This window comes from Macrotis lagotis, chromosome 5 (assembly GCF_037893015.1).
Source record: "Macrotis lagotis isolate mMagLag1 chromosome 5, bilby.v1.9.chrom.fasta, whole genome shotgun sequence".
NCBI classification, from domain to species: domain Eukaryota; kingdom Metazoa; phylum Chordata; class Mammalia; order Peramelemorphia; family Peramelidae; genus Macrotis; species Macrotis lagotis.
The window spans coordinates 175,375,712-175,519,890 of NC_133662.1; the positions used below are offsets into that span (position 1 = coordinate 175,375,712).

Sequence of the window (144,179 nt, forward strand, 5' to 3'; positions counted from 1 at the left end):
ATCACATTATAGGCCCTTGCGAACATAGGTCCTTGTAGGATTTCCATTCTAGTTCACATGGCTCTGCAACCTATTTCGTAATAGACTTAGCAACATATTTAAATATTTCCTGTTTTGCAATAAGGAAAAACTGCTTGGCCTCCTGTTATATCTCAGTAGTTACTGTTTGACGGTTTCCCTGACACACTCTAGTTTCCTTGCTGGGGGAAGGTGTGTGTGTGGGGTAACTGTCTCATCCTCCAAGATAAAAAAAAAAAAAAGACTAAAACAGAAATATTCAAGAGTGAAGAAGAACATCTGCTCTCATTGGGCAGAGACACTCCTTTGTTCTCGATGGTGTGACCCACTTCTTAGCTGGAGCAATGAATGAACTATCTGGGATAAACCAAGTTTTAATTTAAATGATCCCTTGCTGGGTGAGGTTGGGCTCAGCATAAATAAATCTTTTTGAAAGTCTCAAATATAGGTACTTCACACAGCTTAAGCAAGAATGTTCACCCCTTGTTACTGCCAATAACTAATTACATTAAAAAAAATAATCTTTTAGCCTTTCTGAGTCTTAATTCTCTCATCTGTGAAATGAGGATAGTGATACTGAAACTTCATGGGACTTTCTGAGGGTTAAATTAAAAACTGTAAACTACCAAGTGCTAAAGATGTCACTGTTAGTAATCCTAATCATGGTGATGCTAAAACAAATTTCTTCCTCAGTAGCAGGTTACTTAATTTGCTTTTTACAGTACCTAAAAGTGGTTATTGCAAAGCTTAATACCTATTACTAAGGGATAATACAGTAAAATATTCAAACAATTTAAATCTGCTAAAGAAAAAAAAATCTAAAATTAAAAAAAAACAAAACCTTGATTTAACCATGAGCTACATACAGTATTTGCTTTTTAAGGGCTGGCTATTAAATGTTTGCTTTCTTAATTAAAAAAAGGGGGAAAAATAATGGCAATGCAGAAATGATTTCAAAAGGGAAACAAAGATAGTCTAGATAAACGTGATTAAGTGAAAATTACAATCTACTTTTGGAAAAGTTATTCCATAGTAACATGTGTCCTCCTGCTAAAGAAAATGGTCACATAGTTTGTTGTCCCCCCCCCTGCCTATTTTCCCCCTTCTCTTCTACCTCACATTCAATGAACTGAGTTTTTTGTTTTTTTCCCTTTTTTACTTCAACTTTATCCTTAATGAGTCCCTTAAACCTAGGGGCTTAATACTACAATCAGTACTGAGCTTAGGAATTCTTCCTGTTCTCTAATGTGCATTTTGTGATGCTTCAACCGAAACTTTTTTTTTTTCCTGGACCAGACCTATTATTTGATCGACAAACAAAAGTAACAGTGAGGAACCCCCCAAACCAACAGATCTGCTGATGTTGGAAGGATCAAAAACTAAGAGCTGGAAGGGACCTGAGTTCACCACATTCAACTCTCTCATTTTACAGATGAAGAAACTGAGGCACAGATAAGCAAAATTTAGAGGTTTGAAAATTTATAACTGGAAGGGATCACAGAGATCATGAGGCCCATCCCCTACTATTGTGCAAAGAAGCAGCGCATCCATGCTCACAAAGGCAGGATATGACTTGAGCCTAAGGCCAGTTCTCTATTCACCATGCCATGCTCCTCAGAGATCTAACTTCATAATGGTCAAGAAGCATTTGATGAAAAAAGGCTAACAGGTGAATAGGATTAGTGTTACTTCACCCAGCTATCCTGTTTTTGTTGTTATCGTATAAATAAATCTCAAGTTCCTGATCTCCTCTCACAGGCAAAATGCTTACATTATCCCACTGAGGGGTGCTTCAATATCAATAACTGTCCAGGAATCATTCTGTGGTGCCACCAGCAAGATGTCCAAATAAGTAAAATGACAGAAGTCCAAGATAACTTTATTATGAACATTTGAGAGGGATTTTTTGAATATTTAATCTACAATTCCATGAAAGACTCTTTGCAGGGGCAATTTTTCTTACTCTTTATCCCCAAACACAATGAAATCCTGATGAGCTACCTTTTTTTCACTTTCAAATTTCAATTTCAAATCCATGTAATGCTAAGAACTTATGCTAACCAGATATGCAATACAGCTAGGCCTCTGTCATATATTTTTTTTTTAATTTGCACTGCAGATTTCCATTAGGGTAGAATTGATTTCACATTTTAAATAATTAATGATAATTAACCTTTATATGGTCCTACGTGCCAAGCACATTATAATTATCTCAGTTGATCTTCATAACAATCTTGGGAGGCAAGTGCTATTTATTATCATCCCCATTTTGCAGATGAGGAAACTGAGACAAACAGAAGTTTTTGTAGAGGATCAGTGTCTGATGCCACATTTTAACTTGCTGACTCCAGGCCAAGCACTTTATCCATAGTACCACCTAGTTGACTTCTCATTATAATCATAATTTTTAAATAGTGAAAATTCAAATACACACACACATATGTTTATATCAAGGAGATTCATTATTTCCATCAATTGAGACCTAGTTATAATTACGAGACAAATGTGAAACAGGCTGCCTCAGGAAGCCAGCAAAGGTTAAAAAATCTTTTGTTTCAGAAGCGAAGTCTTTTGCAGGCATGGGTGTAATGAGATAGTCCTACTGAGGTTTCCTGCCCCCCCCCCATACAATCAAACATCAAATGCTATGCATCACCTTGCAGATCTTTTATTTCGTGTGAATGAGGTGCAGAAGATATCTGCATATGATGTTTTAACTTAAAAAAAGACAAAGTACAAGGAGGAAGTCAGTGAGGAAGCAGGGTTGACAGTTAACCACAGCTGAAAAGCTAATGTCTTTCCAGAGATGAGACAGGGAAGGGAAGAAGGTCATAGCAATGTTTCTCTTGTCGGAGCACAAAGATGACACATAGGATTAAACAGTCCCTTCATGGCTGGAGTCTGAATTGTTAATAATCAACATTGTCTTTTAAAAAATTAGAAGCTCTGTTAGAAAAAAGTGAATTGTTTATATATATTTTATATATATATATATATATGTATACTGAATCACATGCAAGAAGAGCTCAAATAAAAAAAATCATTTTACAAGCGTAATTACTTGGAGTAATCTGTCTTCTGACTGCTATCCACAGTACATTGGATTAAGTACCTTGTCTAAGTGGTTTGTTTTTCATGTTTAATTTCTTTATTATTCTGTAAAAGGTAACAAAATATACAGAACAAAACTTTCCCTTTTTAAAACTAATGTTACAACCCATATTTATTATCACTTACATTTATTTATATATAAATACTACATTCTATAGCTGATCATTAATTAAGCCAGAGTATAGCACATTAGGTGTATAGAAACTCAAGGTAAACCTAACTTTCATGCAAAATAAGGTATCAATGTGTTCCTATTATTATTCCTTCTGAGTGATCACTGCAGGAATGCTTTTTAACTATATTGAGTTATCTAAAGGGGAAAAATAGACCATTTTGAGGAAGGAGGGAGGAGGATGGGAAGTTCCTTTTGTTGTTTTGTTTTAAGACCAATATTTCAAAATGAGCACTTTAGAAACATGAATAGATCTTACGAAAAATGAAAAGTGAATCAGGCACTTCTTCTTAGGTTAATTTTTTTGAATAATGAGAGAGAGAGAGAGAGAGAGAGAGAGAGAGAGAGAGAGAGAGAAAAGAGAATCAAGATATGGCACTGTGAATGGCCACAATGTGGTTTTCTTTAATTACATACTCATGATGCATCACATCCATTGCACGAAGGGTTATGTACCCCCTCTATCACTTTATAGGCGCTTGTTCTTACTTAAATCAATCCTGTTGCTGGCCTATTTGGCACTAGGATACAAAAAGGGAATCCCCTAGGCATCCCTCCAACCCCACCACCTCCCAGCCCCCCACAATATCCCTGCATCAGAGAAGTTGGAATATGGTAGGGAGTTTCTAGATTTATAGAATACTAAAAAATATACATGGTTTCCTTGTTATACAGGGACCCCCCCTTAGAAAAGTCGATGTGTTCAGATCTGCCTTTTCCCGTAGTCCTGCCCTCTTAGCTGCATAGTACAATTTTACATTGCTTCAAACTCATCAATTCTCTGCTTTGTATTTCCCTGTCGAATCTGCCTCAGAGTCTTGTACTTGTCGCGTCCTTGTCTCATGTTCTCGTTGTGGATGATGTCGTTGTGGGTCCTCTTATTCTCATCCCTGGCTTGGGACAGCTCATTTGTCAACGTCTGAAATGTTAAGAAACATGGTCAGATAAATGATATATTGGGAATTTAATGACAGTCACAATGGATACCCATATGGTGCTTTGAGGTCTGCAATACATCTCATTTGATTCCTAGATCCATATAGTTGTGAAAGACTCTTTGTTACCCCATTTGGGGTAATCATGGCTTTAAAGAAGCTTATTTTCAGCTTATTTTACAGATGTGGAAACTGAGGCCTTGCCCAGGTCACACAGCTAGTAAGTTTCTAAGACCAGATTTGAACTGAGGAAGATGAGTCTTCCTGACTCCAGGTCTGGCACTCTACTGTACTAAGTAGTTGTCCTCTATAGGGACTGTCATCCTTTTTTTAGAGATGAGATAAAACCGAGGTTAAGGGCTTGACCAGGGCCATATGGCTGGTACCTGAGGCAGTATTTGAACCAAGGTCTTCCTGACCCCCGGGGAATGTTGCCAAATATTCATCTCTAAAAGGACCAAACATTGCGCATAACTTTTATAATACCCAGACAAAATATTACAGTTTCTCTCAGAGATGGAGAAAGAACAATGAAAGAAGAGAATCACAGCTAAAACAGGAGGACACTGCTACTCTGCTTATTATCTCCACTGGCTCAAAAGAAATATCATGTGCTAAAGGAAAGCTTTGCATATGGCATCAGATGTGGGCTTTATTGGTTTTGGGGAATTGTTTCTCCCTCATTTTGTTTTTTTTCCCCTCTACTATTTAAAAATAATTTTGCTTTTTAAAAATTCCTCCTTCCTGTTCTTTTTTAAATTTAAATTTTGTTTTTAAAATTTCAATAACACATAATAATAAATTCAAAAAATTAAAATTATTTAATTTTTGTATAAGGAATTACTGGTTAGAGGAGGTGGAAATATATTTGAAAATACATTATTTTTTCTGTCAGAGAACTTGGAATATAGTTGGGAATTTTTTCTAATTTAAAATATTACTCATCTAGAATTCATTTTTTTTCCTAGACCCCAGGTCCATGATAATTCCACGGTGGACAGTCATCTCTAAAAGTAGAAAAGGGAGTGGTGGTAGAGGACACTCATAAAGAAAAATCACTGTCATTTTTAGAGTTACATGCAGAAGATGAGCACACTGTTCCCCTTTTCATAGCTCTCTGAGTTTAATAAACTTCTAACAGCCTCCACCAAAACCCCGGCTCTGACCTGCAGCTGTCTCTGCACACGCTCGTTCTTCTCGGCCTCAGTGATACGCTTCTCTTCGTTTCGGTCATCCATGATGCCCTCGCTGGAGAACTCAGCACTGTAGCCACTGTACTCGGTTCCTTCATCCTGCAAGTTTTCATGAACGTGGTAATTCACAGGCTCATACACCGGAGGTGGTGGTGGTGGAGGGGCGGTCATCACCTGGTGAAGCTCTTCCTTGGTCTTGACAAGATCGTCTTGAGCTTCCCTGGCCTTTAAAAAGAAATTAATAAAGATGTGATAAATTTTTTTTCCACCCTTGAACAGTATATTTGAAACTTGGACTGCTTTTCCCTAGAAATATCTTCCTTTAAGAACCTACAGCCTTGCTAAGAGAATCAGAAAAGACTTACATACACACACACACACACACACTCTCTTTTTTTTTTCCTAAGAGAATCAGATGTCTGAGGTTCACCAAAAATAATTTTTCCCCTTTTATTTCTGGCATCAGAGTAGTTATGACTTTCTTGACATTTGGAGTAATGCTATGACTACTAATTTAAAATATCACTTATCTAGACAACTTTTTTCCTTAGGTCCTAGACCCATAATTATTTGCATGGCGACTAGGCATCTCCATCCTATGGATATGATTCAGTGAGAAGAAGGATTCTACTAAGATGAATATAGATTACTTCTGATCCTGACCACTATGTTTTTTTCAGGGTCAAAAACTGAGATAATAAAGGAGAAGTGTAATGTCCTTTACATCATCCCTCATCATCCTAGACAGTAATGTCCTCCTCTCCTTTCCCTTGGATCTTACCTACAAAACCCTTGCTTGCATTGTTCTGATGGATTTATAATGATTTATGTAGATGCCATAATCCAGACTAGAAGCTCCATGAGGGCCAAGCACTGTATCTTACTTAACCCCCAATCTATTTCATTTTGCCTTTTATGATTCTGAACAGAGGACATATTTAATAAATATTTACTAAATCAAAATGAATTGAGAAGTCAATCAGGAGAAAAAGAGATGAAGGGTTATGGAATAAGAAAGGTGATATTGGAAGAGAAAAGACTAGATGGCACAGATGTAAACGGAAGGGACTTCTCAAAATGTCTGCTTTGGGGGAGCCTGGGTTTGTAGTATTAGATGACTGCCTTCCATGAGAACAAGAGAAGTATGTTTTTTGGGGGGTGGCTCTATGGAAATTTTGAAATTGCTGTGATTTTATTGATTATTAACTTCCTAACAATTAGAATTGCCTTGAGAGGTAAGGACGGGGTGGTGCTCCTCACCACTGGAGGTCTTCATTAAGAAGTTGGATGATCATTTGCTAGGATAATTATTGGGGGGGCTGGGGAGGGACACACTCCAATTCCAGGATGAAATTAAATTAGAGCACCTCAGAGGTCTCTTCCAGTTCTGGAATTTTATGATTCTATAATATGAGAAAGAAGGCAGACTATATCAGGTGCCCCTGAGAAGAGAAAATTTGGATTCAAAATTAAATTCCTTGTCAAAACCAGTTTTGATCATTGTGGAACAGTGCAAAACTTGTAAGACCTTAAAAAGGGACTTGGCAGAACCCAAAGCAAAGTAGGTGGAAACCAAATAATAAGTTCCTTATTCTTTTGCTAATCTAGTCAGTTTAGTCACTCACATTCCAGTAAGGATTTCTGCTTAAATAATACGGTAATATCTGAGGTTGTGAAATGTCCCAGACCAACTGAATGGGAAGGTGCCCCTTCTTCTGAGACCTGGTTCTCCATTCACATACCAGATGCCTGGACAGGCTCCCAGCCCCCCAGTGAGCTGTCTCTTGAGCCTGGGGGTGTGTGTGTGTGTGTGTGTGTGTGTGTGTGTGTGTGCAAAGAGGAAGAAAAGGTACTGCTCCCTCCTTACCCGGAGCTGCCATTCTTCAACCTCATCCTCTTTACGCCTCCTTGCTTCTTCAAGGAGCGCAATCTTGGCTGTGTATTCAGCAAGTTCAGCAGCCTAGAGAGAAAGAACTAAAATTATACTTGGAATCCTTTCCATAGAGTACTCTTGTGAATGAAAATTCTGATCTAGGATTGCCTATTTTGGTGAATGGTGTCTAGTATGATGAAAATCTTCTACCCACCTATCCACCCTCCCTTCTCCCTTTGGCTAAGAGAGGTGATTCAGACACCCAAGGGCATCTCAGAGAGATTGTATTTCCCGGTCCAACTCTTTTTCACTTTCCTCTGATTGTACTACACCAGTCTCAGGTCCCACCAAGTTCTTCTACACTATGATGAGATACCTTCCTTGATGCACTCTTAACACCCCACCCATTCACCAACTTTTATTTCCAAGTGGATCATGTTACAAACCCCAGATAAAAATGATTAAGGCAGGTGTCACTTTTTTTTTCATTCTAAGTGGCAGCCCTTTTATAATTTAACATCTTGAAACTCAGGTCATTCCTACCAGCTGCTCTTGGCTCTTTATCTGATCCACAGCTTGTTTCTCCAGTTCTTCTTTGGCCCGGAGAGCAGCCACACGGTCAGCCTCAAGGCGCTCAGCCTCTTCCTGGGCTCGTTTCCTCTCTTCTTCCAGCTGAATGGCTTTCTGGATCTGATCAGAGAGCTCTACCAAAAAAACAAACAAACAAGAAGCCCACCCCATGATCTTAAGTTGCCAAAGTCAACAGAGTGGCTACCCTTCAGTCTCCCTTTCCCAGGCCATCAGCTATCATTAACTGATTTCTCCAAGGAAAACATTTTAGAGACACACCTAGTTTCTTCCCATGATCACCAATTGAAAGACTTCTCAAAGAAAACTAAACAAAGCCAAAAAAAAAAAATTCTCCCACAAAATAGCACGGGGACATAGACAAACAATTTGGTGTCAGAGGATCTGGGTCTGGATCTCAACTCTAGATGCTTACTAGCTGTGGGATCAAGGATAAGCTCATCATTTTCCTCATCTATAAAATGAGAGAGTTGGACTTGATAACTTCTAAGGTTTTTTTCTAGCTCTCAATCCATAAGTCTATGAAATCTTAGCTCAGACAGGTGTACTTTCTAGACCATACAGAAAAGTACACTAATTTTAATGTTAGTATGTTTGTAATTAATATGGTAGTCATCTAAGCTGTAATTTATCTCTGTATCTGAGTGTATGTGTTTGTGTGTATATTATACATATATTCATGTGTACATGTTATATATCCTAAATTGTTTTAAATAATATATATCCTGTACATGTAATAACTATATGTATATGCATACAGAGCATACAGAAATGTGAACAAACCAAATTTTTAACAAAGCATTCAAATGAACAATAAATCCTATAGTAAAATTCTTTGCAAAGCAAAGACTCTTTCTTTAATGCAAACAATTAGACCCAAATTTATCTGGAATTTATAAAAGATTTATATAATGTTTGTTTTTTTTAAAGGGGGGGAATACCTGTTGTTAGAAAATAACACTCCACTTTCAGACATGACTGATGAGGTTTAATGAAGAATTCTCTGCCAAACAGCTCTATGAGGTTGTCTCAGTAAAATTATCACATTTCTCATAGGAAAAACCAAGACTCAGAAAACTTAAGTGACTTTTCCTTCACTGACATAGGCAGTAAATAACCAACTTGGACTCCTGCTCAGGTCTTTTGACCCTAAGATCCAAGTTCATAACAGGAAGCCTCTTTCAAGCCAACAACAGGTCAAGGAGCATGTAAATATCCACTCTGTACAAGGCAATGTGTTAAGGTCTAGGGACACAAGGAAGGGAGAAAGAGTCCCTGTCCTAATAGAGCTCAATACAATCGAGGAGATGACATGTAAACAACCATGTAAAAACAAATATACAGAATGTTGCCTCTCTCTTTCTCTCTCTCTCTCTCCCCCCTCTCCCCCCTTTCTCTCTGCTTCTCTTCTCTCCCCATCTGTGTTTTCTTTCTATTTCTTCCTCTCCCTGTCACTCCCTGTTTCCATCTTTCTGTCTTTAGCTCTCTTCCTTTCTCTTCTCTTCTGTTTCGTATTCTGTCTCCCTGTCTCTTCTTCCTCATCTCTCTCTTCTATTTATGTCTCCATCTTTATCTTTCTCCTTGTCTCTCTCCCCCATCTCTCCCTCGATTTCTATTTTTCCCTTCTCCCTTCCATTTTCTTTCCCTCTATTTGACTCTGTCTTTCCTTCTCCATCTGACTCTTTACCCATCTCTCTGTTTCTTTCTCCTATTTTGGTCTATCTTTCTTTCTCCCTGTCTCTCTCTCTCTCTCTCTCCCATCTCTCCTCTGTTTCCGTCTCTATCCTCCCCTGTGTCTCTGTCTCTCTACCTTCCATGACAAGAGGCCAACTCAACTGCCAAGATACCATTATCCTCCTTACCCTTCTCTGCTTTCTTGGTCTTCTGTTCATAGTCCTGAAGTCTCTGCATCAGCTCCTCCTTCTCTCGCAACATCTGCTCCTTTTCTCGTTCTACAATCTCTCTTCTCTTCTTTTCAGTTTCCAATTGCTGCCTGTTGGGCAAGAAGAAGAGAGAAGTTTCAAACTTCTGAAGAAAAACTATGAACACTTGGACAACTGTGGTTTTTTGCTTCTTCTCAAACCTATAAGATAATTCTCTTTCTCAAAATGCTCTGTGACCTTCATATCTTCCCCCCACATCCCCCTGAATGTTGAAGAATATATTCATTTCAAAACCAACCTCACAAATAATGCCTACTTGCATCATAGTCTATAATTAAAATGATCATTAGATCTTTTTGTGGTTTCTCATCTTTTATCTTTGGATATTCAGCTTCTAGGACAGTTGGGGGACTTTGGCTCTCAAGTCGTATACCTTTATATTAGAATATTAAATTACATTAGGTGTCACAGGACATTTGGTAGGCATGTAGCTCTTTTGGACAGTGAAGATTGTCAATAGGTTTCCAGTCCCAGTTACATGAACAGCTCAACATTAGAATAATCAGAGGTGGAAAAGATCAAATAGCTCATATTACCTACAAGGAAACCAAGGTCTAAGGTATCACCTAAGATCATATAACTACTTAGTGGCATAGTCAACACTAGAACTCGGGTCTCTGGATTCCTCAGGATAGCCTGTGTTCTGTACATGTTTGGCAAGAAGCATTTATTAAATGTTTACTAAGTTCTGGGGATGCCAATAGAAACAGAAAAAAAAAGATAGGCCCTGCCCTTGAAGAGCTTATATTCTAATAGAAGAAGGAACACAAAAGGGAGCCAAAAGGGGATGTGGGTGGGAGGAGAGGGAAGGAGTGTTAGGATGAAGTTAGCTTGGCACCTCATATGTTATGCAGCTGAACAGCCTTCTTGAAGAAGGTAGTGTGGAACTTTAGAAAGGGTATGACATTGGGAGCTGGAGTACTCTTTGCCTCTTGCTACCTATGTGACCTTGAGCAAGTCACAAACTCTCTGGGTCTCAGTGTCCTTATTTGTATTAAGATATCTCTTTACCTTCTTTCACCAGGATTACTAATGGATCTTATTCTGTCTTTGCATACAAAGTGCACTGAACTGCTGTCCTTGGTGCTCCTTGGACCTCCTCCTCTTGGCTCACCTCTCCAGTTGCTTCTGGTGTTTCTCCTCCCGAGCTTGAGCTTTCATCTGCTGAACCTCAATGGTGTCTGGTTTCCGACGGCGCATGTACAGTTCATGGTTCCCCATGCAAAGCTGAAGGATTCGCTTATTAATCCGCAGACGAGGTGCATAAAATACAAAATCCTAGGAGAAAAAATAAAATTCCTCTTATGATGCTCCAATCACTGTCATCTTCCAAATCACATTAAGACGCTAAGACTAAAGAGGAAAATGGGCACAATAAAAGGGCTTCTGCTTTTCTAAGGGAAGAAAATGGCACCAATTCCAAAGCAACAGATGGAGAAAGAAATGGAATTTCCTACTGGGCTTCTTCCACTATTAGGCAACCTAAGCTATCTGAGATGAGAGTCAGTGAGTTCACAAAGGGAAATTTCCTCTAGGATCCCCAAGGACAAGGCACTCTCTTCGATTTCTGTTGTACCTCAATATAATCATAACATGTTCTACCTGCAATAGATGTTTGCTCAACAAATAACTCTTTATATGAAACAGTTTTCTTTCTTTCATAGGAAAGAGATGCTTTAAGGAATATTTGTGGTCTAATTAAGGCAGAGACACTTGAAAAGCACTAATTTTTCAGCATTCAGGATACTAGGATATTGATCCTAACATCAGGTTCAATTTGGCTGAAAGGAAGAAGTAGAAAATAGTGATGAATGGTTTAGTAATAGAAACAATTATATTAAGGCAAAATGCTTTAGTGTAACTCCTTTCCTATGTTTCTTTACAACCACTGGGTACCCCCAAACACCATCTGAAGAAACACAAGGTGCTTACAAAACAGAAAAATCTACACCATACAAATAATGTCTCTAGACACGTTTGGAAACATCAGAAATAGAAGCAAAGAGGAGTGCTTGCAATAAGGGGCTGTTTCAAGATATTACTGAATATATCAACCCCAGAAAGCTCTTACTCCTGATTCTTTCTTGAGGAAAACTCCTCTTGGAGTTTAAGATACTTGGATTAAGGTTTCCTGAGCTTGTATCTAAGAAGTTGGGAAAAATAGATATTTTTTATTACTCACCTATCTTTTAATTCACAATAAGACTATATTATGGCTTCATAATCATGTTCCAAAAATAAGTACTAAATTTGACTAATGAGAATATGCAAAGAAGTATCTAGCATTAAAAAAAGGCCAATGTACCAGAGCTGGGGACCAAGAAAGATTTTTTTTTATTAACTAAAAGAATCCCAAGAACTAAGATTGAGCCTCTATGTCAATCAGTCCCTAGAGTAATTAGGGGATCAATTTAGTTGTGCAATGCTGTTCAGGTTCCCAAGGGAGAAGAGGCAGGCAAAAGGGAGGAAACATAGTGGATTGCCTTTCAGATAACCAGTCTATGACCTGAAGTGGAAGAGCTGAGCAATACACTTATTGAGACTGCTCATTTGCAGACACCTTTTTTAGATTTCTAAAACCATAGCTGTCATGGAAATGTCTGGAGGCAAAACTATCTGACATGCTTTTTTTACACTCTCTCCAGATACTTGGGACATGCTTTCCTAATTTCATTTGAAGAGGTTAACATTGCCCTTGGGAAAGGGAATTCTAGATAGGAAAATTCATGGAAAGTGAATCTAGGAGCCTAAAGACAACCATCTAAGATGGAAAGAGACTGGAAGAGAAACATTATCAAAAATAGATTGGTCCCATGCCACCAAGAATTTTCTGAGTTATTCTTTCAGGTTACCCTCATGCTAATGAGAGTAGCCAAGGCCTCTTTTCCGTTTTTGTTACAAGTTTCTTGGTCTCAGAGCTCCAAAAAATATGGCAGTAATCTGGATGTACCCTTGTAAAGGTAACCAGAGGCTTCAAAGTTCTCTGCTGTATCAGAGTCAAACTGGGAACAGGGTGCCTCTAGAATTTAATTAAAAGTTTACCTTTTTGGAACAAAGGGTCAGAAGTTGTTAACTGCCTAGCACTTCTCAGACATTGCTACTCAGACTCTGAAGTCAGTTGGATAATGACCTTTTATTGATTTTTTTCCCCCCAAACAGGAAAAAGTCCACCTCTCCTAGCATCTTAGAGCCGCCAAAGTCAGAGAAATCTCTTTAACAAATTGACTAGAAAAAGAATGGAACATTTATATTGAGTAAGGAAACCCCCAACCTTGTTTAAAGGACTTAGTTAATACAGGTAGAGAACCCCCTTTGATCTTTTTTCAGTGCTTCAATGAAATATAACATTTATAAGCTGAGGAACTGTGCTAAGCAGCACAGCTTTAATAAGTAAGTGCTTGGTCATTAGCAAAGGCATGACTGGGAAAAAAAAGTCTGTTGCAATTTTTTGTGGCTATAACACAACAGCTCATTTGTAAGCAGACAGGGGAACTTAGAGGACCTTGTGTACCTGTTGGACTGTGCACAAGCCACTTGAGATAAGGAATCTTAACATGGTACACACCATTTCCATGTCTGAGATCTGTTTTTGTATCTTTGAGATGAAAGTCTAAACTTGAAAACCTCAGTTTCCATTGTTGATCATTAAAAAGCTTTAAAAGAGATGATCTATCTCCAAACTGCCTCAACTTGATGTAAAAAAAACACACACACACACACACACACACACAGCAAAAAACAAAAAAAAACCTAGGTGAAAAATCACCTAGCAATAGTGGTAGAAACTAAAAATGATCTGGCATGAAATTTTATTATTTTAAAATATACTCCAAATCTGAAACTCTTATGACAAGAGGAGGAAGAAAAGAAAGAAAAGGGAGAAAAAAAGAAAAGGAAGGCAGGAATAAAGGAAAGGAAAGAGGGAAGGAAAGAAAAAAAGAAAAGGAAGGAGGAAGAAAAAAAAGAAAAAGAGAAGGCAGAAAGAATGGAAATAAACCCTAAGGAATCTTCCACATAGAGAACTAGAAGTAAAATTGAAGAGCCTGGGTTCAAATTTCCAGTTCTGCAATTTACACAGTAACAGTAATAATGTAAAGATAATCAACTGATCAAAGATAAACTGACAATGATTCACTACAATTCTAAATGACTTATGATGATGAAAAATGCTATCTACCTTGAGATAGAGAACTGATAGATTAGAGTTTGATAGAAGCATATTTTTTCTTTTTCTTGTTTCCCTCCTGCAGAAAATGGCTAATGTGGAAATATGCATGTTTTCATATCTATAATGATTATTTTATTTCTTGCCTTCTCAATAGTTGGGGAAGGGAATGGAGGAAGGGAGAGAATTTGTAACTGAAAATATGAACAATCATCACTATAGATCTAGTGCTCACTCCACCAAATGGACAGCACTAGTACCCTAATAACTTTCCTAGCTTTTCTTTGCCTCCATTTCCATCATCAATAATACCTCTGAGAACTGAGTCATATTTTTTAAAAAAAAGCCATTCCAATTGACAAATGGTCAAAGGATACACAAAGGCAATGAGGAGATCAAAGCAATCCATAGTCACATGAAAAATTGGTCTAAATCATTACTTATTAGACAAATGCAAATTAAAGTTTCTCTAAGGTACCACCTCACACCTCTCACACTGTCCAATATGACCAGAAAAGATAATGATCATTATTAGAAGGGGGAAATCTGGAACACTATTACATTGTTGGTGGAGCTGTGAACTCATCCAACCTTTCTGGTGAACAGTTTGGAACCGGTCAAAGGGCAACAAAAATGTGCATACCCTTTGATCCAGCAATACTGCTACTGTGCTCTGATGAAAAAAGGGTAAAAACATCACTTGTACAAAAATATTCATAGTAGCCCTGTTTGTGGTGGCAAAGAATTGGAAATTAAGTAAATGTCCTTCAATTGGGGAATGGCTTAGCAAACTGTGGTATATGTATGTCATGGGAATACTATTGTTCTATTAGAAACCAGGAGGGATGGGAATTCAGGGAAGCCTGGAGGGATTTGCATGAACTGATGCTGAGTGAGATGAGCAGAACCAGAAAAACACTGTACACCCTAACAGCAGCATGGGGGGATGATCAACCTTGATGGACTTGCTCATTCCATCAGTGCAATAATCAGGGACAATTTTAGGGTATCTGCAATAGAGAATACCATCTGTATCCAGAGAAAGAACTGTGGAGTTTGAACAAAGACCAAGGACTATTACCTTAAATTTAGGAAAAAAACCTGATATCTTATTGTCTGATCTTGCTATCTCTTATACTTTAAGTTTCTTCCTTAAGGATATGATTTCTCTCTCATCACACTCAATTTAGCTCAATGTATACCATCGAAACAATGTAAAGACTGGCAAATTGACTTCTGTGGGGGGTGGGGGAGGGAAGTAAGTTTAGGGGAGAAATTGTAAAACTCAAAATAAATAAAATCTTTAATCAAAAAAATAAAAAAATAAAGCAATAAAAAAATACCTCTGAACAATAATAACTCTGAACTATACAAGTAACTTCACTCAGAGGGATGCTGTAAATTACTGTGAACTGTTCCTGTGGTGCTGAAATCTTAGCATTAAATACTGCTTTAATTTTAAATAACTGGGTTACTCCCAACAGTGGAAGAGGTAAGAGTTTATAAACAGCAGGAAGGATTTTCAATAAAGAAGAAAATACCTTCACAAACTATGTCAAGACATGCTGACTTTAAATTATGCTGTGCTGACAGGGAAAAGTCATTCCACAGTAGCACTATGTTTTTTCTTGAGCCAGTTACCATCCCTAAGCAATATCCAATTGCAAGAGGGTAAATAAAAACCCAAGATATGGACTACAACCTATGTTTACCTTTTTAAGCTTAATGCTGTAACTAAGGAACCAAAATTACACAAGGACACCTCTTCATTATAATTTTGGTAAAATACAGACGGGTATTAAAGGAACTGGTTTTGTTCATGGAAGGATTATAAGCAGTTTTTGGCTGCCAGATATTTATTTGTTAAATAATTACTAATATATATATATTAAATATCAAGCTTAATAGAGCATTATTAATAATAAAATAAAATGATCAGTAATTACATAATAAATAAGATGTGTATCATATGTTCAAAAAAATCTGTTCATGTCTTGGAAAAGAATGGAAAAAAACCTAACAAATAAACCATCACTCTCTACACAAGACAATCATAGTTAGAGCTAATGTGGCTGGAAAAGGCCAGGAGATCATCTAACTTGGAAGTCATGTATACTCAAGGGTTCCATGGATAGATTCTGTTAATTTGAATGGGAGAAAATAAAAATCACATGAATTTCAATATCGTTGGTTTTCCTTGCATTTAATTTTATACACTGAAACATACTATTTGGAGAACAATGTCTGATTCGACTGACAAAAGGGTCCAAGTCGACCCTGCTTGGATCAAATCACAAGTTAATCTCCCATTATATGAAGAAAATAGCAGGTTTTCCTTTTTTGTGCAAGCAGGTTTTTTTCTGAGTGAAACCCAGACTATGAGTCTGGATCTTCTTAAGTTAGTTAAGTTTCCAGGACAACTCCCAAAAGTAAAATGCTCAAAAACTCCGTTGATAGAAGCCTCATAGACAAAAATCCACCCAAGTCCAAGAAAATGGTCCTGCAACATAGATGCCCCATGGTCAAGAGTGGTTCCTAACTTCCAGCAAGATAAACAATTATGAATTATCATTCCTGAGGTCTCTAGACCAACAAGGGAATACTGATCATTTTGAACAATTCTGTCTAAAGAGGCAATGTTTCATTAGAAAGAAAAAGACCATTCTGAATCAAAAACTAGTTTAAAAGAGAGGGCCTAGCTGTCCATTAGTATATGTTTTCCACTTCATCCTCATACCATACTGAGCAGTCATGTAGCACAAGAGACCCTCTCTATATCACTTTTCTCCCTATGCAAGTGACTAGGCTAAGTCACTAGATCCTTCTCAAATGTCAGAACAATCTTTGGAGACTAAAAATAAAAAAAAAAACCTTTCATACTAAGTTAACTTACAGGTGCCTTCTTGTCAATGGGTTTAATGACAAACTTTTTGTCATTGAAAGAGATGTTTCTGATTTCACTCCAAGGGAATCCAATCTTTGGGGTTAATCTAAAGAAATAAAAAGAAAAAATGGTCAATACACACTTAGGGTCTACTGAGTACAGATCAGTCATTTCTCTTCAAATGACCCCCCAAATTCTGTCCTGAATATCATATCAATCCTACATTTTCTCTTGGACATCTCCAACCAGATGTTCAATAAGCATCTCAAAAATAAACACATAAACATCATCTTCCATTATAATCCATCCTCCCCCTTCCACACTTTCACTTCTGTTGAGGACACTACCATCTTTTTAGGTCATCCTGATTTGCAAACTTGAAATTATCTTTGGATATTCCCTGTCCCTCAACTCCCATATCCAATCAGCTGCAAGTGCTTGCTGATACTATACTTCTTCAACATCTTCCATAAGTATTCCATATTCCACACTCACATAGCTGCCATGTAAGTTCAAGAACTCTGGGACACTAAATACCCTGTTGGTGAAACTGTGAACAGATGCAAAGAACAATCTGGAATTATGAGGAAGAGTTATAAAATTATGTATATTTTGATCTAGCAACACTACAATTAGGTTTGTTTTCCAAAGTGATCAGGGGAAAAGAAAAAAGATTGTAAATGACTAAGTTATTCTACATGACTAAATTATTAAATATTTAAATCAACAAAATAGTGAACTTCTCTAAAGCAAGGTGGGAAGAGGGAGGGAGGAAGATGGTTTGCCCCAGGATAAAAATACAAAAATCTTAGCATTTAAATCTCTTTATAGTTGGACTCTAATTTACAATAATCTCAGATATTTACTAGTTTGTAAACCTGAATAAATTACTTAACCTCTTTCAGCCTTAGTTACCTTATCTATAAAATAGGGATAATAATAACACCTACCTTTCAGGGTTGTTTTGGGGATAAAATGAGATAATATGTCTAAAGCACTTTGAAAGCCTTGAAGCATTTATATAAAATGCTAGCTGCTGGGGCTACTACTGCCAATATCACCACAATTACTGTTACTACTACTATTGTGGACTCATTTCACATTATTCTCCTTCACACAGTCTATAGTCCTTTTAAATAGGTACAAACTTCACCTTCCATCTCCATGTTTTTGTACCTATGCCTAGAATACACTTCATTAACTCTATTCCTAGAATATAATTCATTAACTCTCTTAGAATTCTTAGATTCCTTCAAGGTTTTATCTTAGGTCTACCTACTGTACAGGATTATTAGTATTATTTTTGGATTCACTAGTTGTTAGTACTCTTTCTCTTCTCAAAGTATCATAAACTTACTCTTCTAAATTTTTTTAAGTTTTTTTTTTGTAAGGCAATGGGGTTAAGTGGCTTGCCCAAGGTCACACAGCTAGGTAATTATTAAGCGTCTGAGGCCGGATTTGAACTCAGGTACTCCTGACTCCAAGACCAGTGCTCTATCCACTGCACCACCTAGCTGCCCCTAAATGTTTTAATAAATGTTTTATTCTCAACTATATTTCATTCACAACTATGTTGTAAACTCCTTAAAGTCAGAGGGGCCTTCTTTAACTTTTGTCTTTGTATCATTAATACTTTGCACATTCTAAACATGTAACAAATGTTTCATCAAGTGTCCAGTTAAATTGAAATTTTAAAATCTTTTGCATCTAGTCATCTATACAAATCTGACTTCAAATCTCCTTGAGGTTAGGCATACTAACTGATATTTCCCTATTATCTCTCATAGCATCCGACATAATGGAACATCATTATTGGATCATTTAAGACTTGAAAGTATGTTAGGAGTCACCTGGTCCTTATTTTACAGGTAATCAAGTGACTAGCCCAAGATCATGTTTTAAAAGTAGCAAATTCAGAGTCTCTGACTCCAAATTCTGCACTTATTCTGCTAAATCATATTGAGCACTTAAGTATTAAACCAATACCATTGTCATAATCTTTATGGGTAATGCAGTCCAGATTCTGGGCAAAAGTATCAATGGCTATTAGTATATTCCCTGAGACATTATTATTTTTTTTTTAGGTTTTTGCAAGGCAAATGGGGTTAAGTGGCTTGCTCAAGGCCACACAGCTAGGTAATTATTAAGTGTCTGAGACCGGATTTGAACCCAGGTACTCCTGACTCCAAGGCCGGTGCTTTATCCACTACGCCACCTAGCTGCCCCTCCTGTGACATTATTAAGAGAAAAAGGTAAAAACAATTTTCCTTTAGCTATGTGGCTAACATAGCACCCATATTAAAGGAAAGGATCACAGGGTCATAAGATTTAGAAAACATCTTTTCTAATTCTTTAATTTTACAGTTGGGGAAACTGAGGCACAGGAATGTTAAGTGATTTGCCCAAAATCACACAGGTAGTAAGCCTTCAAGGAAGGATGGATACATTTAAGCTTTTACTTTAAATTGTTTGTTTAAATCTGGGAATAAAGTAGTAAGATCTAAAGAAGGAAAGTAATTGTCCTTATATGACACATATGTCCAAACTATATATATGTGTCAGTTTTATGAATCAGCATTAACAGGTAGAAGAGACTTAAGAGAGATCTGATTTAGCCTCCTGCCTTCAACACGCATATGTCATTGCTTATGGAGTTTCTGTGGGAAGCCCACATTAGAGCTGGTAATGAGAAAGAAACAATGAACCACACCAGTGTTGCTCAATTTGTGATGGCATAATTAATGCTGTGGGACCAGAGAGACTAAGTTTACAACTCTTTCTAAACACTAGGCAACCAGGAAATGGCTGGTTTCTATGTGTTCCTATCATTATGTACTCTCCATCTCAAGCATACAGAATTTCTGTTGCTATTCTGGGAAAAATGAGATCATCAGGCTGTTCCATCATCTTTTCTGTTACTTGGTCATGACTCTGGGCATCTTGCCATCAATGGATCTCTGTTGACTGGTAGTACCCTTTAGCTGTGGCCTGCCCTTTGGAAAAGCCATGTAATTTTAAGTATGAATTATAGCCCATAACCATTTATGATTGTGGTTTCAATGTCCAAAGTAAAGGACCGATCATGGAAGTCATATCTTTTAAAGCATGCTATTACAAGAGTGAATATAACTCTTTAGCCATAGTTAGAAAAACAGAACAAAATTTCAAATGATTTTTTTAAAAAGGAGTCTATATGGTCATGTTAATATGCAACAGATTTAAAGAATGAGTAGTTATCATGAAGAAAAGACGTATCATAGATTTAAGAGTTAAAAGGGTTCTCATTAAGTCCAATGCAATCTCCCACCCCCATTGTATCAAAAATGGAAAACCAGAGAGGTTTAGTGTACATAGGTTGCAAATGACAAAGATGGGATTTGAACCTTGGCTCTCTAGAGAACTCCAAATCCATTACTCTTTGGATTACAACATGCTGATTGAGTTGTTGGATCTAGGGTTTATTATATAAACAAGCAAATAAAAATCTTGCTTAAATTTTATAAAGAAAAAAAAGAAAAAAAGGTCTTGAAGCTAATTTTCATGATTGCCTAATTGTCATAGTGGTATATGAAACTGGTTATTTCCTAGTCAGCTTTGTAGAAGTTATCCAATCCTGGTTGAGCTCATGCCATTCTGGTATGTCCAATGGCATACACTGAAGTAATCTGCACTATAAAATTCAATTCAATAAATATTGTTTTTAAGGTTTTTTGCAAGGCAAATGGGGTTAAGTGGCTTTCCCAAGGCCACACAGCTAGATAATTATTAAGTGTCTGAGATCGGATTTGAACTCAGGTACTCCTGACTCCAGGGCTGGTGCTTTATCCACTGCGCCACCTAGCCGCCCCAATTCAATAAATACTTATTAAGTTCTGATTAAGTGCTAAATGCTGGGGAAACAAAAAGAGGCAAAAGACAGGCCCTGGTTTTTTGGGTAAAAGCAACTTATAAGCTTTGGTAGCAGATAGGTCTCAGTGATGTACCTACAGAGAGATGTGTTTGTTTTTAGAGGCAGTTGGGTAATACAAGGTTTTCACACAGCCAACTCTGAAATTAGGAAGACTTGACTCAGTCAAATCCTAACAATTACTAGCTGAGTGACCCTAGACAAGTCATTTAACCTTTATCTCCTCATTTGTAAAATGAAAATAATAATAGCATTTACCTCCAAGGTAAAATGAGGTAATATTTATGAAATATTATATGGCTTAAAGTACCATATAAATGCTAAATGTTATCATCACCATTATTATTATTAATAATATACCTATGAATAGATTCAACTTATTTTCCCTTTATTTGAATGCCTTTGTTGTAGGAGCAATGGATTCCAAATATTTCACTCAACATTGCTTATTAGCAACAATCAGGGTTTTATTGGAATAGATCTGAATTCCTTGGTATTATCACTGAGGAAACCCTTCCTACCCATGCATGTTAAATTGTACAACTTTCTAATGTTAAGAAAAAAAATTATTCAAGGTCACATAGCCAATAGGTTTCAGAAACAAGATGGAAATGAGGTCTTCCCTGACTTCAAAGCCAGTTCTTCATGCATTTTGTGGCTTCTCTATTAGCAATGGTGTGGGTGAGGGTACAGAAATAAAGATATAGATATATTTTTGTGCATATGTATGGATATGATATATGCATAATGCATACATGTAGATCTTTGTGTATATGTGTATACAAATATATTTGTCTATGAAATTTGCCACTTAACATAATCTAGGCTTTAGTGAGTGGTCGATGTTCCTCAAGCCTGACCTTCAAACCATATCTACTCAGCAGAGTACCTGTTACATAGTAAGTTTTTCATAAATGTTCACACACTGAGTTCTAAACAGTTCAAAAGGAAAAGAACTTTGGTCATCAGATTTATTCCAATGAAGGGCGGATTAGAAATAAAAATAAGGTGTGTCTCAGGAGAGGAAGGAGAGATAGGCAGAAGGTGCTTGCTTGCTAACCCCCTATTGTTAAAGCTTTTCAATTTGGGGGAGATACAAACCAACTAACGGAAATGCCAGTTAAACCAACAAGTCAGGAGACTGGGGAGGGCTGGGAGTAGAAAGGGAGATCTCACTGGGGGTCAAAATTTTATTCCGGAAAAGACAGAACCGACTGTGGTTTAGGAGCAGTTATGAGCTGACCTCAGCAAGTTCCTGCCCGTGGTTATTATATGCAGCTTGAAAAACCTGTTTGGATAACCGTGGCTCTATTACAAAATCTCATCAATCAAGAAACTAAACTTAAAGACAAGAGACAGTCTCACTCTTCCAGTCCCATGGTGGGTTTCCCCATTCATTTTGTGTATTGTTCTCTTTAGAACAAAGATACCTTGATGATGGCTGGGTCTCAAAGTATCATTCCCTACAATGGGTCTCTCTCAATTCTTTTTATTTCTCCCCACACCTGACTAAACCAAACTATCTCATGAAATTAAAAAAAAAACAACTTCCCTCCTGCTCCTCTATGACACTGGGCCCAGAGACAGTGAAGTTCACTTGTTAACTGTCTTAGTGAGGAGGGTAACAAATACATGACTGTGGTGGGGAGGGAGAATGCATTGCATCCTGTAAGGAAAAAAAAAAGGAGGATTTGGAGTCAAAGGATACCAACTTGGCCACTTATGACTGGATGACTTTGGGCAGTTTTGAAAACTAAAGAGGGGGCAGCTAGGTGGTGCAATGGAGAGAGCACGGACACTGGAGTCAGAGTACCTGAGTTCAAATGCCACCTCAGATACTTAATAATTGCCTAGCTGTTGACCTTGGGTAAGTCACTTAACCCTGTAGCCTTGCAAAAAAAAAAAACTAAAGGGGCTGGACTCAAGTATCTCTAAGAGTCTCTTTCAATTCTAAATCTAGGATCCTATTAATTCATTGGCAGCTGTAACTGGGAGGAGCAGGAAAAGGATTAGAACCACACCTTTAAACTAAGAACTGGAGGGATCCATCTTAGCTAACACCTTCATTTTGCAAACAGGCACACAGCTACAGGAGCAGGTTGATTCTAAAATGACCTTGGAGTAGTAATAACTCATACTTTTAAAGCCTTATGTTTTCCCCAACAATCCTGAAAAGTCAATACAAGTATTATTATTCCCATTAGATAGATAAGGCAACTGAGGCCCTGAAAGGTAAATAGGGTTGTCAGAAACCATCAGTGCTCTGATTTGTTTTCCCATTCTCAGAGTTTTCCTATTCTACCATACCACTTCCAGAATTAAGAATTAGGAGTTGTGTTTCAGAAGACTATAGGACCATGTATAAATTGAGTCTCTTTAAGCGCTGAACTCTCTTGCCTCTAGGTTTCCTTCAAGTCTCAGCTGAGGCCCCATTTTCTGTAAGGAACCTTTCAAAGACCCTCTTAATCTTAAGATCTCCCTCTGAAATTATCTCCAGTTTAGTCTGTCTGTATCTTGTTTGTGGATCGATGTTTTTATTGTATCTCTCCCCACTGGGCCGTGAGTTTCTTGGGGACAGAGACTAGTTTTGGGGGGATATTTTTTTTTCATCTTTCCTTGTATTCCTAACACTTAGTACTTAAATAAATGCTTACTAACTGACTTTTCTGCAGTAATAACAAAGATAATAGCAATTAACTTAATAATAATAATAGCTATATGGCAACTGCTTTGGACTAGATAAATGTTTTTCAATTATTATCTCACCAGTTTCTTACAATAACCTTAGGAAATAGGTATTATTATGACACCCATTTTACAGATGAAGAAACTGAGGAAGTAGAGGTTAATTAGGAAATTCAACAATTAGAAACCCATATGCCTCAACTATAAGGGTAATCTGACTCTGACCTTTTGGAGAACCCTGAAAGCAAGGACAAACATCCTGTCCCTCAACCACCTATATCCCAAATCACTGTGGTATTTCTCATAGAATCAAAGAATCTCAGACCTGGCTGGGACCTCAGAGACCAATGAGTACAACCTATTTTTGGAGAATCTCATTTATAGCCCACTTACAAATGCTCATAAAACTTTTGTGGGTGACCCCACTATCTGATAAGGAAGGATGTTGCACTTTGGATAGTGTCTGACTTTTTTACAAATTCCATCTGCTGTTATTAGCATGAAGGGAAGGGAATAAATATATATTAAGTGTCTACTATACTCAAGGCAACACAGTACTAAACATTTGGGTTTGAGTTTTTTGCTTGTTTCTTTGTTTCTGATCTAGACCTGGATTTCACTGACTGAATGATTGAAAAAGATTTACAATTCATCAGTGTCGGGAACTTTCTGTAAGAAAACTCCCTCTAATAATGTAAATGAGCACCTGTGAAAAGCTTAAGTGGCAATCACTGTCAGGTAACCAGTATGTTAAGAGTTTGCACTTGAATCCAGAGCTTTCTGATTCTGAGGCCAGCCCTCTATCTATTATGACAAGCTGCCTCTCCAGATACAAAGACAAAAACAAAAAAAAGTTATATAATGAACATAGCGCAAATCAGTAAATGTCAAAACTTTAGAGGATTTAGGTTAAGTGTGGATTCTATATTAATTACACTAATTTATGTGGCCTTAAAGGTCTTGGATGATTCTCTAAGATTGTAACTTCCTTGAGGGTAGGGGTTATCTTTTACTTTTTTTAGTATTCTCAGAACTTAGTACACAAATGTTCCTTGGTGCATTGGTTCATAAATGTGAATTGCATTGTTGAAATTTGATATAAAGGTTGCACTCCTAGGGAGCCTTCAAGGCATTGTCTGGATGCTTTGCAGGAACTGCCTGGATGGCAGCTGTACCTGAAAGTTTTAGTGTTAGACCCTAAGGAGAAAGAAAAGGGCAGGGAAAAATTGCACTGACACTCTACCTACCCCAACCCCGCCTTCAGTCTCATTTCCTTAAGGTTACTTTTTCTTATTCCCTCCAAGTTCTTCCTTCAAACAAATGGATCTATAGAATTTTATGTAAATTTTATTGGACCTATGATAACTTCTCCCCCATCCCTCCATTCTGAACATTTTAAGACATTGCAAGTACTGCAAACACTTTATATCCAATGACATTAGGAAAGAAGGTAGTGCCAAATAAAAATTTTTGTGCTAAGTTTCTGATGCTCTAGGAACAACAGAGTAGAAACAGACTTTTAAGAACTGTCCTTTCCCTGGGTCAACCCAAAGTTGAATCAAGGCCTTCATTCAACTCCATTCAAGATTGCTAATTCCCCATCTGTTTCCCATTCCTATTATCCCATCAGTTCAAAAAAAGGAAAAGTTTCAACTCACTTATCATCTTTTTCATAAATATTCAGCCCAAGGGCATCCACTCCAAGCCAAAGGTCTGTTCCTTTTTTGTTTTTTATCTCAAAATAATTAATCCCATACATCTCCAAGTCCTGAGCAATCTTCAAATATTCCAGCATAGCATGATCCCTGGTTGGGGAGATTAAAACACACACCCCAAAAAACCACTAGATTAGTATAAAATTAATTTCACATTGTAATCCCAAGAAGATAAGGACGTTTTGGGCAATTCTTTGTTAACTGGTCATTTTTCCCTTATCTTCTCTCAGTAGCACTCAAGAAGAACAAAAAAAGGGTATCAGAATAGCAAGGAACCCAAGTGGGCAGGAATCAATGGTGGAAAAGAACAGAGTATTGCTATAACTCTGAATGCATGCACACCATGAATGATGTTGCCATCCCTAATGTCGTAAAGGACTGCTCACTTCACAAATTGAGACAAAACCTCATTGATATCTTAGTAGACTAGACAAAAATGGTCTTTATTAAGTGATATGGCATTATATTTGCTGACCTAGCAGATCATTTCTTCTCTGGCTGGTAATTCCAGGATCCCCATTGCTTCCCTCATTTATTATTGCAAACCTCTCTCCTACTTGCTGTTCTGTCCACCCTGCCGGGGAATCTATATGAATCAGATGGGTTCATCTAGGAGGGTGCCATAAGCAATAAGTTATGGTTGCCAGGAATGGCACAAGCAAGACCCTTACAGACTCTGAGCCTAGCATTCAAGATCACAATGCTGCCAGTGTATGAAAATAAGAAGCACTCAGTTGAGAAATTATATCAGGAAACAAAGCAGCACAATCATTTGAAAGAACATTGTCTAGAATGTTGTGGTCGCTATAGGGGGTGTTTTTTTTTTTTGCTTAACCTTTTTTTTTTGTTATGGTGAGGATGAGATTTACCGAAAAGACTGAACTATAGAAACAAAAGACTCTAGTAAGACTTATTTAAATGTACACTGATGCCTGGATTTCTCACCACCATACAACATTTTTTGTTTCTCTAAGATCAATGTATTTTTAAGGGTTCTGCCTCTTCCAATAACCCAAAATACCTAGTATTTCATTCATGAGAAACCAATACCATGTGTGCAGAGAAAAAAACAAGACAACAATGGTAGATTTTTTTTTGGGGGGGGAGCAGTCTCTGTATTATTTGAGATGCTTAGATTTTTTTTTCCTCTCCTAAAAAAAAGTACCAAGAAAGAAAAGGCAGCCTGGGAAGGAGCTTTCCTAGGCTTATATGTAAAGGCTGATCCCCAGGCTATAACTATAATTTAATTATGAAAAATAAAAAACCCACAACAAAAACAAATGCCCCACCAGTTACATTAAAAATTTTAATACCTTAATAGGCATTAGGACTGGAAAAACAGTTCAAGAGCCTCCTAGAGCTAATTACTTTGAGATTTCTAACTGAAGTCACATGGTAAAGAAGATTAACTGGAAGAGCTGGAGATGACCTAAATACCAATTTGGGCTACAAGTAAGCACTCACTTCAGCATCCCACGGTGCTCAGCATGCCACACCTGGATCCGATCCTCCCACTGCTCTCTGGAGAGTTTGTGTTGGTCCATTACTCTGAAATAGAAAAAGAAGGGAAAACTAGCATTTCTTTCTTTCTTTTCCCTGTCCTTTCCTCTCTTTTCTTTCTCTGTTTCTTTTTTAATTAGAGGAACTGAAAGCTCTGAAATCTGCTTCTCCTTCCTATCTTCTCCCCCACCCCCCCAAAAAAATCCTTACTCATATAAAAGTCTAAGCTTTTATTGCTACCTTGGAACATGCTGCATTGGAGTCAAAACAAAAATACATAAGTTTAGATCTCTATTTATGCTTGTCAGCCCAAACCTGTAGAAAATCTTTAATCTTCTCCATTGTCTTTTTTTTCCCCCTCAGTAGAGAAGAGGGAATAAAATACACACACATGATGAGCAAGGTGGGGGAAAGAAATACTTAGACAAAGTAAAGCAAATGAACATGGGGCTAAATAGCAATTTAAGAGGCCCACCATTTTTATTTCAGAATGTTAGTCATTTAGAAGAAATGCAACTAAGTTTAATTCAAACCAACATTTATTAAGTATTAACTAGGGATTAAAGGACTGTGTCTGGCAGTAGGGATACTCCACCATTCAGGAATTTATATCTCAGGAGATTCAACACATTCATTGATAAGTAGAAGAGAAGATTACACCCACTTCCTACCCTCTATCCTCTATTTTTTTCTTTCTAATTATTTTTTCCTTCCAGTACCTGAAACTATGCGAAAAGCAGTCATCAATCTCTTCACAAAGTACACTTTGTAGGCTGGGATGGTCAAAAGTCCAGAGTGGCTCATTTTAGCCAGCCCCTGACCCTATCACTCCTGATACCATTTCTGATACCACAGGATGTGCAGGATGAGGAAAAGGAATGAATGGATAATGAATGGTAAATGGATGGTGTAGCCTGGGATTTTACCTTTGAGGGATCAAACGTTCAGAGCTGAGGTATCCAGTCTTGTGTGTCTCTTTATTATAATCGCCAAACTTAGCTTGTACAGCATAGGACCCAAGGAGCACTGCGGTCTCGGGAGGGCAGTAGATTTCATCACTGAGGATCCCATCTTTCACTTGTAGGAAGAAAAGCTTCTGGGTAATGTCCTGGATCAGTTCCTCAGGAACATCCTCTGGGTAGAATTTAGCCCGGAACTTGAATTGGAGGGGACTCTCCTTCTTGACTTCTTGAGCAGAAACCTGGATGAGAGAAAACAAACCCACTTAAAATTCAAACAATAAACTTCTAAATTTCAGAACACTGTTCAATAATGGCATGTTCAAACACCTAAGATTAGATTTTTTTTTGGAAAAGATCTTTTAAAAGGATTTTTGAATATATTAAGCAAAAAGAAGCAGGTAAAAAGTCAGTTTGTCTTTCTACAAATTCATCAAGGAACCAACCTGTGTCTCCTGGTTTATCAGTCAACCCTTACTTCTAAATTGTGATCATAGACTTAGAGCTTTAAAGGGTTTAGCCTAGTCCAACTGCTATTAGTTTACAGATGTGGAAATCAAGGCCAAGAGAGGGGGGCCTCAAGATCCAAAGACAAGCCCTACTTTGGAAGCTCTCCCAGAACACTAACATCATGAGAAATGCCCAGCAAGTTAGGCAGAGGTGGACAGCTTGTCCCTGGATTCTAGAACTTGATATTGAAACCAAATGACTCCTCTTCTACCATGCTGCACATAGGTGGGTCAAATTCCAATATGATATATTATGCTAAACTTTGAGGAAATATGCTAGTGGAGGAAAATGGATTTGCACCGTAAGAAATAATTCAGGGGGAAAACATTCATATTAATATTTATCCCAGACCTGCTAAAAAATAAGAACAACTCTTCTTAAGCCCTTGGGGATAATTAAGCCAACTTGAGCAAAGAGGCATGAAGTTAATATTCTTTTTAAAAAACCTAATTGTTGCTTTTTTAATCTTCCCAGAAGCAAATTAGCTTCATCAGTACATTCTAATTCAAACAAACAAACCAACCAACAACCCCAAGGTCAAATAATACTTGTACTAAGAAACACCATTACTGCAGGGAATTAAAATACATAAAATACTAGTTCCCAGGACTCCCAGTTCTTTGGAAATCTGCAAGTCTAATTTTTTTTTAAACATTTAGACCATATGAAAAGGAGAAGGGTTAGAAGAATAAAGTGCTCAGGTTTCCTTCATCAACAGTGAATGTTAAATCAGCAAACCAACACGCCCAAGTTAACAATCTGTAAATAGTTAACTCTCATTTACCTTTTTATCAAGTTTCAACCAGGTTGGAAATCCTTTATTATCCACGTATTGGAGGCCAAAGTACCACACTTCTCGAAGGCCAATGGTTTTAACCACCTGGAAATACAAATGTAGAATTCAATTTTAGAGGGATATCTTTCCCAAATGGATAGAAATGCCAGTTAGTCATCACATGATACAGTTTTCCTAGAGTTACTCCAATTCCCAAGGGAATAACCTGTCTGACTAGCTTGATTGCTACACTGGTGTAAGAAACCCTTGTACAATTCTGATTGTGACTGTCTGTCAACCAGTCAGTCCAGGAATCTGACAGCTAAGGATAGAGAAGGGAAGAAGCAAATGTCTGAGAGTCAAGAAACAGATGGTGGTGATGCTAAGGGTTAGGAGAAAGCTTGCTTTTTATATTCACCAAGAGATGACAGGCAGATTTTTGGCTTCTAGGTTCCTAGGATATGAAATAATGACCATTCAGTACCAGGAACTTCATATCATGATGTGGAGGAGGGGAAGGATTTAATCTTTACTTAATGTAAGGGCCTGTTCTTCATTAGCCTGATGAGTCATTTAAAAAATTCTTTATGGTGCTTTTAAAGAAAAGAAAATCTCTTGCAATTTGATTCATAGGGAGTGTCTTGCCAGTTACTACTGTATATATGAATGGCTGGGGTGGAGGGGAGTTAAGTGCAGGACATCCATTCATATGATATATGAATATATTGAATTTGGAAAATGGGATCCATGGTCAATCAGTCTGGGTTTTGAATACATGCTGCTGACAATCTCAAAAGCTGCTCTATTTTTCTGGAGGGACCATCAAATATTTTGTGGTTTCTTTTAGATTGCGGTAGTACCCACTATCTATGACATAGAATTTAGACTTGTATTTTTTTTAATTTCATAGGAACCCAAAGTGAAAAGGATAATGAAGAAAAATCCAGGTTTCAAAGATGATGTTTGATCTCCTTCTGTACTCCCTAACTATGATGACCTTCTCCCTCAATATCTATCCATGTGATTTTTTTTGAACAATTATACAAATTGCATCCTTATTAAATAATTTCATCTTGGTAGGTTTAGTCTATCCAACTAACATCAAGATCTTTTGGGGTATTAATTCTGTTGTTCTGTCTGTCTGAGAAGCAGAATGGCATAGTAGATACAGCTGATCTTGAGGCCATGAAATCCTGAGTTTAAAAGTCCCAACTCTTGACACACTGGTTGGATGCACTTCTTAGGCTCTAGACATCTCTGTGAAGGCAGTGTACAGGATACTAGGCATGGAATCAAGAAAACCTAAATTCAAATCTGTCTCAGTCAGACACTGGGTAAAGCTGTTAAGCTCTTCTTGCCTGTTTCCTCTTCAAAAGGAGGTAATAAAAACCTATTTTGCTAGGGTTGTAAGGATCAAATACGATGATATTTATTAAAAAAAAAAAGCTTAACCCAACAATGTCTGGCATTTTTTAAAAAAAATTTAATTTTTAATTTTAGGTTTTTTTTTTTGCAAGGCAAATGGGGTTAAGTGGCTTGCCCAAGGCCACACAGCTAGGTAATTATTAAGTGTCTGAGACCAGATTTAATTACCTAGCTGTGTGGCCTTGGGCAAGCCACTTAACCCCATTTGCCTTGCAAAAAAAACCCCCAGGTACTCCTGACTCCAGGGCTGGTGCTTTATCCATGTCTGGTATGTTTTTGTTCATTCATTCAGCCATGTCTGTCTCTTTATAACCCCAAGTACAGCACGTCTGTAATATCCATATGGTTTTCTTGGCAAAGATATTGAAGCAGTTTACCATTTCCTTCTCCGGCTCACTTTACAGATGAAGAAACTGAGGCAAACATGGTTAAGTGACCTGCTCAGGGTCACACCGCTAGGAGACTATCCACTCTACCACCTAACTGCCACACCACTGCTGGAGATTCAATTATAATTCTTGAATCCACTGAATATAAAAGTAGACTATTAACTTTATGTACTTATGCTAAATCTTATAGGAAATCCAAGCTATGTCACTTGCTACCTAGGCAACTCTGAGCAAGTTAATTAACTTCTCTGGGCAACAACTTCCTCATCTGACAATATGAGGGTTTGGATTTCTAGCCCAAAATCTATGAATTCCTGACACCAAGCTTCCATTTGGGACTCAAAAGTCCTGTGGTCTCCAACCTCCACCCCACCCCATCTCCACAATATATCAGCCTAAATTCTTCTACCCTATGCAAAAAAAGGAGGAAAATGAAAACAAATATTGTAAAATCTTCTAAAACTCCATTTCCATCCACATTGTATTAGATAAGCTTCTTTCAAGAAGGGATTTTCAATGTGAAGCAAGAAGACTAAGTCATCTCTACGGTCCTCTGCAAGTATGATTCTGTGACATACTCCAGTAGTAATTAATGTTCCTTTATCTCATAAAGCATTTTAAAGTATGTGATCTATCATGTTAGGTCAACAGACATTATGTAATCATTATAAACTTATAGTGTCTGAGGCTGGATTTGAACTCGGGTATTCCTGACTCCAGGGCTGATACTCTATCCACGGTGCCACATAGCCACCCCAAGAATTATTCCTTAAGGAAATAATTTTCCAATTTTGCCACTAATGATAATGATGACTAAGATTTGCTCTGCTAATGATCTGCTGTATTTGTGTAATGTTGAGTAAATTTTCTTCTTTCATCTACAAAATGAGGTGCTTATAATCCCTAAGATGCCTGCTAGCTCTAAAATGTAAAGAGGCTATGTAAAAAAAAAGAAAGACCTCATTAAAACACATAGTTTGAACTTAGGATTGTTCAAACTAAGTCATTTAAAAATTATTTTTAAAAAATTTAAAAAATTTTATAGATTATTTTTTAAAATATTATTCATTTTTAGCATTTATTGAAAATTTTTTTATGTGTTCTGAATTCTTTCTCCCATTCTTCCTTCCCTATTGCTTACTGTGTAGGCAGGAATTGTGTTATCACTTATACATGAAAACTGAATTATTTCTTAACAGACAAATATGAAACATTCACACTCTCCTTAACACCCATATTAATGAACATGTGAAGAGCATTCATTTGTAACTTTGTACCGTGTCCAAGTTCACATATATGGTTTGCTAGTTATTCATTTTCTGACCACACTTTCTAACTACCTGGGCTTATATACTGGTTACTCTTCTTACCTCTGTCCTCTGGAGACTTGTGAATATCTCTCCTTTATAATATTTGGGGTTGATTATTTTTACAATTTTGCTGTTGTTTTTGAGTTGTGTTCAACTCTGTGACCCATAGGGTTTTCTTGGCAAAGATATTGGAGTGATTTGCTATGTCCCTCTTCAGCTCAGTTTACTAGTGAGGAAGCTAAGGCAAACAAGTTTAAGTGACTTTTCACAGCTCTACTAAATGTCTGAAGTCAGATTTGAACTCAGGAAGATTCATCTTCCTTCCTTCAGGTCTGGCCCTCTCAACTGTACCACCTAGCTGCCCCATTTTGTTTTTAAATTACAGAATATAGCATAGTTCTATGATAATCCTACACACACACACACACACACACACACACACACACACACACAATAGTTTATCTCTTGTTGTTTATCTGTTGTTTGCTTAGCCTCACCCAAGACATTTTTTTCTAATTCACATTATCTACTTCATGAAAGAATGAAACTGTGAATTTACAAACGGATTTACATAAAATGGACCCTGAACTTAGTCAATACTTGTGAATGATTTCAAGAATACTAAATACATACGCCTAATCAATGCATCAGCCTCCTATAACCTCTGAATAAAAAAAATTATTTCAAGCCTTACTAATTAGTAGTCAGGTATTCGGAGTCTTGTTATAATATTTTCTCTTTCCTCTAATACTTAGTCCTTCCCATTCCTAGGAAACAAGAGTTCCCATGACTCAATATTCTAAAACAACAATCAAAGCAAAATTAATTACCTTGTCTCCCTCAAATCAATTAAAATCAACAAGCATCAAGGTTTGCAGAAACTGAGAGCAAAATTACCCAAGAAAGAGTTAAGAAAATTTGGAAAACATTCTCTCTCTGGGGGTTTAAAGTAGCTAAGAAGAAACTGGCATTCACACCATAGAAGCTTCTTTCTATAGCACAGCTTCTATTCGTTGCTGGAAATTTGCCTCAGATAACTAAAATGACTCCATTTGGGGATGAGTCCAAGGTTGACAAGCTACATATTAAAGCATAATACTGGAGAACTGGATGGAAAAGATTGCCATAGCTGCCTGCCTAAGCCTATTAAACAAGGGCATATTTGTTACCCATTTGGTATCCTGGGTACGGAATACTATAAATTTCACTTAACACATTCATTTACCTAACCTCTGATTTGAGGAATATTCTAATTCAAGATCTATCCATTTTCTCACATGGTCTCTATCCCTTCCTTAAACAGCACATTTCCTGCATTAAATTGGTCCACTTGACTCCATATAAAATTGTAGGTGATATGAGGCAGCTAGGATGCATAGTGGATGTAATATTGGTCCTAGTTCAAATCTAGCCTCAAACACTTACCAATTGTATGACCCTGGGCAAATCACTAAAGCTCTGTCTACTTTAGCTTCCTCTTCTATAAAATGGAAACAATTTGTAAAGCACTTTGCAAACTTTAAAGGGCTATATAAATGCTAACTATTATTATTATTAGTAGTATTATTAGTAATAATAATAATAATAAATAAAACTAGCAAGGAAGTTTCTCTTTCTTGCAAGTGGCAATGCCTTTGTATCTGACCTCATACCTGGTTTCCAACAATATTTTAGTCATATCAGGAGAAAGGAAAGAGATACCTTTAAGAATGAATGAAAAATCAGTAACGATTGCCAACTCTGGGTAGTCCCTCTGTCAGAGACTATAAACTTTTCTAGACTCAGTAGGCAGTGGCCTACTGAGTGGCCAAGGTAGACAAGTCACCACCCTGCAGCTCAAGTGGTGATGACTTTCTTAACGAGAAATCATCCTTTTCAGCTTGGTACTACATCTCAAATAAAGAAGCCTCTAGCAAAGGCTTCTAAAAGCCTTTTCTATATCACAAGTCTTCAAGAGAGTCATCCAATATAATATGATGCTGCAGAGCATTCCAACTAGGAAACAGTACAGGAATTCTTAAGTGTTCACTTCCAAAAGTATTCGTTAAAAGACGGGAGGATTGTACCTGTGTGTGCCCCAGGAACATAAGGATTTTTTCTTTCTTTCTTTTTTGTTCACTAAGGCTATATATTCATAATATGCTTGTAAAAAAGGGAGACAGAGTCTGCAACAGGCTTTGGTAACTATTTTAAGAGATGGTTGGATTTTGCAACTTGATTTAAGTAGAAACATGAAGTATGTTTAGAATCTGGCATAGAATGATACTGTAACTAGAAAGAGGAAGAGGATAATAATGATAATAATACTCTTAATAATAATAACAATAATACTATAAAACTTTACCAATGAGTGGGTTGTATATAAGGACATTAGGAGCAAATTGTACAGGTAAAGAAATTGAGGCTGCCACTCAGTTTGGTGGCAAAAAAGGGCTAGACTTGGAATAAGGAAGTCCTGAATTAAAATCCTACCTCATTCACTCATTAGCTGGGCTACTTAACCTGCTATGCCTCAGTTTCCCTTATCTGTAAAATGGGAATAATAATAGTCTACCTCAAAGGGCTGTCATAAAGATTAACTAAGATAATATCTGTAAAGTGGTTTGCAAACCTTAAAGGACTATATAAATGCTAGAGATTTAAAGGTTAAAAAAATTGCCAGCAGATCCATATCTAGGTAAAGGTCAGGACTGAGACTAGTCTCTGAATCTTCTGTCCAAGTTCAGCACTAATGCCACAAAAGAATGTTCCACTGTGACCAATTAGGCCAGTATGCAGTTCCTGAATTCTGAAAGAGGTTTCAGAAACCATTATCACAATCAAAAGTTTCAGCAGACCAGTGAAGAAAGTAAATGAACCACTAGACTAAGATTTCTATAGGCATGAAATCCAAGGCAAATTTCTCTGTGCTGTTTAACTTCAGCTCCAGACACCAGAGAAATGTGAATGATGGCTTGCAAGATACCAGATAAAAAGAAAATTATACTTTATCACCTTTCAAGAAAAGTACTAAAAGAAAAAATTTCTCAGCTTGGAACTATGGACTTAGGGGCTGGATTTAGATCTTAAAAAGTCATCCTGTTCAAACCCACCCTGTTTATTTTACAGGTAATATAACTGAAGCAGAGTTTGAATTCAAACTTAAGTCCTATGACTCAAACTCTGGTGCTTTCCCCCTATAATACACTACTCCTTAGTCTCTCACTATTTATTTTTTCTACTTAAAAAAAAGTCCATGTTTCTTCTATAATTGGCTTAAAGCCAAAAGGGGCCTTGGAGAGAAGGTGAAATGGAAAACACACACACTGATATTGGTTTCATTACTTCTCTACACCTGCTCCCTCTCTATTCTGAGCACAAATTTCATGAGAGGACAAGTCCTTTTTTTTTTGTTCGCTATATCTGGTCCCATGCCATTATAAGATTCTGGACTAACCTACTGGGGTTTGCTACTTTCTGGTGGATTTCATTTTCTCTGCTGCTCTTATAAAATGAGATTCTCTTTTCCTGCCCTCTCTCTTTCACAAGCTTAAAACACACTCCAAGATGATATTCCCACTATTTGGACAATGAAAATGGAAAGAAGTTGGATGGGAACTTAAAGGCCCCCTAACTCTTTTAAAGTTGAGGAAAGTGAAGCTCAGGGAAATAATTAGTTAGTGACAGGATCAGATGAAACCAAGTCTCCTAAATCTGAGTGCAGTGTTTTCTCTAGTTTATGGACAAAACATACATCATCCCATCTCTTTCTATTTTGAAGAAGAGAGTAAAATATCTATCTATCTATCTATCTATCTATCTATCTATCTATCTATCTATCTATCTATCTATCTATCTATCTATGCCTGCTATGTGCCAGTAAAGGAAAGACAAAAAAATGCCCTATTTTCAAGGTGTTGGCAATCTAATGGGGAAAACATGGTGCAATAAGGATGTACAAACAAACTAAAGATGGGATAAACTGGAGATAAATTTCAGAAGAAGGGCATTAAGATTAAGGAGGACTGGAGGAGCTTCCTGAAGAAGGTATGACATCAGCTGAGACCTGAAGGAAGTTACAGAAGCCAAGAGGCAGAACTGAGGGAGAATAGAGTTCTGTGACAGCACATCACTGGATTCCCAGAGCAGATGATTGAGAAAGGTGTGGGAAGACTAAAATGGTAGGAAAGCCATGCTATAAAGGGCTTTGAAAGCCAAACAGGGGATTTTCTATTTTGGTATGTTTACATCAACGTAGATATGTACCATGCTGCCAAGGGAGAAGGGGTGAGCTTGTGCAGATGGCCAGGGAGTAAGATCAATCTCTGGACATCCATGACTGGGTGGTGACAATAAGAATGACAATGCGCTTCAATGAGACATGCAGTAGCCATCACTAGTCACCTGCCAAAGGCAGGAAACAGCATATGGGACTGTCCTATAATCCAAGAGTGATGCTGGAATAATGGAATAAAAAAGGAGAAGCAGCAAGGTTGTTTTGTTTTTGTTTCTTTTCTAACAGAAATGAGACAAATACAATAATGAGGAAGAAGGCACTATAGACCATGCAATTAGAGCCAGACCCAGTTGGCTCTACCCCCCACACCCATCTGAAAAGGTCATTTAAAACGTGTTGGCAAAACTTTTAGCAAGAATGAACACTATTCAGTCATATCTGCCTAGTGCAGCTGAAAGGCATTCTACATACAGTCTTTTTTGTTAGAGGCCAGTAGAGAGTAAAGTAGTTTGGAAAAAAATTAGAAAAAAAAGTTAGGAGGAGAAAAATGAAACCACTGAAGTATCCAATACTAGTTAATGATCTGATTTAAGCAAGGAGGCAGAAAGTATTTTCACTTTCAACACAAAGGATAGCACCAAATGAAAAGCAAGTGAACAGTTTATAGTCACTCTTAGAACAGAAAAAGAGAAATTTAGAAAATAAAATAATAAGATTAGATTGGACTGATCAGTATTACGGATCAAGGGAGAGAGAGACAGAATTGTTTGGCTAACATAATTCAGAAGTACACTAGGCTAGAAGAAGTCATTTAAATTATTCTTTCTAAAATTCCTTTTCTTCTATTAAGTTACTCAAGCATAACCATCTAGAAATGAAAAACTGTCCCAAATGAGAATAGAAAGGATGTGCTGGCCCATCCATGGAGATCCACTTTCTTAGAGACACAGAAATGTGCCAGGAAGCCCAGGACCAGTCTTGGAGACAGAAAAGGAAATGCAAGGAATACCAGAATGACTACACCTACCATGGTCTCCTGTCTTATAGCTGGGGCTCTAGGAGGGGAATTCTGCTCCTATGTACTGAGTTCTTTCTAGTTCACGACCATCAGTGATGCAGATTACTATCCTGCATAGGGTCAGCATTTAATGAGGTCTTTAAGTTTGCAAAATGTTTCATCTTATCAATTGCTCCTCATAACAATCATATCCCCATTTTACAAATGAAGAAGCTGAGGCCAAGATAGGCTAACTGAGACATTCATGTTCACCCAGTTCAAACTCAGGACTCCTTTTAAGTCCAGTATTCTCATAGACAAGAAGGTCCAATGTTCTTTCAGGCAACTAGCTGGCACAGTGGATAGAGTTGAGTTCAAATCTAGCCTTGGGCACTTGTTAGCTATATGACCTTCCTTGAGCAAGTTCCTTCAACTTCTGTTTGCCTCAGTTTCTTCCACTGTAAAATGGAGGTAATAATAGTATTTACCTCCCATGATTATTGCAAAGATCAAATGAGATCACATTTGTAAAGAGCTTTGCAAAGTATCCAGCACACAGATTTTGTGGCTGTTCAGTCTGTTGAGGTTTCTCTGACTCCTCAGACTTTATCTGGGGATTTCTTGGGAAAGATACTGAAGTAGTTTGTCATTTCCTTCTCCATTTGGCACAAACTAGGATTTATATAAATGCTAACTATATTATCATTCTACCTGTCCTCCATGTCGTATTTGACTTAAACTAGCTCATGCTTGGCAATACTAATATACTTTACATGGATGATCTCATTTGGTCTTCACAAAGATCTTGTGAAATAATGAAATATATTTTTTTCTTCTTTACAGAAGAGGAAATGGAGGTACAAAGATTTACCTGAAGTTGGATGACAGAGTTAGGACCAAAAGCTAAGTCTCGTGACTCTAAATTCTGTGCCCTTCTCAGTAGAGCAATCTGCCTTTGGAGGCATCAGAGTATCTCCACAGTTTATCCAGAGTATCTCCATTTAATCCTAACTACCACAAGAATACTCATCACCTTATTAATTTTTTAAAATCAAGCACCATTACAAATAAAATATTAGGAAGGGCTAGGAGCAACATGGTCTAGGGAAAGAAAAAATTAAATTTGGAGTTAGAAAAGTGGATTTGAATCCCATTTATTACTTCATACTCAGTAATATTGGATATCATGGAACCTTCTGAAAATATTCTGGGAATGTTTCCTATAAATTTATGTATTTCCTATATTTATATTTTACAAGTGAATGGGCTAGACTCAATGATCCATCTCTGAGCTTCTTTCCAGCTTTAAATCAGTGTCTCAAAGAGACTTTGTCACACAATCATTGGACTACAAGGGAGCTCAGGGGTCATCCTATTCAACTCTTGCTCGAATCATTTGTCTCATCTACAGTCTCGACAAGTGGCCAATGTCTATATAAAGACCTTCAATGCCAGAGAAGTCACTATCTTCCAAAAGAGGTTTATCAACTAAGGTAAGTGAAGGCATTTTAAAAGTTTGCCTGTTTGCTGGACTTTCCACCTTTTTTTTTTTTAAAGTGAAGAAGAAGGAATGGGGCCAAGATCACAATTTATCCAACTAAACTGTTATAGTAGCCTTCTAATAGAGGTTGTCTACCTATACTCTTACACTCCCTGAATATCTTTCACATCAGTGACAGACTCATTTTCCTTATGTAGAAGTCAGAGTACGGAACCAGCCACATTCAGTGGCTTTCTACTGAGCGAAATTCAGACATGTTTGTTATTCAATATCTTCTACCATCTGAAACCACCTTTCTTTCTCAACCTTATCAAATACTTTTTTCCCTTTATGAATTCCTCACTTCAGCCACACTAAATTGTTTTCTGTCTGCCTAAAAATCTTTTTTCTTTCCCTTATGGTTTTCTATGCTATTCTCATGCTTTAAATAATAAGTCATCTTTACCCGTTAAACTTCTACCCATTTTTAAAAACCCAATTCAAATCTTATGTTTTCCAGAAGATATTACTTTATTATATTTCTTACTTTTATTATTATTAATGTTACATTATTCTATCAGCAAAACTTCCTTGTCTTGGACATCATAAAACATTTTGCTTTGTATCTTCAAAAGCCCTAAAGATGGCTATTTGTTATACAAATCTATGCCATCTTTTACCTCCTCCTACCAATCTTAAGTTCTAAAGGGAATGATTTGTCATACAATTTCCTTTATTTTTTAGGAAAGTCATCTTGCTATAGAAAGTACTTTAATAGATGTTTGTTGAATTTAACAACAGAGTGGTACACGCAAGATCAGAAGATGCTGGAGAAGGGGCTTGGAAACCAAAGAATTCAAATGTATTGAATTAAAGAGATGCTATACTTTTCCTTGGAAACTTCAGGTCTGTTGTCATTTATTTTGACTGCTTCAATTCAGAGTCCTGGAGATCCATGAACTATATCACATTTAAAAAAAAACTGATAAATTTATTTCAATATAATTAGTTTTTTTGTAATCTTATGAATTTTATGTTTTAAAAACCTTATTCTAAGAAGAGTCCCATAGGTTTCTCCAGAATGCCAAAGAGGTCCATCAAAACTCAGAACTCCTGCTAGAAATGAATAAGGTGAAGGAGGGCAAATTGGCTTGAAGATAGCTTGCATTTTCAAACTCAGTTAAAAGAACCCTTTTCCACCATGCAGAATCCAGGAGTGGGTAGTATTCCCTTTGGGCATACTGACTCTCATGTCAATAAGCATGCCAGGGCCTAACCTGCCTTTTAAATCTTCTGTTCATATAAGTTACCATACAAAGTTGACCACAATGTTTGCTTTTTTGTGAAAGAAGGAAATATATATATATGTCTATGTATATATGTGTGTGTGTGTGTGTGTGTGTGTGTGTGTGTACGGGTAGACTCATAATATATTAATGTATATTTAATTGAAGGGTATAAGAATCTTTAAATAGAAAACACCTCCTGTCCAGGAATGTAATAATTGTAAAAGAAAAGGGAAACATATTCATCTAGTGAAATCCATGTTTTCTCCTTTTGACTCATAAAAGCATGCAGGTAACTCACCTGGTCAAAGAGTTGCTTTCCAGTTGTGTTAGGCTGGATTGCAAACTCCAGCTCTGCATCCATAGTAGTAACACGGACATTGATCTGAAAAAACAAACCAGAGAAAAGTTCATTAACCAAGGACCTAATATTTAGCTCACCCCAGGAGTTTGATACTACCATGGCAAGGTTATGTCCTTCCCAAGCATCCACTTCAAGATGAGTTACAAAACTTATACAGACATTACACTTAGAAACTTGATGAGAATCATGCCAAGTTGGCACCCACACAAAACTGGCACTCCAAGTTGCCATTATTTCATTTGAGGAAAATGTATTCATAGCTAGACCAAAGCTGCTTTTCCAAAAAACTGATTAAAAAGTCTGAAAGCAGAGGCTAATAAAGCATTGTTTCTTTTCCTGGAATCACCCAGGGAAGTACATTAACTTAGAAAAATGACTAGTCTAGACAAGTTTGGAGGCTCAGTTTCTCTAAGTTGAAGCGGATCCCACCATTCAGTTTTGGCAGCTGATTGGGTAATTTTAATACTGTGGACTCTGAACAAAGGTTGCTAAGGAGGAGAGGGGGAGCAAGTGTGCAGTTTCTATGGGTTTGGGGCCCATAGAGGGAGGCTCAAATTCAGTTTCCACTTATGAGGTCACTATTTTTTTTCAAAGTAAAAGGCATTAATCCAAAATATGCCCATCATTTTGGTTATAGTCTCTGTCAGTTAACAAGCATTAAGTGCCTAGTTTGCATCTAAAGGGAAAAATAGAATCCCAACCTTCAAGAAGCTCGCATTGGAAAGTGAATACCTAAGTACATATAAACTTCTGAATAACTAAATTCATATAAGCTCAGAGCAAGGGGCTTCCTTCATGGTAGGAATCCACTGCTCCTTGAAGACAGCCTGGGGACTAAATTAGTGGTTCTCCATTCAATTCAATGCTAAGTTAAGAGCCTACTCATTCAAGATACCATACTTGGGGCAGCTAGGTGGCACAGTGGATAGAGCACTGGCCTTGGAGTCAGAAGGACTTGAGTTCAAAATCAGACACTTAATAATTACCTATGTGACTTTGGGCAAGTGACTTAACCTCATTGTCTTGTCAAAAAAAAAAAAGATATTGTACTAAATTCTGGAAATACAAAGGCAATACTCCTTGCTCACAAGTAGCTTACATTCTCAAGTCTGATATTTCTGAACATTTAAGGATCATTTTCCAATTCATTAAAGAAAAGAGAATGACTATAAATAGGGAATTTAGGTTTTGTTCCATTATATATCTTTGGTGGTGCTAGGCATGATAAAAATTGCTTCTCTTCCTATCAGAACACCACAATTCAAACAGCACACCAAAGTTTATTCACAAATAAAATCAAGCAAATTTCTAAACATTCCAGTGGATTAAAGTTATGTTTCTTTCACTGAAAATTGATGATGGCTTAACAAAAAAGCTGCACAATGTCTTTCTAGAAGACTTAGGAAAGCAGGTTTTTCCCTCCTACCTCCCTCCTGATTATTCTTCTAAAGTTATACATGTGAGATGAGAAAACCAGTCCCAGAGTCAAATACTGCAAATAACAAAAGTAGTCTCCAGATTGTGCATGATAACACAAGCCAATAGTGATAGATTACAGACTTTTTTAGGATGCACCTAAGAGTTTCCCCTTTCTCTCCTTTCATATTCTCTCATCTCCCCTCTCCCTTCTCCCTCGCCCTCTTCCCCTCTCTCTCTCAAATATATGTATATGTATAATGAATACTACAATATATATATACACACACACACACACACAAACACACCCCAAATAAATTGCTCAGTGACCAAGTTAACAAGTAATTAGTCAAATTTACAAGAGTCAGAATGACAAAGAGGGTCGTTCCTCATCTGGCCATTTGAACATAGGATAAGGGATAAATTGCTCTATGATGGGGAGATTTAAAAAGTGCTGCTATACATATGAGTGTACAGATAATCTCATGCCCTGGGGGCTTTTTTAGGGAAAAGAAAATAATCCTAGTAGAGTTTACCCAAGTTGAAATGCCAATTAACCCCCAAACTGGTAGTTATAAAGTGAATTCTTAAAAAAAAGACTTTAATGTCAAAATTGGCCAAGTCTTCATCTCTATTTGAAGCATAAGGAAGTGAATCATTAGTTTCTATCACATGAGAGTTATCAAGGACTTAATTTAAGACTGAAATACCAGTAGCTATAAAATGACCAGAAACAATATGTCAGAACCAAGATCAACAATAGATAAATCCTGGATTTTAATATTCCACTTTTATTTGCTTTCAGTAGTTTAGAGGGATCTGTTCATCTTAGTTACTTAAGCTACAGATCTAATAAGGATCCTTATTCTTCCTCATTAGAATACCTAATTCTAATTAATAAGACTCCATTTTTTTATTCATTTCAAAACCCAAATTGAAACTAACAGTAGCAAACACAATTTAATCATTCTGGTATTCATTATACAGTTCATCATGTTTGATTTTCCCCATTAAAATATATAGATTGATATATGTCATATCTAAAACACTAAATAGATCTACATAGATGTCTTTCTGGTTTTACTCCCCTACACCCACTCTTGGTTTCAGTCAAACTGGCCTTCAAGCTCACGTCCCTTTTCTCCTCCCCAATCCTACATTCCATCTCTTCTTTCCAAGCCTTTTTTTTGAGACACCCAAGCCAGCCTACATTATCCTTTCAGTCCTGTTCCAAGCACTTGAACTTTAAAATCATGCTTTCAATATGGCCACCTTCAGTCTTTCCCACTCCCCTTTTTTCTCCCCCTACTAGAATGTAAGCTTCTTAAGGACAGGGATTGCCTTTCTTTTTTGTTTGCATAACAATATAGAAATAGATATACATATATATGTAGTCATTTGATATATCTATATTCAAGCAAAAATATCTATCTTTTCTCTCTCCCACCCCTCTTCATTTGTTAAAAATTCTCTTGCCCTTGAAATTCTGTTGTATATCCTTAGCTGTAAACTTATATTATCCCTACCTCTGACTTCCCTTTCCAAATACATTGTTTTGCATACATGCATATATATATATGTATGTATGTGTATATAACTATGTAATAATATATAATATGTATATTGCTAGCTCTGCTTACTTCACTTGGTAAAAGATCCCTTTTCACTGAACTCAATGGCTTTATCACAGTTCTGGGAAATAAAGGGTTCAAAATGGGAAGGCTTGTACCATCAAATGTGAATAATTCAATAAAAAAATTGAGGATCCACAGACTTTAAAAAATTGTTTTGCTATTATAGTTAGTTGTAGGGCATGAAGAGGGCAGTAACCTTCACCCTATTTCCCTGCCAAAGACCTGATCACCATCTGAATTAGCTGCCGACTGACAGACTCATGCTTGTCAAAGGGACCAGCAATTTTCAAATCAAAGTCTGAATTGCCACCTGCTCCAAATGGAGAGACATTGATCTGAAAGGAAAAAAGAGTACTGAATTTGGAATGATGGGGTTACTAGTTCAAATTTTGGTCTTGTCACCTACTACTACCCAGCTGTGTGACCCAAGGATGCTGTTTCCCCCATCCTTAAAATGAAGAGATTGGGTTCTACTACCTAAGATACCTTCCTCCTTCCAATTCAAGATATCTATGACTAGTATGATATAATGAGCCCCAAACTAAAATACCCTTTCTATTGATAATGACAATGATGAGATGAGGCATAATTTTCCAACTCAGCAAAAAATTGCTTGAAGTCTCGAGTTATCAATTCTGATTATAAATTATTACTAAAGTATTATCTAAAATCCACAAGCCTTGGCAGAATAGAATAAAGGGCAAAGTAATGAGTTTTATAATGAAATACTGGGCAACTAACATGTAATATGTGATTTATACTTGTACTTTTAGCTTTCAAACTTCCTACTTTTTACCCTCTCCCCTCCTCACTTATTTAAATAAAAATTAGAGATTTGTCTTTGAGAAGAATTTTTTTAGCATTTTAAATTAACTCTCAAAATATTGTCACCATCATTTTAATAGGGAAAAAAAGATATAGACTATCTACCTTTCCCTCTTCCACCCCGTACTGTATAGGAAAGGAAATATACTACCCCTTTAAATCTTCATGGACAAAGTAATCAGCTTTATCCTTAGCTACCAGAGCTATGCATTGCTGGAACAGTCACATTCCAAAGGCACCAGATTCCTTGTGTACTTAAGAATTTAAAAAGTAATTTAAAGTAGGAGAAATTCTGATTATGGTACTGGGATGTTTGCAATTGGGGCAGTAAATATAGTCGATAATGTATTAATCCCCATATTATCACACCTACATTTAAACAAAAGCTAGTTTGAGTAGGATTATCCTACTACCACCAAGATTAGGTTGCCTGACCTTTCATAATCATTTAAAATGTCAGGGCTGTTTCTGAACATTCTTGCTTTTCTTCCAAAGGTGCCACTTCAGCAACTTTTAACACATTTAAAATATCTGGAAGATAAGACCTTTCCAAAACTTAGAAATGCCCTGATACAAAAATAGTGAGAAAACTTCAACAACTCCTTTTACAAAGTGGTAAGGCAGGGCAGTGTGAGAAGCAGAAATTCCCATTTGAACAAAAAAATCATTTTCAAGTCAATGGAGGTTGCCATTTGACTCATTGAATAACATATGTATGCAGTCAAATTCAGTTTTCTTCTCTGGGGACTTCCATTACCATCATTCTTTCTGACTGAGCATGACCTCAGCAAGTTATTGACTCACTCAGACTAGGTTACAGTTGAATGAGTGAAAATGTGGGAGTTAAGTTAAAATGAGTTAAAATTCACTCAGTTAAACTCATTAAATATAAAGAGGGGTAGATAATTTCAAAGGTCTTTCCATGATCAAGGGGAAGGGAAGACAATAAGCATTTATAAAGCACCTACTGTCCCAAGACCTATACTAAGCACTTTTAAAAATAGTATCTCATTTGGGCTTAACTAACTTGAGAGGTGTGGACAGCTCAAAGCTTGTATGAATGTCCAATTACTGACTGTAGTTTTAATTTGGGAGACAATCCATATGCAAAGAAAATGTCAATTTATGTTTGATATCCTATTGTGTGAAGATTAAGTTCAAAGGGGCTTAAAGTTAAGCAATAATGAGTTATAAAATGAGTGGTATAATTTTATTACGACTCTCTTTTGAATTGCCTTTCTGGTTTTATAAACTCTGTATTAATGTGTCTCCTTTGAAACAGTTCCCATCTGCAAGGTAAATGGAATGCATTCAGATAGTTTCATTTACACAACTTCACAAGCTAGACTTTCAGCAGGAATTCATCTTTTCATTCTTTTTTAAAAAAAATCTCCTCACAGTTCCATGAGGCCATGGGCAAGGGCAATACTTAATAAACAGATGAAATGTTTTTTTTTAAAGCAACACTTCAAGAGATAGTAAAAAAAATTAGGAAAACAGACTTGCTAATTTATTGTTAGTAGAGCTAGGGATTGGGAAAGCAATAAGGAATTGTATTAGAAAAATTATTACTCTGTTCATAACTTCTGATCTAGTGAGTCCACTAAGTTTATGCTGTTCCCCACCCCCAAGTGAACAATGTGAAAAAATAACTCCTATGTACAAAAATATTTACTGAAATAGTTTGCAATAACAAAAACCAAAACCAAAATATGCGATCTTATATTGAGTAATGGCTGAACCTTGATCTATAAATGTAATAAAATGAGGGGGCTGATGGGAGGCTGCTTCTTGGCTCAGTAGATAGAGCCTGGAGTCAAGAAGACATGAATTCAAATCCAGTTGCAGACATTTACTAGATTGTGTGACCCTGAGCAAGTTACTTAATCTGTTTGCCTTGGTTTCCTCATCTATAAAATGGGGATAATCATAACATCAACCTCCCATGGTTATTATGAGGATCCAATAAGATAAAGTTTCTAAAGTTTTAGCAGTGATAAAAGTAGCACTTTATACATGTACTTTTCATTTAAAGTAAACGCTATATAAAGTAAACACTATATATGATCAGTGTGAAGAATTCAGATAAACTTAGAAAAATCTGTAAGAAAATATGAGAGACTCAAGGAAGGAGAACCAAAAATAATATATCCCAGGAATGAAAACTAAAAAAAAAGCAAAAAGACTCAGGTAAGATACAATGGACAAGTTGGATACCAAATGATTTGGCGAGAAGTATGATTCCTCCCCCCCCCATTAATAATTAGTAAGCTACAAAACTAGCAAGTGCTTGGTACTATCAACTGCAATTATATTAGATGTTTTTAACTCTTTGGGGAATGTACTTTGTAGGGAGAGTTATTTAGATATTAGTTTTGTTTTTAAACATGATGCCTTTTTTTTAGTTTTGTTTTTTGTTTTTTGTTTTGCAAGGCAAGGGGTCAAGTGGCCATACAGCTGGGTAATTATTAAGTGTCTGAGGTCGGATTTGAACTCAGGTACTCCTGACTCCAGGGCCAGTGCTCTAGCCACTGTGTCACCTAACTGCCCAAACATGATGCCTTTTTTTTTTTGGTTTGTTTTGTGTTTTTTTAGGTTTTTGCAAGGCAAATGGGGTTAAGTGGCTTGCCCAAGGCCACACAACTAGGTAATTATTAAGTGTCTGAGACCAAATTTGAACCCAGGTACTCCTGACTCCAGGGCCAGTGCTTTATCTACTATGCCACCTTAGCTGCCCCAACATGATGCCTGTTAATGGAGGTTTTTAACCTGGGGTCTATGAACTTAAAAAAAAATCAATTTTTAATTCAATTTAAATGGTTTACTTTATAATCTTATGTAATTTGTTTTGAACATAAAAGACATTCTGAGAAAGTTCCCAGATTTCACCATTACCAAATGGTTCCATAATCTAGAAAAGGATTAAGATCATTTTAAATATGACTTTGTTTCTTGAGATAGCAAAATAAGAAACAACATTTTCATAAGTCTGTTGCTGCTGAGTGGATCCTGCATTTATTTTACATGGTTTCAATGCAACATTATTTGTAGTATAGACATGTGGAGATCAGTGATCAAGTAGCCTTATAAATATTTTTTGGTGATAATTTGGTATCTGGCATTGGCATATCTTCCATGTTCATTTTCCTCTAGACTGTCTTTCTTCTTGTTCTTCAGTCGTGTCCGACTCTTCCTGACCCCATTTGGAGTTTTCGTGGCAAGATACTAGAGTGGTTTGCCATTTCCTTCTCCAGATCAATTTACAGATGAAGAAACTGAGGCAAACAGGGTTAATTGATTTACCAGGGTCATACAGCTATTAAGGGTCTGAAGTCAAATTCTGAGGCATCTTCCTGACTCCAGGAAGGTATTCCTAGCATTTTATCCACTATACCACCTTTGCTGTCTCTCTTTCTTCATGGTGAAATTTGAATATTGAAAGAATGAAGGGCCAAAATTATTGTTGCTTTTATCATCAAGATGAAGCTCTTGCTTACTATACCAGCCTAAGTCACAGTGACCAAACTAGAAGGGTATTTAGAAAAGAACCTTCCATCCTATATTCTCCTTTACTCTTATCATTCCAAAACAGATAGATCATCTAACTTGACCATTTCTTGTGAAGAGCTTCTATGTTACAAGGCAGTTCAATTCTGTTTTTGGAGGGCTCAAATTTTTAAGAGTTTTCCCTTGTACCAAACCCTAACTCTGAAAAATGTCCATCATTTGGTTCCAGTTCCATTGTCTGAATTTACATAAAATAATTTAATCCCTCTTCCACCTTCTAATCTTCACTGTTCTCCAAGCTAACCATTTTGTGAGTTTCCAGATAACTTTACCATCTTGTCCACTTTCCTTGGAATGCCCTTCAGTTTGCTAATGTCCTTCCTAAAAGTCATCTCTCAGAGAAGAATACAATCTCATGGTATGATCACTAGAGAACCCAACAGAACAATTAACTCCTTTTTTTCCTGGATATTATAGCTATATTTATGTAGCTCAAGGCTGAACTATTTTTTTTTTTTTGCAGTCAATTCAAAGCTCTAGGCATCTGGTTATAACCAGCTGTTAAGCCAGATGTCCCCCATTCTGTACTTTTGAAGCTTATTTTTAATGTAAAGAATATCTTTGTTATTTTTGTTGGTAGTTTGGGATCATCACTCCAACCTTTCAAAATCTATTTTGATGTTCTCTAAGTATTAATTATTCTTTCTATCTTTGTCACTCCTGGTATCAGGATATTGGTACTAGCTCAGACAGATTTTCTGGGTAAAACTACATACTGCAGGGGATTGATCCATATTTTAACTTCTCAAGTTCTCAATGCATTTCTGATGTCTCTCAACAATGGATTCTTTGTAGAGTATACATGATCTAACTCTATCAAAGACCCTTTAACACAAATTGAGCCTGTTCATTCTTCACATTTCAGTGAACAAACACCAACTTCTCTGTCCAGCATGATAAAATTATTAACTGGATCAAACTTCAGCCAATTTAATGCCTAAGTGGAGCTAGGTGAATTTCTTCTGTGCTTCAGGTGAATTGAAAGTCCCAAATTGAAGGGGCAGATATGTTAATCAATAAACATTAAGACAAGTGTTTCTCTATTTGTTTCTTCTCACCACTCCCCTTGTTGTCAATCTACTTAATTTAATTAGAAGCAACTGAAATTTTAATGAAGTCAATAGCTTATTCTATTTCATAATATGTATTTTGCTTTCTACATCCAATATTGTTTATCAACCATTAAAAACTATTTTAATTAATAAAACAATATAAATGGAAGCAAAATAGAGAAGCTGGTGAAAACACAATTACTAGATTTCATTATAGTTCCTACCTTATGTATCTGTGGTTAAATATTCAACTTTAGTTTATAAAAGATAGTCCACAACCCACCCTACAATACCAATCTACAAGATATATTCAGAAAAAAGTTAATTTGCAATTTTTGAATTAGCATTTGTCCAGAAATTCTAAACACCATGACAACACAGAGAGGAAGGACAAGTCCTTTTCAAAAGCAGTATATTTATATAATTCTCAATATAAAACATATAGGTTTTAATAAACATTAGTGTCTAAATTTAACTAAGTAGTTTGCTGCTTTAGTTGTGTACAACATATATAGCTCTTCATTTTCTCTGGATCATCTGTAACTTTAATGCCTCTAATTCTTTAAACGATGTAAGGCACAGCTCTTTTCATTTAAATACATTTTTATTGATAATTTTTGCTTTTACATTGTCCTTATGACACTGAGAGATCCATCTTATACATCAAATGATTTTTTTAATTAAAAAAAATCAGGAAGATAAAAATAACCAATACATCAAGAAAATATATGCACTGTTTCATACCTCTGAACCTCCCATCTCCCCAAAGAATTGGGGTAGGGGGAAGTATCTTTTCATATCTATTCTTTGAGTATGGTTGGTTTTTTTAAAAAATAATTCTACAACATTTACATCTGACTGGTTTTTTTTTTTTGGTGATTGCTATTTCATGCATTTTCACTGTTGTCATTGTGTATGTTTTCTTGGCTTTACTTACTTCCCTCTGTATCCATTTATCTAAGTCTTTTCATGCTTCTCTATATTTATCATGCTTGTCATAACTTATAGTTGATTAAAATTGCATTACATTAATGTACCACAATTTGCTTAGCCAACCCCAAGTATGGAGATCCATTTTGTTTCCAGTTCTTTGCAATCACAGAAAAGTATGCAGCATAGTTCTAATGATTGGTGGGTGATCTTTTTGTCAAAAGAACAATACTGGAAATGTACAAACAGAAAGGGAAGTGGGCCTAGCGTGATCTCAAGAAGTAACAGGTGGATAGCACAAGTGCACCCAGGTATCATTGAAATTTTAAATAAAGCCTAGAGGAAGGTTCCCCATCCACTATCTCTAGAGACAGTCTATTTCACTTTTGTATAGCTCTACTTTTTAGGAAGTCTCCCACACCCCCCACTATATATCAAGCCCAAATCTGCCTCTCTAATTCCCAATTTTACTTGGATCTAATTGATTATAAGTATGTCCTATGAGGTCAAGTATGTACCCAATTTCTTTTTTTTTATGATAGCCCTTCCAATACTCAAAAATGGTTATAATGGGTCCTCCTAAGTCTTCTATTTTCAAGGCTAAATATCCTTTTTATAAAAATGTATTTTAGTATTTTATTTTCCACCAATTACATGTAAAAGCAATCTTAATTATTTGCTTTAATTTTAAAGTTTCTAATTTTCTCCCTCTTTCCCTCTCCTCCCACCACTTAGAAGACAAGAAATTTGATACAGGTTACATGTGTAGTTATGCAAAACATATTTCCATATTCATCATATTGTGAAAGAAAACAGACAAAAAATCTCAAGAAAAATAAAGCAAAAAAAAAAAGTATGTTTTGCTCTGCATTGAGTCCATCAGTTCTTTCTCTGGAAATGACAGCATTTTTTCAATTTTTGTCCTTCATGATTTTCTTGGATCATTATACTGTTGAGAATACTAAGTAATTCGAAGCTGATCATTGTGCAATATTGCTCCAACTATATACTGTTCTTCTAGATCTGCTCATTTCACTTTGTATCAGTTCATGTAAATCTTTCTAGTTTTTTTCTGAGTTTCCTGTTTTTCTCATTATACAATAATATTCTATCACAATCATAAATAAAACTTATTCTGCTATTCCCCAATTATGGGCACCCCCTCAATTTCCAGTTCTTGGAGTTGCTCTAAATATTTTTCTAACATATAGAACTTTTTCTTTTTTTTAAAAATTTCTTTGGGATACAGATATAGTAATACTATTGCTGGGTCAAAGAGCATGTACACTTTTATTCTCCAGAATGGTTGGATCTGCCTCTTCCATCAACAGTTCATTAGGGTCTCAATTTTCCCACATCCACTCCAACATTTGTCATTTTTCAAGGTTGATTCTACCCAGTTCCATCAAACAATCTTTAGATGGCATGCTCTCCCAAATTCCCTTCATCATGATCATCATCCTTTAAACCAACAGCAACTTGTTAAACATGGGATCCAGAACCGAACATATAGTCTGACTAGGAAAAAGAACAGCAAGAACTCTTACCTCCCTTGTTCTAAAATACTAGAGTTTTAATAAAGTAACAAGATTCTGTTACTATTTTTGGCAGCTGTGCCACAAAGTTGTCTCATATGGAATTCACAAGCGAATAGTTTTCCAAATGTAGTCTGATCAGATTTGACTATAATGGAATTACCAACCAGCTATTCCAGAAATACCAGACCTCTCAATGCAGTGTTAGATTGTGTTACCTTTCAACTGCCACAGCACTGACTCCTAGTGAGCTTCTGATTCACAAAAAAATCCAGATTATGTATATTTCAACTATTATGTCCAGCTACATCTTCTATCTTGTATTGGTGAAGTTGATTCTTTGTACCCAAGTTTAAGACTATATTGTACCCCACTAAATTTCATCTTTTTTAATCTGTCCTGAAAAGCTGCATGACTTGATAGAAAGTGTGATGGTCTTAAAGTCAGGTAGATCTGGGTTACTTGAACTAAGCCTTAAAAATTCACTAGTGTTAGGGTTACTGGCAAATCACTTAAACTTTCTGAGCCTTAGGCAACTCCCTAAAATTCTAAGTTGTAAATAAGTAAGTAGAGCCTAAAGTGTTAGGAGTCCCTACACCAATAAATACACAGGTCCTTAACATAACTAATTTGTTCACAGTCAAGAATTTTTTTGAACCCTATCATCCAAAATATTAGCTATCTCCTCCAGTTCCAATTACCCTAAAATCTGGTTTTATCTAAGTCATTGATACAAATATTGAAGAGAACAGTGTCAAAAATAGATCACTTCTTGGTGCAATAATACTGATCCACTAATGGCTATTCTTTTGACCTGGTCAGTTATAAGTCCACAAAAATTGTACTGGCCCCAAAATTCCTATCTTATCCATAAGGATCACTTGAAAGACTTCATCAATTGCTTAGTTGAAATCAAGATTTACCATATCTTTATGATTCTACAAATCTGATAAATAACCCTTTTATAAAAATGGAAATAATATTAGCCTAACAAGGTGTGCTTTTTGTAAGCCATGTTGAAAAGATGTAAAAGGTACCTCCTTTCATTCTCTAAAGAATTTTTTCTCTAATGATATGAGTATTTCAATTCAGGATAACTTTTTTGAGTAAAGTACGCTTTAGCAATATTTAGCCTTTGTAATCAAAACATCAAAAAAAGGAGAGGGGAAGCACCAAAGAGATCAAATAAAAAGGAAAATGATCCACATACAAAATATTTAGAGCAGCTTTTTTTTTTGCATTGACAAAGAACTGGAAATTGGGTTGGGGGGCTGCCCATCAATTGGGAATGACTGAACCAATTATGGTAGATGAATATAACTGGAATATGTCACAAGAAAGAAAGTCTTCCCCCTGTTATTACCTCTAATTTATTCTATATCTATCTGGTTCATATTATATTCTTTGCATGTTTCTTCTTCCTACTGTAGACTAAAATGTCCTGGAAATAACTGTTTCTGCCTTTCTTTATATCCCCAACACTGTGATGTTTAAAAAGGTCGACATAGTTTCTGGGTAATTTTAGCACTGTATTATTAGGCTAACAGATTATTAATTAAATGGATGGTCATTTGGTTGTCTTTCTTAGACCAAAGACCTGTAATGGTGGTGGGGGTAATAGTTTATATGCCCTTTGAAGAGAAGCTCCTGAGTGATGGCAATCAACTCAGTCTGGTTAACACAAAGACAAGTGTGGGCTATATTAAAATGAAGATCCTGGAGTATGTGACTTAAGTCACTCAAATCTTGGTCAAAGACATCAATTTCCATATCACCTATCTTTATAAAAGGGAGAATAAACTTTTCCCTAGACCTGTCTAAGCAAACACAATGAACAAGAATATACCCATTTCTCCAAACTTAGAATTTATTTTACTGTTTGATTAGACCTTGACCTGGCTAAATCTCTAGGAGAAATCCCCCACATTGGTTGATTTCTGGATGAAGAAATAGAAAAGAGGAAAAAACCTTGGTCCTAATACCTAATTAAATAAAAGAGAAATATTTGCTTCTCATATCACTTAGCACAGTCTGGCATTAAGTATGTGCTTAATAAATTGGCTTATGTTTTTTTAGCAGAATGTTAAAATGGTCAAGATTATCCAGACCATATTGATAGGATTCATGCTATTGGGATTACTGTTCAGGTAAAACTCCTGTGAAATATAACTAAGGGTTCTGAGTATCTACAGACTAGATATCATCTATAAACCTTGGGTCAAGTTGCATTTTACACTAGAGTGAAAAATCTTCTCTTCCTTTGTCAGGAGCTCCAAAAGTTTTTTGATTAGCATTTATCCAGTTGTTAATGAATATACTTTCCAAGTGCAAATAAGACAACTTAAACCAAGAATTTGTAACCCAAAACTACACTACTGGTATTGTTTTCTAGCTATAGTACAATTTAAGTGCAAGGGAAACAAATAAGAATTTAAATTTAACTAAATCACTCTCTCTCTCTCTCTCTCACACACACACACACACACACACAGACACATAGTTTAACAAGAATGTAAGTTAGCACTAAAGTAGCTTAACCAAAATCAGGAATTTATTTTATTGTAGGTTAAAAAAAAATCATTAGTTTTTTCTACATTTACATCTTAAAATTTGAGTTGTCAAGAAAATAGTAAAAGTTTTCTTTTTTTTGTTTTGTTTTTTAAAAGGAACCAACATATGCCATTGCTGATGCTTTACATAGACAAATTTACCCCAAGCTTTGTAAATAAGAATTACTCAAAGTGAAGCTTTAGGTAAACTAAAATTTAAATATTAAAGTTACCAAATCCTTTGTCTTTTTCCTCTTAATATCCTTCCACAAACTTAAAATACAAAATTAAACTCAACAAATGTTTGCTGAATGAATGACATAAGTGGGATAAATCCAGCACTTCGCATTTCCTGTTTTGAAATACTAATAGAATATATCATCTAAAATGAAGGTATACAAAACAAACATGATTTCATCCAAAGAATGACATTTAGGTGGGACTAACTGGTATGTAAATACTTTTGGTAGGCAACTCAAAATATATATATTGCCTATTTTTAAATGTTATATTTAAAGTCAAGCTGTTAAACTATTCTAATCACTTTGAAATAACAATATTTGAATGTTAAAAAAGTTGTTGTTATTTTCTGAGCACACTTATTTTTACAAGCACAAAAATAACCAATCATGTCAACTATTTCTCAATTCTAATCTCCAGAGTGAAGATAGAAAACTACATATGGAAATGTTTTCAGTGAGGACCCAGAAATGGGCCTTGTTTTGTCACTGATACCATAATTCAACAAGGCAAGCATTATCTGAAAGGAGAATTAAAACATCTTTTCAGCCACACGGGAACCTGAGAAATCCAAAATTAATTTCTTCCAACCAATTGTATTTAAACATTGTACACACCAAGTCTGATGATTTTATCAATATAGAAAATTCTTGGTGTGAAATTTTCCTGCACCAGGAAGATCAGCAACTCAGCCACTTTAGGGAAGAGGGCTCTTTGGGGACATAGAAATGGCATGAGTTCGCCATGGGCACAGGTAATCAACATGGCAGAATTTGAAACCAGGTCCTCCCAACTTCAATGTGTCCTGCATAATGTGGGCCTGGCTATAGATACACAAAAAATTGGTTACCTAAGCCTAGAATGTACTCCTCTCTCCACCTTGGTTTCTATAATCTCTTTTTTCATTTCAGAGGTAACTCTCACACCATTTACTATAATCTGCAAGAAATCTTTTCTATTCTACCACCTACTTCCCCACCCCAAATGCCTAATCCTTCTTTCCCAAACTACTTGTATTTTCTATTATTTATTTGTTAAATTCTTTACTTATTCTGGATATGTTTATGTATAAGAGTTCTCTCCTCTGTAATAATAGAACATTCTCTAGAAAAAGAATTAGTTTATTTCTTTGTATCTGTAATCCTAATACCTAGCAGTATCCACCACATCAGAGGGGCTTATTAAAATTTTGAATTACACACACACACACACACACAACCCTCTTTAAAGATTCTTCAGGGGTGGCTAGGTGGCATAGTGGATAAGCACCAGCCTTGGAGTCAGGAGTACCTGGGTTCAAATCCGGTCTCAGACACTTAATAATTGCCTAGCTGTGTGGCTTTGGGCAAGCCACTTAACCCCATTGCCTTGAAAAAATCTAAAAAAAAAAAGATTCTTCAGTATCTATTTTAAGCTGTTAAGAAATATCATTTTGTGGTCAAATTTTATTATCCTTTCTTTGTTAATTCTTAAAAATGTGGGCCATTGTACTTTTTTTCCCAAGAAATGCTTGAGTTTGTTTTAATCTATGGTCTTAGATGCCATATAAAAATTCCAGACCTATCCTAAAAAGTAAACTCAAGGTTATTTTTCTTGGTTGTTCATGACATACAATCTTCAATTATATTGTCCCTAATAGCCATCAGTTGTCAAAATGTAAAAAGATTCTTAGATGTGGCTGTGGCTGTAGACTGAGTGAAAGGGCATAGGGACCCACATACTAATGGAGGATTGTCAGGTTTATATATCCAAGGTCAATAGAAAAACTTATCTAGAATGTCAAGGTACAACTTGACATGGGAAACAGTGAAAAAATAAACATCATTAAACTGTCTTTCTATAAACAGTGTCACATTATCCAATAACAGTAGAAACCTGGACTAAAAGGAAAACAAATAAATATATTAACTATAATCTTTCAATGACTCTTTCCCTTTACTCATCAGGGAGCTGAATAATCACTTTTATTCAGTTTAACTTGAGTTATATATAACTCAGTCCCTTAGTTTTAAGTTTTTTTCCAGATTTAAATTTAGATTTGCAATCTGCAAATTATGAAATCCCAAAACTACAAAATAAACGTCAGTCTGAGATAATATAACTTTGTTGACAGTCCAGGCTCCCTAAAAACACAAGAAATTAAAGCTACAGAGTACAGTTCACTACTCATCAGAAATGGGACATTTTTTTCCCTGCAAATCTATAAGTCTGTTTACATGAATGGTCATTTAAGAATGAGAAGTCTACATCAAGAAACAAGAAATATTTGTTGTATTAGAGAAAGAAGGAGTCAAGATATAAGATCAATCAATCAATATTTATTAAGTGCTTTCCAAGTGCCAGGCACTGTTCTATGTGTATTTACTAAGCATACAAAAAAAGTCAGACAGTGCCCACCATTAAGGAGCCATCAACCTTGCATCTTAAACTATTTCTGAAAGATATTTTCCTCAATGAATGTTTTTCCTTCTTTAAAAGGAAATTCTAGATAGTTTTTAATCTCTCAAAGATTTGGTGGCCTTTTTTAAAAAAAGTACAACCAGGAAGTCTCTATTCTTACATTTTTTCTATTAAAACACAAGAATTGGAGAACCTTAGAACTTCAACCTTTTCAAAACCCAAACTAAGAATGTAAGCTTTTGAAGTTTGTCCAAAACCATCATTAGCTTAGCTAAATGATTCTAGTGAAATTCTCTAAAAATACTAAGCCCAAATTTTTTGAAGAAGAGGTCTACTTAACTAGTCAAATGTTGGATAAATCCATTGATTTGTTTTTTCACTCCCGTCATGAAACTTATCAAAGTATTTGGAATGTTGTAGGTGCTTACTAAATATTGATTGATTGATTGAATCAACAATATACTGTATATGTGTATATATATGTATCTATGTCAAATGGGATGGAGTGGGAGAGAGACAGGCAGTTTGGAACCTAAAATGTAACAAAAATTAAATGGAAGAAGAGATTTTGAGAAAGAGAATGGGAAGAGATTGTTTTTTTAAAATAGTTATTCAGTTCCAGAGAAATCCAGAAATATTTGTACAAATTGATTCTGAGTGAAGTCAACAGAACCAGGAGAACTACACATTCCTAGAGGCCCACTGATCTTTTTTAAAGTCTATCACTTATGGATGCTCATTTTTCGCTTTTGATTTTTTTAAAAAGGTCCTCATCTTAGAGGTCACAGAGTATTAAAGAAGACTTGGGAATGACAAGATTTAAAAACTAAATCTCCAAGTCTTTCCATTTCAAATTGGAGACTCTCCTGATGGGGATGGGAAGGAAGGACAAGAGAGAGCACAGCTGGGATCTGCAAAAACATTCAGGGTCCCTAGGGTATTGTTATCACATCCCATGACCTATTAGAGCAAGGAACCATAAAAACAACTGATACTTGCTATGGACAAATTTCAAGGGGAGAACAAACCCCTAAAATTTCCATACCTTCAAGGATGCCTGAGGCAAGGATATGGTTCAGTTCTATCAGGTCAGTCCCTGGGTGAGTGATTCCCAGTAAAGCAAGCAGAGGGCACATTCAAGAGTCTACCTAGCACCATCATCTCCCCTGCCTAGATCAGTCTTCTTTTCTATTGCTCAGGTTTGCCATTTTCCCTCACAGAGAACTAGACTTTTAATCCTCAATATTAAAAAAAAATTAAGGCATCTTTCTTCCTGTCCCCCCCAAAAAAACTTCCTACAAAAAGTAAAAGTAAAATATCTCTCAATTATCAATGGATTAATCAAGTATCTTAAAAAGTAACACAAAAACATTTTCCTGAATTTAACTCAGACCAAAGACAAACCATAATTCTATATTTTGAATATACACACAGTATTTTATTGTGCTGAGGACATTTTTTAGAATATATTTTTATTATTTTCATTAAATAGTTACCAAATACATGTAAAATTTTTAACATTCATTAAAAAAAATTAACTTAATTTGCTGTTATATTTTAAATTCCAAACTATTTCTCTGGAGTGGATAGCAACTCCTTCATAGGTCCTTTATAGCTGATTTGAATATTGATAATGCTCAGACTAGTTTATTCATTCAGTTGTTCTTTAAACAGTATTTCTTTTATTGTACAGTGTTCTCTTTGTTCTAACTTATTTCATTCTACCTTATTTCATACAAGTCTTTCATGACTTTCTAAAACCAACCTGCTCAATTAAAATTCATTTTAAAAAAAACTTTGAATTTTAATTTTCCTCCTCCCCTCTTGCCTTTCTCTCCTTGAGAAGACTAACAATATGATATCTTGCTGAGTAATTTTTATAAATGGCAGTGCTTTCTGCTGAAATTCTGGTTTTTCCCATTTCAAAATAAAACCCAGTAAAACTAGCAGTAAAAGCTAGTTTTTATATATATTCTAGAATCTCACTAAAAAAAAATTATGTTCTAAATTCTATGAAATGAATTTGGTTACAGAATCCTCTTTTTCAACTTTTTGGATGAGGAAATATAAAAGTGACAGAAACTAAAATCTCTGTTGAATGAAAACATTTATCATAGACTCAGAAGTGAGACCAGTCTATAACATCAGCCAATAAGGGAGATCAATGAGGTCAAATGATTATTGAGTTTTTTACTTAGGATACTAGATTTAGAGCTGGAAGGGACCTTAAAAGGCATCTATTTTATTTTATTGAAGATTTTATTTGAGTTTTACAATTTTTCCCCTCATCTTACTCCCCCCCCATTCTTTTTTTTTTCAAGACATATGGGGTTAAGTGGCTTGCCCAAGGCCACACAGCTAGGTAATTATTAAGTGTCTGAGACCGGATTTGAACCCAGGTACTCCTGACTCCAGGGCCGGTGCTTTATCCACTACGCCACCTAGCCGCCCCTCAATCTGTCAGTCTTTACTTTGCTTCCATGTTGTACATTGATCCAGATTGAATGTGATGGGAGAGAAATCATATCCTTAAGGAAGAAACAAAAAGTATAAGAGATAACAAGATCAGACAATAATATATCTGGTTTTTTTCCTAAATTAAAGGGAATAAGGGGCAGCTAGGTGGCGCAGTGGATAGAGCACCGGCTCTGGAGTCAGGAGGACCTGAGTTCAAATCCTGCCTCAGACACTTAATTATCTAGCTGTGTGAACTAAGGGATAAGTTGTTTAACCCACTGCCTTGAAAAGAAAAAAACCTACAAAGGATAAACTTGAAATTTCCTTATAAGGCATATAGTTAAACTATTCTCTATCCTAACTTGTCTGAACCCTGGTTTCAGAAGCATACACAAAATTTAAAACTATTTTTCATCCCACAAAAAGTTTGTGGAACATTTTCTGGGAAGAGTCTGGACCTGTGATTTCACTGGTGAATGGATAAATGAAAAAATAAACTATGTGTTGGTAGGGAAATAAATGTGAAAATGTCCTCAAAGAGCCTTTATTCTGATAAAGGAGAGAAAGCACAGATAGGGGAATGGTAGCCAAGGGAGTTTTTGAGGAATTCACAGGAATGGTGAGCCAGAGGGTAGCCACAGCCCTTTACAAAACCAAAAGTAGTATTAATTTGATTATTGTGCCCACAGCAAGAGGTGGATGAAGAGGGAGTATAATCAGAGATCTAAAGACAGTAATTTTAAATGGACATGGTATATGGATATATAGACCTTAGAGAATGGGTGATTTAACTTCAGTTAGACAGTCAGATAAGTTCACATTTCCCATCCAACTGGTCAGAAAAAGTTCCATTATAGGTTGTAGATGATAAGAAGACCCAAGAAAAAGAAACTTCCAGAGAATAACTTGCCCCAGATGCATCAGACATAGGATTTGTGCCCAGGTCTTCCTGACTCAGAAGTTGGTTCTCCATCCTAACTTCCGATACCATCACATATAGAGGTATAATATATAAGCATAAATATTCACTTTAAAGTGATTTGGACCACCTCCTACTTAATACAATAAAGAAATTTCACTACCACCCCTTCTCTTTTCATCCACAATTGCTACCCCCCATTAGACTATAAACCATCTGAGGTAAAGGAATTAATAAATTGTGTATCTACATACAGAATATACAATAGGCTGAACATGTAATTTTACACAGATGCTACCAAGGCTGGGAAGCTCTCATAGTAAATCACTCAAATGTTGGAAAGATACAAATTGCTTTCTTTTAATATATGCCAGAAATCTGTCACTGTGCAATATCTTAGCAAATGGGACATGAGATACTCAGACCATCTACTCAAACCTAACTTGAAATATAATCTCAGCACCAACAAAACCTCCCCTTAGAGCAGCTCCTGGATGAGAAAATTTATAAAAGTGGTGCCCCTGAAAAGAACAGGGATTAGTAAGCAACACTGTGTCACAAAAGAGCTTTTGTTCTTAAAGAATGGATAAAGAGAAAAGCCAGAAGCATTTGTGGGAGCTTCCTCTGGATAAAATATTGTCAGATTGACAGGACTAAAAGCAGAGGTCATGTTATAATAAATACATGATAAGAAACAATCATACCAAGACGTCTTCATTTGAAAGGGAAATTGTTAATAATGTCTGAAATAGCTATCATGAACAAAGATAGTAGTTGAATGAATCAACAGTTAGACAGAAATCAGGGCTAAAGTCTAGTTATATAGAAGTAATGTGTGTGTTTTTATTTATTTCCTTAATCAAGGTAAGGATATGAATTTTAACTTTTATATTTTAAAAAATTCATGGATGATATTCTCCAATCTTATTTTTTATCAATTTCTGGAAGAATCAACCAAAAAAACATTGTTAACCTCTGTTTGTAAGAACTTGAAGCACATTAATGAGTCTTTTCATCTCTTTTATTTTAAAAATTTTGCTGCATTTATAAAGATGGTTCTGGGGTTTCTCAGTCCTAACTCCCTCGGTCAAAAGGAAAACTTTAAAAAAATAACATCTTTACTTAACACTTACCATCTCTGATATCTTCTATTCTTAACACAGTCATTTTCCCATTCATATTCTTAGATTGAGAATTTGCTCCTCTTTTTAACCTGTCCATTTCTCCTTATTAATTCTTTTTTCTTCTTTTTCTATTAGAATAAGCTAGTCATTTTGCTGCCAAATGTACTATTTGGTCTCATTCACCCAAATGAATAAATCAATCAGCACCCTAGAATTACAGTAAAACATTTTAGAATTGGAAGAGTCTTTGGAAATCATGGAGTTCAACCTCTTAATCTTCAACACAATAGAACTGAGCAGCTTTGTCCAAAGTCATATATCTAGCCAAGTAATGGCAGAGCTGAGCTTCTGTCTAGGGCTCTTATTACTACCCTTCTATTACTGTCAATCATCTATGTATTCATATATGATGCCCTCATTCTCCCAATATCTTCCATTGTTCCTCTCTTTTTTATCTTTTTATGTCTTCATTTCAATTCTCCCACTATTGTAATGAACATTTCCCTACCTATTCTTTGTCCCTCCTATCCTTCCTCTTCCTCATCCCTCAAGTCTCTAATTTACTCTTCTACTCAAATCCTACCTGACTTCTTTTGAGACAACCAATAAAGCAAGATGTTAGGATTTATTAAATATTTACTATGTGTCCGTCACTGGGGTAAGTCTTTTAAAACTATCTCATGTGGTTCTCACAATAATCCTGAGAGGAGGTGCATTTATGAACCCCATTTTACAGTTAAGGAAACACTTGGAATGTCTAACCTGTAGGTCAGGAAAGACAAATGAAAGGGAATGATATATAATCAGCCTGGAAAAAGAGTGGAACTAGATTGGGAGAGGCTTTGAAGGTCAAAGAGGAGAGTGGCTATTTTATCCTAAGAGCAACAGGACATTGTTTATTTCTCCCTCACCAGATTGGTTTTTTTCCTTAACAGTCCAATTCTCTTTCTTTATCTCCTCAGTTTTTCCTACTATTTTCATTACTTTATATTTTTTAACTTTTATTACTTACATTCTTACTTTTATTACTTATATCACTTATAATCTTTTTTTACTTTTATTACTTGTGTTCATATTTTTTAATACTTACATTCCTGGTTTTTTTTACCTTTATAACTTTTATTTCTCTCTTTGCCTTTCCCTCTTGTCTCATTCTACTCTCTATCTAATTTTTACCTTGGATTTCTAACACATTGGAAGATAGAAAATAGTAATGAAAATTATTCAGGCAAATTAAAAGGAGAAACCCATTCTTTAAAAAAAAAAGATAAATGTATGACCAATTAGTGAATTCAACAGAATCAAAAACAAAACCACATCAATACAAAAATGCAAACACAGAAAGCTTAGTACTGAATGGATCTTAAAAGATTTGACTACTGCCTATCTCATCCCCGACCAGCCCCAGCCCCATCTCATTCACATGAGGAAATGGAAGGTTGGAGTATTTAAATGGCATGCTGAGTCTAGACTGTTCTTATGTCAAATGCTTTGTCCATTGGAACAAGTCAAAGGGTAAAAAAAAAAAAGAAAGCTAATAAATAAACTCAGAAGTTGAATGTGAGTTAGTGTATGGTTATCCTCTTTCTCTAGAAAGGCTAATGTGATTTTGTAATGCATAAGACAGTCTTTTTATAAGAACATTTAATTTAGGGAAAGGAGAAGAGAGGGGGAAGAAAATAGAAGAGAATAGAAAGGACATAGCATATTAGGAGAAGGGTAGATTGAGAGGTTATAAAGAGAGGAGAGGAGATGGAAACATGGGGGAGAGAAGAGGACTACAAAAACAGATTTAATTATTTTCTTTTTTCCCCAAAATTTCTCTACTCTTCTAGAATTTCTGGAGTAATATTCCATATCTTAAGACCAATCTTTAAGTCTAAATCCTATCTGTATATTTCAAGTCCCAAAGTGCTTTGCAGTCAAATCAGTGTAGGAGACACTGCTCTTAATTCATATTTCATCTGTCTCAATCCATAGTAGATACAGTGTGGAATCTTTGGAAAGAATATTAAATATGGATTCAAAAGTCCTAGGTTCAAATCCAGCCTCAGCCACTCTGCCACTTGGATGACCTTGAGAGTAAGTCACTGTCTCTGGACCTCAGTTTCCTCAACTCTAAAACGAAGGGATAAAGGGTCCGACTAGATAACCTTGTCTCTTCTATCTCTAAATCTATGATTCTCTATACATTAGAATTTTCTCACAAAAGTGCACAAGACCAATCAAAAAGAATTAATATGTACCTGAAACTTATGTCAGATGTTCTTTAGGGAAAAAAATTAAAAGAACCTTATTCTTTCTTTTGTTGTAAAGGGGCAAAAATATTTCAAAGCACTCCTAATCTTAAATGACAAAGTCAGATATTTAGATTACCTGGGGCAACAATAATTGCTAGGAACTGATTCATTCATTACTCAAATAGTTCTGGTCTCCCCTGGGGTTTGAGGAAGAAAGCATTACCCAGAATAGATGGTTTTACTTTAGCACAGAGAAGTAGCCACATTTTTTTTAAACAAGTAGGATGATGCAAAAAGCAAAAATCCTTATCTCTATTTGCTTCCATAGAACAATTTTATTAAAATTGTAAGAGGTGGTGGATTTCTTTTTTATTGTTTTGTTTTTGGCGAGGCAATTGAGGTTAGTGACCTGACCAGAGTCTTATAGCTAGTAAGAGTCAAATGTCTAAAGAGGATTTGAACTCAGGTTCTCCTAATTCCAGGGCTGGTGATCTATCCACTGAGACGCCTAGTTACTCCAGCATTGCGTTTGATAATAGCTTCCAATGGATTATCAATGGTGAAGCCTGTTTTCAATTAAACTTAGTAAATTATTAACTCTTATTAGAAACCTCAGAATATACTAGTCGGTTATAGATATCAATATAAATATCAAGTAATAAAGACCAGTCCACAAATCAATTCTCTCCTAAGGCTCTGCTATTGATTCTCAGATAATACTTTATAAGAATTATTAAGATGGGTTTTATATTAGTGATTAATAGATTTTTTAAAAAACCGTTTAAATTTTACTTCAGTGATTTATGTGAAGGAAAATGATTAGGTTACACAGCAGGAACTGGTACTACTAGAAAATATGATAAAGCATAATTAGTTTGTTATTCATTGAATACATTTCCTATTCAACTATAAAGTGCACTAGCTTTATTAAATTTACAATCTATTGAATTAAGATTTCAGGATATTTTTTAAAACTAGTTCTTTTACACCCAAAGGGCAACAAAAATGTGCATACTCTTTATCCTATCAGCAACATGGGGGTGATGATCAACTTTGATGGACTCACTCATTCCATCAATGCAACAATCAGGGACAATTTGGGGCTGTCTTCGATGGAGAATACCATCTGTAGCCAGAGAAAGAACTGTGGAGTCTGAACAGAGACCAAGGACTATTACTTTTAATTTAGAAAAAAAAACCTGATATTTTATTGTCTGATCTTGCTATTTCTTATACTTTATGTTTCTTCCTTAAGGATATGATTTCTCTCTCATCACATTCAATTTGGATCAATGTATACCATGGAAACAATGTAAAGACTGGCAAATTGCCTTCTGTGGGGGGGTGGGGAGGAAGGAGGGAGGTAAGATTAGGGGAATAAATGTAAAACTCAAAATAAATAAAATCTTTATAATTGAAAAAAAGCCTCTAGTTCTTACACTAGGGACATATGGAATATTACATGTAATGCCAGGTAATTAATTTTGTTGGCTGAGTTGCTGAATTGCTTTGTTATCTTTCTTTTAATCTTTGTTGCAAATATGGCTTGCTGGGTAATAGGGATAGATTATATTCAAAAATGTATTTTGTAATATTAAAAAAGGCATCAATTTTTGAAGATTGCTCCCCTTTCCCCTATTGCTTTCTTCAGGAATTTGAAACAACATTTGTTTCACCTAACGATCTAAAATAAACTTCTAGAACACAATGTACTTCATGCTCTCAGGAAATCAGAATTTTCCATATTACATTATAGTCTGGTCACCAAGTTCCCCATAGTGGGGAGTGAGGTAATGTGGAATGAGAGGTAATGATGTTACATTTTACAAATTTATAAAGTAAAACAGAACATTCAACATTTTCCAAAATAGGAAAAATTTTCCCTAGATTCCAATGGATCTTAGACACTCCAATGCTCAAAGGAACTCAGGAACTATGCATACACAAACTTTTTGGTATCTGTTTATAGTGCCAGAAAAATGAAATATATTTTTAGTAAAATGAAGAATGATAATAGTACAAGTACAACTTTTAAACTTTTCTCTTTATATTCATAAAGAATAAAGTTTCTGGGGCAGCTAGGTGGCACAATGGATAGAGCCTCGGCCCTGGAGTCAAGAGGACCTGAGTTCAAATCCGACTTCAGACACCCAAGAATTGCCTAGCTATGTGACCTTGGGTAAGTCACTTAACCCCATTGCCTTGCAAATATTAAAAAAAAAGAAAAAACTTTCTAGGCTTCATACTCTCCCAACAATAGCTTCAGTCTCACATTATTCTCTTTTAATATCCTTTTATTCTAAAATGTTTTTTTAGAAGGGGTAGCTAGGTGATTCAATGGATAGAGCATCAGTCCTGGAGTTAGGAGGACCTGAGTTTAAATTCTACCTCAGATGCTTAATACTTATTTAGCTGTATGATCTTGGGCAAGTCAATTAACCCCATTGCCTTGTAAAAATCAAAAAAGAAAAAAATGATTTTTAAAAAAAATCCTTAAGAAGTCAACTATAAAGTTTCATTTTGAAACAGAGACCATCTTCAGATCAAAAATGACTAGAAAACAGGTATCTAGAAGTAGCTTCTCCATTATAATGTATAAATATTTTCAAAGTTTTCCAATTTCTTAAAAATCAATTATTAAATCATTCTCAATGATTTAAACGAACCTTTACAGATAGATTTTGAGGAAAGTATTAACTTTCTGCACAGAGATAAAAATGTTATTTTCAGATTCTTGATTTAAAATCTCTGGAAATTCTGAATTTGGGGTTGGGAGGAGGTTTAGACAAAAGTCTAAATTAAAAATTTAAATTTAAAATTAAAATTTTCTCTCTTCAGATAAGCAGACAGTTATTATCTACAGAGATAGATACAATTTATCTCAATAGGTAATCTGAAAGCATTTCTATTAAGCACCTATATACCAGACACTCACTCAAAGATAAAAATGAAAGTTTCTGTTTACAAATAGATTATAATTCTAATAAGCAATCATCATTTTTCAGTTAGTTTCCTCTATTTAACTTATGTTGTTTGTCTTTCCTTCTTGAAGAAGACCAAGAGATCAGGGAGGTGCAACTATGATAAGCAAGTGTCTTGGATTTGAATGAGGGAGTGCTATGCTAAATCACCAGTCTCCTCCAGAGCCATGTGGGCCCAGTGGCCAGATATGAAACAGGACAACAGAAGATGGCCCTGGATGTGAGGCAATCAGGGTTAAGTGACTTGCCCAGGGTCATACTGCTAATAAGTTGAGTGTCTGAGACTAGATTTGAAATCAGATCCTCCCAACTCAGTGCTCTATCCACTGTGCCACCTAATAACATAATAATATTGGCAGAAATGAATTTAGTAATTAGTTTTAGAAAACTAGGAACCAGTTGAAAAGGGATCTCTATTGCCTGGAATGATCTCCTTCCTCATTTTCTCCTATGACCTTCCCTGGCTTCCTTTATGACCTAACTCAAATCATATCTTTTACAGAAAACCTTTCCTACTTCCTCCACTAATTCTAGAGCCTTTTTTCCTTGTTTTTTGCAAGGGCAAGGGGGTTAAGTAACTTGCCCAAGGTCACATAGCTAGGTCATTATTAATTAAGGCCAAATTTGAACTCAGGTACTCCTGACTCCAGGGTCTGTACTCTATCCACTGAGTCACCTAGCTGCCCCAATTCTAGTGCCTTTTTTCTTCTTAATTATTTTCTATTTATTCGTCCATTAATTATTTTTGTTGATCCTGTATATGACCTGTTTGTCCATAATTGTTTGCTTGTGGCTTCCTCCACTATATCCCAAGCTCCTGGAGATTGGGGGACTGTCTTCTGACTCTTCAAGTGTCTGCTCTATAGTAAGCACTTCATAAATGCTTATTGACTGCCTGACTGATAAGTCAGGTAAAGAAAATAAAGAACTGGGATGGCTAGGTGGTGTAGTGAATAAAGCAGGGACCCTGGAGTCAGGACTATCTGGGTTCAAATCAGGTCTCAGACACTTAATAATTACTTAGTTGTGTGGCCTTAGGCAAGCCACTTAACCCCATTGCCTTGCAAAAAAAAAATAAAAGCCCTAAAAAATAAATTAAAAAAAAAGAAAGGAAAAACTTTTAATTTTATAGAGTTTATACAGAGAACTGCGTTTGAAAGATTCACTATACCAATTAAGCAACTACAAAGAGATATTTAGGGCTCAAAGCAGTGGAGAGGCTTAAAAGAGGAGAAAGAAAGGGAATGGGGGGAGAATTAAGAAAGAAAAAGATGATGAGATTCTCTCTTTCTTATGCCTGGTAGGGGTTTTCCGGTCTCTTCATCCCCAAAGAAGGCCAAGACTTAAGTCCAGCAACTGATTCCCTAGAGAGGGGAATTTCAAATCAAGGGAAAAATTTCCTTAGTCTTAATTGGTCTAGCACTGGTTGGAAATCTATTCTTCTATCTTCCTTCCCCTTCAAACTCCATTTTGTTTTCCATTCAAATAGCAACAATGGCATTCATGACATTCTAATCTGCCCTTTGGCTTCAAGATAGTGATCAAGATACTCCACAATCTGTAAATTCACATATCATGAATAGATATTTTTGGAACAGTTCTTGAATTTGTAAGAGGTTATTTAGCTATTCACACCCATTGAGTCATTACAAGGTTTACCTGCCAGGGAGGAGATGACAGAAAGTAATAAAATATTTGTAGCAATAATGTTTACAGTTACAAATAAAATAAAATTGAACTTTAAAAAATAAAAAAATGAAATGTGTGCCCATGCATTGGAGAATGGCTGAACAAACTGTGGTACATGAATACAAGGGATTATTATTGTACCATAGGAAATGATAAATATGGGGAATTCAAAGACACATGGAAAGACTTGCATAAACTGAAAGTAAAAAGCAGAACCCAGGGAACAAGGTACCTAACTGACTGTGTTAACATAAATGAAAACAGCAAAAGACCTAAGAATACAGACCATATAAAGTAGTATAAAGTAAACTTCTCTATTATCCAATGAAGAGAGGCAGTAGGTTCAATAGATGTAGATAGTGCATATATTATAAAATGTAATCACTGTATCCACTTTTTCTTTTCTAAGACAAGGTTCAAATTAGCTAAAACTAAGCACACATCTATTTTATATTATTGTTTATAAGGGGGAAAAGGCTGTTATAAATCTCCTAGCAGTATTAGAGAGACAAAGTAAAACTAAATTCTGAGATTCTAAAGTCTAACAAATGTCTTTGTAATTGAACCTGATTAAAATAGCCAGAGGTTAAGAGATAAGGAATCAAAAGACTTCAATTTTAGGTATAGTTTTGCTAAAAGTTCCTAGGTGACCTTGGATAAATCATTATTTTTTCTTTTCTTGGCCCTCATTTGCAAAAATGAATGAGCTGGATTAGATAATCTTCAAGCTTTGAAATTCAATGATTCTGTGAATTCAGTAATGACTTAAAAGAAAACGAAACTGGCCTTGGATAGAAAAATCTCAAAGGCAAGCCTAATATTTCAAAACTGAAAAGCAAAGCAGCCATCTCTTTATACCTTTAAAAGATAACTCACTTTAAAGTTGTTTTTTTTTTTTTAACCTGGACTATTTAGAGAGATTAACAAAAAACCCCACCTTTAGTCCCTTAAATCTTCAGGCCATGAAGACAATACCCTTTTCTGTTCTTTCAAACACAGTTTCAGAGGTAAACTACAATAGTTTTTGTTAGTCCCCTACAAGTCTTGCAAATTTATGACCCCCTACAAGGAACAGAGAGGGAGGGAAGAAAATAGGTCAGCCTAACCTGGAAGGTAGCAAAGAAATTGCGTTTATAAAAATAAGCCAGTTTGGGGCTTCCCAGGATCACAGAAGAACAAACAGATTGTGTACTTAAAGTACATTATTGGAGCTCAGAAAAGTTATGATGGCTGATGAAAATGCACTGCCCTGACCTTCCATTCATTCCATTACAATGCTTTTAGCTCATTCTATTGCTCTTAGATATTAATTCCAACATAAATAATGTATACCTGGTCTGGGATGGCATCAAGATACATCCAATCCTAGTTGATCTAACTTCATTGTCTCTAAAGTGGGGCTGACTATTTTGAGAAGATGTGTTGTGAGGAAATAAAAATGCCTATAACTTAACTGTTTAAATGATGAGTATAAGTGATGAGGATATATATATATATATATATATATATGTACAACAACTAAAAATACATTGGTTATTAAACTGAAAGGGAACATTATATTTTAAGGTCAGGTTAACAATTCAAAACTACATCATTCATATGTATTTCTTTTGATATGAAAATTTCTTTACTGAGGTTTTCATCCCAAAATATCATAAGCAAATCACAACACCACCAAAATTTAGCTAGTAAACAAATCTTAATTTAAAGACAAATGAGAGGTATTGTTGGCTCTTTGATGAAAGCCTGTATAAAGTCTACCTGAGAGAAGGTATTTTTACTTCCAATTTAACATTTATTAGACATATATGGCAATATATCATACACCACCAACTAGGGACCCCAAGGATCTTTCAAACTACTTATGAAAATGTTCAAATGAAAGTCACTCAAAATATGGGTATTTTATTTACTGTAATGCAGAACCAAATCTACACTAAAAAATCATCAAATAATTACTATTTCCCAAGGGAAAACCCTGAGGCTAATTTTTCTCTACCATGCAAGTGGATGAATGCATGTACAAAATAGGTGGTTTACATCAGTCATCTTCAGATCAAAAACATTTAAGAAAGACAGCTAAAAATGACAAAGACTTCTGAGAAGGACAGTTGTAACTGAGTATAGTAATACTAACCTGAAGGGGAAAAAAATCTACTTTTATGGGCAGGACATTCCACACAATGTTAGGTTCTTTTAATCCTTAGGGTATAAGGATTAACATAGCCTTTTGTCAGAAGAATGGTCTTCAGTTTCTGATGGGCTTTCTGTATTTTGATTGCTTATTATTCCATTGATTGATAAAAGAAAAAGTTCTATGGAGGTGGGGAGAAGTCACTGGTGAGCAACATCTATCTTTTTTAAATCAATAATGCATTTTCTTTTTTAAAAATGACAAAATTAGTGATTCTGTTTAATTTTCAGGGAAAAAAATCATCTTCTATTTTATGATCCACCAAAGCAACTTCTAAGGCAAGGTTCCTAACCAAAAGGCTCTATGGTCCATGGGTTTTTCTATTTTAAGACAAAGTGTGTGTGTGTGTGGGGGTGGGGGGGCGGCGGTATATAGAGGGTGAGGATGAAAGGGGAAGGAGAACAGAGACAAATGCAAAGGACCTCCCTCACTATCAGCAGAATGCTTAACTTTGATCACTGAGTAAGAGCAGCCAGTTTGTGTATGGATTGGTGAAAACACCAATCCAAGAGTTTTTAGTAATTGTCTAAAATTTAGTAAATAGTACAGTGACTACATTTCAAAGTAATTGCTTTCCTTTGCAATCCTATGTATTTTATGCATTTAAAAACAATATCTGTAGATGCGGGCCAAAGGCTTCATTCTCCAGACTGCCCAACTCCATGACACATACAAAAAAAGGTTAAGGATCTCTACACAAAGGAAACTGGAGTAAAACCATGCCTAACACCAAAATATGTATGCATACACACACACACACACACACACATGTATATATGAAAATACTGTTACGGAAAAAAAATGGAGAAATGCATAGTTTGGAAAAGATTCTTGATTATGTACCACAGAGTTCTTGCTAGAATTTCTGCCCCATTCCAAGGTCTCTGCTCTTGCTCCTCTTATTCTCTCAGTGATGCCTCCCCACAATAAAATCACAATGAAAAAATTATTATTTTAGAAGTAATCATCTTTCCTGATCTAACTCTTTGCACAATGTTTTTCCAGATGTGTTCTCAGCAGAGAATGGTATCAAAGGGGGTAAACTTTCTGATAGTTACTAAGTTATAGCAGAAATAATTGTTCCAGAGCAATCTAAGTTGTCTGATTGATGTGGGCATCAGAAATGAAAAACAAATTTAACTGATAAAGGCAAGGGGAATGGAATAAGAATTTATAGAGTGCCTTCTATATACCAGTGTTTTTTTTAAATAAATATCTCATTTAGTCCCACAACAACCCTGAAAAATAGGTTGTTATTACTATCTTCATTTTACAGCTAAGGAAACTGAGGCAAGCAAAGGTTAAATGTTCTGCCCTGGGTCACACAGCTAAGTATCTAAAGCCATATTTGAACTCAGGTCTTCCTGACTCTAGGTCCAATATGCTATGCCTTGTGCTACTCCAGTATTAGTTGAGAGGTCCTAACCAGCATGAAACTATGAGTTTGATTTTCCAGAAAAACCTGTAACAGAATAAAATTTCAGCCATGAAAGCAACTCTAACTTTAAAAAAGTTTTTTCAAAACTAAAGCTTAAATTCCCATATATTTCAAAAAGTACTTTCAAAAACTAAAGCATAATTTCTCCATTGTGCTTCAAAAATAACCTAATTTATTTATTTTTCCAAAAAAAATTATGTTCTTTGGGGAAAATCATGATCTAGTCTTTAATTTTCTAGTATAGTTCGGATTACTGATTAAACCACCCCCTTGTGGCAAAGCACAAAAAGGCACCTAAGAAGCTAGATGTCAGTCATGGACAAATCTGAACCATTCCAATACTTTGAAGGAAAACCAAGACAAATCAGCCCTCTCAGCAAAGGAAGTAAAAAGATCTCAACAAATTTCAGTTCAATACAATCACTGTGCTGCGAAAAAAGTATTTCTTAACAGCTCAAATATATCTCTTATATGCATCAGAACCTTAAGGAGTATCACCTCACTGGGGTACTGCTTCCATCTACAATTTAAGTCTGTTACTACTGCTATAAGGATACAAATACTGCTGCTCTTTGTGACCCCATTTGGGGTTTTCTTGGTAAAGATACTAGAAATAGTTTGCCAATTCCTTCTTCAGATCATTTGACAAATAAGGAAACTGAGGCAAATAGAATTAAGTGACTTGCCCAGGGTCGCACAACTAAGTGTCTGAGGCTAGATTTGAACTCAAAAAGATAAGTCTTTCTGCCTCAGTTTGGGCACTCTATCCACTGTGCCAACTCAGCTGCCCAGCAGGTCTGCTAGTTACTGTACTATAACTTTGAGAGGGGCCCTGGTATAAGAGTAAAGGGGACTGAAATTCTACAGCAATCTGTAAGAGGAAGTCGTTTCTTCAAGGTGATTTTTTAAATTACAAAGAGAAAGATATTAGACTAATTCAGTTTCAGAATCTTGAAGGACCTCAGGTGTGCAGCTACTAGTTACTTTAATTCCCTTAATCTACTCCACAAGCCGTCTGCCCCATGCAGTTCATGGATTCAATTCACCATTAAAAATAAATTTTTTTTAAAAGAGGACCAAGATGTGGGGCATATGAACCCAGAAATGCAATTCTTAAAATCCAGAAGCCAGAAGAACAGTCCAAAGGAGGTTTCTGACTAATAAACCAGTCCTAACTAGTGCGTTCAAAATGACAAGTTTCACCGAGGACTGAAACACTCTGGGGAGAGCTAAGTAGGGGGAAACACCATAATCCCTATTTCTTTATGTTTCTCAGAATCAACACATAAAGGCACAAGAGGAAGAGGGAAGGAGGGAAAAAAGTTCTTTTTCTTTTTATTTTCCCCCTTAAAAAAATCCTATCTTACTAAGGCCATATTTTATAAACACCATTGTCTAAGTCCTTCACTCAAGGTCACACACACACACACATACATATGTGTATCTATCTATGTGTGTGTGTGTATATATATATATATATATATATATATATATATATATATATATTTTTTTTTTTTTTCCAAAAAACCCACCAAGTTTCCAGCATGGAGCCTGGGCAGCCAAAGCAAACAGACTGAAACGATAAAACTGTTACTTACTGGTTTCGGCATTTTCGGTTCCTGATGTGTTCCTTAATATTCCTCCAAACAAAGCTTTCATGCAAAGAGCTCTCTTCTTTCCTTCAAGTAAAAGAAAGTCCCGTTTACAAAGGAAAGAAGGCCTTCTGCCTCCCACAGGCAAACCACAGGGATCTGAAGTCTGGCCCAAGACTGCTGGGGTTTTTAAAAAACAGGCCCAACAGGGGAACTGGAGATGAGTCACAGGACAAGTAATTATGGAGGAACTCCACGGTTTTGGTGTTTTTTTTCAATGCCTCACCCAGGAGAGGAAAAGCCCAGCCTTCACCAAGGAAGGTCATTTACTCAACCACACCCATAAAACCAAATGTGCCATCTGACAATCTCTCCAGACCCTCGGGAAGAATCACTGAATTAAAAGGGGGAGAGGGAGAAAGGAAAGATGGAAAAGGGAAAGGGGGGGTAAGGCTAGAAAATAAATCGGGCGATGTGCCAAACTGGTGCCCGCTCTTTGTCTGGCTCTAGGGCAACTCTGCCAAAGCAGCTTTCTCTACAGACCCTGGATAAAGGCAAAGACAGGTGTAGGCTTGCTTCTTTGTCAAGGACCATGGACACAAGTCGGGAGAGGAAACAAAAACAAGCCCAAGATAGTTGGGGGCGGGGGGGGGGGGCAGAGAAAGCAGGAGGTAGAGATAGATGAGGGCTGGAAGAGGAAGGCCAGGGGGGCGATTTTTTAAAGTAAGTCTTTCGTTTTCGAGGCAGCTTAGTCACTTTCATAGTTCCACTTCAGCCAACAAGTCTGATGAAATCATCAATCTTTTTCAGAAAAATTCTTTTAAAAAATGGGAAGGGGTCTCCTAGGAAATGTAAAGTGGGGAGTGAATGAAAGCAGGGGGGGCAGGCAGATGGACAGGAAGGTCATGGGGCAGTAAAACAGGCAGCTGGAAGAGGGAGAGAAGGCTGAAGAAGGAAGCATAAATCAGTAATATTTATAACAACATAAATGATCACATTTCTCTAGGGTTGACTTTTTTAAGGGGGTATAGGTAAAGTAGGCATTAAGAGAAGGCGGCAGAGGCGGCTGGGTGGAGCAGTGGACAAAGCACCGGCCCTGGAGTCAGGGAGTACCTGGGTTCAAATCCGACCTCAGACACTTAATAATGACCTAGCTGTGTGGCCTTGGGCAAGCCGCTTAACCCCCATTTGCCTTGCAAAAACTAAAGAGAGAGAGAGAGAGAGAGAGAGAGAGAGAGAGAAAAGGCGGCAACAATGCCCAAAAGTAAAAATCCGATAGAACCTGTAATTTATTTAGGTCAAACAGAAGGTGGCGTCTATAGGTAAGAACTTTCTGTGCCAAAGGCACGCGACTGGACTTTGTCCGGGAGCCCACACTTGAAAGACCCCTTGGGTTCCCCAGGCCCGGGCCGGGGATAAGGGGTGGAGAGTTGAAAAGAACAGTTAAGAAAAGAACACTTAAGCTTTGTAGCTTAAGTGAGGGTTCCCTGATCACCCCGAGGAAGCTGGGGTGCGTCCCGGGGGTGGAGGGCTCTGGAGGAATTAGCGGCGGCAGCAGGGCAAGGAGGAAGGCGGCGGCCCCCCCGGGGTGGCTGTGGGGGTGCCTCCCCTCCTTCCTTTACACTCCCGGAGGGTAGCTCCCAAGCCCCAGCAACACCTGTTGCCAGTGCCCCGACCAAAAAGTGAGAAAGGAAGAAGAGACGCCCAAGCGATGGGTTTCCTAGCATCTGCCTCGCAAGTTCCATCCCATCCTTCCATCCCGCCGGTCCCCCGAGAGCAGAGGAGCAGCTGTCCCGGGCCCCCCGGGCCCGCCTGAGCCCAGAAGAGCATCTGTCCCGGGCCCCCCAGTCCCGCCTGAGCCCAGAAGAGCATCTGTCCCGGGCCCCCCCGGGCCCGCCTGAGCCCGAGAGCAGAGGAGCAGCTCTGTCCCGGGCCCCCCAGTCCCGCCTGAGCCCAGAAGAGCATCTGTCCCGGGCCCCCCAGTCCCGCCTGAGCCCGAGAGCAGAGGAGCAGCCGTCCTATGTGTCCTGGGCCGCTCAGTCCTGCCTGTCCCCCAAGAGCATCTCTCTGTCCCGGGCCCGCCTGAGCCCACGGAGCACCTCTCTGTCCCGGCCCCCGGGCCCGCCTGAGCCCACGGAGCACCTCTCTGTCCCGGCCCCCCGGGCCCGCCTGACCCACGGAGCACCTCTCTGTCCCGGCCCCCCGGGCCCGCCTGACCCACGGAGCACCTCTCTGTCCCGGCCCCCCGGCCCGCCTGCCCCGCGAGCAGAGGCGCAGCCGCCCTACCGAGGAGTGCGCGCTCTGGCCCGGGCCCTCAGCGCCGCGGTCAGTGCCGGGGACGGAGCTCCTCTCAGCCTGGCCGCTCCCGCCTGGGCTCCTGGGGCCCGGGGCGGGCGGGGGGTGTGAGGCCCGCGCCGCGCCCCGCCCCGCCCCGCCCCGCCCCTCTCCGCCGCTGTGCGCGCGTGCGTGTGCGTGCAACATGGCTGCGGGCGCCGGGCCGGCTCGCTTCCCTCCCTCCCCTCCCCTCCGCTCCCCTCCCCTCCGCTCCCCTCCCCTCCCCTCCCCTCCCCTCCCCTCCCCTCCCCTCCCCTCCCCTCCCCTCCCCTCCCCTCCCCTCCGCTCCCCTCCCCCTCACACAAACAGCTCTCTGTGTGGCTCTGGCTCGGGCCGTTCGCGCTCACCTCCTCCCTCGCAGCAAATCTGTGAAACCCCGGGGAGACTCCCCGGCTCCCCGCCCCGGTCTCTCTCTCCAAGACCACACTTGCTAGTCTATCCCCAAGCACTTTTTGCAGGTTTTATGTCAATCTTTCCCCGTGTTGTTTTTTTCCTTTAATTTAAGGTTAACAGTTAAGGGAGAGCCAAGAACCATATTATCCGCTGTGCATAGAGCAGGGCCAAGTCCTTGGAAAATTCTGATAGCTGTTTATATTATTATTTCCTGCGGTCTCTTCGGTCTTTGTGCCCGAAGTGATGGTTCTCTCCACTCCACCCTCACCCACCTACATGACTAATGATGCGCTAGACTTCTGGGAATTCATCCACCTTTGTGGGCTTGCTGTACTGGGTCAACTTACATGTCACAAACCTGCGCACCTCAGTTCTTGAACAATGGCATTCCATTGGGGGGAGAAAAAAAGCCCGCCACCTGTAGTTTTCCCAAGAAAAAGTGAAAACACCTTTCACGACAAGAACAGAAGAGTTATATTTGTCATGTAATTTAATATCTCCAGTTACTTAAAAGTGATGTTGAGAAACTTTTTCTAGTCTTTTCAAAAGATTTCCCGATACTTTTTAAAAAAAATAAGTTATTTTAGAGATGCCATGGTCATATAGATCAGGGAAGATCTAGATTCAACTTCCGCTGACAAACACTGGCTATGTAACCACAGTCAAGGTCCTTAACCTTTTAGGTTACTTCTAAAACAGGTTACAAAAGGCTGCATCAGTGAAGGACACACACACACACACACACACACACACACACACACACACACACACACACAACACACCTGTAGCTGTGAGAGAAAGAGTTAAAAACAGTAACAGAACTGGCCAGGAGATTGAGGAGAAGATGACCGATATATGTAACTATCCTTTGGGAGGACTTCAGCTTAGAACGAACAAGAATATAGTGATAAAATTCTGGAAAAAAAAGATATAAATTGAATTCTTAAGGTTCCTGAAATGTTGGCCTTAATGAGGCAAAGACAGTACCTTTTATGCCCGAGACACTGTGCTGAGTCCTTGAAATCTAAGGAAAGGCAAAAAACAGCCCCTCCTCTCAGGGAGCTTCAATCTAATGGGGGTGACAAGATGCAAGATGCAAAAAACTACTTACAAAGAAGACAAATATACAGGACAAATTGGAAGTGATCCCTCTAAAGTACTGAGATAAATAATAACAATGTTTGTCCTTTATTTTTGAAGAAGACCATGACATCAGGGAGGTAATGCCATGACAAGCACAATAATTGTATTTTGAGTACAGGATTACTGTGCTAAGTCACCAGCCTCATTTTCTCTTCCAGAACCATCTGGGTCCATTGTCCAGATATGAATCAGGATGACAGGAGATGGTCCTGGATGTGAGGCAGTCAAGGTTAAGTGACTTGCCCAATGTCACACAGCTAGTAAGAGTCAAGTGTCTGAGCCTGGATTTGAATTCAGGTCCTTCTGAGTTCAAGGCCAGTGCTCTATTCACTGTACCATCTAGTTGTTCTAAGGCATTACTGAGATTAAGGAGGATTAGAAAAGTCTTCCTGAAGAAGAAACTTTAACTGAAACTTGAAGGAAGCCAGAAATTGGAGACAGAGAGGGGAAAATTATTCTAGACAGGGGAGATAGAGTGAAAATTCAGTTAGAGATGGGGTGTCCTGGAAAAGCAACAGTGAGAAATGTGGCATTGTTAGAACACCAGAGGAAGGATCCATAGAGTATGTGGATCAGACTAAGGAGGAAGAATATTGGAAAGGTAAGAAGGAACAAGATTATAAAGGATTTGAAAAGACAAATAGAGGATTTTGTATTTCATCCTACAGGTAAAAGGAAACTACAAGAATACATTGAAGGAGGGGTGGTTAGGTGGTGCAGTGGATAGAGCACCAGCCCTGGAATCAGGAGTACCTGAGTTCAAATCCAGCCTCAGACAGACATTTACTAATTAGGTAGCTGTGTGGCCTTGGGCAAGTCACTTAACCCCATTTGCATTTCAAAAAACCCCATATATATAAAAAGAATATATTGAAGGAGGCCAGGGGTGGGGAGAAGGGGGGAGACAGTGTATGACGTGATCAAGCCTGCTAGGAAACCAAGCAGCAGAAGTGGTCCAGGTATGAGGAACGCTACCAAGATGATAGCCATGTCAGAGAAGAGAAGGTGGCATAAGTGAGAGGTTAGAAAAGATGGAATTTGACATACAGAGTATATAGTGTTTCAAGTCTTCTATTGGATTTCCAATAACTCTCAACAGAATTTTAAAATTATGAATACTGGTTATCCTTTAGAATTTAAAGTTATGTTGAACCTTGATTCTAAGGAAGCCAAGCATTACTAGATGCATGAGTTGTTAAGTAAACTAACCCTTCCAGAATTTTCAACTCTAAAGGTTTTTCAAAAATGATCAGGTGACTACTCATGTGCATCAGAGTGTTTTTTCCATTTGTTTTTAGTTAATAGCTCTGAAGGTGTGGATCAGTTGCTGGGGTAAAAATTATAATTTATATTACATATTCTTTGTTCATGAACTCTGAAATTTCTTTATCTCTTCACAATCTTTTATCATTCCCTCTTTCCTTATGCTAATTCTATCCTTTCTTGCCATAATGACCTTCTATCTGTTCACCCTCAGTTCTTTCCCAGGTCATCATCTTTGTCTTAACTATACCCTCCTCCTCCTACAATCTTCTCTCTTTCCTATCTCAGGTCCTTGATAAAATCAGTTCAACTCAAATCCTTTATCCCCTTGTCCTATCTCTGATCTTGTCTTGTCAAACCACAACCTGAAATTACTCATATTATCTGAATCCTTTGCTTTTATTTGCTTGTTGCTAAATGGAGTAGGAGAAAGTCATATACTGATTGGGTCCACTACATAGTCACATTACATAATCTCAACTGGGCCCATGCTGTAATAAGGCAATCCTGTAATACCTCCCATTTGATTCACTATTCTACTGATTACATTGTCTATTCCAAATCGTTTTTTTTAATCCTTCTTCACTCTCCTACGTCTCAATGAAGAGAGAACCTTGTCTCATATTTCACTGAAAAAAATGAGTCCAATAGCTCAGAGTTCCCTGTTTTTTCCTCCTGTATGGCTTATATGGCTTAGTTGCCTTCCAATTCTTTCCTCCTTCACCCATACTTCTCAATATGCACAAGTGATCCCATTCACATTCCATCTTCTCCAACACGTTAGTCTTTTGGTGATCCCTACTTTCTCTCCCTCTCTCCTTCCCTTCCTTCCCCCCACCATAATTCTCCTTCACTGTTTTTTCCCCTCTGCTACCTATAAACATACCAGATCTCTCATCATTGAAAAACTCTCACTTGATCCAGTTGTCCCTCCCAGTTAGAGTACAATATCTTACTCCCCATTCTTGACCAAACACCTTGACAAAGTTGTCTACACTAAATGTTTTGCTCTCTTCTCTCATTCTTCAGTTTGCCTTGCAACCTCATCATTCCATTGAAATGGCTCTCATCATGCTTACCAATGATCTCTAAATTGCCAACTCTTTTGACCTTTTCATAGATGACTATATCCTTTTTGACCTCTCAGTAGTCTTTGACGTAGTTGATCATCCATTCCTCCTCAATACTTTCTCTTCCCTAGTTTTTCCTGATACTGCTTCCTCCTTGTTCTCCTTCTACCTATCTGACCACTCCTTTGTTTGATCATCTTCCAGGTCACATCCACAAATCCTGATGTCTCTCAAGGTTCTGTCCAAGATTCTCTTTTGAAAACCTCCTATATAAAAAAGAAAGAAAGAAAGAAAGAAAACCTTCTATACTATTTTAGTGCTCTTGAGCTTCCATAAATTCAAGTATTATATTTATGCAGATGACAAGATTTATATATCCAAACTTAAACTCTCTCTCCCGATCTCCAGTCTGCATCACCAATTGTTTCTTGCTATCATTCAGTCACTGACTCTTCCTGATGCCTTTGGGGTTTTCTTGGTAAAGATGGAGTGCCATTTCCTTTTCCAGACCATTTGCAGATAAGGCAAACGGGATTAAGTGACTTGCCCAAAGTCACACAGCTATTAAGTGTCTGAGACCATATTTGAATTCAGGTCTTCCTGACTCCAGATTCAATACTCTATCCACTGCATCTGCCTACCTACCCCAATTATTGAATGTACATCTTGAATTGGATGTTCCAAGGCATCTCAAATTCAACATGCTTGAAATAGAACTCATTTTTCTCCCAAAACTCCCCTATTAATAATGGGGAATTAATAATAATCCTTCCAGCTTCTAAGGCTCATAATTGCTGTATTACCCTCAAGTCTTCATTTTCAGTCATGAACTGGAAAAGGAAATGACAAACCACTTCAGCATCTGTGTCCAAAAAAACCCCCAAAGCCTAGGACATGACTGAACAACAACAAATTGCTCCCTATTGCCACTCAATAAACTCCAGTGGCTCCCTATTACTTCCAGGATCAAATATAAAATCCTCGGACTGTCAATTCACAACCAGGCCCCCCTTCCTAACTTTCCAATATTCTTATACTTTACTTATACTTTACATGCTTTATTATCTAGTTACTCTGGTCTGCTTTTTCTTTGCACATGGCACTCCATTTCCCAACTTTGTTTTGTTTTCATTGACTGTTCCTCTTCAACTCTGCCTTCTGGCTTCCCTAACTTTCTTCAAGATATCTTAAATCTCATCTTTTTTGCAGGAGGCCCTTTCTCATCTCCCTACACACCTTAGTCTAAGATTACTTTCTACTTACACTATATATAATATATATGTAAATAGTTATTTACATGTTCTTTCTCTATTAGAATGAGAATTTAAGAGCAAAAACTGTGTTTTTGCTTTTCATTGTATATGCAGAACTTAGCACTGGCAGATAGTAATTTAATAATACCTCATTTTGGCATAGGACCTTAAAGTTTGCAAAGTGCTTTTACAACTACCCTGTGAGGAAAGATGGTTCAAATAGTATTTTTACATGAGAAAAATAAGAGGTAAATTATTTATCCATATTTATACAGCTATAACATTTTCTTTTTAAAATTTAATTTTTATTATAATTTAAGTTCCAAACTATCTCCCTTACCCCTTCACCCCGCACTAAAGAAGGGTACCCATTTCACACACAAAATATATATATATATGTATGTATGTATATATGTATACACATATGTACATATGTATATATTATAAATTAATTATAATATTTATAATATAGTTTAATCATTCACAGTTATTTCTCAAACTCAGATATGCTGGATGTAGAAAGACAGAATAGTTTACCTACCTTGATGATGGCATCACTTACAAGACTTTTATATAGAATGCCTTGGTTGAGAGGGATAAGAAAGTTCTGAGGACTAAATTGGATTCTCCCATAGTCTTGCTTTGATTCTGTAAATCTAACTGGCATACTGTAAGGTTCCCTGAAAAAGAAGTTTGGGTTTTCAGAGTACAAAGAGCCTGAAGGCATTTAGAAATGGGGAGGGTTGTTGTGAGTGAAGAGGATAGGTAAGGGAGAGTTATAGTTTGGAGGAAGTTCTCCTTTTAAAAATTTTGTTTACAGAAGAACTTCTAATTTTATTTTTTAAAATTATATTTATTTTATTTTTGTACAAATGATTTTTATACATTACTAAAATATTCTTGTTTAAGAGTAAACATAATACTCCCCCCCAAAAAATATAGACCCTCATGAGCAATAAAGTAAAGAGGAAGAAAAAAAATTAAAATAAAAAAATAATAATAGGAGCAACTAGGTGGCACAGTGGATGGAGCACCAGCCCTGGAGTCAGGAACACCCGAGCTCAAATCCGGCCCCAGACACCCAACAATCACCCAGTTGTGCGACCCTGGGCAAGCCACCCCAACCCCATTGCCCTGCAAAAACCAAAACAAAATAATAATAACAATAATAATAACGATAATGATAATGATGATGATGATGATGATGATGATGATGATGATGATGGTGATGATGATGATGATGATAATAATAATGGCAGCCAGATGGTGCAGTGGACAGAGCACGGGCCCTGGAGTCAAGAGCACCTGGGTTCAAATCCGGCCTCAGATACTCAACAATCACCCAGCTGTATGGCCCTGGGCAAGCCACCCAACCCCATCTGCCCTGCAACACCCCTAATACTACTACTACTACTACTACTACTACTAATAATAATAATAATAACAATAATAACAATAATAACAATAATAATAATAATAAATGTGCTTCAGTCAGAATTTCTAATTTAAAACATATTCCCTTTTGTGGTAAGGCACTTAACAGGGGTAAATGATTGTCCTCTATTCACACAGTTATTAAATATATATATATTTATTTTGCAAGGCAATGGGGTTAAGTGGCTTGTCCAAGGACACACAGCTAGGTAATTATTAAGTGTCTGAGGTCAAATTTGAACTCAGGTACTCCCGACTCCAGGGCCAGTGCTCTATCCACTGCGCCACCTAGCTGTCCCCCAGTTATTATATTTCATAACTGTTTTTCAAACCCAGATATATTGCATGTAGAAAGACACTGATAGCATCAATTTTCAAGTTTATTAAAATAAGTCAAAATGAAATGATAAGAAAATTTCTGGATGCTTATGACATCAGGTTGAATTAATCTCATATTTTGATGAAGTAAGTCACTTTATCTCTGGGTTGAAGTTTTCTGATCTGTAAAATGATGGGATTGGTTAAATGAGCTCAAAAGTCCCTTTCAGCTCTAAATCGGTGATACTATGACCCTAAAATTAAACTTATAAGATTCTGGAAAGGATATTAACATGTAAAGGAATTTGAGATCCAGAGACATAAATTGAATTACTAAAAGTCATTCAATAAATCAGCAGCACAATAAAGTAACTAAATCCCTAGCCCTTTTTTCTTGCTTCTTTACCTTGTACTTTGATGTTTGTTATTGTTTTTCAGTCATTTTCAGTCATGTAGGACTCTTCACGACCCCATTTGGAGTTTTGTTGGCAATAAAACTGGAGTCATTTGCCAATTTTTTCTCCTACTCATTTGACAGATGAGGAAACTAAGGCAAACAGGGTCACACAGCTAGTAAGTTTCTGAGGCTAGATTTGAACTCAGGAAGATGAGTCTTCCTAACTACAGGTCTGGCACCACACCACCTAACTATGCTAATATAATTTATGCTATTATAGCCAAAAGATCTGGCAGACTTTCTTTTTTTTCCTAAATGTTCTAACATATTTTAAAGACAATTTTTGATCATATACTTAGCTTATATTTTACATACAAACATTTACATGTGTTTTACATATAGCAAAAAAAATATGACCTTTAAATTTTTTTAAATAGATGCTTGGGATTCTAGAAAACTAAATCACCTATGTACTAACCTTTCTAAGGGTATTTTTAGTAAATGTTTAGCTACTAGCTCTGAAAAAAAACAACAAACAATGTATACACAATACACTTTAAAATTTTATCTACATGATTAACATTTTTCTATCACTTTCTTAAGGCTAAAGAATCAATAAAACAGTAAATCAAACTTTGATTTGTAGCATTTATAGACTTTCAAGGAGGAAAACAAAGCAAATTAGCTCTCAATAACTGCTGCCAGCATGCTCTTCCGTTTAATATCTCATAATTAAATTGATACTCTTTTAGCAAACTATTCTGTTTTCTAGTTTTAGTTTTATTTTAAATATGGGGATAAGTGTAGTGAGAGGAAGTGGTTAAAACACTGAAGTCAATAGTGTTGGATTCCATTTCCAACTTTCTCAGCCTCATTGGTTGACTTTGAATAAATCATATTATTTTTTAAGGGATTTAGTTTCTTGTTAAAAGAAGAGAAATTAATATGACTGTCTCATGATTTAAAGAAAGGATGTTTGTATGATGTTTCTAAAATAATTGTGATCTTCAGTCAAGGTTAAGCTTCAGTGAAATGAGGACATTATTTGGGTGCAATGCCAAGGACTAGTGATGCTGTATGTACACAATGCATTTACATGTTCCTGATATATAAGAATTTTATCAAATTGCCTCAGACCCTATCTTGCTTATATCTCAAAACTGGTGCCAGGTTAATCTTTAAAAAAAAAAAACCTTCAAACTTATTTCCTAATGTAATCACAACTTTATATTCACAAATAACTTGACAGAACCAATTTTCCTCTTGGTGGCTTCAAAAGAAGAGTCCCTGGCAATATATTTCCCAGTTAAACAAACAGATTTTATTAAGCAATTACTCTGTGCCAAGTACCATATAATAAGTATTTATTTTAAGAGTGTTTGGTAACTCAGTAGTCATGCCAGTTCCACATGTAAACTTTGCCACAGATGAAAAGTTTTGAAATTTCCTGTCATTTAAAGTATATCATTGAACCTTTTGGGCCCTCAAATTTGCCAAGTCTTTTTCTAATTTAATTGTTGTATTTCTTATCAACTATGCCTACTATGTCACTGACTTGCCTTATTTAGAACAATGATAGATTTCAAAATTATTCTAAAATATTTCTTAAGCTCTCAATAGTCTGGGGAGGTTTATAGTATTCGGCATTTCAGTGATGTTGCCCAGTTTGTAATGCCTAACAACAATTAGGATAATTCAAAACTACTTAAAAGTGTTATATATTTTGAATCTATAACCTTAATGGCCTTTATTTCATTCATAAAATATCTTCTGAACCCTTTCTACTGTCTAAAGTCCTACTGAGATACTTCATTGTGGGGTCAAGGTGAACCTGAATTCTCAAAGAATATGGTCATTAGAATTCAAGCTCTGACGAATTCTACTGTTGTATATCTGATAACTCAGATAACTGAGTTCAGAAAGGCTCAGCAAATCAGATTGGTCTCAAAGTAGTACATTATTTATCCCCAGTAACTCTCAAAGATCATCTAATAAGTCATAAAAGGTTTGTTAGATCTTTACAGATTAAATTAGGGAAATAGAAATCTCTTCTGTGGTTGCAGTGTGAGAGGGTGCTGGACCAGCAGCTTGTTATAGCAGTAAAATATTACTCACTTCCTGTACTATATTTTTCTCCTTCCTATTTTTTCTTCTGCATATTTTCTTTTCTTAGTTTCTTTTTCTCTATATTGCTCACCATTTTTACTATTATTATTATTATTATTGCTCATAACCTTTGCTAATTTGGCCATAATCTGACAATTCTAATATTTAAAACACAATGAGAAACAAAAAGGAAGAAGAGTAGTCTAAATAGATGACCCAAAGATCATGCACTAATTTTCATTCTTTCTATTCCTTTATTCTCACCCCCACCGGAGCTCCTCATTCAAGGTCTATTTATTCTTATTTAAACACAGGTTTAATTTTCTAATTACACAAACCATAGGTGACTGGAACAACCCATTTTAAATGATTCATACATTGAGGGGGAGAAACACTGTGACATTGCAAGACATATTAACAATAGCATCAAGAAGTAACATATAAAAGCCTGAGATTGAGAGAGGATAAAAACAGAAAAACTAATAAAAATATATGTGAAAACTGAAAATGCCTTGCAGGCTGAAATAATTTAGTATAAGGCATAACAGTACTACATAACAATAAAATCTGTGTTTTCTGTGTTACAACACCAAACAATAATTAATGTCCAAAATTGTGATCTTGAATCAATAAGAAAAGATTAAATCATATCAGATATATTTTGTTCAGAATCAGATTAGTGTATAATTATTTTTAAAAGGTTTTCATCTAAAATGGTTTACAGAAAAGATTCTTTGAGTTGGGTTTCATTTATCTAGAAAAGCCTTCATTTTCCTTATCCTGCAGAGGAGTAAGGTTAATTTTTGCTTTTTAACATTTGCATGAAGAAAGCAATAGAAATGTTGAAGAAATATTACTATAAAAATTTCCTTAATATATTTAGTGTGTGAAATATATAAGCATAAAACAGTATGGTCATTGGATAGCAATCCTTGCGTCCCCAAAACATTCTGTTCTTTTTGTGGTGGGGATAACATCAAACAAAGGAGCCAATTGTCTGGATCCTAGAGAATTGTTGTTTAAATTAGGGAACTGATCCATCAAGCATAAAAAGCCTTATGATAATAAGCAGGTAATAAATATTGTCTGACACAATTTGGTTTTCCTAAAAAAAAAAAAGAAAGAAATCTAATCTATTACAATGATGGCTTTTCAATGAGAATTTCTGTTAATACAGACTTAACAGAATGTCATTACTTTAGGCTGAAATAAGAATCACATTCTTAGTTAAGTTTGGTTTTATTTTGTCTAGGTCTTTGCATGATTCTGATTCATGTAGTTTAAAACTCTTTAAAAAATATTCCTCTTTTGTCACTTGACCAAACATCATGACCATGTGTGAAGTTGCTCTCCAATTCCTATCAATAATTTGATTTGAGAATGTTTGGGCTAGTTAATACTGTTTGACTCAGTGATTTCTCCCTTTTGGTCATAAAATCTAAGGAAGTAAAACATAGGAAAAAATACAATGTGTACTAAAATATTCTTGGCAACATTTTTTTTGTTCCAGAGAACTGGAAGTAAAGTGGGCACTTATTACAGATGAAGAAATAGTGGCATATGAATGTCTTCATGAAATAAGATATAGTAAATATGAAGAATTCTGAACCACATGGGAAGAGCTACATGAAGATAAAGAGTAAAAGAAGCAGAAGCAGTGGAACAAAATTAAAAAGTCCATAATAAAAAATAATTCCAAAATATATCTGTTCTAATGGATTAAAATATACCTCTATCAAACACAAACAGACACAGGACTACCCATGCAGAATGGCTTATACCATTTGTCAAGTAATTATTTATTGGTTTTATTTGTTTGACTGTTTAACTTGGGAGGGTTTAGCTCTAAAGCTAAACAGAAATGACAATGACAAACAAAACAATTCCAAAAAAGCATTTTTAAAAAATAAAACTGCATGAACAGATACCTTTAACTAGCTCTGTGACTTCAGACAAGTGGCAGAACTTAATTGGTTGGATTCTTTATCTTTATCAAATGAGTAAACTTAGATGGACTAGATGACCTGGAGTCCTTTCCAGTTGCAACCTGCTATGATTGATACTATGTCATTGTCCTTTGCTTTAAAAAAATATTGATTGTGATCTGTTTATGGGTGTGGTTGAAAAAAAAAACCCAATCCAGTTCTAACAGCCTTCTCAGTCTTTACATTCATAAAGACTGTCCTTCCAGTTTTTGACGGTAATCATTCTTTACAGAACTCTTCACTAAAGCCAACCCTGACTCTTAGATTTAATGAAAAAGAGTCACCTACTTTCCTGATTGGGATACAGTAGACAGATTTGCCTATTGTGATCATTTTCCAATTTTATATTTTGGTTTAGTACCTGCTGAATTGATTTTCTTTAATTGAATTTGTTCATGTTCACAAATGGCTGCCTAAGCATCCTGCTTCTGTTCATTTTCTTCACATATTCAGGCCAGCCTAATTATTTGATAGCATTGATTGCTTCAGTTCTGGTAAAATAGTTATGTTGTCTACAATATTCATTGTTGGGGAAACTGACTGATATTTTCATATGCAGGAGGCTTTCTAGAAGTTGCTGTTAAAACTTCTCCAAAACCAAAATGGAATATTCTGGTAGAATTAGTTGAAACTAATCACCAGAACTTTGTGAACATCCAGTCTGGTGTATGCTATTGTTGTTGTCCAGTCGTTTTCAGTCATGTCTGACTCTTCATGATCCCATTTGAGGTTTGCTTGACAGAGATAATAGAGTAGTTTGCCATTTCCTTCTCCAGCTCATTTTACAGTGAGCAATTGAGGCACAAAAGGGTTAAGTGACTTACCTAGGGTCATATAACTAGTAAGTAACTGAGGCCAGATTTGAATAAGGAAGATGAGTCATCCTGTCTCCAGGACTGGAACTCTACCCACTATGCTAATGTCATAATAGTACTAAGTAGTAAAGCAATTTTATTCTTCATCTTTAAAAAGACCACCCCCCCACACACACACCATATGTATTATTAAGTATGGGTTATCTTACTCCTATCTAGGATGAAAATGAGAATATTTTTGAATTTTGACTCCCTGAAATTTTCAGGAATTTTTAAAATGCTATGAGAAAATTCCAGATAACTCACATTTACATGGTGCTTTTAAGCCATAGTGAATTTGAAATTATTTTGTTTTTCTACCACCTATGTTTCCAGATATATGCCTCTTTCCTCTTCTATCTATAGAGCCATTGCTTATAATTAAGAATAAAAGAAAAAGAAGGGAACAATTAACATATGAACTGAGTTTGACAGAATATTTAATGGTTCATACCCATAGAGCCCCCACTTCTGCAAAGAAGGGAAGGAGTTGCATTTTTTTTCAATCTCATTTTTTGTGGTCAAACTTGATCATGATAATTATATAACATTCTGTTTTAGTTTTTTGTCCTTTCTATTTATATCATTTTAATCATTCTGTACATATGTTCCTATTCCTGCTCACTTTTCTCTGCATTGATTCATATAAGTCTCTCCATGCTTCTCTGAATTCTACGTGTTCAGTGTTTCTCACAGCATAGTCATATTTCATTACTCTGCTTACAATTTGCTGCAACTTAAGTGTTTTAAGTGCTACAAAAGTGCTTTAAGTGCTACAGAGTATTCTCCTCACACATATCATTGTTCAGATGAAGAAACCAAGACTCAACTATTCAAAGATTACTTTCTCACTATACTTCAGTCTCATTAGGTCATTCTTCCATGCTCATCCATGGCAGAGAATTTACTTGAATCATCATGCTTTATTTTCCTAAAATTTTCTAAAAAATGGAAAATATGAACTAAAAGACTGCTGAGAATGATGGAAATCTTGCCAAACTCTAGGTTTTGTCAACTTTCCTGGATTCATAGAATTGGAGTAATTTTTTGATCCTAGATTTTTGTTTTAACTGCTCATAATCAGTTAATAATCAAGTATTCATGAAACTCCATTTACATTTCTCTTACCTACCCTTTTATTTGATTACATAGACAGATGTAATTCAAGTCCTAAAATACCTTTCACCTGAACTTCTATAGCTTCTCCATGGTGGGTTTCCATGCTTGTATCCTACTAGGCGTTCATAACTGCTAGGTTACTGTGCAAGCTCCCTGAGGGGAAAGAGTGTTTTTTTCTTCGTCTCCCTAGCACTCAGCATTATATGAGATGTAAAACTAGTACATACATGCTCACCTAATGTGATTTCTAAAGTCATAAATGAGATGAGATAGGTAAATGAGAATCATTTAAACAAGTCATCCAGCCTTGAGCCTTCAAGTCCTCTAGTGAAGGGAATTTAGAGCTAAAATGGACTTTAGATATCATCTAGGTTAACTTCTTCATTTTACAGATGAGAAAACTAAGGAAAAAGGATTTTCCAAGGTCACAAAGTAATAAATAGCAGAACCATAATTCAAACCAGATTCTCTGACTCCAAATCTAGATTGTTTTCTACTCTCACATTGGAGGATTTTTTTTGCATAGTCAAAGAGAAGTATTCTCTACCTAAGATGTGCATCTTCCATTGCTTCTTTTTATAGATGATGTATACTGAAATATAAAAAAAATCTTAGAAACTAAATGAAATCTAGAACCAGTCAGTCACACTGGAAGAAAAAAAAGCATATGTGTATACATTTCAAGATGTCCAAAAGGTAATTGGTAATTCAAGAATGGAGAGTAGAAGGAAAGCTAGTGCAGGATACATATATCTCTGAATTATTGGTATAGCCATAACTTCACTAAGCACAATTGTGTTGAGATGGAATAAAAGAAGACTTAGGACAGAAACTTGGAGGACATCCATAGTTAGTGGGCATGGTTTGTAGGAAAAACAAGCAAAGGAGAATGAAAAAAAGTAAGGTAAGTGGAGAATCAGGAAAGAGCAATGTCAGAAAAACCTAGGGAAAAGAGAGTGTTCAAGAGGAGAGGGTAATCACCATTGTCAAAAGCTGAATTAAAGTTAAGAAGCAAAAGGGTTGTGAAAAGCCATTAGATTTGACAATTAAGAGATCATTGGGGAGAAAAATTAGAAGCCATAAATATAAACAGTTTTCTCAAGGACTTGAACCAAAAAGGGGTTGAAAGCCACAAGCTGATGGCTAATGCAGAGTAGGGTCAGATAAGGTTGGGAGATATGAGCATGCTTATAGGAAGCAGAGAAGGATGGTAGGTGTGTCTAGTTAGTGTAGGAATAAAGAAATTAAGTGTCTTACTCATAAATTTACAGATTAAAGTGGCTCAGTTTAGGAAAATATGCAGTACTTTTACTAATTCAAAGATGCTATTTAATGTTCTCTCTTTAACATTACTATTGTCCACATAATGTTCTTTGCCTATGAAGGGTAGAACACCTTAATTTCAGAAGAATCAACATATGTGGTTACCTAAGGGTCAATAAACAAAGATACATAATAGACCCAAGTAGATCAAGGACATATTACCAAAGATGATTAATTCGTATGTAAGAATTATAGAAAGAGATGTTACCAAGGATGCACATATATGTGCCCTGAGAAGGTGATAGAACAGTCCAGGAGATAGAATACAAAGAGAGTTTGAGTGTTGCACTGGCCCCAACGAAATATCAAAACAACCTGAGGGAAATAAAAACATATTGGGCAGATTCTTTTCAGAGGAATCATGGGATGACAAGGGCAAAGTATCATACCAGAAGCATTTAGGGAGGTGGTGGTAGATAATGCTATACAAAGGAGGGTTTTGCTCTCTGCATTAGTTCATAGAGCACACAACTGAATGAGTTGGCAAATTCACCGAAGACAGTGATTAGCTCATCTTCTTTTGCAATGTCCACAATACCTACTCCATTGCTCAGTCTTTGGTGGCACACTGATGTTTTTGATGGAAACTCTGGAGTATTTTTTGCAATAACAGACCTTCATATTTATGTAGTATTCCAGGTTTTTGCAGCTCTATCCTCATAGCACCTGTGTGAGGTAAGGAGAGAATTCGGTTCACTTACTACCCAGCTTGGGAAATTCATTATAAAATGCAGTGGATAGAGCACTGGTCCCTGGAGTCCGTAGGCCTGAGTTCAAATTCTACCTCAGATATTTACTAGCTGTATGACCCTGGACAAGTCATTTATCCCTCTTTGCTCCTTTAAAACAATGCAGTTATATCTGAATTCCAGTCCTTGTTCTGCTACATACTAGTTTCACAATACAGAACAAATCTTTCAACCTCGCTGGTCCTCAATTTCCTCACCTATAAAATGGGAATGATTGTTACTTGTACTATTTACCTCACTTTTTTATTTTTTAAGGAAAATGCTTTGTTGTAAGGAAACTGTACAGTGCCATAGTAAAGGTTAACTATGATTATTTATAAAATAAGTGTCATTAAGTTTCTAAGTTTGAATTTTGCCTAAGATGCTTGCTATGTGATCCTGAAGAAACTATTTGACTTCTCAGCCTTAGTTTCCTCATCTGTTCCTCACCTGTAATATTTCCAAGGTTATTGTAAGGATAAAATGAGATCAAATACAAAGTTTGAATGTTTCCAAAGTGCTTTACATGTATCAGTATGTTAATATATGTAAAACACATATATTAGTACCAATGACAATGATAATTGATAATTTTATGGTCTGGTCAATCTATAAATGTTTATTAAGCAGCTACTTTGCACTAAATATCAAGGATACAAAAAGAGGCAAATGGCAACCCCTGATTTCAAGAAGCTCACAATCTAATGGGGAAGACACCAAGCAAGCAAATATGTACAAAAAAGTTAGATGCAGATTAAGTAGAAAGTAATTAAAATATGAAAGGCACCAGAAAGGCTTCCTATAGCAAGTGGGATTTTAGTGAGAATTAAAGGAAACCAGGAAAGCATGAAGGAGATGAGAAAGAACATTCCAAATGTGAGTGGACAGTTGGAGAAAATGTCTAGAACTCGGGGAACTTGTTCATGGAACAGTAGCAAGGAGGCTAAGTATCCTGGACTGAAGAGTCTCTGGTGGGGAATAAGGTATAAGAAGACTGGAAAGGCATAGTAGTGCTAGGTTAGGAAAGACTTTAAATGGCAAGTGGAGGATTTTGTATTTGATCTTGGAGGGTGATAGGGAGTCACTGGAATTTATTGAGTAGTGAGGTTACCAGATTGTACTTGTATTTTAAAATCACTCTGGAAGCTGAATGGAGGATGGGATTATAATGGAGAGAGATTTAAGGCAGGTAGACCAACCAGGAGCATGTTATTGAAATGATATAGGTATCAATTGATGAGATCTAAACTAGAGTGAGGGCAGTGTCATAGGAGAGAAGATGGCATATTTGAAAGATGTTGCAAAGGTAAAATTGGCAGGCCTTGGCAGACTAGATAGAGGTAGTATGGTATAGGCAAATCAGAGATAATGAAGAATCCAGGATGATCCCCAGACTTGGAGTTTGAGGGACTGGGAGAATGGTGGTAATGACTATAGTAATAAGGAAGTTTGGAAGGAGGAGAGGGGAAAGATAATGAATTTCATTTTAGACATATTTAGTTTAAGATTTCTGTTCCAGTTTGAGATATATGAAAGGTAGTTGAATATGCAAGAAATCAGCAGAGAGGTTGGGGCAGGAAAGAGATTTGAGAATCATCAGCATAGAGATGGCAACTAAATGCAAGGTACTGATGAGATTGCCAAAATAAGTAGTATAGAGGGAGAAGAGAAGAAAGCCCAGAACAAAGTGTCCTGAGGGACACTTGAAGTTAAAGGACATAACCTAAATGAGAATTCAGCAAAGGAGTATGAAAAGAAGTGGTCTGATAGACAGGAGAAAAACCAGGAGAAAGTGATCTAAAAACCTAGAGAGAACTGAAGGATCAAGGAAAAGAAAGGGATAAACAGTCTCAAAGGCTGCAGAAAGTTCAAGAAGAATGAGGATTGAGTAAAGACCATTAGATTTAGCAATTAGGAGATCACTAGTAACATACAGAGAACAATTTTAGAGGTGGTAATGAGATTGGAAGCTAAATTGTAAAGGATTACAAAGAGAATGAAATGAGGGAAAGTAGGGATCTATTGTAAACTACCTTCTGGAGGAGTTTAACCCCAAAGGGCAGAAGAAATATAGAATGCTAGGAGAATTGGAAGATCATGTGAGAATTTTTTCAGATTTGGGGAGACAGAGACATGTTTGTAAGGGAAATAGTCAGGAGACAGGAAGAGATTGAAGGCAAGTGAGAGGGGGAGATGATAGAGTGGGTAATGTACTGAAGAAGGGATTTATTGGAGACATTTGTACATGTGGAGGGATTTTCTAGGCAAAAAAGAGCTGCTTCATTATGTAAAATGAAGGGAAGGTGGAGATAGTGGCAGAGGGGATCTGAATGATATAATGAGGAAAAGGCAAGAAGAGGGACCCAGAGGCAATGACTTCAGTTTTTTCTATAAAATATGAGGCAAAGAAGTCACCTGAGATGGTGAGATGGAAAGATGCCATAAGAGGTTTGAGGGGGTATACAAAGTATTGGAGAGCTGTGGTGAAGAGTAGGGTAGCAAATCGATCAGGGAAGTAAAGGGGTATTGCCTACCAACAGAGAGGGCTCTGTTGATGATGAATAACTGAAACCTATGGAGGACTAAGTCAAAATAGTTCTGTGATTTTTGTCTACCTTTGTTCAGCTGCACATGCCTTAGGAGCAAATGATGGGAGTCACCCAAGACTGAGGCTTGGCAGGGTGCAATTGGTAATATGATGAGGGGGCTAGGGACTCAAGAGGAAAGGACAATGTAGAATTGAACAGGTTCACCAAGGAGTAAAGATAAAGAAGAAAGGAAAGACTGACTACTTCAGGGGCAATGGTCTGGGAGAGAACTGAAAGGTCAAGGGATTGGAAGTCATAATTTGGACAAAGAGTCAGACTTGATAAGAAAAGACAGTAGAAAGCCAATAGATGGTGGTCAAATAAAGTGATTTTAGAATTCTTGAACATGGAGGTGGTACATTTGTGGGTAATGGCATGATGAAGGGTATGACCATTTTTTGTGTATGGCTGAAATGGGAGAGAGGAATAGGTCATGGGAAGAGAGGTTGAATAACTGATTAGGATGTTTGAGGGAGTATGTATATGTATATTGATGTCCCAATTGTGAGCCAACTATTGAATAAAAGAAAGAAGGGTAGTGAACTGGAAACTATAAACAATAGCTACCAGGATTTTGATTGAGTGGATTACATGAATCACAACCGAGGAGAAATTATTAAGAGATGGAAACAGGGAGAACTTGGAAGTCACAGTGGATAACAAGGAGTATTCCAACTCCCCATCTCTGACCGGTGAGCAGAGAGGAATCAGTGAAAATGCAAGTGATATTGGAAAGGGTGGCCAGGGAAGCTCTGGAATCAAGTTAGAGGATGATTTCAATAATAGTAATAGTAGACATATAAAATAAGAGAGGAAAAGATTTTGGATGAAGCAAAATTTCTTGCCTTTGAAACAGTCATTCCATGCAGCACAGTGGAAGGGCTGCATAGTGTTTAGTTGCTATTCTAGGGTGGGAGGGTTAAAAGGAAAGAAAGAATAAGGAACCTTAAAGCTTGCACTCTCTCTCTCTCTCTCTCTCTCTCTCTCTCTCCATATATTTATATAGATATTGAAATTTATTATTGGTAATTATTATTAGACCTAGTTTAACCCTAGAGATGAACTGAGAAAATGCAACTCCCTTCTTTGCAGAGATGGGAGACTGTAAGTGTGAAATGTTTTGTACATATAGACACTTGGTTTCATATTGGTTAGTTTTTCTAAACTGATTTTTCTCTTTCTGTTTTAGTGTTTTGTTACAAGGCATGGTTCACTGGGCTGAAGAAGGGGGAGGAAATGAAGATGATAACAAAAAACTAAATATATCAATTTTTTAATTTTAAAGATTAAAACTTATTTCTATTAGGATGGTCCCAAGCAGATGTATGTGCTTAGTTCAAATAATTTACCTCCATATTCATTTAATATCCTGTAGCTTGTTTACTTGCTTTAGTTTGAAAGGATCTCTAAAAAAGTGAAATTTTGTCACCTACTATGCTAGTCATACTTTCATTTTATTTCAGTTAACATTGTTGTGAGCCCTTTTAACATAAAGTAAAATGGTGAAATATATGTATGGCAACTCTCTTGTAACTTGTCACCTGAGAATGCCCAGTTAAGCCTTCCACACCCTTTGTGTGAATACTGGGGCTCCTTCCCCACCTTTCTCAATCATCACACCCCCAGTGCCTCAGGGAGTGGTACAAGAGGCTGTTTCCTCTTCCAAGCCACAGCTGGTACAGAGTCAGGTTACCTTGTAGGACAATTGAGCATCTGATTGTCAGGCCTGTGGGGTAACTTGAATGGTTGTACTTTTCCAGAGTTAAGAAGGGAACAGTGATGAGTCCACCATTCCTGGAATCCCCTCCCCCCAAATAGTCTGGTATCATGGTAATTTGCCTGGTTGTTTTATAGAAATTGATGTAACCTTTCTTTGACAAAGAAACCTCAGTTCCCACTGCCCCATGGTAGATCTTTGGCTAGTTTTGTGAGGAAGAGAAGGGGTGAGTAGTCAGGGTATCCATGCCACTTTTTTCAGTAGTTCTGCAGTGGCTCTAATTTTATGTGGAGGAGTCAGGAATAAGGGGAAGGGTCTTGGATATCGAGAGATACTCTTAGAAATGATTCACTCTAATGCTTTCATTTTAATGTCAAGAATACTAAGAGCCATAGAAAAGAATAGACTCTATATTTCAAGGTAGAAAGGGACTTTAGAGGTCATCTAATCTAACTCCCTCTTTTACAGAGGGGGAAACTGAGATCCAGGGAGATTAAGTGACTTGTCTAGAGTCATACAAATAGATTGGAACTCCATTTGAGCTATTTCTATCATATTGCTAGGATTCCCATAGGATGATCTCCAGATTGAATATTAACCAGAAACCGCCTCACCCAATAATAACAACAACAACAATGCCATTATTTATACAGGACGTTGAGGTTTGCAAATCACTTTATTAATATTATCTCATTTTGTCTTTACAAGAATTCCAAGAGGTAGGTGCTATTATTTTTGTAGCTTAAGAAACTGATTCAGGCAAAAGTTGACTTGTTCAGGGTTACACATATAGCGAGTATATGAGGATGAATTTGAATTGAGGTCTTCCTGACTCCAAGTTTAGTAATCTATCCACTGTCCCACTTGAACTTGCTTTATAGGGTCTCCAAAACACAAGAAAGATTATCTGGCCTCTAGTCCACTGTCCTATATATAGGAAGTAGTTAATAAATGGTTGTTAAATTGAACTGAACTGAAATAAATGTGTTTGATCTTTTTGTTGAGACTCGACTCCTTTCCTGAACCTGTGTGACTATATATCTTTATCATGTCTGACCAGCTCTTCTACCCCAAAAAGTTCATTTCAAAAACTTTATTTTTAACTCTCAAAAGGATTTCTAGAGGTCACTCCCAGTGTGGTTATTAATATGTGATTATAACTTGGAGAAGGGTACCTGAGAATAGCTAGGGCAACAACAGGTGGCTCCCCTGCCCTTCTTCTGTCCCTCCTCAGTCCCTGTCCCGTAGAAGGAGGGTGAACTTCCACTCTGAGGAACTACCTGATTTCCATGATCCACCAGCAATGCCTGACCTCTGTTTGAAGATGCAGCTTCCTACCATTGCTCCTGACTATATATGCATATATGCGTGGTGCTGAAAGCAAGAAAGCAAAAATAAAGCGTAGAAATTGAGGTTATTCTTCTTTAAAATGTATATTAGCTCATTCAACCATCCTTTCAATCTTTCATTCAAAGATAAACATTTAAGGAGACACAACAAATAACACTTGGATGTCATGGACTGTGAGTTCAAGAGTTTGTGAGTGTGAATGTGTGTGTGTGTGTGTGTGTGTGTGTGTGTGTGTGTGTTTACAGATAATGAAATTGAGGTGCAGAGAGGTTAGGATAAGAAACTAGTAGAATATTTAAGGAAGTGAAAAAATGCATAGTAGTATATGTACACATAACTGTTGAGACAGTTTGTCTCAGGAAGGAAGTAAGGGAAATGGACAATACTGAGTAAATGCGGGAAGAAGGTGACATTTTTAAGTGAAGGAAGGTTTCTTGTGGGAGGTTAAGTCTTTAGGCTAGTCTTAAAGGTAGTAAGGAATCTGGTTTGGTAAAAAAAGAGGAGGAAAGACATTCTAGTCTCAGCATGAGTCAAGGAACTAGGGCAGAAATAAGTGTTTATAGGAAACAGATCTTTTTAATAAGACCAAACATTCCTAAATCCCCTCATATACACATTTCTTCAAGGAGCTGTAATTTTGTCTGTCTGGATACTCCTTTCTCCACTGATACTGATTTTGAATTTTCTCTAACTTAGTAGATAGCATTTTTTGGAAATGCTATGTCCCTCCCTTTTTCAAAAAAAAATTCACTACAAAGCTAATCTGGTGAAAAATCTCTCTGAATTTAGATAGGTTCACTCTCAGACTGCAGATCTAGTATATCTAAATGTATTTTTTCTTGAATTTTTCTTTCTTTTCTACTTTTCTTAAATGTCTCTTGCTATTTATCTAGACTTCTCTAAATCTCTCAACAGATTCACCCTGAGACACTAAGTTAAATTTAAAAGAAATAATCTCCTCTTATGTGTCCATTAGCTCACGTCAAAAAGAGTGGTGAGAGGAGGGGGTGTGGCTAATTTGCTCTGGTTTTAAGGCTCTACTGCTGCTCCTGTAGTTCTAGGGTTTCTGGGAATCCTGAACAAAGGATCAAGTGTTCTCAGTTTCTGGATTAAGGTAGATACTTGGGTGAAGAAAGGAACCCAGTACAACCAGAATCACCCATTTTGATTGCTTTTGTTAATTAAGAGATCAAAAGATTGTGGCACATTTGGGAATAATATCCAAGATTCAGTGATCTTGTCTTTTCTCTATGGTGAACAGGGGCAAATATACCATGGCAGCAATAGTCACATGAAGTCATAACACTGGTAGATTTTTTTCACCAAGATGGTATTAATAATAGTAGAGTAGTAGGAGAAATAGGAGTAGTAATGGTGGTAGCAGCAGCAGCAGCAGCAGCAGCAGCAGCAACAGTAGCAGTAGAGTTAGTAGTGATAATAGGAAGAGGAATAATAGTAGTAGCAAGGATAGTAATAGTGGTGGTAATAATGATAGTGGTACTTGAGTAGAAATAGCAATACTACCGGTGGTAGGGGTAATAGCAGTAGCAATAGTTGTAGTGGTAACAGCAGGGGTAATAGTCACAGTAGTTTAGTCTTAATAGTAGTAGGTATGATGGAAGGAATAGTGTAATAATACAATAGGAAGAGTAATAATAGGAGGAATACTCTTTTTTATTTTTAATAAATTTATTTTTAAATTTTATTTTTAAATAAAACAAGCATTTTCATAACAGTATAATAAAAAAGATGATTGCATATGAAACTGCAAATTTATTATGCACAACTTGCTATCCATTTCATATATGCAATCAGATTATCATGCACATTTCTTTTTTTTCTTTCCTCCCAGTATCCCTAGAGATGTCAACCATTAGACCCAAACAGGCATATGTATATGTGGATGTGTGTCTGCATGTGTGCACACACATGTACCTATTTATTGGTTCTTTTTCTGGATACAAATAGCCTTTTTTATATGTATGTCCTTTATAGTTAATTTGAATAATTATAATATTCAAAATAACTTATTTGCTCAAAGTTGTTCTTAGAATAATGTTGCTGTCATGGTATAAAATGTTCTTTTGGCTTTTCTCATTTTACTCTTCATTGTTTTGTTTAAGACCTTCCAAATTTTTCTAAAATCATTGAGCACATCATTTCTATACCACAGGAAGAAGAATATTCCTATTAGGAATAGGAGTAAGATTAATAGTAGTTGCAGTAATAGGAATAATAATAGCAGTATGGTAATAGTAGGAATAACAGTAGGATAGTAACAGTAAGAGAAATAGGAAGAAAATGAAATGAGGATGAAGACAAGGAGGAGGTGAGTTAACAGCAGTAGATGCAACAGTTACTACTGATTTTGGTTGATCTTAGAAAATTTCCCTGAGTCAGAAAGAGATCTTGTGTTTGGAAAACAAAAATTTAACCAGCTTTCTATTTTTCTATGGATATTTTGATATATGAAACTTTGATCGAGGGATTAGAGGTCAAGGAAGGAAAGGCAGTGTTAGAATCCTCACATAATAATTCAGATAGGGAATTATATAATATAGGGAAAGGAATGGAAGACAGGTATTAACTGAAGAAGCTTTGGAGAAAGTTTCAAAACCTAGCTAACTGACCCTGAAAAGTTTGGATTTTTAACCCATAGAGTTATCTATAATTTTTGGATTTTGTAAACAGGCAAAATCTGGTTTTAAAAATAAATAAGACTTTTTAAAGAGAGGTGTTATAGAGTCTTGAAGAATACAGACAAATAGAAAAAAGTAAAACAAGTTCTTTCCCTTTCCCCACCTCCCCAAACCCTCAAAAAGATCTAGAAAATTACCAGACCCAGATGGGGAAATCCAAGAAAATGGTATGGTGGGTCATTTTTCCAGACCATTTTGGTATAGGGAGAGAGATAGGGAGATCTGTGAACACTGGGAACAGCCAGCACAAGCAGAGGTCCTATATCTATACCAGGTCATCACAAGGGGACTAGTTGCCAACTGGAAGCTTGGCACCCACTACCTAGCTTCAGGTTATGAATACAGGGTGGACTAAGGAAGTACCTATGTCCACAGAGGATATTTGGGGTAAGAAGCAGTTAAAAGCCCTAGGAGGTGTATTTAGAGAGTTCACAAATAAGAAGCAGGGAGCTTGCTCAGATCCCTGAAGCAAAATAAAGATCTCATTTCCAGCTTCTTCTAGCTCAGTCTGATGCCTATAGAGAAATCACCAAAAAAGGAATTCCAGACCAAAGGGAAAACTGTGGTTCTGTCATTTTGATCCTATAGAGGTTCCTAGATAGCTGATTATGGCTGAGTTCAATCAGTATTTTACAGTTGTTATTGTAGATCAGTCATTATTCAGTCCTATCTGAGTCTTCATGACCCTTTTTGAGGTTTTCATGGCAAATATTCTAGATTGGTTTGCCATTTCCTTCTCCAGCTCATTTTACAGATGAGGAAACTGAGGCAAACAGGGTTAAATGACTTACCCAGGGTCACACAGCTAGTAAGTGCCTGAGGCTGGATTTGAACCAGGAAGATGAGTCTTCCTGACTCCAGGTCTGATATGCTATGTACTGTGCCACCCATCTGCCCCACAGTGTCTCAGACCCAAACTCAGGTAAGGTCCTTGAAGACCTCAAAGCAAGGGATAGCCATCAAAATTTGCTAAGGATCAAACCCCTTTGGGAATACTGAAAACTTGAAAATCCCCAGCCCTATCTCTAAGAGCCTGGAATAACACAGTATTTAATGTCATAAGAAAGAAGCAACAGGGCTAGCCCAGACCTTTCCTCCTTGAGTGCACAGAGCCCAGCTATGACATCAAGTCTGAATCAGGAAGAAGGTTGGTTGGATGAGCAAACAAAAAGAATTTCCATTACTGTGGTGATGGGGATGCTCTAGATGGGGATGCTCTTGATGGGGATGCCCAGGAGAAAATATCTTCAAGTAAAACATCAAAGAAAAAAACAGTTTTGGCACATATTCAATCAGAATTCCTTCTAGAGGTGAAACAAGAGTTTAATAAAAGAGTTTAAAATATTTTAAAAAGTGAAGTAAGTGTGCTAGAGGACAAAAATTGGGAAAAGAATTGATAGTTTTGGAAGAAAGACTTGCAAAGGAACTTAATAGATTGGCACAAGAAGTATAAAACCTTGCCCATCAACAAACTCCCTGAAAATTAAGATGGACCCAAATAGAAACTAATGATGCCTTGAGACAACAAGAAATATTAAAACAAAGTCAAAATGCAAAAAAGAGTAAGGAAATGTAAATAACATCATAGCAAAAACAATAAAACTAGAAAAAAGACTGAGGAGAAAAATTTTAAGAAATATTGTGTATACCATACCAAAACAAGAGCCTAGAGTTCACATTTCAAAAAATTCTAAAACAACAGTGCTCAAATCTCTTAGAACCTTAAAGTGATATAGAAACAGAATTCATTACTCACATCTTTATCAAATAAAAACTCACATCCTTATAAAATGAAAATTCACAGGAACATTATAGTCAAAATCCAGAGCTTCCAGCTCAAATCAAAATATGAAAAACAATCAGAAAAAAAAGAATGCAAGTACTGAAGAACCACAGTTAAGACCAAACTCACACTTATCACAATAAAGTAGTATGGAACTTGGAATACAATATTCTAGAAGGCAAATAATATAAAAGGATTAAAACAAAGAACATTTTAGCTAGCAAAGATGAATATAATGCTATGGGAAAAAATAGTGTTTTCATGATAGTGTACTTTTAAGCATTCCTGGAGAAAAGACTAAAGTTATGTAAAAATTGTGAAGTTTGAACATAGGATTTGAGAAACATGAAAATGTAAAGATGAATGAAAAATTATAAAGATTAAATAAGGATAAATTGCTTATATCCTTGTATGGAAAGATCAAATACAAGTTTCCCACTAAAGCCTATCATCATGAGGGTTTATAGTACAGGGGATATAGTCATAGAGGGACTAATTAAGGAAATTAAGGGAAAGATTTTGTTACATCTTAATCTTAGAGGATTGAGAGGAAATGGAATAAATTAGGGAGTGAAAGAAAGGAAAGTTAGGAATAATTATTTCATATAATTATAGTGTATAAGCTGATATCCATGCAAACAAGAAGGAAATACTATTGGGTTGGCAAGTGAACCTTACGCTCTTGATTTGAACTGATCAAGGGAAGAAAAAATGAATACATATAGGAATGCAGAAATAATATTCCATTTATCAGAGAAATAGGGGAAGAGAAAGAGGAAAGGAGAGAAGGAATTAGATGAAATATAGATTAAGGGAAGGATTAGTCATAAACTCTAAGGATATACAAAAATATTTATTGGTTTTTTGGAGGTGATAAGGAATGGGAATCTGAGAGGGTACCCATAAATTGAGATCAACAAATAATAATATATAAATGTGATAGAATACTACCATGCTGCAAGAAATGCCAAAGGTTATAGTTACAGAGAACTTTTAGGAAATGGTGCAGAATGAGAAAAATAGAATTAGAATAATTTATACAGTGAAAAACAATATTTTGGAGACAAATAACTTGGGAAGATTTAGAAACTCTGATAAGTTTATTGTCCTTGATTCCAGAGGACTAATGACAAAACCTGCTATTTGATAGAAAGGAGAAGCTCACAAGAGCAGAATGGGACATATATTTTTTTTGGATATAGGCAATGCAGAAATTTGTTTTGCTTTATTATATATGCTTGTAACAAGGGTTTTGTTTTTCTCTTGTCCTCAATTCTGGATGGAGGTGGAAGTAGGAGAAGGCATAATTTTATTGGTTGAACAAAAATAATTTAAAAGGATAGTGTTATAATAACTTAATTTTTAAATTTAATTGAAATTTTAACTTAATTTTGAGCTCAAATACTCAGTTTTGTGATGCCATTGATTTTGAATTTTCCTCAGATGATGTAGTTTACAAGTTATATCTAAATAGATAATATTAGTTTGAAAAACAAGTTGTTACTGGTTTACCCTAGCTCTTAGAATAATGAATTACTGAATTTCAGTCCTATATTAACTATATATCATTTTCTTTGTTGTTGTTGTTTTGGTTTTTGTGCATTTGCATTTGGTAAAGGTATATCTATAAAGGTGTTATGCCACTTGGTGCATGTGAGTGATATCTTAATACATTAGAAGATTCATATCTTCTATGAATGCAGGGATAGCATTATTAAAATGTTGAATTCTAAGTTCAGCAACCTGGATAATTATTAGTTTAAAAAAATTTTACCTAATAACTATTACAAATGCCAATATTGAGGAAAAATAGTTAAGTTTATATGCTCAAGAATGTTCTTACAAGGTTAAGTGGGAAAATTCAAGTTTTTTTTTTCTCATTCAATTGGCAACCACTTTTAGAAATGTAGTTCAAGATGCCTGTTCAGTAGCAGGTTTATACACAGTTTCAATTATGAATGACCATTTGTTTGGGCTCAATGGAAGAGTATCTCTCTTTTGTTTTTTGTTTTTGTTTTTTTAGATTTTTGCAAGGCAATGGGGTTAAGTGGCTTGCCCAAGGCCACATGGCTAGGTAATTATCAAGTGTCTGGGGCCGAATTTGAACTCAGGTACTCCTGACTCCAAGGCCAGTGCTCTATCCACTGCACCACCTAGCCGCCCCTCGATGGAAGAGTATCTCAACTTATCTGAATTTCAAAATGAATCAAAGGATCAGAGTAATAGCTCTAAGAATTCTTCTTCTCTCTACTCATGTGATCACAACATTAGCTCAAGGCCCTCAAAACTACTTAAGTGGACTTTGAAATAACCTTGTAATTGGCTTTCCTGTCTTATATTGCTCTTCATTTCAATCCATCCTCCACATAGTTGATAGATGATAGATAAGTAAGTAGATAGATAGATAGATAGACAGATTGATAGATGATAGAAAAAACATTTATTTACTTACCCTGATAGAATATTTATTAACTAACTATAGTTAACTGCTAGAGATACCAAAAACAGGAAAATAAAAAGATTTCTATGCTCAAAGTGTATGTTTCTGATGGGGAAGACAAAATTCAACGAGGAACTTCAAAGAGCTGAGTAAGGAAAAAAGTTGAGAGGTAATTTAAACAGAGGTATAGGATAGTAGCCAATTAATATAGACAGTAATCTTTCTAGGGAGTTTTATCTCTAAATACTCTGACCATGGAAAGAAGGGTTAATCTTGGGCTACTCCTTCAAATGAGAATCAGAGCCTTTGAAAGGGATTCTTACGTTTTTCCCCTTGATATTCCATGTAAGAATACTATCAACTTATATCGAAAGAATGATTAAATTTCTAGTGTGTAAAGATTCTAACAAAAGGGGGGAAACTTTTTCTCATTAATATAGCTATATATGTGTGTGTGTATACATACATTCTCTAGTAAGAAATACCAATTCATTTATTTTGCCAAGAAGAGGGACTCCGTTTGCATTTACAAAATTCCAAAAAGCAATCATATCCTTACACACATGATAAGAAAGGTCATAGAAACATAAATCAGACATAAAGAAATTAACCATGACAGTTATGGATTAGAGTCAGATAAAACTGAATCATTTTCTAAAGGTCATATTAGGAAAGGAAGCTCTCAGCTCATGACTCAATCAGAGTTGTTGAAGAATTATTGCTGTTAGTCACTTCAATTGACTTTTGGGGACTCCATGTAAAAGAATAATAATCTTTATCAGTGATAGCTGGTTTTACAAGGTGCATAATTCATATGACTCTTTGAGTCAATGATGATTAAATATATGACTCTGTACCTTTATTAAAAATACCCTGTAGGTTGAGGTGTTACATTTATGTTGAAGGGTCCAGTGACAAGATATCAAATGGTCTAGGGAATGGAAGGACTATTTGCAGTCATCATTCCTAACTGTTATTTTGCAAATATTAGAATATGTATATTTATTTTCAATTCACACCATCTCTTCAGTACTTGGTGACTTTTCATTGAAGCTTAATTAAGCATCCTAATATACTCCCAATGACCCTTCCTACCCAATGAGTTGGTGGTTCATTGTAGAGCCTGAAGGTGAGGGCTTGTCTTTGATTCAGACTTTAAAAAGCAAGTTGCAGATCTTAGTATCCTCTGTCTCTGATAGAAATTCAACAGCAATCTGAAAGTACTTTGGAAATAACAGGTTTTGAAAGTTTATAGAATAAAAATAGAAGTCTGCATAAGTCCCTAGACTCCACAAGGACCATCAAATCAGACAATTAACTTTAGACTTTATTTACATGATTTAAAAGGAAACTACATTTTCTGTATACATTAGTGGTTTTCAGTTCTTCTTTTTGTCTGTTTATATCATTTCTGCCACTGTGTAAAAATAAATATGTCTCATGCTTTGGATGTATGTTGGTGCTATAAGTAGGTAAAACAAAAGGGATAGTAGACTTTCATTAGGTTTTATATTTTCCATTAAAGTAATGGGTCCCAATAAGTATATTGGGACATTTATAAATACTTTAATAATAGACACAGTTTATGGTATTCATGGAATTTCCCAAATTCAATTTATCATAAATTGAAAAAAAATCTACATTTTTTATATTTGGACATATATATATATACATATATATATATGTATATATATATATACACACACAACTGTGTTCAGTGGCAATAGTTCAATGGTCTCTTAGTCTCATTTTTTCCCTTGTCCAATCCATCCTTCATGCTTTTGCCAGAATGGTTGGTTCTTGTCCTTCATTATAAAAGAAGACCAAAACAACATCACTATGTTTGAGACATATTACAATGTGTCTGACTGTGGCTGATCAGACCGATACAATCCCAGAATTCTTTACCACAGGTTGGGCACAAATAATCCATGTGAACACCTGGTCTAAACTTATGTATGTCATGTTTCCTTTGAGCTGCTTCAATTCTGCCTTCCTCATAGAATGCAGCAACTTCACCAATGAGGACATGCCATGCTGGGTGGTCCTGTGCCAGTGTCTCCCAAGCTGTACGATCAATTTTAAAGTTCTTCCATGAGATCTTCAGGGTATCTTGGTGTTGCTTCTTCTGACCCCTTTATGTGTGCTTACCCTGTGTGAATTCTCTATAAAATAGTTTTTTTTTGGCAAGAGTACATCTGGCATTCTAACAATGTATCCAGCCCATCATAGTTACACTCTCTGTAGTAATTTTGGAATGCTAGGCAGTTTAGTTCAAGAAAGGACCTCAGTGTCAGGTATCTTCTGCCAGGTGATCTTCAGAATCTTCCTGTAATTTAAATGGAAGGGATTCAATTTCCTGACATGGCTCTGGTAGACTGGATTTCACAGGCATATAGCAATGAGGTCAACACAATGGTTCTGGAGACCTTCAGTTTGGTAGTCAGTCTAATATCTCTTCTCTCCCATACTTTCTTTAGGAGCTTCCCAAATACTAAGCTACCTCTGGCTATGTGAGTGTCAACCTCATTGTCAATGTGTACCTCCTTGGAGAGTATACTGCCAAGGTAAGTGAATTTGTCCACAGTACTCTAAACTTCTCCATTTGCTGTAATCGATGGTTCCACATATAGATGGTGTGGTGCTAGCTGATGGAGCACCTGTGTTTGCTTGGTGGTAAGATGTTGGGTGTGTTCAAGGAAAACTAGTACCTTTGGCGTGAAGGCTGCTGAGCCCTCTTCAGGGCTGCTTTCCACCTTTGATATCCACTTGAGCCACCTAACTCTCACCTGTGACTCCAAGAATCTGTAGCATGCACCCCACTAAACCATTTCAGCAGGCAGGTTGAACCAGGTTGAGGGTATCTGAAGGAGTCTCAAACTCATTGGTGAGCAGTAGGGGGTGTCTACCCCAAGCATGTGAAATCTTCCACTGGTGGAATGGGCAGAGGAGATCAATCAGTTCCAGTGGCCATGAAGTCAGCTGAAACAGGTTCCATGGAATGCTTAGAGCTTAGTTAGACATCAAAGATGCCAAGGTCATTCACTGCATCTAAATCCATCACCAGTTGTCTTGATTCTGTCATGCCATGTTGGATCATGATGGCTTTGGAAGAGAGAGTGAGGCAGATGACTTCATGCTGCTCTATATCACTTAAATCAATTTATGCACACACAAAAAGACATCACTCATAACCATTCCTCAAAGTCCTATGACGACAGGCAGGTGATGAAACAGCAGGAGCTGATACACTGGGAGCTGTAGTCACAAGCCTGCACACAGGAGGCCCAGGGTCATAGTATCGTTTCTCTACTGAAAGCAGCAGTGGGATTTCGCATCCCCCGGGGTGACAGAGCAGCCCTTTTAAGGATCACACTACTCACCTCCTGATGCAAAGAAGGGACTAGAAAAGGTGCCCTAAAAATTGTCTGCTTATCCAACCCTGGCTTGATTATCTCGACAGGCAGGGATTCCCACAGTGTGGTCAAGACTCAAAAAAATCTACAAAAACTTCTTCAAAGCAAATTCCATTCACCATCAGTGCATGGAAGATATACACACTGATATACATGAGATCCAACAGACCTGAAAGACGAACAGCCCTTGTTGGGAGAGAACTCAGCAGGTATGGTATCCAAATAGCAGCCCTGATTGAAACAAAGCTGGCAAATGAAGGTCAGTTTACTGAAGCTGAAGCTGGATACATGTTGTGCTGGGAGTGGTCGCAGTGAAAAGGAATGCCATGAAGCCAGGGTAGGTTTTGTAATCAAAACTAATCTAGTCAACATTCTTAAATGTCTACCAAAAGGAGCAAAAGACAAGCTTATGACAATAAAATTGTCACTTCCAGGAAAACACCATGCCACCATCATCTGTGTTGCCAAAATAATTGTTCCTTTTAAACAGGTCTGATCTCAATTCTCTGCTCAAAAACAAATTAATAATCTTCACTGGTTCCCTAGTATTTATAAGAAAAAAATATAAATCCCTAGTCTAGCATTTAAATAGCTCCCAATTTATAACTCCACATAGACTAATCCCGTTTCATGCTGCTTGCCTTCACCAATTTTATGTTCCTGCTAAGTCGTTTCCTGACTATGATCTTTTCTTTCACCTATCTTCCTGGGTTATTCCCTACCATGGAACAGACCAACCTCCTCAACACTAACTATTGAGATTCCTTTGTTTTCTAAAAATCTGCACACCAGATGAAAGGTACCCTGGGCAAGTCATGTAACCAGTTTGCTTCAGTTTTCTCAACTGTAAAATGGGGGCTATGATAATTTCTACCCCAGAGTTGTGAGGATCAAATAAGATAATATTTGAAAAGCTCTTAGCACAGTCTGCCCCAGCAGGCACATAATAAATGCTTTTTCCTTCCATCTCTAAATTTCTTACCATTTTGTTTCTGACACATTTCAACAAATCAATCACTTATCTAAGAGCAAGGCTCTATGCTAGGTTCTGAGATTAAAAATAGAAAAAAAGATGAAAAAAATAACACAATTCCCACCCTCTAGATGTTTACATTCTTCCTTGAATCATATTGATTTTAGTGCATGCCATAGGCATTCTATTAGATTATAAACTCCTTAAATAAAGAAATTTATTTTTCACCTATGCATTTCCAGTATCCATGACAGTACCTTTAAATAGCCCATTCAGTATTCCAGTTACTCTGTGATCTCATATCCAAAGGTGCAGCCATCAACTCATCCATGATTTTTAATCCTGTGCTCTTCACTGATTTTCTCTCGAGATTCATCCAACATTCTAGAAGGCTTCCTCTATGTCTCCAAATATTACTTGGACAGTAGAGCAGTACACGTGCTATTCATCTCTAATCCTTCATTCTCATCCTCGCATCTGATGGCATTCCATTAAACTTTTTCATCATGACCCCCAAATGAGACACCTTTCTTCCTTACCCTCTCTGCCCCCAACCTCCCTTTTCAGCTTCATTTTGTGATTTGTCTTCCTCTATTAGATTGTAAGTTCCTTAAAAGTGGGATTATCTATCTTTTTCTATATTTGTATTCTCAGAGTTTACTACAGTTCCTGGCAAATTACAAATGCTTAAAAATATTATTAGCTTATTATTTCACTATATGACTGACCCATCTTCTTTTATAGACATACATATCTTTGATAAATCTTTTGTGTCACTTATTGCTCTTAACTCATCATTGATAATTTATCTATAGCCCTCACTGAATATATATATATATATATATATATATATATATATATATGTATGTATACACACACACACACACACACATATATATGTATAAATTATTGTTTTGCATCATGAGCACTTTGATTTTTTGGAGTTTGTGGAACTTTATGATTCAAAGACATATTGTATCATCAGGATAATATTGGTATTAAAAAAGGGGGGTTGTTTCAGGTTGGTGCTTGGAGTCTTTGAAAGTGCTATTTCTAACAAAAGATCAAGCATATCAAGGAAATTAAAGAAAAAATTCAACTGTACTTGATCTAAAACTATATTATAAAGCATCAATCTGGCACAAAAGAAATAGTAGTAAATGACTATAGGAATCTACTGTTTGATAAAACCAAAGACTCTAGCATCTGGAATAAGAACTCCATAGTTGACAAAAACTGCTTGGAAACCTAGAAAATAGTATGGCACAAACTAGGCATAGACCCACATCTCATACCGTAAAAAAAAAAAAAAAGGTCAAAATGGGTACAGGATTTAGACATAAAGGGTGATATCACAGGCCAATTAAGAGGACAAGAAATAGTCTGTGTTAGATATATGAAGAGGGGAGAAGTTTGTGACCAAACAAGAGATAGAAAACATTATCAATTACAAAATGGATGATTTTGACTACATGAAATTAAGAAGGTTTTGCACAAATAAAAGTCATGCAGCCAAGATTAGAAGCAATGCAGAAAGCTGGGAAATAATTTTGATAAATGTTCTTTTGATAAAGAACTTTTTTCTAAAATATACAGAGAAATGAGTCAAATATATAAAATATAAATCATTCCCCAATTGATAAATGGTCAAAAGAATATGAATTAGGCAGTTTTCAGGTGAAGAAATTAAAGATATTTATAGGCTTATGAAAAAAAATGTTCCAAATCATTATTGGTAAGAGAAATGCAAGTAAAACAATTCAGAGGTACCACCTCACATCTAACAAATTGGCTAAGATGACAAAAAAGGAAAATGATCAATGTTGGAGAGGATATAGGAAAACTGGGACACTCATGCATTGTTGTTGGAGTTATGAACTGATTCAATCTTTCTAGATAGCAATTTGGAACCATGTCCAAAGGACAAATTGTGTATACCCTTCGATCGATCCAGCAATACCACCACTAAGTCTGTATCTAAAAAGATCATAAAAAGGGGGAAAGTAACACATGTACAAAAATATTCATAGCAGTACAAAAAGAATTAGAAATTGAAGGAATGCCTATCAGTTGGGGAATGACAGAAAAAAGTTATGGTATATGAATTTTATGGAGTCCTATTGTTCTACAAGAAATCATGACTGGACTTTAGAAAGGCCTGAAAAATCTTATATGAACTGATATGGAGTGAAATGAGCAGAACTAGGAGAAAGTGTGGTCCAGGCTGCTTATTTCTTGTTCAGTTATGGATCCATTTCATCATTCATCTTTAAGATCTCTAATTATGTGTATTAATGGGACTGCCAGGGGAATTCTTCATCATTCTGGATATTATAGTCTGGAAAATATGTCCTCTTCGTCCACTTAGTTTTTTTCTGTATGGATGGTTAGTTCAACTTTTTTAAATGACTGTGGATTTCACTTAGGAGATTGTATAATGTTTCCATACTTGATGCATTCAATACAATGTCACCTGAAGCCAGTAATATCACCATCTATAAGAATCACACTTCTAAGCAAGGTATTCTCTATGATGATGATGATAGTAAACATTTGCCTCCTTTTTTAATGCCACATTTGATTTTAATAATCAGAGAAACATCAAGCAAAGTTATTTCTACTATTGTGTCTACCAAAGAATTATATATATATATATATTATATATATGTATATATATATATATATATATATATATATATATATATATATATATATATATGTATATGTGGGACATCTTGCTGGAAGAGACTATTTGAGATTGTATTATGCCCTATCCAATTATGACGTTTTAAAAATAATTTAAAAAACCATAGGACAGTATTATTTGTACTTTTCAGTCAATTATGTCACTATATATATATAAAATACATTATGTTATATAATATTATATATTATATTACATATTAAATAATATAATACATGTAATATAATATAAAATGTGATCTGCTATAGGATATTATTTGTGAAAGCCTACCTGTTCCTTTCTCATATAGTCATCAAGGATGCCTCCAAATATGTATATGTATATGTATATGTATATGTATATGTATATGTATATGTATATGTATATGTATATGTATATGTATATGTATATGTATATGTATATGTATATGTATATGTATATGTATATGTATATGTATATGTATATGTATATTACTCTCATAGGAAGATGAGACAGTAAGCACTATAAGTATTGATGCATTCTGTTTCTTATTTTCCCCTTTTATTTAATATCTTCTTTCAACTTTTATAAGAATTGATCTCTCAATGTTTTCAAAATTATGTCATTTCTGGTCCAAACCTCCTTTACGTACAATCCAGTTGTTCCTTCCATTTTTTCTTGTTTAGTGCTGTTTCTACAGTTTTATATATATTGGGATGTTAGAATCTGAATATGCTGACTACATCAGTATTGATAAAGAAAATAATTGTCATAGGTATTTCGATAACTCTTTTGCATTTTTCATCTATTTACATAGAATAGCTATTTTAAAAATATTTATTGATTTAATTAAAATACATGAAAAATAGTCAACCAGTTTTTGCTTGAAGACATTTTGTGAAGTGGGACCTGCTACCTCTTCCTTATATCAGAATTTCCCCAGTTCTTCTGGTTGGAATGTGACCATGAATATCTTCAGTATATTCAATTTCTCTTGATCTGAACAAAAATTTTATGTTGCATTTTTACATTTTGATAATTTTATGACTGTATTAAGACCAGCATTTCAAAGCCCAAATCAACTTCTTATAATTTCACCTCCTCAAATAATAATAGTTAACATTTATATAGTGCTTTGAGGTATACAAGGTACTTTACATATATTATCTCATTTATCCTCATAATATCCTCATAATCCTGTGAGATCAGTTCTATTATTAACTCCATTTTATAGGCCTTCTTGCTTTTCCATTAACAAGAGTATTTCATCTTTCTGCTTTGGGCATTTTCTTTTGCTGTCTCCCATCCCTAGAAGGCTCTCCCTCCTCATCTCTACCTACTGCACAGGAAGCCCTTCCCAAACCCTGTTAATTCTAGAGCCTCTCGCTTTCAATTATTCCCTATTTATCCTACATATAGCTTGTTTGTCCATATTTCCTTCCTATCTCCTCCATTAGAGTATGAGTTTTTTGAGGGAAAGTACTGTCTTTTGACTTCTTTTTCTATCTCAGCATTAAGCACATAGTAGGAACTTAATCAGTGGTTATTGAATTATTTTACAGATAAGGAAACTGAAAATGAAAGACTGGATGCCACTGGTAAAGCTAGTAAGTCTCTAAGAGGTTAGAAAAAAATGAGGACTTCAACAGGATTTCCTTAGTTCACTCTTAACCACATTTTGTTTCATCTGTCAGAGAGAAAACATTTCAGCTAGAACATGAAGAAAACTGGAGACAGAGTCATCTCCCTCTCTAACCTGGACCTTACTTAAATATCAATGATTCACTGTATACAGCTGGAAGAAAAATCACAGTAACCTTTTTTAAAAGTCTGTTTCCAAAAGGTGAGTTACTACAAAATGATAATCAGCTAACAAAGATGTGAGTTCAAATCTAGACTCAGCTCCTTAACTAGCTGTGTCACCCTGATCTCTACCTCAGTTTTCTGTTCTGTAAAATGGGAATTATAACAGCCCTTATCTCCCAGGGTTGTTGTGAAGATCAAATGACATAATATTTATAAATTAAAACTTAAAATATACTATAAATGCTAGCTCTTATTAGCTACATAAATGTCAATTGTTATTAACATGTAAGGTGCTCTGCAAATTTAAAGTATTATAGAAATGCTTCCTTTTATTCATCTTATAGAGTTCATTTGGAGTATCGATCATTGCCAGAAATAATAATCACTCATGTTTTTATAGCACTTTGATTTTTAAAAACTGTTTTTCTCAACACAAACCTATGAGGAAAGTAGCAAAAGTATAATCTCTGTTCTACAAATGAAGAAACAGAGAGGTTAGTAGCTTTGAGAAATAAGTGCATATTGACGAAATGACTGACTTGTCCATTGGCATTTACAGGAGTCATTGCTGGGCTTCCTGACTTATGTCTTATCACTGGACTCTAATGATTCAAGGAGAGAGTGAGGCTCTGCCTTATTTAAATTCAATTTCAGAATGAAGGATGAAGAAGAAGAGGAAGAGGAAGAAGAGAAGAGAAGGAAGAATGAGAAGAGGAGGCAGAGGAAGAGGAGGAGGAGGAGGAGGAGGAGGAGGAGGAGGAGGAAGAAGAAGAAGAAGAAGAAGAAGAAGAAGAAGAAGAAGAAGAAGAAGAAGAGATGGAGGAGAGGAGCTTCTGTCTCCTGATTAGATACCACATATTCACAAGCAGGTGAATACAAGAATAATATGAAATCTCTGAAAAGGGGGGAGTTCCTATTTCTAATAGAAGCTGCTGGACTGCTTAAATGTACTAATGTAGGAAATAAACTGTTCATATCCCATAGTTTGGCCAAAAATTTACTGTCATCTAATCTAATCAGCAACCATTGCCCTTCAAAAGCCTATTTGTAGAAACTTCAATGACATCAAATTTGAATTTGTTCTTCAAAGGTATTGAGGGTTAAGCAGCTGAGGGGAAAACTTCCTTTACCTGAAAGGGTAAAGCTCTGAGTTAATCTAAAGCACATGGCACACCCAGTTTGAGGTCCACAGTGGTGAAGTCATTCACCCATGACTCATAACCACTAAAACACCAACACTTTGTTCTATAGAATGTTGGTTAGCAACCCATTCCAAACATTATGTCCAATGTCTACGTTACAAATAATGTTTGAAAATGAGAGGAGTTGCTCATTTTATCTTTAGCTTTTATGAATTAAGCCTGTTGGCAAAATGGATATGAATTCTTATAAATAAGTGGTTCTGTTGATGATAGAAAAAACAGGAGTTTATAAAAAGAAATACTGTCTTAAGCCATACTACAGGATAACTTGTAGCTGGTGTAGTGAACTTAAGAGGCAGAAAATACCTGGGTTTGAATCCCTCCTCAGGCCCTTAATAAGCTGTGTATCCCTGGTCATGTTACTTCTCATAGCCTCAGTTTTGTTATCTGTACAGTGGGACTGATAGCACTTGTCTCAAAGTCATTTCTGGGATCAAATGAGGTAATTTATGTAAACCATAATTTTTTTTTGCATACCTTAAGTTTCTTAATCCAATGTTTGGTGTTCAAAGCTCTTTATAACCTACCTTTCCCCCCTGCTTACCTCTTCTCCTCTGCTTATATCTTACTCCATCAAATACTCTTCAATTCAGTGATACCTCTTTGATGTTTCATGACTAAGTCACTCCATCTCTAGGTTCTGGTTATTCTTTCAAGCTGTCTCCCATACCTGGAATGTTTTCCCTCTATATCTTTGCTGACGTCCTCCTTGACTTCCTTTAAGTCAAAATCAGGAAGACTCATTTCCCTGAATTCAAACCTGGCCTTAGATATTTACTAGCTGTGTGACCCTGGATATATCACTTAACCCTGATCCAAAACATAAAAAAAAAGTTTATTGACCGGCTGAATGCAATATGCAAAGGCCAGTTATGTTGATGCCAACCCTCACAAAGTAAGTACTCACATGGTGATCAGAAAAATCTATAAGAAGGACATTCTCAAGGTTCCTCTGAAGGACTTTGGAATTTATTGTGTGTCATGAGAGAGAGATGATAGCAAAGGATCTCCCAACATGGCATGTCCTCATCAGAGAAGATGCTGTGCTCTATGAACAAGGAAGAATTGAAGTAGCTCAAAAGAAACACAAGATGCACAAATTTAGAGAACCTTCTCCAAATGTGCACATGGTCTGCCTATGGTAGATCATTCTAAGCTCCTTTTGGTTTGATCACAATACACTTCACTCTAACATACTTTTGATGTTTTTGATCCTTTTGAAGAAGGAAGGACAACAACCAACCAACCCTCACTCAAAATAGAAGAGAAAAACAACATGGCAACTACTATGCTAAATCATGAGCCAAGCATCTTACACACATCATTTCATTTAATACTCACAAAAACCCTGGGAGGTAGATAGATACTGTTATTATTCCTAATTTACATTTAAGAAAACTGATATAACAAAAGGTTAAGTGGCTAGCCCAGAGTCGCTAGTAAATGACTAGTAAATGTCTGAGATGAGATTTGAACTCAAGTCTTTCTGCATTATAAGCTGCCTTAACAGGTCTAGATCTCACTTTAAAATAGCTGCTAAGCAACTCTATCCAAGTAGCCATCCAAGACAGTGACATGAATCTGTGTTAGGGAAAGGAAAAGGATAAGAAAATGAAATATACTTCAAATACTTATTTCTTGGTGGTACATGGTAGGTTTTCCTGGACTATCATATAGAATTCCATGCAATTGATAATCCATTACGGGAGTTTAAACCAGAAATTTAAAATTAGTTACTTGAGTCACATACCTATTAAAAGACTGATATATTTATAAATTAAAAAAAACAGGAGTGTCTAAGAGGATGTGGGTATCCATTCACTAGGCAAAAGGTGTGGAGTTAGTTGTTTTGTTGCTAGGCAATGAGTTTTTATGTAACAATAAATCTTTTCAAGAACAAGACTGCCATTTTATATTTGGAAGCATTTTATTTTCTCTGTACAAGAATGTATGGAGTTTACTATAATTTGTAGCTCTAAAGCAAATAAAATATTTATTTACTGAAACAATATTCTATTTTGAAACACTTTTGATTGTTTTCAAGAAGAGAGGATTGCTACCTAGAAATCACTTGCCTTAGGAGACTTGGTTTTTATTTCCTCTTCTGAGATCATTTCTTTTGTTCAACTAGTCTAACTCTTATTTAGATGTGATGGTTAGTGTGTCTAAGCCTCTGAGTTTGCCTGTTTGAATTACAGGAGTTGAGAATGAGGTCACTCACTTTTCAACAGAGAAAATATTTGGTTTCATGTTCCTTTGGGCCAAACTTCTATGGGACTTAGTTTCAAAACCATAATTGATTAGTATAGATTCAGACTTGAGATGATGTGGGAGAAATTATTATAAGTTTCCTAAATCAACCTTCCGTCCATTCAGTTTACTAATTCTATCTGGAATTGGGGTAGACTGGAACTGACTTATGATATCATTGGGTAAATTTCAATGGGGAAATTCTTTTCAATATGATTCCACATTTGCTATACAACTTAGACTTTTGGAGAATTGTCTTAAGTATTAAGTGGATAATCCAGGGAGGTTAGTGCATGTTGGTGACAAAATTTGACCTTGGGTCTTGGAGACTTCATAGACTGCCTCTCCTAATCAACATAATAATAATAACAATAACAATAACAATACTAATTCTGTGAGGAGCAGGGAACCCAGAGGCAGGCTCATGGTTACAGTATATTCAAAATTTCCTGTTGGTTACAGTATATTCAAAATTTCCTCTTATATAGACCTTAAATAGATTTAAATCATATTCTGAAAACAGTAACATATACCATGATGATAAGGGATATAAAAATGAGAAAGAAGAGAAGGAAATCTTAATTTGAGGGTTGATAATATTTAGTACATATTAGTCAGGAAGAGCTGGGTTCCCTTTCTGCCTCTGCCACATTTTAGCTTTGTGACCATAAATAAATCCTTTAACTTTTCATGGACCCCAGGCAACTCGAAAGACTAGATTACAGAGCCATAGCCACTCAACATGAGTAGAGAAAGTTTCCATATCAGGCAGTGTCCCACACAGATGAAATCTCAAATGTTGAATAGAAATATATAGATTACTGTATTAACACAGATAATAAGTGAAAGAACTCAGAGAGATCTCCAGACTATTCACACTTGGCTGTTTACTAAAGATATGGGCAGCTAGATGGTACAGTGGATAGAGTGCTGGACCTGGAGTCAAGAGGACCTGAGTTCAAATTCATATTAATACTTACTAGTTTTGTAACTCTGGGCAAGCCACTTAATTCTGTTTACCTCAGTTTCTCACCTGCAAAATAATCTAGAGAACAAAATGGCAGACCACTTCATTTTTTTTTTTTGCCAAGAAAACCCCAAATGGAGTCAGATGTGACTGAAGAGAAACAACTTAAAGATTGACCCAGGGGATGGATGCCTTTGTGCTTTTTTCTCTCCTGGGGTTAGGTGGCTGAAATGTGCTGGTAAACGGCATTAGGAAATAAAAGAAAGAATAATAATTGCTAGCATTTTATAGAACTTAAATGTTTGCAAAATGCTTCACAAATATCATCTTATTTTACTTTCATGGCAACCCTGGAATGCAGGTGCTGTCATTATTCCTGTTTCCTAGATGAAGAAACTGAGGTTAAATAACTTGTCCAGGGTCACATAGCCAGTCAGTATTCGAGTCAGGATGTGAACTCAGATCTTCCTGACTCTATATCTAACATTCTATCCATTGCACCACCTAGCTTTCTTAGAAGTTTAACAGTGTTACTCAGAAGACACTCATGTATTATAGATGTCTGTGCTACAAGTGGCCATTGGTTCTACCCTCCAAATCTCAACTCCCAGTCCCTTTGTGTTTGTTGTTGTTTGATCGTTTTTCACTTGAGTATAACTCTTGGTGATCCCATTTGGGATTTACTTGGCAAAGATACTGGAGTAGTTTGACATTTTCTTCTCCAGATAATTTGACAGATGAGGAAACTTAAGTAAACAAGGTGAAATGACTTACCTGAGATCTCATAACTTTTAAATGTCTGAGGCCAGATTTGAACTCAGGAAGATGTCTTCCATCTCATCTTCACATCCTACCTTTTTCAATTGCTTACCTAAAGCAGCATCTTGCTAAATTATCTGAAACAGACTAAGAGGAATAGAAAGAAATCATTTATTGGGAGATAAATTGGGAGAGAGCAGTAGTACACCTACTCAGAAGACCAAAAGAACTGGAACCCATGAAAAGAGCCCTAATTAAAGAACTTGGGCTAACAGCCTAAAGTTATCCTGGCCCAAGTAATGAATAGAAGAACTATAACTTTGTCAACTGTAGTCTCTCTAAGATTTTGCTACTTGGGTAGTGGCATCACCTTCTGGGAAGAAGAAACAGCTTCCCTGTGCCATTTTGGAGGAGAGCCAAGAGGGAGGGAATGTCCTGGAGGTGGGACCATGAGTCAGCCTGAGGTAGAGGCACAGTGCTGAACAATGGAGAAGAGAAAACCCTAACCTTGTCCTTCAATGGAACCCAACCTAAGGCAGGACAATGAATCACAAGAACTTTATAGATCTGCAATAGGGCCAAGAGGAAGGGGCACTCATTGCAGAGATATGGGTATGAGTCTTTTATGTATTTACAGTATCCACATGAGTGGGAGGTACATGAGATAGATCTTGACTGATGAGCCAGATATAAGTGAAAAGTCTCTAAAGTGATCTGGCTTTTTTTTGCCAAAAGAAAATATCTGATGCCAAGGTTATAGCATATAAAACTATGATGATGATGGCTGTCCTTCATTCTCAAAGATGACCATGAAATCAGGGAGGTAATGCCATGATAAGCAAATGAACTGAATTTGAAATGAACTGTGCTAAGTCATCAGTCTCATTTTTTCCTTTGTGACATCTGAACCCAGTGGCCAGATAAGGAGCAGGACAACTGGAGATGGCCCTGAATGTGAGGCAGTCAGGGTCAATTGACTTGTCCAAGGTCACTCAGCTAGTGTCTGAGACCAGATTCAAACGCTCATGCTCCTGGTTCCAAGACCAGTGCTCTATCCACTGTGCTACCTAGCTGCCCATACATAACCTATGTATTCATATTCACATACCAACATGCATGTATAAAATTTTATATATTTATGCTACATATATTACATATAATGTTTGTGTGTTAATTACATAGGATGCTTTAAAATGCTTGTCTCATCCAAATAAAGTAGGTGAAAGACCTGTTTGTACAAAAAATCAAACAGTTCTTTTATGGTGACTAAGAATTGGGAATTGAGGGGATACCTATCAAGAAGGGAATGACTGAACAAACTGTGATATATGATTATAATGGGACATTATGTGCTATAAGAAATGACAAGCAGGGATGATTTCCAAAAAACCTGGAAAGACTTAAATAAACTGCTACAAAGTGAAGAGATCAGAACCAGGAGAATAATTTATACAGTAACAGAAATATTATACAATGAAGAACTGTGAATGACTTGGCTATTCTCAGCAGTACAATGATCCAAGACAATCCTGAAGGGTTAATCATGAAACATACTCTCACTTACAGAGAAAGAAATGATATTGTTTGAATACAGGCTAAAACTTGCTATTTGTAACTTTTTTCATTCTTTTTCTTTTATTCAAGTCTTCTTGTATAAAATGATTAATGGAACTGTTTTATATGTACAATTACAGGTTTTATATATATAAATCTATATCTGATTACTTGTTATCTTAAGAGGGAGGTAGAATTTTGAACTCAACACATTAGAAATGTTAAAAAATTGTTTTGGCATGTAACTGAGGAAAAAATTAAAAATTAGAAAAAATGCTTATCCTTTTATTTATCTGTATGAACATGTATATAAGCATTAATAGACATAGATATAGATAAATTAAGGGGTGTTTGTTGCCGTAGGTTATATCTATGTCTAGATAGGCTTGCCCAAATATTGCTTGCAGGGAGAAGTGAAGAGATAGCTATGGAATCTTACTATTCATTCTCTAAAGGTGACTTTGATTCTTGTCAGGAGTGGAATAGGATAATTGGAACCATGAGTCTGGCTACTTTGCTATCCTTAGTGAGTGACTCTTTAACTTTCACATCTCCTCAAAACATTGATAGCTTAGGGGAAATAATTTTAGGTTTAAGTGGTTTTTTCTGTTTACTCTCCTGTAACAATAAAGACTTTATATATATATATAGTCTCCCCCAATAGAATGTGAACTCTTGAGAATAAAGATTATCTCTGCTTTCCTAATTACATATATACATACATACATAGTGCTTTGCACATAGTAAAGATTACATTACATTTACTTTCCCTTAACAGTAAAGGAATGCCTCAGTTTATAACCTAAGGCTCAACTTTTCCCATCAAATGCTAGTTAAACAAAAGTCATTACCTATGATGAAGCAAAAAGAAAATGAAGAATTTATAGAGCTGAGACTATATCAAGCAATGCACAGAGCAAATGAGCTTACCCAAGGGGAAATCTAAAGTCTCTGGAGAAGATGGAAGTAGACTACCATATGGTAGTCTAATATTTGGGGCACCAGCTCCAAAATGTGTTGGCTTTTTCTCATTGTCTTTCTATCACTCTGGGAACTTCTTCTTGAAGAGAACCTGGAACCACATATTGTATATCATCTATCACAGTCAGAAGAAAAGAAGAAAATGAAGAAAAAGTAGAAAATGAGAGCAACAGAAAGTATATTTAAAATATATTTTTAAAAAGTCTAAATCAGGATTGTCCTTGCAAAATAGCAAGGCATAGTGGAAAGATCTCAGAGCCAGGAGGACCTAGGTTCAAACCCAACATTTGACACTAGCTTTATGATCCAGCACCCAATGAGGTTCAAGTCCAGAAATCTATTTATTAAGCACTTACTAAATGCTAGACACGTGCTAAGAACTGAGAATTAAAAGAGAGACAAAAATAGTACCTACTCTCAAGGAACTGACATTCTAACAGGGAAGTCAATACTCAAACTACTATGCACATACTGGATGCACACACGGTGAGTTGAAGCTAAGTCATATAATCTCTCTAAGTCTTAGCTTCCTGGTCTGTAAAATGAAGAGGTTTGACTAGATGACTTTTAATATCCCTTTCATCTTTAGTTCTATTTTCCTATGGCCCTATGATTCATCAACAAAATTATAGTGACTTGTTCATTATTGCCTAGCTACCTAGTTGCAAATAGTCTGGGCATAGACTCTCTCATTTTAATTCAATTAAATAATTATTAAGCATTTACTCTCTAATTTAGAGTAGCATGAAAGTAAAACAGTATATGTGAACTTGTTTAACTGAAGGAGCAAAGCACCCTGGGAAAGGGACAAGAGTTGGCAAACCACTGCCGCCATCTTGATGACCTTGGACTCCAATGGTGAAAGTCCAGGACCCTTAGCCTAAGAGCTTCAGGAATAGCAGTGTTCCCTCCCCCTCTTCCCCAAGTCCTTTTTCCAACCCTGCCATCACAGTCATCATCCAGGGAATCATTTCTTGTAGAAATGCAACCTAGCAACAGTTTCTGCAAGTATTGCAACTCCCATGTTCTCAGTAGTCAAAACTATTGAAGACTGAGAAAAGTTTTCACCATGAAAGTACTTGGCATTATTGAATGGATATGGGTTTATCAGTGTAAATAACATTTAAGGAGAAGTTTTACTAGCTTCTCTGCTAATGTGTCCTAAAGACATGGATCTTTTCCATTTACTTTGCTGTTAAAATCATATATATATATATAGTCTCCCCCAACAGAATGTGAACTCTTTAGAATAAAGATTATCTCTGCTTTCCTAATTACATACATACATACATACATACATAGTGCTTTGCACATAGTAAAGATTATATTACATACATAGATGGTTCTTTGTACATAGTAAAGAATTAAATGTATTTTTATTCATTCAATCATGAACCATCTCAAAGTATGTACTTACATAGAAAAACTATCTTTGCAGGTATGATTCTAGTGTCTTTAAACTCATTTATTTACTTCTCTCATTTTTTAGTCAGATCTTAGGGAGAATTTTGAATTACGGTCACAAATTGATGCATAGAATTGATGCCAAATTCTGGGACCTGGAACTAAAAAAAATAGAAAAGGAACCCCCCCAAGTCCTGATGACAAAATAAATAGTCCTTAAATGGGGAGGAAGTTCATAGATTCTATTGTGGTGACTATAGGGATTGCTCAAGCTGTAGTTACATAGATAAATAAAATCCCTAATGTAGTTCCATTTCAGTTTGTAAGAATGACACAGTGCTGGGCTATATCTTCCATAGACTTTCCTCTAAACCTATTCCTTTTGCAGGTTTTTCTTTTTCTGCCATTTATATTACCATTCTCCCAGTTATAAATCAGAGAATCTCAGAAATGGAAGGAAACTCAGAGATCATCTAGTTCAACTTAGACTTGACCAGGAATGTCTTTCACAATCTTCAGTCAGATTTGGGTCATCCATCTTTAATTGAAGACTTTCAGGTTCTCCAGAGAAATAACGTGTTGTGATAGACCATGGGAGTGACGGATTCAGGGCTCAGAAGGAATGAACTTGAATTTTGCCTTTGATACTTGCTAGTTGTATGACTCTGGATAAAACTTCACTTTTCTCATTTGTAGAATGAGGAGTTTGATCTAGATGGCCTTTAATCTATCTAACTCAGTCTATATCTTTACTGTTCTGATTTTCCAGGATCTAGTTCACTCTTCTTTCTCAAATTCACTATCTGGTTTATCATCTCTTTCCCTTCAATACCAACTCATGGTCTCCTAATTGGAGATTCCTACATTCTTATTAATATATGACCTCCCACTTTGTGGCTCAGTTCACCCATGAAGTTGGTTCAATCAAATCCTTTGCTCTCTCATACTTCTACTGTTATAATCCAGCCTGTGTTTAACCTTAGATCATCACCCTCTATTTTGCCTTCTCTTTTCTTACTCTTCTTAACATCTATGGTTAGGAATAATTAACCTATTAATCTAATTGAATTCAGATGGAACAGAAAATAGGAGTTGGCCCCCTTTAAAATCTATAGTAAAGTGGGAGGGGAAGTTTTAAGGTTTCAAGTTGCAAAGTGGAGAGATCTCATGGCAGATTGCTTTTATTTTGACATTCAAGTAAGAGGCACGTTAATTTTAATGGTTTGACCTAAAAGTCATCTTAGAGGCATTTGTCTTGCTGTTCTGTTTGGCAGTGTAGAAACAGTTCCTGGTTGGGTTATATTCTTAGGGTTTCAAAAAGTTAAGATGTCTTTTCATCCATCACCTTCTTAGTCTGTGTCACTTTTGTAAATGCAAAATGAAAATGAAGGAAGGATGCTTAGAGGTTACAACATGCTTACTACAACCACAACTAGGTCAGATATGAAATCAAGTAAATAAATAGTTTCACTTCTCCCTCACCCCATAACTCAGCTTTGGGTTCGACTCAGAGGTAGCTTCTGTTTTTGCCAGGAAGGGATGGGTCCCAAACTGCGTTTAACCTAGAGAAAATGCAAACCCTTGATTTAGTCTGGAATCTCTATGTACTCCTTAGAACTATTCCCCAGGGCACTTTGATCTGTCCTGGGATCTATCCTGGTTTGGGCCTAGGTCGGCCTAGAACTCAATCCAAGAGGGAGCAGCAGAAGCAGGAGCTCAATTCATGTTATATGACCCACACCAAAAAGGAAAGAGTCTTTCCAAGTAGCTAAACAAAAAAGAAAAATAATAATAATTTATATAATCTCCCAGGGCAATCCTGGTGTTCTGCCCAGGAAGACATATTAGTGGTGACGCACATTGGAGAGAGAATGTTCTGCTCCTCCCTACCACTGGCCAGGGCTCTATCTGTGGAGGCAGGCTTTGTTGACCTCCAAGCATACACACCTACAGGCATGCATACTATATGATGAAAATGATAACAGGCCTGCATTCCCACGGCTCTTTTGCTTAACAGTCAAAGCTTTGAAAACATCAATGCCTGCATTCCAGAGACTCTACAAATCACTCCCCTGCCTTCTGAAATGCCAGGGTCTCTCTAGTGAATCTTAGCAACCGCTCTATGAGCATTCAGGGGCTATAAACAGCCTGTGACACAGGAAGTGAGGGAAGGTGCCGACGCAGTTATTTCTTGAAGGCCCATTGCACACCATTAAACAGGTGATTAAAATAAAAAGACTTCGATGTTGGCTAAAGTCCTAGAGAACAGTGAGTCAGAGATGTCAGAGTAGCCTGGCACAAAATAGTAAAGGCCTATAAACTACTCTTGTTTTTTTTTTTAAAAACATTTTTTTATAAACTGACCTTTGTCATCCTAGAACCCTTGGGAGGTGATTTTCTCTGATTCAGTGCCGCTGTGTCTCAAAGAATGCACTGAAGACCTCACATACTTCCTACACCTGAGCTATGCAGAGCCTAGGGGGGAATTCCAAAGCTGGGGTGTTATTTTTTTCTTGCTGTTTTAAGACAATTTCCCCTCTCTACTGTGCTCCCTATTCCTACTTCACTTCAGAGGCAGTATGGGGTTTTTCTTGTTTATTTGTTTGTTTTTAGCAGATAGGGAAGTAGACTTGGAATCAGGCAAGATGCTTACTAGCTGTCCTACCCTGGGCAAGTGGTTAGAATTAGTGGTTTCTAAGGTCCCTCTGGACTTGGAATCAGTGAATCTGAGTTTATTCTGCACAATCTTGTAATTGCTCAAGTTAGCTGCTTGAGTCCTTATTGCATTCTTATTATCAGATCATCACTGAGGCACTGCCATCTTGATTTGGTGAACAAAGTCCCACATGGAGACAGCTCATAATTCTTTTTCTTCTTGTCTAAGATAGTGAGAAGTCATAGACACTCTTAAAACAGCCTCACGTGAAATGGACAGACCAAATCATTCACTTACCAGATCAGAAGAGATTAAATATAAATTGTACAAAACAGATAACAGGGGTTGCATATATGATTGCCAAAAAAAGCTGATCCATGAGGGAGTTGAGGCAGTTAGGAAAGACTTCAGGAAGAAGTGGGACTTGAGGTGAGTTTTGGTGAATGGGTAGGATTTGGAGAAGCAGAGTACAAATAGGAGAGCATGGCTGGTGGCACTATATTAGGATGTCCTAAGCACCTTTTTATATTTTCCAGCAATGGGGAAAGACAAATGGTCTTTATCTATCCTGAAAGAATGACTCTGAATATATGGAAGATTTCCTCCAGAATCTGAGGGAATAACTGAGCAAGGTCATAAGAGTATAGCTGGAGAACTTCTGAAAGAACTTAAGAACCAGAAAGAACCTTGGAGAGCATCTATCCCAATGCTCTCATTTTATGGATGAGGAAAATGACAACCAGATCTCAATTTGGGATCACAGGGCAATGTGGAACAGTGGAAAAATGTTATGACATATAACCTATTCCAAGTTCCTCATTTTATAAATGAAGTGATGGAGACTCAAAGATTTGTTTCAGAAATAGATTTCACACTTGGCTCTTCTGATTCTAAATTCATAGTTTCCCTTGACAATTCTATATTGCTTCTCCTGGCCTGCTGCCATGTCCTGGAAGGGTCCAGGAAGACCCTACAAAGGAAAATAGATGGTTTCTGGTTGCAATATTCTACTTGTTCTTGAAATCTAGGGAGTTGAATGGACAGGAGAATTAGCTACGTGTGGAAGAAGGTTATATGCTTAGTAATACAACCAATATTATTGTCTGCCTAAACAGCTATTGATTACCCCTCCCCTGGAAGCTTTCCTCTCCTCTGCCTTTTGTGACATTCTCTCCTTGTTGTGTTCTCCTGATCTTTTTTTATTATTATTTTCTTCTCATCCCTTAAGTGAGATTGTCCTTCAAGGCTCTACATTAAGTTTTTTTCTTAAGAATTTATAGGATTAAAAAAAAATTTTAAAAACGGGGGGTGGCTAAGTGGTGCAGTGGATAAAGCACTGGCCCTGGAGTCAGGAGTACCTGGGTCCAAATCTGGTCTCAGACACTTAATAATTACCTAGTTGTGTGGCCTTGGGCAAGCCACTTAACCCCATTTGCCTTGCAAAAACCTAAAAAAAAAAAGAATTTATAGGATTGAGAAACAGAGGGACCTTTGGAATAATCTAATTCAGTCAACTTATTTTAAAGTTGGGGAAAATGGAGAGCCAAAGAACTTAATTACTCTACCTAGTGGTAATAAATGGTTGAGATTATTTCTTATTTCAGTGCTCATTTTAGTATCTCTCATCTCAGATTAGAGACATCAGAACCATGATCCCATTCCTGAAAAGCTCCTTTTAGATCTCATCAATATTTTCTAGCAGGGTTTGCTCAGATGACTACACTCTAACTAGGAGCCTTTTCCCGTTTTAGTTGCCAGAGGTGCTTCGGGTGAATTTTTTGTTCCCTCTAATTTAGAAATGACTTCTAACCTAAACCACATTGTCTTCTGGATTCCTTAGTGAGCAAATGTCTGAATGAGCATAATCACACTTAGTTTACTGGCTCCCATTAAGATAATCCCATTTGTACTTTCTGTCCAAAGTTTGACATGTAATCAGTCAGTCTGAGTCATTTCTATACTCTCCCAGGACCTTCCCCTCACTCACATGGGCCTCATCACCTCTTGCCAAGAATTCTGTTAACAGTCTCCAAACTGGTTTTCCACTTCAAGGCTCACCAATCTATCCTTCATTCAACTGGCAAAATAATTTTCCTAATGTACCAATGTGACCATGTCATTTCCTTGCTTGATTTTTAGTCAGCCTCCTCCCCACAGGATAACATAAAAACTCAAAATGGCATTTAAAATTTTCCATAATCTTTCTACCTAATTTCACATTATTTTCCTCTGTGGATTTCTTAGTCAAACTTTTAGCTGGCTTATCTCAGATCTCAGATCTCTGCATTCTAAAAGTAAGTGGTCCTCATACCTGTAACATTTTTTTCCTCATTTTTTTAAGGTTGAACTTAGGGTCCTACTTTGACAAATCTCTGATTCAATAATGAATAAATAATAAATTCTAATAAAATCTAAGAGGACTATATCACTATCATACCTATTTTGCTTTATATCTCACTAGCCACTTTTTTGGGTTGTTGTCATACCTAGCTTGTAGCTGGTAGGCTTCTTGAAGTCAAGGGCAATAGCAACTAGGGAGCATAATAGAAAGTGTTGATATGGGGTCAGGAAGACCTGAGTTCAAATCCTGAACTAGAAACTAGCTATGTGACCTAGGCAAGTCACTTAATTTCTGCTTGCCTCATTATTCTCATCTGTAAAATGGAGATGAATAATAATAATTATCATTTATACAATATCTACTATTGTATTAAGAACATTTACAAATATTTCATTTAAACCTTATTATCTGAGAGGTATGGGCTATTACCCATTTTACAATTGGAGAAACTCAGGTTAAATGACTTGGCCGTGATCACATAGTTGACAAGTATCTAAGGCTGTACTTGAACTAAGGTCTTGCTAACTCCAGATACAGCTTATCAAATGAGATCAAATGAGAGATAGCTAGTGGTATCTAAGTGGTACAGGGAAAGAGCTTTGGGTCTGGAGTCAGGAAGATCCAAGTCTAAATCTGACTTTAGACATTTAGTAGATGTGTGACCCCAGGCAAATCAAAATCTCTGTTTGCACCTATGTCTCATGTTGGCTGTAAGGATCGAATGAAATGATGTTTGTAAATTATAACGAAATGCACAAATATAAAATTATAAATCGTAGAATTGTAAATTAGCACAGTGCCTCACACATAGTAGGTCTTATAAAATATTTAGTCCTTTCCCCAAGTAATGTGCTTTGCAAGTTTTAAAAAATGCTAGCTATATTATTATTATTTTTCCTCTAGATCATTTGTATAGGGAGTGTTTACACTTAGTAGATGGTTGATAATTGTTTGCTGAATTGCATTAAAAGTCCTTTACAACCCAAGAACATGCTAGCCTATGTTAAACTAAGAGAACTATGGCAAGTAGGACAGAAACTGAAGAACAGTCAGTTGATCTCATTAGACTGGCATTAATTAGTTGTGGGAGCTCAAGTAAATTGCTTCTCTTTCCTGGGTCTCAGTTTCCCTATCCATAAAATTCTTGAATGGGCCTAGAAGCTTTCAGTTTTATAAATTTGAGTATCTTTCCAAATATCTCACCTTGAGGAGTTGGAATGAGTTCAAAGTAAAAGCTAATACCAGGTACTAGCTCAGCAAACCCTGTGGAAGATCACCTTTAAAGATGTGTTGACAGCTTGGGAACAACCTTAAGTAGAATTATTTATTTTCAGATTACCTGATATTTCTTAAGAGGAAAATATTGGACTTCAAAGGGTATAGAAAGAAGGAAAAGTACCAATTTTTTAGTATCAGGATTTTAAAAAAGAAGAAAAGGAAGGGAAAATTAACTCTGTGGGCACTACTGACAAAATCTGGTTTGTGAATATAATCAGACTATTATGTTGTATGAAATCACAAAGATGAAGAATTCTGAGAAATATGGGATGACATTATGAATTAATTCATAATGAAGCTTCTTGAAAGGAAGGATTATTTTATTCTTTTGTTTGGTTTCCCAGAATCAAAAATGATACCTGGCCCACTAAAGGTGTTCAAAAAATATTATTTATTGTAAATGTCAACAAAACAATGCTGATAGAAGGCCAGACTGATCAATTATAATGACCAGTCTTGGTCCAGAAGAACAAATGATAAAACATTTTTCCCCTCCCCCTTGGAGAAAAATGACACAGTAGGTAGAATGTTGGGTTTGAAGGCAGAAAGCCCTGATTTCAAATCTTGCATCAGACATTTATTAAAGGTGGACAAGTCACTTAATCTCCCAGCCTCAATTTCTTCATCAGTAAAATGAAGATGATAATAGCACCTATCTCTCAAAATTGTATCCAAGATTCAATGAGAAATTATATAAAAAATGTTTGGCAAAACATGAATTTATATATAAATAGCTAATGTTAATATTATTTTTATTAGATATGTTAAATTTATTAGATATATCTTATTAGATATCAGGTATGAGTTATGATTTCATTTTGTTATGAGGTGGGTTGTGTTTTTTTTAAGAAATTTTTTCTCATTATGTTACTAAACCAAGTATAATTGCCTGTGGCCTCCCTCCTTACTTCAGCCCCTGACCTAGGTAACTTTTTAGTCAAGACATTCTCTTTGACCCAATGTCACCAGATCTCCCAGTATCTCCCAGATCAGAGCTCATACTTTGGTGTTCAACCTTGGGCAACCACCCCTGAGCAGGCAGTGCACGTTGACCCTTGGTCCCTTCAATACCTTTTACCTCAATACCATTGTCTCTACTGAAATAACTTGTATCTCATCCCCTCAAGGCAAGTGTTTCTTGCCTTCCCAGGCAGTAATCACAAGCAAATGTGATAAGGTTGGAGCAAGTCGTGCAGGGTTCCACCTCTCCTCCCCTGGGGAACAGATATATGTGCATTTTCACTATGATTTTCAGGTTACAAAGTAACATGATGGGGGAGTGGGATGGAGGAGGTTGAGAAGAACCTGGAATTTTAATTAAAAGAGCTGAATCTGAGTCCCTGTCTCATTACTTAGTAGCCATAGAGTATTGAACATATATCACCTTACTCTCCTGAGACTCAGTTGCTTCATCTGTAAATGAGGATAATGGTAATACTTGGACTTCATATTTCACAGGGTTGCAATGAAGGATAGCATGGCAAACAAATGGGGCAGATATCTTTGGGTGGAGCAATATAACACTGTTCACATCACATTGCACAGGCAGCACTGACTCTGCCAACCCATAAAAAGAGCCAGTCACTAATACAGTGCCTTGCACACCCAGACACTTCATCCTGTTTAAAGGTGGTGATGATGATTTATTATGGCAAGTGGATTAGGAAGGAGAATTCAATGAATAGTTACTGTTCTAAACAAATCAGTGGGAAGGGAAGTGCTAAAGCAGGTGCTTCATCTGAAAGGGATTATAAAAAAGTTCATCGTGCCTTCCATATTTATCCTGTTTGCTTTTCCTAAGCAGTCAATGTATAGTCAAGAGTTGTGACTATGGTTGATTGATTTTTTTTTCCAACAAACCCATCAGGACTTGTACACCCAAACAGCTTGCCCCCTCCTAAGCAGCATTCACTTGAAGTGGTTACATGCTAATTCCCATGGTGTTATGAATTTACTGTATCCAGTACCCACACTGTACCCTCTTAAATTCAAATTATTACTTATTCCTAGAATGCAAGGAATGCAAGGATCAGAGATACCTCCATGCCCTTCAAAGCCAAGGGTATTTTATTCTTTCTCATCTTGTTCTATGGCACGCTTTCTCTGAAATTGCCTTTAGAACCTACTGAATCATGTTTTGAGGAAAAGCTGTCAGATCTAAGTCTAGTAAATCAAAAGATTTAGAGATGGAAGGGACCACAGAAGCTTTCTAGGCCAATCAGCTTATTTTCAGAGAAGGAAACCAAAGAATGAGGAGAGGTTGGAGGGGGGAGGTATTAAGTGACTTGCTCAAGGTCATACAGGAAAGTGTCAGAAGGTTTTGAACAGGTCCTCTAACTGAGAAGTGTGGGTATTCCTCATGCCACTTCCCCGCCATCTCCAACCTCATTCCTTTCCCCTGGACTCTGGTTCTGGGACCCTAGCCTATGATAACTGAACTTTCATCTCATTTTGTCTAGAACCAAGTTAAAATGCTACTTCTTGGCCCAATTCTTCATCACCCTCCACCCTCCTTCTCACTTTAGAGTTGACCTTCATTTGTTGTTTTTTTTTTTCCCTGTTCAATCACAAACTCCTTGAGGGCAGGGTCTGTCTTGCGTTTTTGTTTACATTTGTATCCTCAGTCCTTGGCACAAAGCCTGGACTAGAGGAATTTTTCATAAATGCTTTCCAATTATTTATTCCTTGTGTCTCACTGCCTTTCTATATTTAGCATTATTTCAGATCACAAAAGGAAGCACAATTGTAATATGAAGATACTCATTGTTTCATCTGATTTCATAAATGGACTTTGAAGACAATTACAAAAGAACAAGCATGAAAATGTTTTGCAAGAAGACTAATTTTGAAATCAGAGTATCATCTTCTCCACTTTGAAGGATGATATTCACATAATGGTTCTGACATAATTATTAAAATAATCAGCCAATCAAATCTCTACTCTTAACCAGGCACTATCCTGAATTTTGAAGATACAAAGATGGGCAAAAGTCAGTCTCTGCTCTCAGGAAGCTCATAGATCAATGTACTAATTTAATATTATTATTTTAGCTGTAGCTATGATCACAGAACTAGAAATGATTTAGAAGTCTGATAGTCTAGCCCCCTCATTTTACAGATGAGATCCTGAGAAGAAGGAAGAAAGTATACTGATCAGCAATTATATGCCAAGCAAATATTATTTCATGTGATTCTCACAACTCTGGGAATTGGTGATATTATTACTTCTATTATGTAGTCGAGAAAACTAAGGCAAAAAGACTGAAAGATGTTGGTTTGAATTTATAAGCTGTATGGTCATGGGCATATTACTTATCATCTTTGAGTTTTTGTTTCCTGTTCTATAAAAAAGGTTCAATATTTCTGGTAAATCTACCTAATAGAATTCCTATAATGTTCAAATGAAATGATGTGTATGAAAATAGGGTTTTATAAATTTTTTATTTATGCATATTTTTATCAAATCTTAAAAATGTTTGTACAAATAATATTAAAAATAACATGCATTTTTTTAGGTTTTTGCAAGGCAATGGGGTTAAATGACTTGCCCAAGGTCACACAACTTAGTAAGTATTAAATGTCTGAGGCTGGATTTAAACTCAAATTCTCTTGATTCCAGAGCTGGTGTTCTCTACACCGTGCCACCCAGCTGCCCCCATATGTTTATATATATTTATTATATGCCTGTCAGTTGTTTTAATTTTTCAAGATCATTCAATAGTGTTTTCTCTAGAAAGAAGGAAATAAATTGCTTAAGATACACAAAGTTTTGAAAATGTCCATTTCTGGATTATAACAACCCATTCCCCGCCCCCCCAAACTTCATTATTGTTGTTCATCATAGTAACAGTATATAATTTCATTTATAAAAGTTCCAGAGCTGTCATAGACATTAAGGGTCATCTTACACATACCTCTCATTTTGCAAATGAGGCTTTGTGCAGGGTCACAAAGATAGTAATGGAGCTTGGAACTGACCCCAGGTCTTCTGGCTACAAATACAGTGCTCTTTCTAAAATATAGCCTTGCCACGTTGCCTTTATTTTATTATTGTGAATAGCAGCAAAAAAAAAAAATCATCTGCTCTGCAAAATCAATTACCACAGATAGACTTGAATGACTTTCAAAGAGCAGGAAAAAACCATCACCCTTGGATTCTTCAAAGAAAGAATACAAAAATTACTGTATCTCATTGCTTTTCTTATGCCTTGCCAGCTCAAGTCATTTTCAAATAACAATTAGTGTCAGAAGAAATGCTTTGTGAATAGCAGGGAATAGTAGGCATTTGCCATCCGAGTGTCTTATATTTACCTACTTGAGGTTTAGTTTAAGAAGAGTATTTTTTAAAACTAATTTTCCTTTTTTTTGGGGGGGGGATATATGTTTAATTATATTCATTCATTTACTTATTTAAAAATTTTCCCTGCCCCTCCCTATTCATCAAACTATTTTTTTATAGCAAAGATTTATTTTGAAGGGTGGTGTGGTGGGGACCAATTCAGTAAAACTTATTAACTATGCCTGACAACATATGAAATAGCCCACTCTTATTCTCTACCATCTCTGCTAAGAAGAGTTGGTGTTATATTTTCTCAGCTCCTCTCCAGGCTGGCCATTTAAATACCTATCATTGGGGCGGCTAGGTGGCATAGTGGATAAAGCACCAGCCTTGGAGTCAGGAGTACCTGAGTTCAAATCCGATCTCAGACAATAATTACCTAGCTGTGTGGCCTTGGGCAAGCCACTTAGCCCCATCTGCTTTGCAAAAACCTAAAAAAAAAAATATACCTATCGTTTATTTTGTTGCTATTGCTGCTGGTACAATTCTTTCTATTTACATTGTTTCAGTTATATGTATTCTGCAGAATCATCTGATTCTGCTTACTTCACTCTGCATTATTCAAAAAAATAATAATTTTTTCCATTCCAATGTCAGTTTCACTCAGCAAACAAATTACTTTTAAATGATAGGTGCATTTGAAATAACTAGGCTATCCATTCAACTGCAAATTTCAAGGATAAATTAGTTTGGGAAATTTCTTTGTATTGTTGCTTTTATGCTTTGCAATCAGGGGTCATGGTTGTGATTCTAATGCTTGATGACTAGCTGAGTCACTGAGACATTCCAAAGTACTGTGGGTGGTTTTGAATGGTCCATTTGCTTTACATTTTTAATTACATTGAATTAAATTTTCACTGCCTGTTACCAAAGAGTCCAAAACAAGCTTGACTGAATTCATTGAAACCACTGAAATCATTCTTAAAATGAGGAAAAATCCAATTTAGAGAAATTATATTACTGATTGCTGGGTAGACTGAAAGACTTCATGAAAAGTTAGATTTAGGTCTGATTTTTTTTTCTTTGAACAAATCTGTGATCTTATCAGCATAGAGAACTCCCAGTCTGGGCTCTCCCTCCAGCAATTCAATTCAGTAACCCATCTGTAATTTATAATTTGAGAAACTAAGGGATTTATTTGCTGGTAGCCACATGGATGGTGTGTCAGATGGAGGACTTGAAATCAGGTCTTTCTGATCCTAGACATTATACCATGCTAAAGAATATAATGATTAAAAAGGAAAATGATAATGTCTATCCTTCCTCTCTCTCTCTCTCTCTCTCTCTCTCTCTCTCTCTCTCTCTCTCTCTCTCTCTCTCTCTCTCTCTCTCTTTCAAGGCAATGGGGTTAAGTGGCTTGCCCAAGGCCACACAACTAGGTCATTATTAAGTGTCTGAGGCCAAACTTGAACAGAGTTTGAGTAAGGGGATGCTGTGCTAAATCACCACCCTCACTTTCTCTTCCAAAGCCACCTGGGTCCAGTGGCCAGATATGAATCAGAACACTGGAGGTGGCCTTGGAACGTGAGGCAATCAGAGTTAAATGACTTGCCCAAGGTCACACAGTTAGGAGTCAAGTGTCTGAGGCTGGACTTGAATCCTCTCCTCTGGACTCCAAGGCTAGTGCTCTGTCTACTGCCCCACCTTGATAGAAATATGATAAGGACATTCAAATGTTCCTCTGTGTCAGGAGAAAGAGAATGGGAGGCACCAGAAACATGCAGGTGTCATCAACATAGCAGGCTCATACATCCGAGGATGGATTGTTGATAGCGGTACCTATAGGCAGTTGGGTGGCGCAGTGCATAGCACCTTGGGTCTAGGGTAAGGAAAGAGCATTCAAATTCCATTTAGACACTTACTAGCTGCATGACCCTGGCTGAGCCACTTAATCTCTATTCATTCAAGTGTCTTCAACTGGGAAATGGGCTTAATAACAGCTCTCCCTCCCGGCGTGGCTGGGGAGAGCTACTGAAAAGAATACTTGTAAATCCTTAGTACAGTGCAGCTATGCACACAGATACGAGTGTTGTTGGCTAGCTGAGGCCCAGGGCGAGGAGGGGGCTTGTCCAGGCCAGTGAGAGGCTGAAGCAGCCCCCCCCCCCCATGTGGCTATGTGGCGGGCTGCTTCCATCTGCCCAGAGTTAAAAGCGGGTTAGGAGAAGGGACGGCAGCGCGGATGGCGGCGGGGTGAGGGGATGGGGCGCTCTTTCATCACAGCCAGCCCCGCGCGTCCCTTCCCCTGTCGCCGCGAGCTTCCCGCTGCTCCCCTTTAAGCTTCTAAGGGCTTGAAAGGCCAAGGGGAGCCGCGCCGCCACCCCAGGGGCAGGGACCCCCAAGGCGCCCCTGCAGCCCGGGGACACTTTCGGCCCAGGTGCGCTTGCAGCCGGGGCACTCTCCCCAGGGCCAGGAGCCCCTGACCGCGCCAGCCCCGGGGACCGCAGATGCCATCCCCGGGGACCAGCCTGCCCCCCCCCCCCTCGGTCCGCCCCGCCCCGGCCAAGGCCAGGAAGCCGCGGCTCGGAGGAGAGAACTTGGGGCGCCTCAGCGTGGCGGGGCCGGTCCCGCGGGCTGCACCAATCAGGGGCCGCGACTAAAATAGCACCGTATAAAGGGGCGGCCGCGCGGGGGCCGGGCCGGCGCGGGCCAGGTGAGCCCCGCCTTCGGGCATCCTGCTGGGGCCGCGCGGGGGCCGGGCCGGGCCGGGGCGGGAGGAAGGGCCTTCACCGCCCACTCCGGAGTGCCGGCCCGAGCCTCGAGCCTCTGCGCAGGGCGGACGGACCCGCGCCTCCACCCGACCCTCCCTTCCCGCAGGCACGGGCCGCCCGGCGGGTCACTGCCCGCCGGGGCCGGGGCCGGGGCCGGGGCCGGGGCCGGGGCCGGGGCCGGGGCCGGGAGCCTTCCCGGGCCTGAAGAAGCCGCGATGCTCTGTGAAGGCGCAGCCTGGCCCAGGGCAGTTCTGAGCCTTCGCGCAGTGTCGCGGGCTCGGCCTGGCTCTCTCTTCTCTTTGTCTCCGTTCCCCTCCAGCTCGCTTATCTCTTTCTGTCTCGGTCTCTATGTTTCTCTGAATCTTTCTGTTTCTGTCTGTTTTTCTCTCTGTTTCTCTGTCTCTCACCTCCTTCGGTCTGTTTTTCTCTATCTCTCTTATCTCTGTCTCTTTGTTTCTCTGTTTTTCTCTGTTTCTGTCTCTCATCTCTTTCTGTCTGTTTTTCCTCTATCTCTCTTATCTCTGTTTCTCTCTGTTTTTCTCCGTTTGGCTGTTTTTCTTTCTGTCTTTGAATCTCTGTTTTTCTCTCTATCTCTCTCATCTTTCAGTCTGTCTCTTTGTCTCTGTTTCTCTGAATCCTATCTCTTTTTCTCTCATCTCTTTCTGTTTCTGTTTCTCTGAATCTGCTTCTGTCTTTCTCTGTCTCATCTCTTTCTGTCTGTTTCTCTGAATCTGCTTCTGTCTGTTTCTCTGTTTCTGTTTTTCTTTCTGTCTTTGACTCTCTGTTTTCCCTCTATCTCTCTTATCTTTCAGTCTCTGTCTCTTTGTCTCTCTTTCTCTGAATCTTTCTGTCCCTGTCTCTGGTTCTCTCTATTTCTTTCTTTTTTTCTCTGTCTCTTATCTGTTTCTGTCTCTGCCTCTCTCATCAACCTCTTTGGCTGTCTGGTGAAGCCTTTAGACTTTAGACCCTTTCTCAGAATAAAGTTTTAAAATGCACAAAAGCAAAAAACAGAATTATAAAGGAAAATTATAGTGAAATAAAATCGTACTAAACAACTTCAAATTGCATTTATTTTGGGGATATTCTGTATTGAAAAACAAAATCGAGCCCACAGATGCCAACTTCAGGACACCCTAGAATCGCTGTTCTTTAAAGGGTCAACCTGTGATTCCTGTATTGTAGGCGAATAGAAAATACATTCGGGTGATTCTCAGTTACCTGTTGTGGAAAATAGGGAGCTAGATTGTGATGGTATTTTACCAGCTTAATGATAGGCTTACAGGAATGCAGTATTATCACATTCAGCAGATTGACAATTTTGAAGTAGTTTGAAAAATTGTTTAACTTTTAGAGCTAAAAAAAAATCCAGATCACACTCTCAGAAGGGCCCTCAGAGTTTATCTAATACCAATCCTTGCCTGTCTGATGGCCCCCTCTCTTTTTCATATTTCTAAATAGTCACTGAACCAGCAGTTAGGGAAGTCTACTATATCCAGAGGCAACTCATTCTACTTTTGGACAGGTCTCATGCAGTTTCTGCATGCTTCTGCAGCTTCTACCTGTTCTATGCTCTTGAGCCCAAGTAGAATAAATCTAATCCCAAAATATAACCCTTCAGATACTTAACAAGTGAGCTCTCCCTACTTTCTTAAAGTATTTTTTAAATCCCTCCTTTGCCTCCCAGTATTATACTCAGACATCAATATCTCCACTCCCAAATAAAGGTAAGAGATTATGGTGATTTTTCCCCTATTTATTTTCAAGACTTAAACAAATTCTTGTCAAAATGATTTGAATCAAAAACAATCTAGTCCAGTTCCAGGTGAGAAAAATCGAGTTCCAGAAAAGATAAGGGACTTAACTAATGCTTACACAGTTAATTAATGACAGAAAAGAGAGTGAGGGAAGATTTTCTGACTCTTCACTGTACCATATTGCTTCCTAGGAAACAACTGTACATCCTGATTTGTTTTCCTGTTACAAACACAACGTGCCTTTCCCTGAGAGTTCAAAAGACATAATCTTTATTGAAATCATAGCTGCTTCAGTGTCAGCTTTGGTGAAGTTTAGAGAGCTGACGATACAAAAACAAAACAAAATACTCAAGGAGATGCTTTGCTACCGCTAATTTCCAAGCTAATTGGTTTAATTTAAAGATACTTGTCCTTTAAATAAACAGCTTTTCTTCCCTTTCTTGGTCATGTCCAGTCTAACTGATCTATATCTGACCACTAGATTCAGATTCTTGTTCAAGAAGAGAAAATGAGGCCAGTGACTTTGCACATCCCTCCCTCACTTAAATCCAATTCATTTGCATGCCAAGGTATCACCTCCCTGAAGTCATGGTCCTCTTCCAAATAACAACAGCATTTTATAGCTGGATAAGACAAGAATTCTTTCCCAATGCTTATGTCATGAGTAAAGGATACAGTTTTTAGACCATTTGAATACATTAATTTAATTTCTGGTCTGCTAAATAGGAGAACTTGCCCAATAACTAACAAGTTAATGAGCAGCCAAAGTAACTGAACCACATCTGTACTGTGATTCTCTCTATAAATAAAAGAAGTTTCACTTAAGTGGAAGGGCAATCTACTGGCTCTCGTGTTTCATATCCTTTCCTGAATGAATAAAAGAGTTGGTTTCACAGTGAGCTCAAAGGCCGCAGAAAATGCCAACTTCCGACAAGCACAGACAAATAGATCTCCATGAAGGTAACCTTAGCTTATGTGTTAGAATCTGTTTCAGAAGACAAAGAAGTAGAGAAATTTTGTGAAGAATTTAAGAAGAGACTTCAAATTAAATTGTCTGTATCTTGTCACTTAGTAATGTTAGTACAAAATTGGGTTCAGGGGGAGACAGTGAAACCTATCTTGAAAAACATGGTTCTGGGCTACAAATTAAAAACAGCCAAAGAGTTTATGGGCAGCTAGGTGGTAAAGTGAAGAAAGTGCCAGACCTGGAGTCAGGAAGATTTATCATCATGAGTTCAAGTCTGTCCTCAGACACTTACTAGCAAGTCACATAACCCTATTTGCCTCAGTTTCCTCATCAGTAAAATGAATTGGAAGAAAAATTGGCAAACCACTCCAGTATCTTTGCTAAGAAAACCCCAAATGGAGTCAGAAGAGTTGTCTACTGAACAACAGCAAAGATTTTATAGACAATTCAGAAATAACATGTCTATATATTTTATAAATATTTTCATTAAGAAGGAAGCTTTGGCAAATACATTAAACACACACATACACAAAATCAACTAAATATAGCTTACAATTTATAAGAAAAAAACTAGTTTACCAAGCTGAAAATCCTTTCAGAAAGGGTTATTTGAGTACAACCAGATCATTAACTCCTTACAGTAAATGCCAAAATCAACTTCAAATTAAAATAGGAGATACAACACACAATTATATTAACTCCAATCTGACCTATTCAAAGGAATTGTTTCATCTTAAACATCTTAAAGATGTTTCATATTAACATATTAAAGATGTTAACTCTATTATAACTTTTTTTTTGCAAGGCAATGGGGTTATGTGACTTGCCCAAAGTTACCCAGCTAGATAATTATTAAGTGTCAGGGAAGATTTGAACTCAGGTCCTCCTGACTCCAGGGCTGGTACATATCTAACTACCCCTTTATCATAATTTATTAAAGAAGCTTAACTAATGTTAAACAGTAACCATAATAAGGAGATAAAAAAACTCACTTTGATCTCTATATCAAATGGAGAAATATGGTAGCCAAAGACAATATTGATTAGAGTAAAAGGTTATTTACAAAACATTATGGAAGAAGATAGTGCATAATCATGAACAGTCAACTTGCAAAACAGTGAAAAGTGTAAAGGAGAAAAATAAACCTTCAAGAAGTTTAACATCAGACAGCTGAAGTCTGATCACCTCAAGATTCTGAAAACCTGATAAGACAGGAAATGGAATAAGTTTGTCATCATTTCCATGTAAATTTATTTTTATCATTTATGAGAATGGAAAATCACATTCAAACTTCTGGAGTTATGAGGAAGTTAATATGGCACTTCTTAAGAAGATAAAGCAGGGAAGAGTGGTCTAGGTACAGAAGAGAATATGTGTTAGAGGCAACACCATTTTAAATTCAGTCAGGCATCAATTTTCAAAACATCTCAAGGAGGGAAGGTATTAAACAGGGTTATGGATTATTTAGCTTTCTCGGGTTAGAGAGATGTGTGTGCTTCTGTACAGATGTCATCAGTATTGGGTAACCCTCTGTGCATGAACTCTAAATCAAAGCAGACAAACTTTTTTTTTTTTTTTTTTTTTTTTTTTTACAATTTATAGTCTAACAGAGTTACCTTGGACAACGAGAGAGTAATTGATTTGTCCAGGGTTGCTTATTCAGCATATCTAAAGGAGGTCAAATTCAAACCCAGAATATCCTGCCTATGAGCCACTTTGCTAAGTGACAGTATTGAATGAAATTAGATGAAAACAACAAAAAAAGTGACTGAGAAGACAATGGTAGTTATTGAATCATATGTTAATCTCTATGAAATCTTTATGAAAATGATCCATATATCTTTATATCTATTCATCCATTGCTCTCTCTCTCTCCCTCCCTCTTCCTAATTTCTCTCTAACTATCAAGGTCCAGCATCCTTCTAATCATCTAGGTTCCAAACCTAAAAGTCATCCTTGACTCATATTCTCTCACCCCTCACATCCTATTGTTAATGTCTAAAATTATGTCATTACAGATTCATTATTTTATCTCATTGAGTTAAGTATCTTATGTTACAGGAGGCCCAGAGCTGTGGAAGATCTAATACATTGTCACTTTCATCATATCAAATCTCACTGCGAAATCCTTTATTAGCCATTAGCACTATAACTATTTTTTCAAAGAGGAGGAGATTCATCACAGATAAGTCTCAGTAGGAAGGAGAATTGATAGATCTACAGAACATGGATTATTGCCTAAGAAATAAAGGCCTTGGTAGCATATTTAAGTAATACAGGGACAGAGGGACAAGGCCCAAGAAAACCAGAAGCCAACAGAAATTTGATAGGGAGTTACAGAATATGGAAAGGAAGTATTAACAGGTAGGAAGATGCTAAAAATAAATTTCATTTATATCATAATTTTTGATGGATCATGTGAATGAGGTTGTTGTTTTTTTGATATGACTAAGGGGAGGGAAAGGGCCAAAATAATTTTAAAAATTTAAAATAAATTTTCGTTGTATATGAGTTCTTTATGATGTACCTGGGACATAGGTTCTACTCAAGGATCTTCTATTATCTCATTATGTCACTTCAGGAAAACACTTAAAGTCTTAGATTTCCTGTTCTGCTGATTAGAGAGATGTCTAAGATCATCTCTAAATTTCTCCTGTCTTCCACATTCTATGATGATTTCATGATACAGAATAATTTGTAGTATACTGAGAGGGAGGCTAGGGGGAGAGTTTAGACAAGTAATTTCCTTATTTCCTTTGAGGTAGGTAATGCCAATATTATTTCTGGGTAGATATAGCATTTGTTGTGGAGTTGGGAAAACCTGAGTCACAAATCCAGCCTTAGACATTAAATATGTGACCTAGGGCAAGTCTCAACCTCTATCTGCCTCAGCTTCCTCATCATCACCATAAAATGGTGATAATAATAGTACTACCTCCTAGGGTTGTTGCAAGGATAAAATAAAATACTATTTGGAAGTCATTTAACAAATCTTAAGTGTTTGTGGATGTAAATTATTATTATTATTATTATTGTTATTATTATTTACAGGATTTAGACATAAAGTATGAATTCACAGATCAATTAAAAGACCAAGAAATATCTGTCAGATCTAGGGAAAAGGGAGAAATTTATGACCAAGCAAGACTATAAACACTATAAATTCCAAAATGGATGACTTTGACCTTATTAAATTAAAAAGTTTTTACACTAATAAAACCAATGCTGCAAAAAATTAGAAGGAAAACAAAAAGCTGGGAAGCAATTTTCACAGCTAGGAGTTCTGAAAGGTCTCTTTTCTAAAATATACAGAAAATTGCACCAGTTTTATAAGGTTACAAGTCATTCCCCAATTGATAAATTATTAAAGTATATGAACAGATAGTTTTCAAAATCAAGAAATTAAAGCTATATATAATAATAATATTGAAAATTCTCCAAATCATTATTGATTAGAGAATGCAAATTAAAACAACTGTGAGGTTCCACCTCACACCTATCAGATTGACTAAAATGATAAAAAAGGAAAAGGACCAATATTGGAGAGGTTGTGAGAGAATTGGGATATTAATGCATTGTTGGTGGAATTGTGAACTGATCCAACCATTCTGGAGAGCAATACTGGAACCATGCTCAAAGAGCAATAAAATTGATCATACTCTGACCCAGCAATTCCAATGCTAGAAGAAATTATTTAAAAAATGGAAAAAGTCCCACAAGTTTCAAAATTTTATAGCAGCTCTTTTTGAAGTGGCAAAGAATTGGAAATTGAGAGGATGCCTATCAATTGGGGAATGGTTGAACAAGTTATGGTACATGAATGCCAATGAATACAATTGTTCTATAAGAAACCATGGATGGTCAGACTCGAGAAGCAAGGAAAGAATTACAGGAACTGATGGTGAGCAGAACCAAGAGAACATTGTAAACATTAACCACAACATTGTGAGTTAAGCAACCTTGATGGATGCAGCTCCTCTCAGCAATTTAGAGAGCTTGGACAACCTGAGAAGACCAACCATGTGCAATGCTATCTGCATCCAGAGGAAGAAAAACAAAACAAAACAAAACAAAAAACTTTACAGAATCTGAATGAACACTACACTCACTTTTTAAAAATTTCTCTTACGTATTTCTTTACTATTTCATGGGTTTCTTTCTTTTCCCTCAATCCTAATTCCTCAACCAAAAATGACTAATCTGTAAACATGTTAAACATAAATGGGTATGAACAGTATTCACCTCACTGTTCATTGCTGAGGGGAGGGGAATGGGAAGGGAGGGTGGAAGGAAATAATTTATCTTAAAAATATGCATACACATGTGGATGAATGTTGAAAAATTTTCATAACATGTAATTAGAAAAATAAAATAAACTATCAATTTAAAAATTATTATTGCTATCATATCCCTGTTTTCCAGATGAACTTTTGATAAATTATGTGGCTTTCCGATTATCACAGAGCTAGGAAATGCCTGAAATAGGATTCAAACCCAAGTATTCTGGTTCCAAGGCAAGGGTTCTTTTTTTCTCTCTGACCCTGAAATTGTTACTAAGTATGTCCCCTTGGGCAATTCACTTAAATCCAATGGACCTCTGATTACTCATCCCCATGATGAGGAGATTGAGAAACATGGCTTTAAGATTTCTTCCAACTCTTAATTTTATTTTATCTTATGATCTGTCTCAGAGACTGCAGTTAAAGTTCTGGGAATATTGTTGTTTATCCTTCATTTTTGAAAGGAATTTGGAAAGGAACCAGATTTATTTGTGAATTGGGTTGAAATGAGGCAGAAGTGCACAAAGTGCTCAACTTCGTTCTCTCTTCCGGAGTCATTGAAGTCCAGTGGCAGCATAAAAGTCAAGATGACTGCCAATGGCCCAGGATGTAATGGATGACCTTGGAGTCTTTGATGTCTGACCAAGCTCTAAATGTTCCACAGTACTTGCTTTAGCTGTCTTCATGGCCATTGAAACAAATTGTTCTTATCCACCCATTCCTCAGGGGACAGGGGTTGAGGGAGAAGTCATCACATGCTTGGGATAGACAACCACTAACTCACAGATTGGTTTGCAGTTTGTTAAGGTTAGACATGTCAGCCCCATGGCAGTAGAAGCACACATACATACATATATAAACACTGTTGTATAAATTTTCTGAAATGGTTTCTGGAAAAATGAGGATTCTAAGAGGAAAAATGAAGAGATTGTCTTCTCTTCAATGTTGCTTACTTCTGACTGTGTAGATTACTGAAGAGACAAAGTTTCATAGTATCTTAAATATGATTAGAAATTATCTTAGCTAAGGTCATCACAATTGAGAATTACTATCTAGGAACTGCTGGACTTTGTGCAATTGCTAATGCTATAGTTAAATCAGCATTTGGGCAGATTTGGTGCAAATTGTAGAGGTCTAACAGCATTTCCATATGCCAAATGATTTTTGAAATTATTTACAAGTTTCCACTGAAGTTAAAGTTATGACTTGAAGACACTAATTCGGTTGTCTTTTCACAATGTATAAGATAGTGAATATACCCTTTAGCTTCATCTTCAACTGCAAAAATCACATCTTTTTTAAGGAAACAGTTCTCAAAGTGTGGTCTGCTGAACCCTGGGTGTCCCTAGAAATCTGTGAGATCTGTAATGAATTGAATGTAAGAACACATTTGAGAATCCAGTTATCTTCTATGCAAACTAAAAAGATCTGTAAAACTATACAGAACATTGCCACTCTTCTAATTTTTTTTTGTTCTGGAAAATATTGTTAGAAGAAGACCACAATATCAGGGAGATGATGCCATGGCAAATACATGAATGAGGTTTGAGTGAGGGGGATGCTGTGCTAAGTCACTGGCCACACTTCCTCCTCCAGAATCATCTGGGTTCAGTGGTCGGATATGAATCAGGATCATTGGAGATGGCCCTGGATGGGAGGTAATCAGGGTTAAGTGACTTGTCCAAGGTCACATAGCTAGTAAGTGGCAAGTGTCTGAGGCTGGATTCAAACTCCCATCCTCCTGACTCCAAGATCAGTTCTGTATCCACTGTGTCTAGCTGTCCTTTTGGAAAATAATAATAATAATAATTATTATTATTAGGAAAATATAGTTATTTTTCAAAAACTATATAATTTATATTATTTTGTAGTAGGCTTATTAAATGAATTATTTTTAAATGAATGAATAAATTTAATTTAAATGAATTATTTTAAGTTAGTTCATAAGTATTTAAAATTGTTATTAGTTTTAATATCAGCAGTTATTACCCACATAAACAAAAACTGTTGGGGGTTGTCAATAATTTTTAAGAGAGTAAATGATCCCTAAGATGGAAAAATTTGAGAACCGCTGTTCGATAAGAAGGTAGACAAATAGTGAGTTAGTGTTTCATTCACTTTAAACTTCCTAAAAAATTGAGAATCTGAAGTCACATGCTTGCAGAACACAGATATGCTCATGGATCTTTGATTAATATTAGTATTCCCTCAAATAATACAGATTGTAATTCATTTGTGCCTGACTATTTTATACCATGTGCTCCCAGAAGTTTATGACAGAGGATGTTTCCCTATTCCATGTGATTAGGTTGTCCTTGTGTCCCTTTTACATTGAAAGTATACTAGGGGATCACAAAGACTATTCCTCATTCTCCCTTTATGTCCATCGTTTTTGTGTGTTCG

The 144,179-nt window shown here is 36.6% G+C and overlaps 1 protein-coding gene across 2 annotated transcripts; it reads right to left on the reverse strand.

Annotated features, from left to right (window-relative positions):
- Positions 1 to 1,881: 1,881 nt before the first annotated feature.
- Positions 1,882 to 75,571, reverse strand: EZR (ezrin). Of its 2 annotated transcripts, XM_074187946.1 has the most exons (14): positions 75,469 to 75,571; positions 73,189 to 73,269; positions 40,338 to 40,421; positions 28,943 to 29,038; positions 27,616 to 27,890; positions 26,654 to 26,737; positions 25,133 to 25,279; positions 16,892 to 16,988; positions 10,948 to 11,111; positions 9,753 to 9,883; positions 7,846 to 8,006; positions 7,297 to 7,389; positions 5,403 to 5,654; positions 1,882 to 4,220 (listed from the first exon to the last, which is right to left on the reverse strand). In XM_074187946.1, the coding sequence occupies exons 2-14, from the start codon at positions 73,198 to 73,200 to the stop codon at positions 4,056 to 4,058; spliced, it is 1,761 nt and encodes a 586-aa protein (XP_074044047.1). In that variant the 5' UTR covers positions 73,201 to 73,269; positions 75,469 to 75,571; the 3' UTR covers positions 1,882 to 4,055. The 2 variants fall into 2 exon arrangements, with proteins under 2 accessions (XP_074044047.1, XP_074044048.1); XM_074187947.1 differs by lacking the exon at positions 75,469 to 75,571 and having other exon boundaries at positions 73,189 to 73,740.
- Positions 75,572 to 144,179: the final 68,608 nt, after the last annotated feature.

What these genes read in the sequence shown, in the direction of transcription:
- EZR (XM_074187946.1), bottom strand. An exon ending in ATTTATGAAAAAGATGATAA is followed by an intron (nt 16,989 to 25,132) that starts GTGAGTTGAAAC and finishes TTATTTCTTTAG; the next exon opens with ATTAACCCCAAAGATTGGAT. An exon ending in GTGTGCAGAGACAGCTGCAG is followed by an intron (nt 4,221 to 5,402) that starts GTCAGAGCCGGG and finishes TTAACATTTCAG; the next exon opens with ACGTTGACAAATGAGCTGTC.